This window comes from Antennarius striatus, chromosome 15, assembly GCF_040054535.1.
Source record: "Antennarius striatus isolate MH-2024 chromosome 15, ASM4005453v1, whole genome shotgun sequence".
In the NCBI taxonomy this organism is placed as follows: domain Eukaryota; kingdom Metazoa; phylum Chordata; class Actinopteri; order Lophiiformes; family Antennariidae; genus Antennarius; species Antennarius striatus.
In genome coordinates this window covers 19,157,565-19,271,121 of record NC_090790.1, presented here as the reverse complement: position 1 = coordinate 19,271,121, position 113,557 = coordinate 19,157,565, and the positions used below count along the sequence as shown (strand labels likewise).

General features: G+C 46.4%; 5 protein-coding genes and 1 long non-coding RNA gene across 11 annotated transcripts; 3 read left to right on the top strand and 3 right to left on the bottom strand.

The window, feature by feature from the left end:
* Positions 1 to 14,723: 14,723 nt before the first annotated feature.
* Positions 14,724 to 51,598, top strand: znf462 (zinc finger protein 462). 5 transcript variants are annotated; one of them, XM_068334317.1, is made up of 14 exons: positions 31,290 to 31,306; positions 31,573 to 31,668; positions 32,541 to 32,800; positions 32,935 to 38,153; positions 38,745 to 38,879; positions 40,732 to 41,135; positions 42,259 to 42,377; positions 44,395 to 44,592; positions 46,696 to 46,954; positions 47,034 to 47,173; positions 47,589 to 47,812; positions 48,210 to 48,534; positions 48,623 to 48,761; positions 49,135 to 51,598. In XM_068334317.1, exons 3-14 carry the CDS (start codon positions 32,581 to 32,583, stop codon positions 49,337 to 49,339), a joined length of 7,587 nt encoding a protein of 2,528 aa, XP_068190418.1. In that variant the 5' UTR covers positions 31,290 to 31,306; positions 31,573 to 31,668; positions 32,541 to 32,580; the 3' UTR covers positions 49,340 to 51,598. The 5 variants fall into 5 exon arrangements, with proteins under 5 accessions (XP_068190415.1, XP_068190420.1, XP_068190416.1 ...); XM_068334314.1 differs by lacking the exons at positions 31,290 to 31,306; positions 31,573 to 31,668 and adding an exon at positions 14,724 to 14,852; XM_068334315.1 differs by lacking the exons at positions 31,290 to 31,306; positions 31,573 to 31,668 and adding an exon at positions 15,643 to 16,140.
* On the bottom strand, positions 27,024 to 30,341 carry LOC137608909 (uncharacterized). The gene is made up of 3 exons (XR_011038250.1): positions 29,796 to 30,341; positions 29,624 to 29,691; positions 27,024 to 27,436 (listed from the first exon to the last, which is right to left on the bottom strand). It is a non-coding gene; the product is annotated as an uncharacterized lncRNA (long non-coding RNA).
* Positions 51,599 to 54,950: 3,352 nt separating the features above from the next.
* Positions 54,951 to 59,668, top strand: rad23b (RAD23 homolog B, nucleotide excision repair protein). Of its 2 annotated transcripts, XM_068334194.1 has the most exons (10): positions 54,951 to 55,151; positions 55,699 to 55,780; positions 57,326 to 57,405; positions 57,502 to 57,713; positions 57,803 to 57,858; positions 58,292 to 58,419; positions 58,513 to 58,639; positions 58,727 to 58,854; positions 58,980 to 59,186; positions 59,305 to 59,668. In XM_068334194.1, the coding sequence occupies exons 1-10, from the start codon at positions 55,086 to 55,088 to the stop codon at positions 59,416 to 59,418; spliced, it is 1,200 nt and encodes a 399-aa protein (XP_068190295.1). In that variant the 5' UTR covers positions 54,951 to 55,085; the 3' UTR covers positions 59,419 to 59,668. The 2 variants fall into 2 exon arrangements, with proteins under 2 accessions (XP_068190295.1, XP_068190296.1); XM_068334195.1 differs by lacking the exon at positions 55,699 to 55,780 and having other exon boundaries at positions 55,005 to 55,151.
* An 818-nt stretch (positions 59,669 to 60,486) lies between these two features.
* Positions 60,487 to 63,728, bottom strand: klf4 (Kruppel like factor 4). The gene is made up of 4 exons (XM_068334192.1): positions 63,207 to 63,728; positions 61,978 to 62,872; positions 61,540 to 61,710; positions 60,487 to 61,450 (listed from the first exon to the last, which is right to left on the bottom strand). The coding sequence occupies exons 1-4, from the start codon at positions 63,285 to 63,287 to the stop codon at positions 61,275 to 61,277; spliced, it is 1,323 nt and encodes a 440-aa protein (XP_068190293.1). The 5' UTR covers positions 63,288 to 63,728; the 3' UTR covers positions 60,487 to 61,274.
* Positions 63,729 to 103,210: 39,482 nt separating this feature from the next.
* On the top strand, positions 103,211 to 110,225 carry nop14 (NOP14 nucleolar protein homolog (yeast)). Its single transcript, XM_068335321.1, has 19 exons — positions 103,211 to 103,342; positions 103,462 to 103,644; positions 104,431 to 104,565; positions 104,757 to 104,898; positions 105,063 to 105,214; positions 105,314 to 105,451; positions 105,527 to 105,649; positions 105,736 to 105,867; positions 105,949 to 106,252; positions 106,335 to 106,465; positions 106,546 to 106,631; positions 106,723 to 106,858; positions 106,939 to 107,040; positions 107,145 to 107,298; positions 107,368 to 107,527; positions 108,574 to 108,721; positions 108,800 to 108,918; positions 108,994 to 109,149; positions 109,710 to 110,225. Exons 2-19 carry the CDS (start codon positions 103,462 to 103,464, stop codon positions 109,804 to 109,806), a joined length of 2,598 nt encoding a protein of 865 aa, XP_068191422.1. The 5' UTR covers positions 103,211 to 103,342; the 3' UTR covers positions 109,807 to 110,225.
* Positions 110,226 to 110,542: 317 nt separating this feature from the next.
* LOC137608762 (alpha-synuclein-like) lies at positions 110,543 to 113,282 on the bottom strand. The gene is made up of 6 exons (XM_068335329.1): positions 113,256 to 113,282; positions 112,824 to 112,969; positions 112,694 to 112,723; positions 111,911 to 112,056; positions 111,198 to 111,260; positions 110,543 to 111,078 (listed from the first exon to the last, which is right to left on the bottom strand). The coding sequence occupies exons 2-6, from the start codon at positions 112,942 to 112,944 to the stop codon at positions 111,061 to 111,063; spliced, it is 378 nt and encodes a 125-aa protein (XP_068191430.1). The 5' UTR covers positions 112,945 to 112,969; positions 113,256 to 113,282; the 3' UTR covers positions 110,543 to 111,060.
* Positions 113,283 to 113,557: the final 275 nt, after the last annotated feature.

Genomic DNA, 113,557 nt, shown 5'->3' with positions numbered 1-113,557 from the left:
AGATCCATCAGGCGTCGCCCGCTCTCCTCCTTGCGTATATGCAGACGTGGGGGGAACGGCAGAAGAGCAGAAACGACAGGGAGGAGGACGGGTTCTTGATCACCTGCTTTGTCTGAAGCGAGTCACCTTGCAGATATATGAATAGCAAATGCAGGAAAAGTAATCTGGCGCTGCGTCGCTTCATCCCTCCTTTGCATACCTGCTCCTCCTGCAGGACTCCTGCAGCAGGAGGCACGATTTCTCCACAAGTGCTCTTTTTTTTTTTTTTCTGCCTTCCATCTTCCTTACCCTCCATCCCTCCACCTCACCCGTCCTCCTCCCTCACACATCAGGGTGTATTTCCCCGATGGCAGAATGCATGACAAGGGAGCAGGTGGAGCACAGAGCAAATGACAAATCTCTATCTCCATCCCTCCTTGCATCTCTCTCTCTCTCTCTCTCTCTCTCTCTCTTTTTCTTTCTCATTCTCTCCATTCCATCCATCTGACCAGGCTGAATCCCACCTTCTCCAACAGTGAAGGTCTCACCTGACCCCTTAGGGAGGAAGGAGGTGGATTCACGTCTCCACCCTGACTCTAACTGCCGCTTGAACGATGGAGGACGAGCTGTCGGCAGGGGTTTCTGCCTGGGGAAATGAGATGAGCTTAATATAATACTGTTAGAACGCTTAAATCCACCTTAAATGAACTCTTCTGCCCCAAACCCGGGCGCACATCATGTGTTCCCATCTGGTTCTGCTCAAACGGATCGGATTGTTGACATGTGACGGCGTAAGACGGGCGAGCGTCTCGCATCTGGCCAGGAGCTCTGTCGTTACCACGGCTTCTCCTCTCCTGATGAATCTGCCTCGGCTCCTCGCTGAGGAGCTGGGCTTTATTTAATGGCTTCTTTCAGCCGTGGTTTGCTCAGCGGAAGCCTCTTACAAACCCATTTAAAGAAGGGTCTATGGATTTCATGGCTCCCCTGGCGCTCTCTCCTTCTTTCAATAAGGTGAAGTCAAAGGTTTTATCCATCTATCAATGGGCCGGGGGAACAGTGGATGCAGCAGTTTTTAATCCTGATGCCACAGTCCACTGGATGCTTGGATGTGCCCCCTCCTCCTCCTCCTCCTCTTCTTCTCACCTGCAGACCTGACGCTTCGTCAAAGAAGATGTGTTGTTGCACAGATTGAACATTTTGGACGGGAAGAGAAGGTCCAAAATGAATGAATGCTAACATCATGCTAACATGTTTAGCAGACGTACCATGTTGACAATGTGTGTGTGTTACGTGATTGTTATATATTAATCATTATAATCAATTGGAATCAAAATATAATTAGGATATTGGAATAGGCGACAGAGTCATTTCATTAGAGGACTATTTGTTCCTGCATCTGTGTCCACGTCCGCCTCTGGCTGGAGGTGAGCACCAATCGATGGATGATTCACTTACTTAGACGCAAATAAAATGTGGTCATTTTTTTGCCCTTTGATAAATCAGTGATAAGAAGCATCAACACCTCTCAGAAATAAAAGTATTTTCTATTCTCAGCCTGTGGACGGCCCCACAGGGAGCTGCAGGCCAGTGGTTAATGGCATTATCAGAGGCAATCACTTCATGAGGTCAGACAACCGGGACCGGAAAGATTCACCGCAACGAGGAAGGTTTCCGCCTGAAACACACGGGCTAACACGAGTAGGCACACATGAACACGTGGAGGCACACGCAAACACATGAATACACACGGAAACACATGAGCACACAAAGTTAACAAAATGTAACATGCAAACGTGCAATAATGATCATACATATATATACACAAACACACACACATACATCAAATGTGTGTATATATATATATATATATATATATATATATATATATATATATATATATATATATATATATATATATATATATATATATATATCATGGTGTAGATAGGAAGAGAAATGTAGTAGGAGTTATCTTGAAGGAGGAGTTTGTCAGGAATGTCCTGGAGGTAAAAAGAGTGTCAGATAGAGTGATGAGTCTGAAGATAGAAATAGAAGGTGTGATGTTCAATGTTGTTAGTGGGTATGCTCCACAAGAAGGATGTGAGCCATAGGAGAAGGAGAAATTCTGGTTGGACTTTACCTAGAAGTGAGAGAGTTGTGCACACATGTCCATACATGTTGGTGCAGGAAACAGAGGTGATGAGGAGGTGATGGGCAGGTTTGGTATCCAGGAGAGGAATGCAGAAGGACAGATGGTGGTTGACTTTGCTAAAAGGATGGAAATGGCTGTAGTGAATACTTTCTTCCAGAAGAGGCAGGAACATAGGGTGACCTATAAGAGTAGGAGGTAGGAGCACACAGGTAGATATGTATGTACTCTGTCTTACTGCAGCTAACCTTCATCCCTCTCCAGGTCAAACCTCCACCTCTCACTACAGATCACAATGTCATCTGCAAACATCATAGTCCATGGGGATTCCTGTCTAACCTCGTCTGTCAGCCTGTCCATCACCATAGCGAACAAGAAGGGGCTCAGAGCTGATCCCTGATGCAGTCCCACCCCCACCTTGAACTCCTCTGTCACACCTACAGCACACCTCACCACCGTCCTACAGTCCACATACATGTCCTGCACAGCTTGAACATACTTCTCTGCCACTCCAGACTCCAAATACCACAGTTCCTCTCAGGGCACTGTCAATAGACTTCCATCCCTATCCTTAATCAGTCTAACCTGCTGCACGTCCTTCCCATCTCTGTCTCTCTGTCTTGCCATAAGCTTCTTCTTTGGCCTTTGCTACCTCTACCTTCACCTTACGCTGCATCTCCCTGTACTCCTGTCTACTCTCCTCAGTCCTCTCAGTGTCCCACTTCTTCTTAGCTAACCTCTTTCTCTGTATACACTCCTGTACCTCCTCATTCCACCACCAAGTCTCCTTATCTACTTTCATTCCAGATGACACACCAAGTACTCTCCTACCTGTCTCCCTGATCACATTAGCTGTAGTTGTCCAGTCATCTGGAAGCACCTCCTGACCACCCAGAGCCTGTCTTAACTCCTTCCTAAAAGTCCTGCAACACTTTTCCTTTTTCATCTTCCACCATTTGAAAGATACAAAAAAACCGCACACACACACACACATACACCCACACACACCAAAGGTGGTTGAGAACAACAAGGCTAAGATCCTGTGGGACTTCAGCTTCCAGACCGACAAACAGCTGCTGGCTAACCAAGCGGACATAGTGGTGATGGACAAAGAGCAGAAGAGAGCAGTGGTGATAGATGTGGCAATTCCAGCTGACGCCAACATCGGGAAGAAGAAACATGAAAATATTGAGTATCAAGGGTTGAAAGAACAGCTGGAACAGATGTGGAAGATCAAGGTTAATGTGGTCCCCGTGGTAGGTGGAGCACTTGGGGCAGTGACCCCCAAACTGGAAGAGTGGCTCCAGCAGATTCCTGGAACAACATCTGAAGCCTCAGTCCAGTTCAAGATGCATGGCTTCACTACATCACAAATTTTTAGTCGGTAGTCATGTGGTACTGTACGTGCATGCTATTGGCTGACAGCATCCATGTGTGTGCTACGTTCCGAATGCAGTGAGATTTTTCTGTTTTTCGCGGGTGGTCCTGGAACGCATTAACTGCGAGAAACGAGGGATCACTGCTTATGAGATAAAATATAATTTAAAGACAACACCTGTGAACACAAAACAAAATGCAGGTTTTAAATTGGTTTTTACTATTAAGGTACAAAATATCCCAAATCTACGTGACCCTGTGTGAGACAGTGGTTGCCCCCTGACCCTAACAACAGGTCAGCCCACCCTTAACAGCTGCAAACAAATGTTTGCGATAACTGCCTTCGTCTCGTTCAGCGCTGTGGAGGAATTTTGACCCACTCATGTTTGACCGACATTGGAGGATTTTCGAGCATGAATCTTATTTTGAAGGTCACGCCACAGCATCTTGATAGGATTCAGGTCAGGATAGTCTTCATTGTGGTCAGAGGGGGACTTGCTGGTGTGTTTTCCTGCAGAATCCAAGTTGGTTTGAGCCTGAGGTCATGAACAGATGGCCGACATTCTCCTTCAGGATGTTTTAATACACAACAGAATTCATGGTTCCATTCATCACAGAAAGTCTTCAGGTCCTGAAGCAGCAGAACAGCCCCAGACCATCACACCACTAACATGTTTTATTGTTGGTGTGATTTTACTTGTACTCTCCAGTCGTAACAGGACACACACCTCCCAAAAAGTTCAACGTTTGTCTCATCAGACCTCAGAGTCTTTTCCCAAAAGTCTTGTGGATCTTCAAGATGTTTTCTGGCAAAAAGGAGACGAGCCTTAATGTTCTTCTTGTTTGGCATTTGTTTTTGTCTTGGAACTTGTTCTTCCTCAGTGTCTTTCTGACGGTGGAGTCGTGAACTCTGACCTTAACTGAGGCCAGTGAGGCCTCTAGTGCATTGGATGTTATTGTAGACTCTTTGTTGACCTTTTGGATGAGCCGTCGCTGAACTCTTGAGATAATGTTGGTTGGCCGTTCACTCCTGGGAAGGTTCACCATTGTTCCGTTGCCTTTTGTGGATAATTATTTGTGGATAATAGCTCTGGCAGTGGTTCGCTGGAGACCCAAAGCTTTAAAAATGGCTTTAGAACCTTTTCCTGAATTTCTCTAGATTTGGCTTGATATCTAGCTTTTCAGGATCTTTTGTTCAACTTTACTTTGTCAGGCAGGTTGTATTTAAAAAGTGATCAGGCCTGGGTGTGGCTAATCACACAAGTTTTAATTACTTTTTCACAAATGCAAAAAAATTCAAAAAGTATGTAAAAGTTTTAAAAGTCAAAGATGGGTTTAGCCCATGTTGAGGCTAACACATGACGTGATTTCATTATGGTCTTATTTCTATGATAGGAGACTTGGCAGCTATGACCTCAAAGCTGAAGCTAATAGCATGTAGCCTCTTTGTCTTGCCGCCTGCTATCCCAAACCAAATTTCTAAACACACAAACGTGAAGCACGTCTTTGTTGAAGCGCAACACGCACCATGTGTGCTTCGGTAGCATGTTGTAACGTGGAGAACACAGATTCCTGCAGGGATACATGCAACTACAAGGGCTCTGCCATCCGTCACACTAAAATATTTGTTTGATAGGGAGGTGTAGGCCCTGAAGGTGTTTAATTTTAACTTTAATGGTAGCTAGGAGCTAAAAGGCTGGCATCAGCCATGATTAAATTATAATTTACTGTAAATGCATAACACTGAAAGCTGATTTATTGCTTCCGTTTGACATCTGAACTCGAACCACCAGCAAAACCAGTAGCAGCTGGACCAGCAGGACCAGCAGGACCAGCAGCAGGACAGCCTGCAGGCTAAACAGCCCAACACACACAGACCTCTGGGACATGTTGGATTTAGAACTCACCTGATTTGCATCTTTGAACTGTTGGAAGACAGTTGAACACACAGAAGGAAGTCATGTGATCAAGAAACCCAACACACATGCAAATGTTCCACAAACCAGTCACCAGAACACCTGAGGACGCACCCAAAAGGTTCCAGCGAATGGGATGAATTGGTTGATGATAGGTGAGGTTCTGTCTCTGATTGGATGTCCTCCAACGGCGCCGATCCTCATTTCACATATTTGTTTCTGCTGGGACTCCTGGGAACTTCATGCAGAGCAGGTTCTGGGGAGGTGGTGACCATTAATACCAGCCAACCAGACACGACTGTAACATCCTATTGTGTTAGTGGAACCATTAGTTAAGGTGTGACCTTAACAATTGTTGTTGTCTTAGAGCACATGTGTAAAACGCAAGGCTCGGGGGCCAAATGTGGCCCACCACATCATTTTATGTGGCCCACAAGAGCATAAAAGGACAGTGTCTAAAAATAAATCGGTCAAAAGTGTCCAACTTCTCCCTTGGGCCTTTCCCTTCAAGGGTCATCACAGCGAATCAATTGCCTCCATCTAACCCTGTCTTCTCATCCTCTTCTCTCACACCAACTACCTCCATGTCCTCTTTCACTACATCCATAAACCTCCTCTTTGGTCTTCCTCTAGGCCTCCTGCCTGGCAGTTCAGAACTCAGCATCCTTCTACCAATATATTCACTATCTCTCCTCTGGACATGTCCAAACCATCTCAGTCTGGCCTCTCTGACTTTATCTCCAGAACCTCTAACATGTGCTGTCCCTCTGATGTACTCATTCCTGATCCTATCCATCCTGGTCACTCCCAGAGAGAACCTCAGCATCTTCATCTCTGCTACCTCCAGCTCTGTCTCCTGTCTTTTCCTCAGGGACACTGTCTCTAGACCAAACAACATCGATGGTCTCACCAGTTTTAGCTGAAACTCTTCTATCACACATCATACCTGACACTTTTCTCCACCCGTTCCATCCTGCCTGTACACGCTTCTTCACCTCTTTTCCACACTCTCCATTGTTATGGTGTGCTGCAGGTGTGACAGAGGAGTTCAAGGTGGAGGTGGGACTGCATCAGGGATCAGCTCTGAGCCCCTTCTTGTTGCTATGGTGATGGACAGGCTGACAGACGAGGTTAGACAGGAATCCCCATGGACTATGATGTTTGTAAATGACATTGTGATCTGCAGTGACAGGTGGAGGTTTGTCCTGGAAAGGAGAGGAATGAAGGTTAGCCACAGTAAGACAGAGTACATGTACATCTACCTGTGTGCTCCTACTTCCACCCTTATAGGTCACCCTATGTTCCACTATAGCCGTTTCAATCCTTTGGGCAAAGTCAACCACCATCTGTCCTCATCACCTCTGTTTCCTGCACCAACATGTCCATTGAAGTCTGCACCAATGACAACTCTCTCACTTCTAGGTATGTTCTGCATAACTTCATCAAAGTCCAACCAGAATTTCTCCTTCTCCTCCAGCTCACATCCTACCTGTGGAGCACACCCATCACACCTTTGATTACGAGCAAACGTGTTTTTTTTCTGTGCAACTGTAATATTTTTAACTTGAATAATATATTTCAGAGTTATTTAACATGAATGAGTAGTTACATTTGTTTAACATTACATTGAGTTACATTTATAAGTTACATCTGGCCATTACGCTGATGTTGCCCTCGGTGAAAATGAGTTTCACATCCCTTTCTTAGAGTTGGAGTATCTGGACCCCCCCCCCCACCAACCGGATGAACCTCTAAACGGGGTCCAGCTGATCAGATCCATCCTCTGGGGATCAGGCGTGAGATTCCGTCCATCTGTTGGCGGACACCGTCAATCCAGAGAAAGCCGATCCGTGTTTTTATTTCACGTGTATGTTACATGTTTAGGCTTGTCTGGGTTTTATGGGCGTGACATGCGTGACATATCCAGAAACTGATATACTTAAGATCCCTGTTTTTCGGCCAACGGTGATCCCTTATTAAGTCATCCAGGAAGTAATTTGCCACCCTCTAAATCCACGCCCACCCCCTCCCACGGCTCAGACCCTCTGAATCCCTGACGACTGGTCTGTTTTTAGACGAGCTGGACGGACGCCTAGCGTGGGTGAGCGGGGGAGGCCTGACCAGTGGGGATGTCCTGGTGCAGTCTGTCCTCTGCTGCTCGCCGGCCATCCCATAGTAATCAGATTTGCTGCAGCAACCATATGTCCAAGCAGCATGATAAACCCCGCCTGCTACCTGGCAGCGCTGTCAGCGCAGTGTGTGTGCGTCTGCACGGGTTTGTGTGTTCCGTACGTCATTCCTCCAGACCAGGCTTTGGCACACTGTGGCCCAGGGGCCACGTGCGGCCCGTTTGGCTTTGAAATCCGGCCCACCAAAATTTTTTAAACGATAGAATAAATTTGAAGAAATAAATGTAGCTGCAAAATAATTTTTGCAATAATTTAAAAAAAAATAATTTTTACTTAGCTGTCCCGCCCACCGTTTACAACTCTGAATTGCCCACCAGTCAAAACGTTTGCCCACCCCTGCTCCAGAAACTTGTAGAGATTTAATATAAGTTGTTCTCGTCTGAGAGATGAAGCTTAAATGACTGGAAGGTGGAAGGATTTTTAAAAAAACGCAACGCATCGAAAACGATTCGCGTCCTACACAACATCGTTTTCAAAAAGATCTCCGTCCACACGTAAACGCATCAGTGCGTTTTCGAAGACGGCTATAAGCATGCCAAACCATGTGGTGGCAGTGTTGAGTCAAATTTTATCCAATAGGAATCCTCCGTATTTTGTCGTCACAACACACGGGCCCATAAAAATGACGTTGCGGATACGCCGTCAATACGACAACGCAGACCCAACGTTTTTTTAAAAATCCACCTCGGCCAGCGTTTTCGATAACTAGCGTTTTTGTTCCGGATATCTGTGTTGTCGTGTGGATGGAAGGCGTAAACGCAACACAAAAGTTGCGTTTTTAAAAAATCCGTCATTGTGTGGACGGGGCCTGAGTTTCATTTGTTATCTGAAGCGTCACACAAAGTAGGAATCTCACAATCCATAATTCATCAGCAGACCTTCAGCAGAGACGACACCGAGCCTTCAGACGTGATTAACTGCATCTGTACTTTAATCCCCTTTGTGTGTCTGCTCTCAATCAGGAACAAACGTTGGTGTTTGATTTGTGGAGGAGGCTTTTGGGATCGTGCAGGAACGTCGCTGACGGGATAGTTTACCTGGAAACAGCGTAGGTGTTGTTGTCATCAACTGGAAGCCTCTCAGTGGCTGATGGGTAATGGTCTCCAGGTAATACACACCTGAGGTTCAACGTGGCGTCTAGACAGGATGTCGTTACAATTTCTTTATATCGCTCAGATCTGTGAGGATTTTTGGAACATTTTCTTCTGTAGGATGCGATTTGTTTGGGGGGGATAGGGGGATCATCCCCCCTCTGGTTTTTACATCTGTACCTCTGCTGAATGAATTTTCTCCTGGGGGGTGTAGAGGCTAAGTCTAGCTTTAGTCCACTGAAGTGTTCCACCACACTGACCTGAAGACACGCTGATGATAGAACAACATTGGTTCCTACATCATTTAGTTCCTACAGGAGGACAACATTGGTTCCTACATCATTTAGTTCCTACAGGAGGACAACATTGGTTCCTACATCATTTAGTTCCTACAGGAGGACAACATTGGTTCCTACATCATTTAGTTCCTACAGGAGGACAACATTGGTTCCTACATCATTTAGTTCCTACAGGAGGACAACATTGGTTCCTACATCATTTAGTTCCTACAGGAGGACAACATTGGTTCCTACATCATTTAGTTCCTACAGGAGGACAACATTGGTTCCTACATCATTTAGTTCCTACAGGAGGACAACATTGGTTCCTCCATCATTTAGTTCCTACAGGAGGACAACGTTGGTTCCTACATCATTTAGTTCCTACTGGAGGACAACATTGGTTCCTACATCATTTAGTTCCTACTGGAGGACAACGTTGGTTCCTACATCATTTAGTTCCTACTGGAGGACAACGTTGGTTCCTACATCATTTAGTTCCTACTGGAGGACAACATTGGTTCCTACATCATTTAGTTCCTACAGGAGGACAACATTGGTTCCTACATCATTTAGTTCCTACTGGAGGACAACATTGGTTCCTACATCATTTAGTTCCTACAGGAGGACAACATTGGTTCCTACATCATTTAGTTCCTACAGGAGGACAACATTGGTTCCTACATCATTTAGTTCCTACAGGAGGACAACATCGGTTCCTACATCATTTAGTTCCTACAGGAGGACAACATTGGTTCCTACATCATTTAGTTCCTACAGGAGGACAACATTGGTTCCTACATCATTTAGTTCCTACAGGAGGACAACATTGGTTCCTACATCATTTAGTTCCTACTGGAGGACAACATTGGTTCCTACAATCATTTAGTTCCTACAGGAGGACAACATTGGTTCCTACATCATTTAGTTCCTACAGGAGGACAACATTGGTTCCTACATCATTTAGTTCCTACAGGAGGACAACATTGGTTCCTACATCATTTAGTTCCTACAGGAGGACAACATTGGTTCCTACATCATTTAGTTCCTACAGGAGGACAACATTGGTTCCTACATCATTTAGTTCCTACAGGAGGACAACATTGGTTCCTACATCATTTAGTTCCTACAGGAGGACAACATCGGTTCCTACATCATTTAGTTCCTACAGGAGGACAACATTGGTTCCTACATCATTTAGTTCCTACAGGAGGACAACATTGGTTCCTACATCATTTAGTTCCTACTGGAGGACAACATTGGTTCCTACATCATTTAGTTCCTACAGGAGGACAACATTGGTTCCTACATCATTTAGTTCCTACAGGAGGACAACATTGGTTCCTACATCATTTAGTTCCTACTGGAGGACAACATTGGTTCCTACATCATTTAGTTCCTACAGGAGGACAACATTGGTTCCTACATCATTTAGTTCCTACAGGAGGACAACATTGGTTCCTACATCATTTAGTTCCTACTGGAGGACAACATTGGTTCCTACAATCATTTAGTTCCTACAGGAGGACAACATTGGTTCCTACATCATTTAGTTCCTACAGGAGGACAACATTGGTTCCTACATCATTTAGTTCCTACAGGAGGACAACATTGGTTCCTACATCATTTAGTTCCTACAGGAGGACAACATTGGTTCCTACATCATTTAGTTCCTACAGGAGGACAACATTGGTTCCTACATCATTTAGTTCCTACAGGAGGACAACATTGGTTCCTACATCATTTAGTTCCTACAGGAGGACAACATCGGTTCCTACATCATTTAGTTCCTACAGGAGGACAACATCGGTTCCTACATCATTTAGTTCCTACAGGAGGACAACATTGGTTCCTACATCATTTAGTTCCTACAGGAGGACAACATTGGTTCCTACATCATTTAGTTCCTACAGGAGGACAACATTGGTTCCTACATCATTTAGTTCCTACTGGAGGACAACATTGGTTCCTACAATCATTTAGTTCCTACAGGAGGACAACATTGGTTCCTACATCATTTAGTTCCTACAGGAGGACAACATTGGTTCCTACATCATTTAGTTCCTACAGGAGGACAACATTGGTTCCTACATCATTTAGTTCCTACAGGAGGACAACATTGGTTCCTACATCATTTAGTTCCTACAGGAGGACAACATTGGTTCCTACATCATTTAGTTCCTACAGGAGGACAACATTGGTTCCTACATCATTTAGTTCCTACAGGAGGACAACATTGGTTCCTACATCATTTAGTTCCTACTGGAGGACAACATTGGTTCCTACATCATTTAGTTCCTACAGGAGGACAACATTGGTTCCTACATCATTTAGTTCCTACAGGAGGACAACATTGGTTCCTACATCATTTAGTTCCTACAGGAGGACAACATTGGTTCCTACATCATTTAGTTCCTACAGGAGGACAACATTGGTTCCTACATCATTTAGTTCCTACTGGAGGACAACATTGGTTCCTACATCATTTAGTTCCTACAGGAGGACAACATTGGTTCCTACATCATTTAGTTCCTACAGGAGGACAACATTGGTTCCTACATCATTTAGTTCCTACTGGAGGACAACATTGGTTCCTACATCATTTAGTTCCTACAGGAGGACAACATTGGTTCCTACATCATTTAGTTCCTACAGGAGGACAACATTGGTTCCTACATCATTTAGTTCCTACAGGAGGACAACATTGGTTCCTACATCATTTAGTTCCTACAGGAGGACAACATTGGTTCCTACATCATTTAGTTCCTACAGGAGGACAACATCGGTTCCTACATCATTTAGTTCCTACAGGAGGACAACATCGGTTCCTACATCATTTAGTTCCTACAGGAGGACAACATCGGTTCCTACATCATTTAGTTCCTACAGGAGGACAACATCGGTTCCTACATCATTTAGTTCCTACAGGAGGACAACATTGGTTCCTACATCATTTAGTTCCTACTGGAGGACAACATTGGTTCCTACAATCATTTAGTTCCTACAGGAGGACAACATTGGTTCCTACATCATTTAGTTCCTACAGGAGGACAACATTGGTTCCTACATCATTTAGTTCCTACAGGAGGACAACATTGGTTCCTACATCATTTAGTTCCTACAGGAGGACAACATTGGTTCCTACATCATTTAGTTCCTACAGGAGGACAACATTGGTTCCTACATCATTTAGTTCCTACAGGAGGACAACATTGGTTCCTACATCATTTAGTTCCTACAGGAGGACAACATTGGTTCCTACATCATTTAGTTCCTACTGGAGGACAACATTGGTTCCTACATCATTTAGTTCCTACAGGAGGACAACATTGGTTCCTACATCATTTAGTTCCTACAGGAGGACAACATTGGTTCCTACATCATTTAGTTCCTACAGGAGGACAACATTGGTTCCTACATCATTTAGTTCCTACAGGAGGACAACATTGGTTCCTACATCATTTAGTTCCTACTGGAGGACAACATTGGTTCCTACATCATTTAGTTCCTACAGGAGGACAACATTGGTTCCTACATCATTTAGTTCCTACAGGAGGACAACATTGGTTCCTACATCATTTAGTTCCTACTGGAGGACAACATTGGTTCCTACATCATTTAGTTCCTACAGGAGGACAACATTGGTTCCTACATCATTTAGTTCCTACAGGACGACGAACCCGTCAATAATGAATAAATGTGAACTAACAGCAGGTGGTGACAGTTACCTGACAGGTAGTCCATCGTCTACATTGCTGCTCTAACTTTAACCTGAATTGTCTTCAGTCTCCATGTTGGTGAACGTCTCCATGAACAGAAATGCATTGTGGGTCTGTTTCCTGCTCAGAAGTTCACAGAGATGTGGAGAAGAGAAGGAGGAAACGCAGCAGATGGTGCGAACAGGAAAGACCAAAAGACCACAGGAAGTCTGACATCAGAGATCTACTGAGTCATGCTAACATGATACGTGAAATGTGAACCTATGGGGCGTTAATGCTGTGTTTTACAGACCGTTAGCATTAGGCTAAAGCCTCTTGCTATGTTGGTGTGGTCGGCCCTTATCAGTAGTCCTGAAGCCTAATTATAATCCACATCGTGGACGATGAAGATCTTCTACTCCCTAATGTGTTGTATAAGTTCTGTTGTGGGCGTTCAGGCGCGTGAAAGGGTTAAACCCGAGGCGGGGTCACATGGGTCCATGAGGGTAAAGGTTGGGTTCATTAGGTCATCAGATCGAAAAGGTTCTAATGAAGGAGGACGGCTTCAGAACAGAACAAATACTCACGGTTGCAAAACTGAATTAAAAAACAAAGTTTACACGACAAAAACTAAACAGACAAAACCAGAGGACAGAAAACAACAACGATGCTAAAAAGGTAATCACAGCTATTTTATATATATGAACAATGACAATTTAAGTGATCCTTGATATATAAATTATACATATATATATGTGTGTGTATATATATATATATATATATATACACACATACACACACAGTATTTAATACATGTGTGGGTGTTTATATATAGTGTATATACATACTATGTATATAAATTGCATATTGCATATATATTACATATAATTCTGTGTATACACTGTATACAAACTGCTTATAGATGTAAATACGTATACAATTGGCTGTGTGTGTGTGTGTGTGTGTTAAATGACCTGAAGGTCAATCAATGAGTCAACACTAGAAACACAAACCACACAAAGGTCAAAGGATGAGCCGCTTCAGTTTCCTCCAATCAGGACAGAGGATCATGTCATCAATCAAACGTTCAATTAGTCATGTGAATAAAGAAATATGGAACTCTATTTCCTGTCTGATGACATAATTCATGTTTGATGCGTGACTTATGTCTATTAATTAGTAGGTAAATCCTATTCCACCACTGATTGATTGATTGATCCTCAGTTGTTTACTTTGATTTTTTATAAATGCTCAATTAAACTGAAGCGAACTTGAATGAACATCTAAAATTAAACATGTTAATAACTAATTCTACACGACTAAATGACCACACCTGGGAGGAACTCCCTCCGACCAGCTTTTATTGATGATATCTGACATCAGCGATCAATAATCAATGAACCTGCTCTCACAGCTGACATCACGCCCACACACACCCATCTGAGCAGGACCCCACACCTTTTGTCTTGGGCTCCCTCTTTGTTATGTTGAAGAAGCAGCATCATGTAACAGTAACACAACACACACACACACAACTAACACACAACATCTACAACACTTTAATTTTATTAGAGTACACCTTAAATTATTGGATCTATCTATCTATCTATCTATCTATCTATCTATCTATCTATCTATCTATCTATCTATCTATCTATCTATCTATCTATCTATCTATCTATTCATTCTATATCTCCATCCATCCATCCATCCATCCATCCATCCTGAACCACCATCTAAGTGAACTGCGGATAACCCCGTGACGTGGCGGCCGGTATGGAGCCTATGTCGCCGGTAAACCGCGCCGCCCCGCCGGTGGTGGTGGTGGTGGTGGTGTGAACCGGTGGAGGAGGCTCTGCGATCGGATGAAGGATGAGCTTCTCAGTCGTTGTCCATCCTGCTGATGCTCCCTCGTCTCGTGGTAAACTCTTGCGCACCCTCTGGTGCTTGCTCCAATCCCAAACTTCTTTGTGTAGCCCGCTCCGCAGATTGTCTTCCTTGTCTGTGTGGTTGCTCATTATTCAGAGACAGACGGATCTCAGGTCATCTGCAGCTGCAGCAAAGGAGAAGCAGGAAAGATGGCGATCATCCATTAGACCGACTGGGCGCACGCATGAGATATACGAGGACAACTTTGGGGGAGAATCGCTCGAGGAGAGAAGATCGGAAAAAGCCGTGAGTTTTATATTCGCCTTCTATTTCCAGTTTCGCCAACGATTCGTGGATTGGTTCTTTCCCCCCCCCCCAAGGTTCTGCGAGAACGTCGGTGTGGAAGATCATGGGATTTAACATGGAGAGCGCCTCGTGAATGACCTGGAAAGAGCTGACCTCTCCTCTGCGTCTGTGCGCACCCGTCCGGCTCCAACCCGCTTTATTTGGGGTTATAATGACAGATTCGGTTCGGGTGGGTTCTCCGATTTGGTCCCAAACGCAGCTGAAAGTCAAGTGGGTCTTCTCTAGTCCCCCCCCCCCTCCACCACCACCTCACCACCCCCCCAGTCAAAACCCGATCCGCTCCAGCCCCGTCGGCTTCCTTCGCTATGTCGCCTGTCGGTTTGTTGTTAAAGTGACACAAGGAAATGGCGCGTTTGTTGCCCGGTTCCCGGTTCGGTTCGGCGGCACCGGGTGTGTTTACACGTCAGGAGGAATTACCGCCCCCCCCCACCACCCCCACACTTCAACCACCACCACCACCACCCCTCCACACCTCCACCCACCCCGGTTCGGCGTCCCCAGTCGCCGACCGACCGCGCGTGGTGTTGCGCGTCAGCTTCATGGAGAAGCCATTGCGCGGATCGTCTCCTCTCCCCCAGCAGCCTCCATTAGCGACACACAGGAGCTGGCACAGCGCGCACACACACATGCACACATGCACGCGCACACACACACATACACACACACATACACACACACACCAGAGGAGCTCGTCCGGTCCGACTCGGTAGAGGACCCATATCTGGTGCCGATTCGCGTCGGTTCTCCACCGGGTTGGAGGTGGACAGAGTGGTGTGTGTGTGTGTGTGTGTGTGTGTGTGTGTGCGTGTGTGCGTGTGCATGTGTGTGTGTGTAGAGTTGATCGTTTTATTTTTTAATGTTTGTCTTCTTTAGTGCTTTTTTTTTTTTTTTTAAACTGTAATGTCACCTTTCGGACGCCGCGTGTGCGTTCCGGGTCTGAACCGGGTCTGAACCGGGTCTGAACCGGGTCTGAACCCGCCCGCCGCACCGGCGCGGCTCCACCGTAAAATGGAGGAAAGCAGATCAGTCTCCAAGGAGAGCTGTGGAGTCAGTCAGTCAGGATCCCCACCAGAACAAAGGTTGTGTTCAAGAAATAAACGGTCACCAGCACCTCCTCCTCCTCCTCCTTCTCCTCCTCCTTCTCCTTCTCCTGGCTCTGCTGGTTTTTCTGCCTTTTCAGCTGGAACTTTGTTCTTCTAGAGGAAGCAGGAGAAGTCTGCAAAGTCAGGTTAGATCCGCTCAGAGGAGCTTTCAAGGTTATGTTGTGTGATTCTGCTCCATGAACCTGCTGCACCGTCTGGCCTGGAGCCCCCCGGCTGCCTGTTTGTTTGTTTGTTTGTTTGTTTGTTTGTTTGCTTAGATTTCATTTACAGATGAAACTTTTGGACAATGTTTTGATGATTGAAGGAAATGAATGAAAGAAACCAAATTATTCTATCTATCTATCTATCTATCTATCTATCTATCTATCTATCTATCTATCTATCTATCTATCTATCTATCTATCTATCTATCTATCTATATTTTATCTTCACACTTGTTAGACTGTAAAGGTCTAGACATTGTTCTAGATCTTCTGGATACTGTTTAAGATCTTCTAGATATTGTTTTAGATGTTCTGGATATTGTTGGTGTTTGTGTGTTGGGTTGTGTTGGAGTCTAGATGTTCTGGGTATTGTTATAGATATTGTTTTAGACGTCCTAGATATTGTTCTAGATGTTTTAGATATTCTAGATATTTTTCAAGATGTTCTGTATATTGTTCTCTAGGTTCTGGGTGTTGTTCTAGATGTTCTTGATATTGTTGATGTTATGTTGGAGTCTACGTGTTCTGGATATTGTTATATTGTTCTAGATGTTCTGGATATTGTTATATTGTTCTAGATGTTCTGGATATTGTTTGTGTGTCAGAGGTGTGTGCTGAGTTGTGTTGGAGTCTAGATGTTTTAGATATTGTTATATAATGTTTTAGATGTTATAGATATTGTTATAGATACTGTTATAGATGATCTGGATATTGTTGTGTGCGTGTTGGGTTGTGCTGTCTAGATGTTCTGGATATTGTTGTAGATGTTTTAGGTATTGTTCTAGATCAGCTGTCCCCAAACCTTTTTTGCACCACAGGTCGGTTTCATCTAAGACAATATTTTCGCGGACCGGCATTCATTTGCTCGATAATCGTTAATGACACCAGGTCGGCGTCACCACAGTGGTTTCATGTCAAATGCAGACATCTACATTTATTGTAGAACAAAAATCCTTTCTAGTAGGAAATGTTTAAAATAAAAAACTCCATTCAGGTGACTCCTCTGATGAGTTCTATTTTCAAATACAGACACTTACAATCAGTGCATTCACCATAGGACAACTACTGATTATTTCTTTATTAAAGGGTGAACAAGTCAATCAACTAACAATAACAATGAAAATTAGTGTTCATTCACAAGTTCACGGCAAATGTCCTTAGCGGCGGGTAGCATCAATTCTTCACCAACAGTAAAAGGTTTCCTCGCCTTGGCGATACGATTAGCCGCTAAGTCGGACTCAGTGCTCACATGTGTTGATGTGGTGGCCGTCAAGTGTTCTGCCCTTCATGTTCACGTTCATTTCTTTCAAAAACGTCAAAGCGTTGTCTTTTAATGCTTTGGAGCTTTAGTCTCCAGGTGCTGAAGCAGCTTTGAAGGCTTCATTGGCTCATTTGTTAGCTTGTAGCCACATATTACACAGTGTGGGCTCAGCCCAGGAGATTCACCTGTCGAGGTAAACCTGTACTGTAAGTAGGACTCCTCACGTTGTCTTTTAAATGCAGGTTTTGTGTTCTTAGAAGTCTTACGCTCTTCTGTCACCTCATTGGGCCTTTTCCCCTTTTCCAAAGAATCTTACTCGTTGTTCTAGATGAACTGGATATTGCTCTAGATGTTTCTCTAGAAGTTGTACATATTGTGCTACATATTGTTCTAGATGTTCTAGATATGGTTCTAGATGTTGTCTGGATAATGTTCTAGATGTTCTGGTTGTTTTCAGTGTGCAGTTGTCAGAGGTGTGTGTTGGGTTGTGTTGGAGTCTAGATGTTTTAGTGTTCTAGATATTGTTCTAAATGTCTTGGATATTGTTCTAGATGTTCTGGATAATGTTCTTGGTGTTGTCAGTGTGCGTGTGTCAGATGTGTGTGTTGGGTTGTGTGGGAGTCTAGATGTTTTAGTTATTGTTCTAGATGTTCTGGATTACTTTCTAGATGTTCTATATATTGCTCTAGATGTCCTGGATGACTTTCTAGATGTTCTGGATGTTCTAAATGTTGTGGTTGTTCTAGATTTTCTGGAAGTTGTCGCTGTGCGTGCGTCAGAGGCGTGTGTTGGGTTGAGTTGGAGTCTAGATGTTGTAGTTATCTTTCTAGATATTGTTCTAGATGCTCTGGATAGTATTTGAGACGTTTTTCTAGAAGTTCTGGATATTGTGCTAAATATTGTTGTAAATGTCTTAGATATTGTTGTAGGTGTTCTGGATGTTGTTCTAGATGTTCTAGATATTGTTCTAGATGTTCTGGATGTTGTCGGTGTGTGTGTGTGTGTGTGTGTCAGAGGTGTGTGCTGGGTTGTGTTGCTGCTCCGTTGAACAGCCTGAGTTCACTTTTCACACATTTCATGCTAAATCTGTCTGTTGACTAGCCTGTCAGGGGAGTGAGGGAGGGGCGTGTGTGTCTGTGTGTATCCGTGTGTGTGTGTGTGTGTGTGTGTGTGTGTGTATCCGTGTGTGTGTGTGTGTGTGTGTGTGTGTGTGTGTGTGTGTGTGCGCGCTACACTCTGCAGCTCCCCTGCCCACTGTGTGAAATCTTGCTGACAGGGAGACTGAGCTTGACACTCGGTGCTGCGACACCGGCGCTGAGGAGAGCATCAAAATGGTGGCGAAGCTCCTTCTGGCTCGGCCAGCAGGTTCTGAGGGAGGCGTCTGATTGGCCGGCAGGATTCTGCTGCGGTGGACACGTGTGACTCGCGAGTCCAGAGGTTTAACCGCACTGGAGGTGTCCGATTGGTTAGTGTTTGCCTTGCTGTGCTCTTCTAGTTCCTGTTGGAGCGTTCAGAACAGGAAGTGTTCTGCGCCGCTCGGCCGTCCATGGAGAAGGTCGTGTGTTCTGTGCTGAGGTTCTGACCGCCGTGACGTCATGAGGTCACGGGGGTCAGGGCCATTTGCTTCTGCTGTGGTGCAGATGGCATTTCCTGTTGTTTGTGTTGAAATGAAGCCAGACCTGAGCGTGTGGGTGGAGCCTAGGCGGAGGCAGGGCCTTGGGGGCGGTACCAGGTACCGGATCCAGTTTGGTTCAGACAGGTGAACCTGAACCGGTTCTGTTTGAACCCACGCCGTCGTCCCTGACAACGGCAGGCCTGAGCGGATCAGCTGTGTTTTCGTTTGGTCGGTCGTCATGGTGACGGAGGAAAACGCTACGCCGCGTCATTTGGGTGATGTCATGATCAACAACATAAAAAAAAAAAGAAACGCGGCGGGATTAAACTTTGTTTCACTTTTCCCATGATCCTCTAGTGTTATCCCCACTTCCTGTATGTGTTGTTAACACATTATTGATAACCCCGTATTCACACAGCGATATTGATTAAGCAGATTTATCGGAGCATCTTATGTCTAGAATATGCAGGTATATAACGAGAATTTTATTTTCGTCTCATCTGGAGTTACGGAGATGAACCTTCATCTTCGTCTTCATCAGACCGGTAACATGAACCGACACACCGCGGTGCGTTTAGGTGTCAGATCAGGTTTAAGGAGAGGATTAAACTACAGAGATGTTTGTATGGTGCAATATGTGTGTGTGTGTGTGTGCGTGCGTGCATGCGTCTCTCACACACACACACACACACACACACACGTGTTCATTCACTAGTTCACGTCGGGTGATGCACTCCTCCCTTCTCTACCTGGGGCAGTGAAGGAGACGCACAAAAGCAAATTGAAATGCTCCAGTGAGTGCTTTCTGGATGAGGCCCATCTCATGAGACCCCACCCCCCATCTACCCCGCCCCCCAACCCCCCACCCTCGGTTTCACACATGCAGACCCCCAGACCCGCCAACCAGCTCTCATGTTACGTCTCTGTGAACACATCTCAACGCGGGGTGGGCTTGTCCTTGAACGCACCGCGGGAGCAGCTCCGGTGGAGGTGCCGTTCCAGTTCGTGTTGTCAGTTACCACACCACATAGCTGCAGAACTGGTTCCACCCCCCCTCCACCCCCCAACCCTTTGCTTTCAATCCAAACATGACCCCCCCTCCCCACCCTACCACCACCACCCGGCAACCAGGAGAAGCTTTCAGCTCGGTGTTGCTGGAATCGTGTGTTTGACCGAGTTTGTTTTATGCAGAATGAAGATCAGACAGTGTTAGTTGATCCATGTGGGTCAAAAATGTCGGTACAGCCCATTAGTGGGGGGTAACGGGTCACTTAAAGATGGGGGGGGGGTAGAAAAGAGATAGATCAGGGGTGCCAAACTCATTTTCACCGAGGGCCACATCAGCATAACGGCTGTCCTCAAAGGGTCAGATGTAACTAATAAATTTAAGTAAATGTAACTCAATGTAATGTAACTAAATGTAACTACTCCTTAATGTTAAGTAACTCTGAATTTATTACTTATTTAAGTTACAAACATTACAGTTACACAGAAAGAATGTGTTTGTTTTTTAAATTTTGATTTTTTATTTTTTTTTATATACTGATTCTGATCCGCGCAGGGAAATTAGTGGAAAACCAGAAATTAGTTTCTCTGTTCAGAAATAAAACCGTTTAATTTGTCAGGTTATTAAACCCACAGAACTCCATCAATCAAGGATCAAACTGTCAATGAATAAAGAAAAATAACATCAGACACAAGTTAGGACATTAAAATGGGATGAATTACTGCATTGTGGGAAATGTAGTTTTAGTCTAAGCACACTTTTGACCTATTTATTTTTAGACCATCTGACCTTTTATGCTCTCGCGGGCCACATAAAATGATGTTGAGGGCCACATTTGGCCCCGGGGCCTTGAGTTTGACACATGTGAGATGGATGGACATTTAGGTGATTCATGCCTCCTTTAATGAGACTCCGTGTTCCGGCCTTGAGCTGCTTGTGGCGAGAGAAAAAAAATTCTTCGGAGACGCCCGTTCCATAGGCGGCGTGGTGCCGCCGGACAAGGCCCGCATTGAGCAGGAACAGGAGTGGGCTTGTGGAGGAGATCCACACCGGCTCGGCCTCCGGAGCAACGGAGCCGTCCGACGTCGATGAAATATTTAAGAGGCGAGCCTGGAAAGGAGTTAATATTGATGGCTCTCTCATCTTTCCGTCTCAAACTTGTTGCCTCGGGAGGTTCTTCAGGGCGAACCCGGAGAGGAACCTCACCTCCAGCCCCCTATCCCCTAAAAAAATCCCCTAAAAAAAACCCCCTCTTTCCTGAAGCGATCCAGAGTCTTTAGCGTCTCTCCCGGGTTGCTGAGTCGTCTTCTGGTCACTCACATATTCCGTAACCTCACCCCGCTCTCTGTAACCGTAGTAACTGCCGTGTCAGGCGAACCAGGAAGTCAGCATTGCAGTGTTTTCTGGCAGATGTCCACCAGAGCACCACTTACTGAGAATCCCTTCGGTTGCATCTGGGGCTCCTCTCGTCATGTGTTTTGTTTTGTTTTTTTGTTCTTTTATGGCGACTTGGAAACGGATACCGCTGAAGGCGTTTCAGGAGATGAAAAGGAAAACACTCAGAATGGAGTGAAGGTTGGAGACGAGATGAGAAAGGGGTCTGATCACGTGACCAGGAAGTGAGACCAAACGCTTAGAACTGGGCACCTTGAGAGGAGGATTTACCCCGCGACAGGAAGTGGCTTCCTCCGAGAGATGGACGTGGAATGTAAGGTTTCCTGGATTGATTGTCTTTGTTGGGGGGGGGGGGAAACCATACAAAAAAAATGCTTCCTGGTTCCTCTCCAGGATCTGTTTGGAACCCGGTTCCTTGAACCTGGCCCGGGGACACGTGTTTGAAGCGTGTTTGCTCTGTTGCTGCAGCGTCGATGGAGCTCTTTCTGGGAATTTGTCTCTTGTGGAACTGGAGGGAGGAACCCTCTTGAGAAAACCAAATATATCTACCTATTCCTTCATCGTATAATCACGCCTGAGGCCATTCATTGAAATATGCACTTAATCTTTCTTTTTTTTGATAAAATATTTAATCCTGTTGCAGAAGCCTGCTTTTAGTTTTATCTCTTATTATTTCCATTCTAGAGAAATAAATATTTTAGATCTCAGGAACTCTTGAAGAGGTTTAGAAGTTCTCCAGTAGAAGCTCCACGTTCCTCACGTTCCTTTTGTGTCAGCTGACCCCGCTGACCCCCTATGGGTCAAACGTTGACCCCTCCCTCCCCTCCCTGAGGTGACCGCGCTGAGGCGGCTTCAGACAGAGGCGTGTGATTGGTGGACGGACGTCCTCTGTGATATGAAGCGTTGTTAGAGGTCAGGCTGGTGGGGATGTCAGGTAACCAATCAGCTGTCAGACATGCCGACGGCGGCGGTGGCGGCGGCGCCTGACCTTGTTGGATAGAAGACGCTCACGTACAACAGGAAACCAACTTCTTCCTGGGATTAGAGCAGCATGGCAACTGGTTGCCGTGTCGATGGGAACCCCTTCATCCCTTCACCCTCCTCCTTTTGATAGGAAGATGATCAGTTGGTTCCTACAGATTATTTGGATCATAATAGCTCATTATTGAGTAAATTATAGGGAAAGTAAAATTGAGGATGAAGATTAGGATTAGGATTAGGATGAAGACCTCAATAAAATGGTGGAAATTTGCAAAAATGCCAGTAGTGAAATTCTCAAGCTGAGCAGAAAATGTTTTTCTTTTGCCATTCCTTTACCCACAATGCATTTGGATCGCTTGGTTCTGCGGCAGTGAGGAGGTTCTTTAGATGTGACCCCCGGTGAAGGTCGGGCAGCAGACGGATCCGCAGAGCAGGCTGAATGAACTGCAGCTCTTCAGCGCCGGGTTGAGGCATTATGGGATGTCTGACGCCTGTCAGAAATGTTTGATGGATTTCGTTTATCTCTGAAATTTAGATTTATCTGATCTAAATCCAGATTGAGCCAGACCAGAAGGCCCAGATCCAGTTCTCCATCTGAGATGGACGGTTCTGTAAAGAGGAAGCTCTGTTGGAAAAATGAGCAGGAGGCCAACAGCAGGCTAAAAATACCAGAGCTGAAGGCTACGCTAGTTTGGCTAACGCCATTCAGAAAGTAGAACCAGTGACTGATGAGACGGAAACAGAAAGTTTTCTGCTTCATTAATACATTAGAATAAAAGGTTATGGGATAAGAAGACAGAAATACATAACAATAATAAATAATTACATTTATATGTTAATATTTGTAATACATAATATATATAATTATAATAATTATTAATAGTATAAAATCGTTTATATAAATAATATATATATATACTGTATATATGTTTTATTGACTGATGAGACGGAAACAAAGTTTTCTGCTTCATTAATACATTAGAATAAAATGTTATGGGATAAGAAGACATAAATATTAATATATTAATGTAATAATATATAATTATTATTTGTAATATAAAATATATAATGATATGTATAATTATAATTATTAATTGTATATTATATATAATCGTTAACACATAATATATATATATAGTAGATATATATTAACAACTACAGTATATAACATGTTATATAGTTGTTAATATATAATATATTGTATAGATTATATAAGCGGGCTGAATGGTCACTTACAGAGCAACAGGTTGCTAGCGTTAGCATTGTAAGCTACTGGTCTGACGTTCACTTTTTGTACTTCCTGTTGTGTATTTAGCTTGTATTGTGTCTTTAGCTTGTTGCTATGTTTTGGACAAAGTTGTGGCTCAAGATGAAGGAACTCTGGATATATTTATAGTTTTGGTGAAGTGCTGTTTGCTGGCTAAAGGTTGACCTACTTTCTGCTTCCTAGAACAGATTTGCTGCCAGATTAACATCAGTGTCATCACATCAGAATCTACGGGATGAGAACGATCAGAGTTGATCAATGAGAATTTCATCCAGACGGTTGATGAATGTGATGACAAAGCGTTCATTATGGATTCCTCACTTCTCCCCCTCTGAAGACACCGGCCCATCGATCGGCCAGGTGGGATCGATGTCTCATCTCTGCGTATTCAGACTACCTGAAATGAGCAGCGGCGTCTGATCGGATCATTTCAGGAATGTCTGCTGAGGTGTTGAAGCGGTCGGGTGGATTCTCATCACCAGAGAGGAGCAGATATGCTCACCAGGACGAATGTAGCATCGCGAGATAGGAGTTATTGGAGATACGAGCTACGTGTTGGCGGATGGATACAACATCAGTGAGACCGGAACTCGTTCTCGTTGGTGGAGTAAAGACGTAGCTCGTGTGTTTTTGTGATTTTTGCTTTTCTTTTTATCCGTTATCATTGTTTACGTAACTTGTGTATAATTAATTATGCACAGATAGTCTGCATGTCTATTGGTTGATAAAAATATGTTGGTTTTTTTGAGGCTGGAACGGATTAAATTGATTTTTGTTAATTGAAATTAATTAATCATTTTGATTAATGAATTAATTAAATGAGTGGGTATAATTCAGGGTATAATCTCTAAATTCTACCCACTCATTAACGACTCCTGATGTTGCGCCACGGTGTGGAATGTGATCCAAATGAATGGAATGTGATTGAAAATCCAGATTGAGGAGATTAGAACACACACTGGGGGGGTTGTGAGTGTGTGTGTAGAGGGGTGGCAGAGGGGCGGGGCTACTGAGATTAAGGCGCTTCAGATTCATTCATGTTTCTGCGGTTGGAGGTTACATCCTGACTAAAAATAGATCCGCCTTGGCGTAAAATGATATTTTTGTTGACCGTCTGATGATGACGTCCAGGTGATGAAGGTTTTCAAAACCCAGGGTGGTGTCACTTCTCTGAAGCGAGCAATGCTATCACGTTAGCGTTCTGCTACGTCATCCGCGCTGTGATATAACTATTGACGTTGGAGGTGTGGAGGTATTTGTGCTCCCAACACTTCCTGGTATTTCTTTACTCTTCATCGTCGGCGCTCCTCTTCATGCTTCACGCCTTTTTGTTTACTGTAAGCAGCGGTGTCCTCTTCTGGCAGCCCGTCCCAACAGTTTAGGACACTAGGGGTCTCAGAACAGAATGAAACGGAGCTGATTGTTTTGGGGTGAAAAGTGTTAAATGACGACCAACACCCAGACACCAGACACCTGTGTGGAACTTCCTCCTGAGGTCGCCAATCAGACGCCAGAATCACACGCCAGATATGTGGTAGAGATTATCAAACTATGGAGGTCAGTCAGGTCGGACCAGGTTTTCTGTTTTGACGGATAACGTCTGACTGAATCGAGTCATCTTAACTCCTTCACTGGTTAGACAGATTAATTGACAGGAAGTATGCTGCGAATGGCGAGGGTTGGGATTGGAATGGCCTCGGCCCGTGGGGACGTCCCCAACCACTGCCGGCTGTTGTTCTTCTGGAGGTAAAGCATGCTCAGCTAACAGAACGTTGGCGTGTTGAACATGTGGTTGCATGTTAGCTGACAGTCCTGTCTGTCCAGATATCAGCGAGTCGACTTTTAACGGCAGTGACGTCAACGAAATCGTTGAACGGCGTGCTCGGTTGAACAAAGTCGTGTAAAGTACAGGGGTGTCGGTGTACAGGTAAACTTCTTTGTTGATGACACTTTGGTTTACAAAATAAATGCACGAAAAAATGAAAATCAAATCTTCATCCATTTTACGTCTGTCTCCCACAAATACAACTTCACCATTAAAAACACATAATATCATGTTACTGTACAATAAATCAGAATAAAAACATATAATATCATATTATTAGTCCGTAGCAACCCCTGTGACCCAAAATGAGGAAAAAGCAGCTGAAGACGAGACGAAGACGTTTTTTCTGTAATATATTAAAAAAATTTATTTAATTGTTTGTAAGTTTAACATACGCCCGCCTCATGTCCATATGTTCGGTTGGGAGAGTCTCTAGCAACCCCCGTGACCCAAGTAAGCAAAAAAGCAGCAAGGAAAATGAATGAATGAATGAAAATAGATTGGTATGAACTAAATATTATTGAAAATACATTTATAGATAAAGTTCAGGACAGAACTGGTTATCTACATTTTGGTCTGGAGATGAGTTTATTCAACTTACATCGTTTTTCAACTTACATCTTCGTTAGGACGACCGCATGAAGCTGAGATGTTGGTGTGTTCACGTGACGTCACATGACCTCTACGGTCACGCGGTTTTAGCTTGTTAGCTGCTAAATGCTTGTATGTGTGATGACATGCTGAAGCTATAATCTGTAAAACAGCTTCAAATTATTATTTTTAATTTAATTTAAATTTTTTTAATATACTGATTATAATTAGTAATTACAACGGCAGGCTTTCAGTCAGTAAACGCTGTAAAAACCCACTGACCCTGAACTACTCACAGCATCAAGGCAGACCATTAGCGACCAGATGGCTAACATGCTAACAACATGTTGCTGGATGGCAACCGGTACAGTGAGTGTGTAACCAAAGAGTGACAAAGTCAGGAAATTGACTTAGCAACGGTTACCGAGGATGAATTATTCAGCGTTTGCTAATATTATCTAATGGCACCATGACTTATTGATCAGGACTGATCACTTGATCAGCCCCCATCTTAGGATTTTGGATTAACCGACGACTATTTAACTATGACAGGAAGTTAATGTTTGGTTTCAGATGGGGGGGGGGGCTCACCTCAGGCTCCTGGAAGTCATAACATTTTAATTTGATGGAACAAATGAAGATGAAATCCATATTTATTCCAATAAATTCAATCAGACGGTGATTTTTATGCTCGTCTGATGTTAGAACTCTTTTATTTACAACCTTGTGAGAAAACTGATCGTTTGTTTGTGTTGGATAAACAACGTAAGAGTGAGTGGATGTTTCCCAGAGATGTGAGAGCAGTGACTCAGATACCAACACACACACACACACACACACACACACACACACACATACACACACACAGAAGGAGTTTGATGTAGATCTGTTGGAGCGGGTCTGAATGATCAGGTCCTGGTGGTCCAGGTTCCACGTCACGGATGATTCTGATTGGTCCAGGTTTTTGTGAATGCAATTAAGTTTAAAACTGATCACCGATCTGATAATCAATAATGATTTGAGGACAGCTGTTGGGTTCTGTCCTCAGGCAGTAACTTTTATTTATTTTTTATTTAGTCATCTCCCTCTCCTCCTGGGAGGAGCTTAGACTCAGGCTGGTCATGTGACCAAGCCCGCGGCGATGCGGTCCTGCTGCTGCAGGAGGAGAGCTGCATCCGATCAGACGTGTCCAACCTTCCACCTCTTCGCTCTCTTTTTTAATAACTTTGGTGGAACTAAAAGTCTATTGATTTTCTTCTGATGTTGTCATCTCCTTTCTGAAAAAAAAAAAGAAAGAAATCAATGAGTGTGTTACCTGCTGTTCCCGCCGCTGCACACCCTCCCCTCAGAAACCATGCTGTCATTCCCAATCAATGCGTCATTAATTATTGAGGGTATGTGTAGTGACAAGATGCTCATCCACAACTAAAGTAGTTCCGCAACTAAAGACGAGAAGTTCCATCTTAATTCGCTAAATTATTAAAAAATTATTTAAAAAATTATATTGAAAAATATCAACCAATAGACACGCAGACTTTACCTGTGTATAATTAATTATAGTAGTTATGTAAACAATATAAAGAATGAAAAGAAACGCAAAAGTCAGGAGAACACACGAGCTACGTCTTTACTCCACCAACGAGAACGAGATCCGGTCTCACTGATGTCGTATCCATCCGCCAACACGTGGTAAAGAATGAGATGCGGTCTCACTGATGTCGTATCCATCCACCAACTTGTGGTAAAGAACGAGATGCGGTCTCACTGATGTTGTATCCATCCGCCAACACGTGGTAAAGAATGAGATCCGGTCTCACTGATGTTGTATCCATCCGCCAACACGCAGTAAAGAATGAGATCCGGTCTCACTGATGTTGTATCCATCCGCCAACACGCGGTAAAGAACGAGATCCGGTGTCACTGATGTTGTATCCACCCACCAACACGCGGTAAAGAACGAGATGCAGCCACGCTGATGTATCCATCCGTCAACACGTGGTAAAGAACGAGATGCGGTCTCAGCTCGTTTCTGGAGGTTCTCCTGTGATGGTAAACCCGCTCTGACCAGCGGTTGAGGACTATCTGTGTGTGATCTGCTTAATGCTGATTGGACAGCCCTCTCAGCGCGAGCAGCTGCTGTGAGGACGGGGGGAGGGTGTGGCGCTGGAACGCTCGGCGAAGCCGCGCAACCGGTTGGTGATTAACAAACATCAGTAGACTTTGGAATCCGGAGGTCATCTGAGGCCTTTGTCCTCTGCTGCTTGCCGCTGAAGGTCTTCCAGGTGGTTCTGTCGTGGCCCCCTCCCCCATTAAGTCCCCCAGCCTCCCCCCCCAGCTCCTGTCTGCTCTGAGCTGATCTGTGCTTGTCTACATCTGGCAGATAGATTTCTGTCAGCAGCTCCGGTGTCGCCGCCGCCCGGCTTTGAGGACCATCGGATCTTTGGTTCCATGTTGGGAAGCTGGCGGAACACCTAAAGCGCCGAGTCGGCTCCTAAAATGGCCGCCCTCAGAGGAGGATCTGTACTCGAGCCCCCCGGCTGACAGGATGAAAGCGGCGACACGATCTCTCCATTAAGATTGGCGCGGCAAAGGGGGCTCGACGCCAACGCCACTGCCAAGTCCCCGCCAGATGGCGGTTGTGTCCGAGGCTTTTTTTTTTTCCTCCTGATATCCGTGTCAGGGATCCCGGCACCGGGATGGCGCTCCGGCTGGGAGAGAACCTGTCGACACCCTCCCCACCCCCCCACAACCCCCCACACCCAAGGCGAGGGCGTAACCCGACCCTGAACAATGGATCCCTTTGGTTGCTCAGGGACATCCTGGCAGCTGAGCCTGATCACATGGAGATCCGACAGCCCATTGGCCCGTGTGTAGAGAAGGGGCGTGGCTCCCAACTGTCTGATCCAACAGCTCATTGGTTGTGTGTGTGGAAAAGAGGCGTGTCTCTGGAAGCGTCTCAGTTTTGAGGCGACTGGACTGGATAGTAAACGCCAAAGCTGCTGCTGCTGGGCTACTTCCTGTTTCCTGTTTGACTTCTTTAACCCTCTGGAGCTGAGGGGCGTGGCCTATCGAAGTGTGTCTTAAGTTTCTTCTTCTGTGGTGTAAACATGTGACACACACTGACGAAGGAGCCGCCGCCGTGAGAAGCTAAACGTTCAATGCGATGATGTCAAAACCCCACTTCCTGTCAACACCACAACAACAAACGACGTCAGCCAATCAGATTGAGTTGATACTGCAGAGGATTAAAGCTCCACAGCGCCAACTTGTGCCCCGACGGGCAAACTGCAACTGCTTGTTTCCAAAAACATTCTGTTTTTTAAAGATTCAAAATAGAAACTTTATTGATTTCCGTAAAAAAAACAATGAATCAATGAGCAACAGGACGCTGAGTAAATAATGCTAGCTCGTCGCTAATGGTCACCTAAAGCTGTCTAACTGGACATTCAGTTACTGACACACACCTTTGGTCACTTCCTGTTTTTCATCCAATCAAAGACTGGGCCTCTTGATCCGACTTGAGGGGTGGAGCCTGATTGGACACACCCAGTGGGGGGTAGAGGAAATAAAACCATTTTTTTGTTAATTTTTACACACTTTTCAAAGACAAACAGGAAATGATTTGCGCAGTCCGACCTTCTGATGTTAGAGGAGATGATCCTCAGATGAACTTTCACCTCAAAACTCCACCAGTCAAACATTTTTTGTGACTTTAACAACACAAAAGCTGGATTGTGATTGAGGATTAGAGGATGTCCTTCAGTCCTTCAAGCTAGTTTCTGTTGGTCTTCAACAGGAACTGGGACGTTAGTCATCAGACATTCAGCGTTTTACGGTCAGACAGTCATGTGACAACCTCCTCTGCTGCGCCCATCGCTGATGACTGTTTGTCTGAGGCGCCTGATGAAAGGACGCTTGTGGTGGAATCTGAATGCTGCTTGTTTACCCAGAGCGCCCTGCGCCAGCAAGCAGGAGCTGCTCCACAGAACCGGTTTCTGTGCTCAGTGGTGTGACCAGAAACCCGGCTTCTGCCGTTCACGTGGGTGGAACTCTGACAAGAACCCAAACGTGTCTGCAGAACATGAAGGAACTTCCCTCCACACAGATGGGGATGGTTCTTCATCAGCAGGACGGATCTTCCTGTTGTCCCACCGGAGGTTCAGGATGGATTTGAGGCGTTGATCTGGCCTCCAAAGTCCAGGAACCTCCATCCAGCGGAATGTCTGTGGGATGTGGTGGACAAACTAGTCCGGTCTACGGAAGCCCCGCCCCAGAACGTAGTGTGTGTGTGTGTGTGTGTGTGTGTTAATAAACTACTCTTGAGAATATTCCATGAGGAGCTCTGATTAGATGACGATGGTTATTAACGCATGTTTTATGCTGAAGTTTGCAGCCATTGATGAAACGTCGTCTGGCGTCGCAACATGAATGTGAAGCTAACTGTTAGCGATGGGATACAATAGAACCTACGGTAGAACCTGGAGATACGAGTTTAACCCGTTCCGTGACTGAACTCTTAAACAACATTTAACCATTTAAAATCACTAAAATCAGTTTAATCCGTTCCAGCCTTGTAAAAAAGCCCTAAACCTACTAAATTATGAAACTAGAACCAATGCAGTCAGAGACTGCAACATCCTGCGACACCCCTGAACTCAAAAGTTTACCCTACCTACTACTACCTACTATCATTGATCAAAGCACTAGCTTTGATCTATGGCCTTATTCACACTGGCCCTCTCCCTCGTCTTTCTATCTTATCTGGTTCCTGAGTGTACAAAAGTTGAAATTTGACCTTGACCTAGTTTTCTCTAAGTCAAGGTCATCATTTAATTTCCATCCCCTTTGCTGCCCGAGTGATGTGCTTTTTGTTTCATCTTTCTATCTGCGACGATTGCGAAGATTTTTAGCGGACCGACGGATGGACGGATGAACGCATGGACGAACACTGACAATCACAATACGTCACCGCCTTGAAGCGGGGCGTAAAAAAATCGGTGTATAATTAATTATATATAAGTTATCTAAACAATGATAAAATGTGAAAAGAAACGCAAAAGTCAGGAGAACACACGAGCTACGTCTTTACTCCACCAACGAGAACGAGATCCGGTCTCACTGATGTTGTATCCATCCGCCAACACGTGGTAAAGAACGATGATGAAATCCTTGTAATTTGGATGTTTCGTTATGCAAATTCAAATGACACTTGTGTTGTTTTATAATCACAAAGTTATGTTGTGTTTAAATTAAGGTAAAATACGTACGAATATATTTTAATTTTAAAAATAAAAGTAGTGTGGTTGTTGTATGTGGATACCTCTTGTCCCTTTTGAACAAATGAAACTGATGTGTGTGTGTCCGTGTGTGTGTTTCTGCTTTCATATGCATGGTTTCATATTGAAAACGGAAGCTCATTCAGAAGCGTCTCAACTCAGATGTCATCAGACTGTCTCAGCTGCTTTCTGTGGACGCAGATTGTTCCTAAATCACACATTTCGATGCTCCGGTGAGACAAAGTGTGTGTTTGTGCCTGAATTTCAGCAGTTTAGGTTTCTAGAGAGAGAGAGAGAGAGCTGGAGAAGTCAATGAAGTAAAGATGATTGATCATTTATTACTGCAGAAGATTTGTGATCAGAGAATATCTGCCCAGAGCAGTGGCCAGATAAACCCCCGCCAGAGAGTCCAGAGACTGATGTGGCGACGGCGGCTGATGACTTGGCTTAGAGCGCAGCATAGGAGAGGAATAGTTCCTTCGTCCTTCAGACTCAGGGTTGTGCTGATGTTTGGTTTCAGGTGATTGCACCATGTGGTGAAAGTCAGTCAGTATTCTGTCCTCGTCTGTAAAAATAGTTCTAATAAAAACCAGAATAACGTCATAACGTCTATTTCTCCAACTACACCTTTATTCCCATGTACCTGGGAGTCAATAATTACACGTTTTACTGATTGGGTTCCAAAGAAACTATAAAATTAGAGTGATTGGGTTTCTTTTCCAAAAACAGGAGCGTTCGCAGGACCGACCGACGTCGGCGTAAGATTAATTCTGCTCTTTCAGAGATTTCTGAAAGCTCGACTATTAAATAGTTTTTTTAAAAATATGTGCTGGATGAACAAAGGTGTCTTTATTTGTGGATTTATTTTTAGAAAATGCTTTTTTGCACCGAGAAAGATCATTTTAATGGTTTTGGTTTGTTGGTATTGTAGAGATATATTTAATAGTGATGACCCATAATAGATAGAAATAAACACACAGCGTGTTGTGTCCTGATCTATTTTATTCCAGCTACATTCATCTGGAAAAATGAAAAATATTTCCCTGTGATTCTGTGTTCTTTGGAAAGTTTGAACATTCCTCACCGTCGCTCTCCCTCTTTGCAGGTTTCCCTGATTTTCCAGGGAGTTCTTCCTCTGTCCAGTGATGGAGGTATTGCAGTGTGATGGCTGTGACTTCCGCGCTGAGTCATATGACGACTTGAAGACCCACATCCAGGAAGTACACACGGTTTTCCTGCAGCCTGCAGATGCAGATGATTCCGAGTCTCTGAAATACGAGGAGGAAGATGAGGAGGAGGGCGAAGAATATGAGGATAAAGACAACAAGGACGATAACAATTACACGCCTCCTAAAGCTGAAATGAGTATGTCGACCGTATTGATTCAAATTATTGAGGATTAGAAGGCGCAATTTCATTGTTGACGGCATAAAAATGTGTCGAGCTGTCGCTAATTTCCCTGAAACCGATTCTAACAGCAAACATCTCTTCTTTTTTAGGCCCCAATTTCACAGACAAATCCAACCGAGCACCGCAAAAGCTGACAACCGAAACCCATCTGCAGTTTTATCAGTGCAAGTTCTGCGTCCGTTATTTCAGGTCGAAATCATTCTTGAGAAACCACACCAAAAAAGTGCACAGCGCTGCAGAGGAGGACTCGGACTCGAGCGTCTCGTCGCAGACGGCGAAGCAGCCCAGCTACACCGTTATCATGCACAACGACCATTCAAAAGTGTACTGCTGTCAGTTTTGCACATACAAGTCTCCGCGGAAAGCCAGGATAATTAAACACCAACTCATGTACCATAATAAAGTTTCCGCAGAGAGCACCGGAGATCCTTCCGCCGAGACCGGAGAGGAGTCCGACTCAGCCGGTGGACACGTGAAGGGAACGTTCGCCTGCGAATGGTGCGACTATCAGACCGACCGCAAGGACAGCTGGACTAATCACGTGGTCAAAGAACACAGCGATAAGGTCAAAATAGTTTCCTGCGCTGCGGAGCTGGAGGAGGAGGCGAGTGCGAGCTCAACCAAAGCAGATTCTCCTCCAACCCCCGGGAGCCCGGCCAGATTGAAGGCGAGTCTTGCTGGGAAGGAAGACTCGGGAGGGCCACCAGCTGAACCAACAATGGACAAGCCCGTCCAGGAGGCGTCCACCTTCCACCGTGCTCAGATCGCCGCGGCCACGCCCAACAGCACCGGTTCCTCCATTCTGTCCAAGAGGTTTGCGTCATCTAGTGTTTCCAAAGGTGTTCCGGAAAAGGAGGCCGACTTGCTGAACCAGGAGGACTCCAGGAGCAGCTTAGAGGACGATGATGATGATGATGAGGAGGATCTGGGCGACATCGACGATCCCAGCTACACCGGGACGCTGTCCGCAGACGCAAAGCAGCTTTTAACAGACGATGATAATAAATTACTGGAGACGAAAGGAATACCGTTCAGGAAGTTCATGAACCGCTTCCAGTGCCCCTTCTGCTCCTTCCTCACCATACACAGGAGGAGCATCTCCCGCCACATCGAGAACATTCACCTCTCCGGGAAAACCACAGTGTACAAATGTGACGAATGCCCATTTATTTGCACCAGCCCTCTTAAGCTAGGCACGCACAAACAGAGCCACAACTCCTCAGACGTAGACACCATGGACCTCACCAGTGACAGCCCCGATCGTCAGAACGACGGCGCCGCAGAGCCGGTTAACGGAGGGAACGTAAGCTCCAAAGTGAACGGGAAAAAGGTAACCAGCACATCGAACGACCAGCAGAACCCCCATCGCTGCACACTTTGCAGCTTCTCCACCACCACACTGAAAGGTCTGAGGGTGCACCAGCAGCATAAGCATTCCTACTGTGATGACCTTGATCCTACTGTCTTTGAAAGCCAACTGACTGACCATCAAGACGCTGAAGTGGACACTTCTCCAGTCTTTCTAAAGAAAACCCAGACCTCTATTTTAGGACTCGCCAACAAGAAACCCTTAGTAACTGGGAAAAGAGCGAGAAAGTCCATCAACGACTTACCTTTGGATCTGTCCTCCGTTAAGAAGAGAACTAGAATTGATGAAATTGCCAGTAACCTTCAGAGTAAGATAAGCCAAAGCCAACAGGACATGATCATCAACCTGGATGACATCGATGATGAAGACGTGGGTGAGAATCACAGCGCTGATAACGAGTATAGCAATCACGGGAGTAAAAATCTGGTCTTCACTTACAACACGCAACAGCTGGACGAAAGGGAATCGCTGATTTCTCACGAGGGAGGCAGGATAGGAAAGAGAAAAAGCAACCCCAAGTCCAAACCGAAAAACATTCCGATATCCTTGACGCTCTCAGACGACAGTGAAAACATCTCCGGCGACCATGGCGACGGTACGATCCAAGAGAACGCCGATTACTCAGAGGAACAGGGAACGACACGCTTTTACTGTAAACACTGTGATTACCACAACAAGTCAGCTCGTAGCGTTAGCACCCATTACCAGAGGATGCACCCCTACATCAAGTTCAGCTTTAAGTACATCCTGGACCCTGAGGATCAGAGCGCAGTCTTCCGCTGCTTGGAGTGCTACATCGAATACACTAACTACGACGATCTCCATCAACACTACATGGATCACCACCCCGAAGCAAGCAACGTGCTCAACTTCAACCAGCCCAACTTAGTATACATGTGCCGCTTTTGTTCGTACACCAGCCCCAACGTTCGGAGCCTGATGCCTCATTACCAAAGAATGCACCCTACAGTGAAGATCAACAATGCGATGATCTTCTCCAGCTATGTGGTGGAGCAGTCGCACAAGACAGGCGAATCACAAACCTTGAGGGAAATCTTGAACTCTGGTCCCAAGAATTTTAACTCGGCGTCGCCCAGCCCCAGGGCCTCCTCTAGCCCGGTGCTGAAAACTGGCTCCAAGACCTCCGAAACCGGTGCTGAGGCAGAGCCTCTGAAGGAATCTATGGGTGGTAACGTGGTCGTCTATGACTGCGACATGTGTTCGTTTGCTAGCCCCAACATGCACTCTGTTTTGGTCCACTACCAGAAGAAACACCCAGAGCAAAAGGCTTCTTACTTCCGTATACAGAAAAACATGAAGGTGATCTCTGTGGATCAGTCAGGCGCCAACTCGTCATATAGTCTCAGCTTGGCCACGCCCCCAAAACAACCAGGCGCCAGTCTCTATGGATCAGATGAAGAAATGTACTACTGTAAGCACTGCGTCTACAGCAACAGATCTGTCGTTGGCGTGTTGGTCCACTACCAAAAGAGACACCCGGAAGTAAAAGTGACGGCAAAATATATCAAGCACGGTGCCCCCACCCCTGGTTTGATGAAATTAATGGATGAATTACAAATTACGACTCCCAAACAGTTTTCCAAGCAGTTTCAAAACAATGGTCACGATGGTTCTCACAACTCCAACTCTAAAACAGGAAGTGGTGACAAAGGTGAGGACGAGTTGTTCTTTTGTCAGCACTGTGATTATGGCAACCGCACTGTTAAAGGAGTGCTGATTCACTACCAGAAGAAGCACAGGGAAACCAAGGCCAACGCCGACCTTGTCCGACGCCACACTGCGGTGGTCCGGAGTCAACGTGAGCGTGCCCAGATGGTCCAGTTGAGTGGGGTGTCTTCGGCCGTGATCCCAGCACCTGCAGACCACGAAAACACAACTTCATTGCGTTCCCTGAAGTGCAGACACTGCTCCTACACCTCCCCTTATGTCTACGCCCTCAAGAAGCATCTGAAGAAAGAGCACCCCACCGTCAAAGCCACGGCCATGACTATTTTACATTGGGCTTACCAAGATGGCATTCTGGAGGCAGGCTACCACTGCGAGTGGTGCATCTACTTCCATGCTGAACCCCAAGGCCTGCTGCTCCACTACCAAAGACGCCATCCTGAGCACAACGTTGATTATACATACATGGCCAGCAAACTATGGGCTGGTCCAGAAACCACCCAGCAAGGGGCTATCTTGGAAACGAAACATTACAAATGCAGAGACTGTGCCTTTGAGGCTTGTACGATATGGGAAATCACAAGTCACTACCAGGCAGTCCACCCATGGGCCATTAAAGAGGATGAATCTGTGCTTTTAGACATCATCAATGGAAATGGCTCAGCTGGAAAGATTCACCAACACGTTGCCAAAGATCATACATCTTTCAGTTGCCCGTCTGTTGAAGATGATGGAGTACTAGCCATTGCGACCCCACTTAAAGAAAGCAATCCCCATCCTCCCCTCCCACGTCTTTCCCTCTCTAACAATACCTACCAGTGTACTGTATGTCTGTCGGAGTACAACAGTCTCCATGGCCTCCTCACCCACTACGGAAAGAAGCACCCAGGAATGAAAGTAAAAGCTGCAGATTTTGCCCAGGAGGCAGACATCAACCCCAGTTCCGTTTATAAATGCCGTCACTGTCCATACGTCAATTCACGAATTCACGGCGTCCTCACTCACTATCAGAAACGACACCCGTCAGTGAAAGTCACCGCGGAAGATTTCGCGGATGATATCGAGCAAATCCACGACTTAAATGAAGGAGATGACAAGTGCAAAACTCAAAGGCAGGGCTACGGTGCGTACCGGTGCAAAATGTGTCCTTACACTCACGGGACGCTGGAGAAACTCCGAATTCATTATGAGAAGTGTCACAATCAGTCAGCCTGGGATATGTTCACTCCCTCCCTGTCTAATGTAGTTCTCAGTAAAGAAGCAGAGCCGGTGGCTGAGTGCAGTGCTAGTAATATATCAAGCACACCAAAAGTTCAGGAGGTCGGTGAGTTGGACCTTGCCCTCTCCCAGTTACCCATCAATAAGACTAGCAAGCACGCTATATTCAAGTGTCAACTCTGCAAGTACTTCTGCTCGACCAGGAAAGGCATTGCTCGCCACTATCGCATCAAGCACAACAACGTCCGCGCTCAGCCGGAAGGGAAAAATAATGTCTTCAAATGTGCTCTGTGTTCCTACACGAACCCTATACGTAAAGGCCTGGCAGCACACTACCAGAAACGCCATGATATCGATGCCTACTACACCCATTGTTTGGCCGCTTCCAAGACTATGACGGAAAAACCCAACAAAGTGATGGCACCTCCGCCATTCAAAGGGGACAATCCAGAAATGAGTGAAGACTTGCGTTTGGCCGTAGAGAGACGAAGGTGTTCTCTTTGTGCCTTCCAGGCTTTCAGCAGGAAGAGTATCGTCTCGCACTACATCAAGCGCCATCCCGGTGTCTTCCCCAAAAAGCAGCATGCTAGCAAACTGGGTCGTTACTTTACCGTAATCTATGCCAAAGAACCCGAGAAAGTTGATGACGGTGCAATCTCAGAGGAAGACAAGGAAGTGCTTGAGGTCCCGCTTAAAACGGAGGAGGACCAAGAGGTGGATTGGCTGCCGTTCAAATGTCTAAAATGCTTCAGGTTGTCCTTCAGCACAGGCGAGCTCCTCTCTATGCACTACAATGACCACCACGGGTACGACTTGAAGAGGGACTTTGTGGTATCGCCCAGCCCTGGAGATGAAGACTCTGAAATGTACCAGTGTTCTCACTGTGAGTTCAAGTTCTTGGATCTCCCGGTTTTGGCCAAACATCTACTGAACCACAGCGAGGAGTTTCAGAAGAGAGCCACGAGGCAGGAGAGGAGGAGGCAGCTCCTTAGCAAACAGAGGACCTCCGAACCACTGGAGACCAAACCTGGGAAGGTGAGCACTGAATTCCACACAGATTCTGATTGCCAGAGAAATTATTAAACTGGAATAATTGAATGTTCCCCTAATTTCATGCCCTGGGTGTTGCATAAATCCTGAAATTCAGAGGCTCCCGTTGATTTTTAAAAGGAGAAACTGAAAGGGTCGTAATAGACCTCTGAGAGTGTTGCTAATTAATTTAACACAATTTATAAATCCACAATCAGCACAGTTGTACCCAAAGTAGTCCATTCTACCTCAAAGAACTAAAGAGATGATTGTGTTCAGATTGCCCATTCACTGTCATCAGAGTAGATTAAACTGCATGATAATGATGTGTGATAATTGCTTTCATAATGGTTTATTAAAAGTACCATCCATCTCATTTGATGAGACTATTTCTGACTTCACAGAAAAGATAAAAATTAAAACTGATATAATAATCTTTTCTGTGGATTCACCAGCTGGCTCAGAAAAATTAATAGGAATAAGGGGGATCCGGTAAAAGTCACTGTTGTCGTCCTATGATTGTAAAACTGTTTTCCTTACAAATATTAGTCAGATAACGACTAAATCAGGATCTCGTCTTTACTTCCTTGTCAACAGGAGAGTCCTGCCAATAAAACTCCCATTGGATTCAGGTGTAAGTTCTGCATCGAGGTACACCCCACCCTCCGGGCTATCTGCAACCACCTGAGGAAGCACGTCCAGTACGGCGAAGCCAAAGAGGGCCACGTGAAGGTAAACAGAGTTGGTCTTAATAAAAAGTTCATTTTTAGGCCAGGTTATATATTTCATTCCCGTTCCATACAAATTAGGCTGCATCTAGCATCTGTTAGCTCCGGTTTGTCGAAGCGATTCCTTCTACATGAAGCTAATCGAGTTAGCTTCATATTTAGTGTTTATGATGAGCCTTATAATGGTACGTTAGCATTCACTGAGGCGGTCGTGGAGAGGAAGAGGTCCAAGGATCTTTGCTCCTAAAACGGAGACTGGGCTCCTCCAGTCGTTCTGAGATGAGAGGTTTTCGGATGATGCAGTTTTTACTTTGGCAGTAGAGATGGACAGCGATAGAGGAAAAGCCTGTTAGGCGGAGCAGCTGATGGCTGTTGTCTCACGAGGCTTAGGGCTAGCTGGAAGCGTCCGTAGTCTGCAGCTGCCTTCCTCACGTGACTCGCTTCGTGACTGGTCAGCCAGCAGAGGGTCTCGATGTGACCGGGTCACATTGTCGTGCATGTGCGATGCTTTGTCATGGTTCTGTGAATCAGGATTTGAAAAGAAAAGGCACCACAATCAGATCATCCTGAGACATTTCAATCATTGACTGGTATCATAGCAGCGAGACAAATAAAGGATGGTCCCGCCAGGGATCCAGCATGGCCTGTGTGCTGAAAATGCAAAATCAGGCGATGGTTCTGAGGTCAGGTATTGGTTTCGGCTGCCATAGTCCTCAACATTTTTGTGCAAACTGAGCTTTTAGAACCCAACTTCCATCAAGAACCAGTAGAAGGATGGACCGAGGGAGAATCTCTAGGTTGTGGATGAATGCCACAATAAGGGCACGACATCTCGACCAGAGGGAGTTTACTTTACAGATGGTAAACGGTGAAAGGTAGCATTAGTTTTTATATCAGGAACAGTTTTCTTTTCCAGAACTGAAATTGGTTTCGAGCCGTTTGATGAAGAACGAGCTGACGGTGCAATCAGGACAAGACTGGATGTGAGGTTGGGTGTGTGGACGCCACATCTTATTTATGGCTGCATGAAGTGCAGGGTCAGGTCCTTCCACAGAGAGAATGAGCTTCCTCCAGGCGATAAAGAAAAGTCATGGTGATTGTCTATGTCCTGGTGATGAGTGGAGGATCCAGCCTGCAGTTGCAGGAAGAAGGAATACATGGAAGTCTTGTTATGCAGCTGGTTTGCGTTATTATTTTTCTGATGTGTTGTTGCCTGACTGATTTTGCCATTTTAGTAACAGGTCCAGTTATAAATAACAAATGTACTAAAATGAGCCATCAGAAAATGTTCCATATAGACTTGTCCATAGGTGTGAGTGGTTGTTTGTCTTTTGTGTGGTTCAACGATGCGCTGGCAAGTTGTCTGGAACGTTTTCCCCCTACTTCCTGCCCGTAAGTCCGCTAGGGTAGGCTCCAGCAACCCCCATGATCCACGAAAGCAGAAGAAATGGATCGGAAAATGAATGTATTTATAATTATGTTATGAATCTGTCAAAAGAACTTTAGAATATTTGTTTTTATCCTTGGAGTGTACAGATTTGTGGAGTCAAGGTCAGATTTTCATGTCAGATATCTCAGGTAATTTCAGGTAAGAGATGTCCTTTTCTAATTCCATTTGAGCATCATTTTATTTAACTAGTAGAAAAGGGGCTAAATGAAAGAAAAGCCGGTGATGATGATGAGAGACAGCAGATAGCGTAGCGTGTGACTACCAGGCTCCAAGTCAGTCTTCATGGATAGCTGTTTGGGTGATGTGAAGTCGGTTGAGTGTCGACCTTCTGACATGTTTTGCCTGTAATCTTTGCGTCCTGTTGGACAAACCGGAGGGACTGAACCGTCTCTCCTCTGGTCCACAGCAGGAGGTCATGGAGGTCCCCCTGATGCTGCCTCCAGAGACTCTAACCAACGGCAACCTGGAGGGGGATGAAGCAGCTGAAGAAGACGACTTCGACAGCCCGCCGATGGGTCACGCCTCCACGGCTTTGGACGACGTTGCCGGGGAGACGCTGATTCCAGAAATGGATGCAGCCAAAGAAAGGGCAGCGGCCCTCTTGACGGCGGTGAGAGCCGCGGTGTCGGAGGACCAGCTGAAGCAGCGGCTGGCGGCGGGGGGTCACCGGTGTGGCCAATGCGACCGAGTCTTCATGTCCATGCAGGGGCTGAGGTCCCACGAGAGGAGCCACTCGGCCATGGCTCTGTTCAGCCGGGAGGACAAGTACAGCTGCCAGTACTGCCAGTTCATCTCCCCCTTCAGACACAAGTGAGTTCAAGGGTGCAGGAGAAGCCAGTCCTGGGTGATGTGGTGCACCTGGGGGGTGGGGGTGTCAGATATATGCATTTAATTTGAAACAGCTTTCGTCACAAGTCCTTTGTGTGCATTTGCAGTAACCTAGTGTATACATATGGACGGGTTAGCCGTTAGCGTGTGTGAAGTAAACTTAAATCCAGTGTGAAACCAGATTCTCCACTGTTTGCTAAGACAAACTTATGAACATAAAAGTTATATTTAAAGATGAATTACTGTGTAAATATCATTTTCTAAGAGCCAATGAGTTCATTATGTGATACAGCAGCGCAGCCACAACATACAGTTGCATACATGTAGCTACACATAGCAGATGTAGCTCTATGTTTTCACATGTCTCTACAGGTAGCTTTATCTACTACCTGTAGCGACATGTAGCTTTTGCCTGCCTCCTTAAGCTACATTTGCTACTATGTGTAGCGACATGTAGCAGATAAAGATACATGTAGCTACACATAGCAGACATAAAGCATGTAGCATGTAAGCAACATGTAGCTTTATCTGCTACGTGTAGCTTCACCTCAGCAGCCTTTCAACTGCTGATCTTCACACTGATGGACGTTAAAGTGGTTTTAGTCCTCACCAAGATTTCCCGTCTCCTCTGAGAGTTAGAAAAATATTACAGCAAGACAGGAAGTGATTTGTTCGTCCATCGGGGAGAGAGAGAGAGTCCTCTCCTCTCCTCCCTGAGCTCCCAGGTGTAATCCCTCTGCTCTGACCCAGAAACACGCCATTCCCATCCCACCGAGGAGGCTGGCGTTAACACAGCCACCGTCCCCACGGGCACGCACACACTCCGTCCCAGCAGAGGATTGTGGGTAGATGAGTTCACCCCACGGCTCCTGTGTTGTTTAGTCACTGGGAACGTGTGCCTGTTGTTTGCGAGGTAAACAGAATGGAGAGTGCTTTAGATGCTGCTGGAAAAAAATCCACCCCCACCCCCCCCCACTGCTGACACAGTCAAAGTGGAGCTGTAGAGGAGCCCCCTCCACCCCCCATGTATCTGCCAGTGTTGTGTCCTCATTCCATCCATCTCCTCTGTTGTCTGACGCTGGTTCTCCTGGTTCTTCTGTGACAGTCTGGACCGACACGTGCAGTCGCACCACGGACACCACAAACCCTTCAGGTGTAAACTCTGTCCCTTCAAGTCCGCCTACGTCAGCCGCCTGAAGAGCCACGTGCACAAAGCACACACAGGTAACACACACACACAGGTAACACACAGCTAACACACACAGGTAACACACACAGAGGTAACACACACAGGTAACACACACACACAGGTAACACACAGCTAACACACACAGGTAACACACACAGAGGTAACACACACAGCTAACACACACACACAGGTAACACAAACAGGTAACACACACACAGCTAACACACACACACAGCTAACACACACACAGGTAACACAAACAGGTAACACACACACAGCTAACACACACACACAGCTAACACACACACAGGTAACACACACACAGGTAGCACACACAGGTAACACACACACAGGTAACACACAGCTAACACACACAGGTAACACACACAGAGGTAACACACACAGGTAACACACACACAGGTAACACACAGCTAACACACACAGGTAACACACACAGAGGTAACACACACAGCTAACACACACACACAGGTAACACAAACAGGTAACACACACACAGCTAACACACACACACAGCTAACACACACACAGGTAACACAAACAGGTAACACACACACAGCTAACACACACACACAGCTAACACACACACAGGTAACACACACACAGCTAACACACACACACACAGCTAACACACACACAGGTAACACACACAGGTAACACACACACAGCTAACACACACACACACAGCTAACACACACACACAGCTAACACACACAGGTAACACACACATACACACGTAACACACACAGGTAAAACACACAGCTAACACACGCAGGTAACACACACAGGTAACACACACAGGTAACACACACAGGTAACACACACACAGGTAACACACACACAGGTAACACACACACAGGTAACACACACAGGTAACACACACAGCTAACACACACAGGTAACACACACACAGGTAACACACACAGCTAACACACACAGGTAACACACACAGGTAACACACACAGGTAACACACACAGGTAGCTCACACAGGTTACACACACAGGTAACACACACAGGTAGCACACACAGGTAACACACACAGGTAACACACACAGGTAACACACACAGGTAACACACACAGGTAGCTCACACAGGTTACACACACAGGTAACACACACAGGTAACACACACACAGGTAGCACACACAGGTAACACACACAGGTAACACACACAGGTAGCTCACACAGGTTACACACACAGGTAACACACACAGGTAACACACACACAGGTAGCACACACAGGTTACACACACAGGTAACACACACAGGTAACACACACACAGGTAGCACACACAGGTTACACACACAGGTAACACACACAGGTAACACACACACAGGTAGCACACACAGGTAACACACACACAGGTAGCACACACAGGTTACACACACAGGTAGCACACACAGGTAACACACACACAGGTAGCACACAAAGGTAACACACACACAGGTAGCACACACAGGTTACACACACAGGTAACACACACACAGGTTACACACACAGGTTACACACACAGGTAGCACACACAGGTAACACACACAGATAACACACACAGGTAACACACACAGGTAACACACACAGGTTACACACACAGGTAACACACACAGGTAACACACACACAAAAGTGTCTTTTATTGACTTAGATCACGGATTGCTGTTTTAAAACCCCTCCTCGTTCTTCAGACGCCGCTCTGCTTTAGAACAGGCAGAACTCTCCCACCAGACCCGGCTCGAGGCAGCAGACAGTTAGAACTGGTTTACAGTTTCACACTCATTCCAGAACAAATACACCCCCCACCCCCCACACCACCCGCCTATTTAATATGAAAAATGCTAAATCAGTCTTGGAAGCTGTCATCGCCTCAGAGGAAGTTCTTGTTTACGTGGACGACCTGGAGATGTTTGCTCCGTAACTTCAACAAACGTTACCGTTAAACGTCTTTTACTTGAAGTATTCCGGGGGGGAGGGCTCCTGACTTCCTGGGTCTCATCAGATGTTTTTTCTCCCCCCCACCCCACCCCCCCCACCCCTGCAGGTGAGCAGAACACCTATAAGTGCTTGTGGTGCTCCTTCTCCTCCATGACCATCAGCCAGCTGAAGGAGCACTCCCTCAGAGACCACGGTGAAGTCCTGACCCTCCCCAAACTCCGGGCCGCCACCCAGGCCGCTCACGCCGCCCTGAGGCCCTCCCGGACCGCCAGCAGCATCGGACACACCCCCTCGGCCCCGGATGGTAACTATAGCGTTGCATTAATAGATGTGAGATCACATGACCGACTCAGATCCAATCAGAGCAGAACCCTTTAGAGAGAAGAGGCCTCGTGCCTGGAGACAATATTATCGTTTAAAATCATCATCGTATTAGCAGCTAAAGAATTTACATATGTGTATATGTGGACTGAATGTATATAAAATATATATAAAAATGTAAATGTAAAACTAAAATAATTTTTTCAAATATTTTTTGTTGATTTCTCATTTAATAAAATAGTTTGACACATAAAATATAACTAAATATAAATAAGTAAAATTTGGATTTTTACACAGTCGAGTTTAAAAACACCAAAGCGAAGCGGAACCAACAAAAAATATTAACTAATAAATCAATAAATTTAACTGAACATTTCCATTTGATCACCTGTAACCTGCAGACATGCTCTAGATCAGGGGTGTCGAACTTATTTTACCCCGAGGGCCGCATGAGCATAACGGCTGTCCTCAAAGAGCCAGATGTAACTAATAAATGTAACTAAATGTAACTCAATGTGATGTAACATAAATGTAACTACTCCTTAATGTAACTAATAAATGTAACTAAATGTAACTCAATGTGAAGTAACATAAATGTAACTAATCCTTAATGTTAAATAAGGGACATTGACATAAGTAACATAAGTAACAATTCCATCAATCAAGGATCAAACTATCAATCAATGAAGAAAATTAACATCAAACACAAGTTAGGACGTTACCTTTGTTCAAAAAGTGTAGTCAGAGTTAAAATGGCTTTAAGTACTGCATTGTGGGAAATGTAGTTTTTTTTAGTTAAAATACACTTATTTTATTTTTAGACACTCTGACCTTTAATGCTCTCACGGGCCATGTAGCATGATGTGGGGGGCCACATTTGGCCCCCGGGCCTTGAGTGAATGAAGAGACCTGAGTGGGTCCATCATGAAGTCCTACATGTTCTGAGAGGTCGGAGGGAGGATCAGCTGACGGGATGCTGGAGATGTTTCAGCGTGAGGTGGAACCGGTGGAGCTGGTGTGGCTGTTAGAGCTGGTGGGGTTAGTGGGGCTGGTGGGGCTGGTGGGGCTGGTGGGGCTGGTGGGCTGTGGAATCTCCCCTGGAGCAGACACAGGGCAACATTCCTGAGCTCCACCGTCCAGCAGCTGTGCTTCGCTGAGACAAGAGAAGCATTGAGGAGCAGTGGAGCTGAAGGTCTCCTGTGGAAACAGGAGGCCTCAGCCATCTGAACGTCGGCGGAGCGTCTGCTCAGTGGTCGGGGGGGGTCGTTTCATGATGATCTGTGTTTCAGTCGCACCTGCTGAAACATCAGAAGCTGAGAGAGCTCCAATCACACGCTTCCATTTTTAGTTTGCTGGAGTCATCCACGGCGATCATGTGATGCGTGAAGCAAACACATTTGATCTGGGGGGGGTTCTTCTTCCTCCAGGATCTGAAGCTGAAGTTTTCCTCCATGTTTTATCAAACTGGTGCTGAATAAGAGGTTTTTACTGGGTTAAATATTCCACTGGTGTCACTGGGATTTATTTATTGATGATTTTGGAAGCTCAAAGTAGGACGAGAAGATGAGCTTCACACTGATATGATAGACTCCTGAGGGGGGAGAGGGGGCGATGACAGATGCAGTTGGACTGCTGGATGTGGGGGTGGAGAGGAAGAGTCTCCTGCAGAGCCAATGAGACGCTGAGAAAAGAAATCTGTTTTATTTAAGGTGTTGAAGAGACGCAGATGTAGAAATGTGAAGGAAGAACGGCATCTAAAATAAAAGAAAGAGTTCAGTAAAACTTCAAGATACAAGTTGAATCCGTTCCTTCCTTGAAAAAAACCCCCCAAACCCCCTAAATTATTAATAAAAAACTTTTTTATCAGAAAATAGACACGCAGACTTTACCTGTGTGTAATTAATTATATATAAGTTATGTAAACGATGATAAAAAATGAAAAGAAACGCAAAAGTCAGGAGACCACACCAGCTACGTCTTTACTCCACCAACGAGAACGAGATACGGTCTCACTGATGTTGTATCCATCCGCCAACACGTGGTAAAGAACGAGATGCGGTCTCACTGATGTCGTATCCATCCTCAGACCCTTCCTACCTGGAACCGCCGGATGTGCGTCAGCAGCTGAGTCACTACCAGCTGGCCTCCCGCTGCCAGCTGTCTTCCGAGCCGTCGCCCGGCGGCTCGCTGGCGGCGGCTGACGTCCGGCCGGACGCCCTCCTCACCTGTGAGTTCTGCGAGTTCAGCTCCGGATACATGCAGAGTCTTCGGCGGCACTACAGGGACCGCCACGGCGGCAAGAAGCTCTTCAAGTGCAAAGAATGCTCCTTCTTCACCTGCTACAAGTAAGCAGCGTCAGATGCTAAGTCACCTAGCGTAACGAACGCCGTACAGATTACTGACGCAGTTCCTTCCCTGCCTCAGGAACAACTTCACGCTGCACGTGGAAGCGGGCCACAACAACAGCGCCCCCGACGACCTCCCCAAAGACCTGCGCTGCCCCCTCTGCCTCTACCACACCAAACACAAGAGCAACATGATCGACCACATTGTCCTGCACAGAGGTACGCGCCACGCAGGAAGTACAGCATTTAACGCACTATGAGACGCACCTTAAAGCCAACCTGTTGAATGCACTGAGCCGGTAGGAGGTATTACGTCATAACTTGTGAAATAAATGAGGCCTGATGTGCAAATTGGTAAGAATTAGAGGCTCTAGTTTGCAGATTTTGTCGCGTTCTGGCGAGTTGTTCTGCCCCCGTTAGGTCCCCAAAGAATCCAAAGGATGAGGGGGTAACAAATTTAAAAAAAGTGTGATACAGAGATAAAAGAGAGGCAAACAAATGCAGGCTATGATTGAGATTAACGGTTTATTTAAACCTTAACGGATGTTAATTTTCCACCGAGGGAATACAAAAAATAAACGAGGCAAACGAGGCGTCTTGATCCACGTCCCTTCATCTTCTTCCTCCCCCCCAGAGGAGCGCGTGGGTCCGCTGGAGGTCAGCCGCTCCAAACTGTCGCGCCACCTTCAGGGTCTGGTGTTCCGATGCCATAAATGCACCTTCACCTGCTCCAGCGACCAGAACCTGCAGCTGCACCTGCAGAAGCACGCCGAGATCAAGCCCTACCAGTGCCAGCTCTGTTACTACGACAGCAGCCGGCGCCGCCAGCTGGAGCAGCACCTCCGCCTGGAGCACAAGGTCAGTGGGACGAGAAGTACGACTCGTATCTCGGGTTTTTGCTCGTCTGTGGAACCGAAGTATGGACGGACCAACGACTCGTATCTCAACTTGTATGTCGAGATTCTACTGTAAAAAAATTTTCTCTTGAAACAGTGAATTCTTTACAAAAAAAAAGATCCCAGAATTCATATTCCCAACAATAACATTCAACTTTATTTTGCTAGGACAGAGTATTATTCTAGTTCTTGGCTAACCTTCAGAGAATAGTTGTAATTGCTTGAATAAATAAACGATGAAGACAAAACATTTACAACATTTATGTTTCATTTCTCATAGAAAAGATAAGACCTCCATATAAACCAGGAATCCTCTTCATCAATAGTCAAATCGATTAACTCCTGGTGTTTCTGATCAGGTGATCCGTAACTTTGAGCTGATGGGCCGGGTCAACCTGGACCAGCTGGAGTTGATGCAGGAGCAGCAGAGCAGCGGCGACGAGGAGGAAGAGGAAGGAGAAATGATGGAGATGGTCGCCGGTCGCAACGTAGCAGCAGCGGACGAGGAGGAAGACGAGGAGGACGAGGAAGAAGAAGGAGGATTGGAAATGATGGAGAACATGGAGCAGGGACAAGCGGAGATGGACGATGATGCGATGGAGCCCAACTTCAAAGAGGAAGAGGAGGACGAGGAAGATGAGGAGGAAGCCAAGGAGCTGGATGAAGAGAGGCCCGCCCTACAAGGTGAGCAGAAGATGACGGTTTTACACAGGATGTTCATTTCAAACACATCTGTTTGTGACATGCTGATCATCTGAACTCTATTTCCCAGGGGTCCTTGCTTCTCCCACCAGCAGCAACCACAGCAGCTCTGAGGCCGGCGGAGCAGAGAAGCGTCTCCCCTGCGAGTTCTGTGGCCGCTGCTTTACCAACAGCCTGGATTGGGAGCGGCACGTCCTGCGTCACGGCATGTGCGTGTTTGATCCGTGTTCCCGTGTTGTACACGGATTGCTCTTTACGTGTTTGTCCGGTTTTTGTGCAAACAGGAAGTAGCTTTAGATTAAAAAAAACCAGGAAGCTAAACCAGGAGGTTCACCTGTAGGCAGGAAACACCTGGCAAGCTGAGGGAGTGGTCTAACGGGCAACACAGGAAGTGCTCGGGTGGAGGTAGGGCTAGCGGGCGGGGCTGGGGCTGAAAAGAGGCGGAGCAGACAGGATCTGATGTCATCACACATGGGTTGAGTCACAATATGACCTTACGTAGCAGCTAGCCATTAGCATGTTAGCATTAGGAGTGTAATCATGCTCCCATATTAAAAGCGCAACTTCTGTTTTTGTCGCCAGGTCGCTCAATAACAGTCAGGCCGACGCCGGCGCCGCTTCGGCGCTCGACGCCTCGGCTTCCTCTTCCTCTTCCTCCGTCCTGGTGGACGCGGGACTGGACTCGTCCGGCAGCAGAAAGGACGAATCCGACATATCGCCGACGGGTCAAGACCAGGACGCGGACATGGAATCGCTGGACGCCATAAAGGATCAAGAGCTCGCTTGAAGTGGGCGTGGCCTCCGGGTAGTGAACTGGAACCTGACTGGATAGGAAAAGGATTGATTGATCAAGTGACTTCTTCTGAGTTGCTGCATTACTAGTTTTAGCTGTTACGTGTTTAAGTATTAGGTTGTGCTGCATTAAACGGCTGAGCTCTCTGAGTGGGCGGTCCCCCCACGACAGACCTTTAATATATTGGTAACCAATAGTGAACAGAATTCTTTTATTGATGACATTCTGGTCAAAATCTGCAGTCAAAAATCCCACCGAGATAAAAACGGGAAGATATTTACAAAGAAAGTCCAAAAAAACGATGAGATCAATTTTAAATTTAGTATTTTATCCACTGTCAGTCCCCGCCCACACTGTCAGTCCCCGCCCACCTGAAACAGGGTTTACCTAGAAGGACGGCGGCGTCCCGTTCCTGGAACTTTTTCCCCCGAGAAAAGAGTCGCACCTTATCCGTTTTAGTGAAATCACAACTTCCCTAGCATTTGTAGCAAATTGCTATATTTTAGCTCCTTTAATATTATACTGCGTATAAGCCTTCAGCCGGTGGCGCCCTTTGCTTTGTGACTGTACTGTTTTATTGTCCGGTAATTTCACTGATGTGATGGAATCATAGGAAAAAAAAAAGAAAGAAAAGAAACGGGATTAGTTCACACCTTCCCCTCCCCCGTAGTGTGACGGGTGTGTCAAAGTCCTCACGTGATCACGCCGTCCGTCCATAGAGACTCCAGTCGACCCGACACAGTTTAAATATCTAGATTTATAGCCGCTGGAAGTGTGTGTTGAAGTTTTTCTGAAGATGCTCCCCCATCCCCATCGACCCCCCCCACCCCCACACCCCCATCCTGTGCTTTTAAGATTCCTGTTATTGTTGACGCTGACAAAAGGAAGAGATTGTATTTGTTGGACGTTGCTGCTTGAATGCCCTAAAGCCTTATAAGAGAATAAAATAGCAATTAAGTCAAATTTAAGTAAAAAAAATTCCAATATGGAGTCAAATGGCTGATATCTATAACGCGACGTGAGCCGTCGTCGTGTTCTTGGTACCAAATCATCTCCCAGCATGCCGTGCTGCTGCTGCGATCGTCTCTCCGAGCCTCGAACCACCCGTAGAAAGGGAAGCTGTGGGTTTGGACCCCAGAAGTCTGGGACTAGAGTTCTAAAGTTTAACCCAGGTTGAACTACAAGTTTGCAGCCATGTATAGAAAACAAAGCTACTTGTTAAGTGTTTAAACTGTGGTGTTCAGAAAGGATACTTTAACCGTTTTTTTTTTCCTTTAGATGTTCTTATTTAAAAAAAAAAAAAAGAAGAAAAAAGATGATAGCTAACATAAGGGGGCGCTCTTTCAGCCACCCCCCACCCCTCGATCCCAAACTTTAATACACTGTCGTACAATGTCTGGTTGCAGTGAAAAAAAAAACTTTTTTTATACTGGAATGGGAAGAAGATAGGAAGACGGTGTGGTTGTAGAATAATTCTAACACAAGCGATGCAGTTCTCTACTAATTAAGCCAGTGCTTTTATTTTGAAGGAGAAAGACATGGCAAAAAAGTAAGAGACAGGAAAAGAATCTTCCTCTAAAGCGGGGGGGCGTTTACCAAAATGGGATTGGCCTGTTTCCCAGTCACACTAGAAAATGCCTCTGAGATCTTCCTGGTGTCCGATCATGACGTATCTCCTGACCGTCTGGTCATCGTCTACCCTTCAGTAGGTAGGAATGTAGCAGACCCCCTTCAGTCCGTCATACCCGGGTACGACCTGTTTGAGTCTTGAGTTCCAAGCCCCTCAACCAGCTGTTGGCTGTTTGAGATTAGAGCAGTTCTTGTTCAAATAAGCTAAAGGCGGCTCGTTGCAGAGCTCGACGCCCAGCAGATCCAGAAGATCGTAGAGACGACGCCGTCGACCCCAAAGCCGTTTGTTGGTCTGTGATCATTTTAATGACTATGAATCCCTCACTGTGTGCAGTACCAGACGGAAGCGACCCCTGTTTGGCCAGAGTTCCACCCCTGCTGACGACACACTGGATCATTGTACATACGTTCAGTTGGTTTTGCGACCTTCAGACTGTTGTCTCCTAGTTTGAATCTCTCCTTCTTGCCTTTTCTCCCCCATATAAACCTGATTACCTGATGGTGGGTTGTGATGTTGCCTAGAATGATTGTTTACAATTTTATTCCATTTATCTCTGGATATTCTGTAAATATTGTAATTCATTGTCTTTTTTTAACTTGATAATAAAGTTATCAGATAACAGACGATGTCTTCCTGTCCTTTGTGGTCAGTCTCTTGCTGGTTCCTCACCTTCTAAAATCACATTCATCACGCATGATGTCACTTCATTAAATCCCCCCCGGCCCTTGTAAAGAAGTCATTTCTGCAGATCAGCACAGATACACAACTATCAATAATAACTATTGAACAGCAACCTGAAGGTGAGTCAAAGTCAAAGTGTTGCTGGAGAAGGAGTCGATCAAATGATGCAAAACTCATCAGAGGAGACGTAATGAGATGTTCCTGGTTTGACTGTCCTCACCACTGTCTCTAATCCTCACCACTGTCTCTAATCCTCACCACTGTCTCTAATCCTCACCACTGTCTCTAATCCTCACCACTGTCTCTAATCCTCACCACTGTCTCTAATCCTCACCATTGTCTCTAGTCCTCACCATTGTCTCTAGTCCTCACCACTGTCTCCTAATCCTCACCACTGTCTCTAGTCCTCACCTCTGTCTGTAATCCTCATCACTGTTTCTAATCCTCACTGCTGTCTCTAATCCGTCCATCATGACTCTTCCCTGCTGTCTCTAATCCTCACCATTGTCTCTAATCCTCACCATTGTCTCTAATCCTCACCATTGTCTCTAGTCCTCACCATTGTCTCTAATCCTCACCATTGTCTCTAATCCTCACCATTGTCTCTAGTCCTCACCATTGTCTCTAATCCTCACCACTGTCTCTAATCCTCACCGCTGTCTCTAATCCATCCATCATGAAGGTCTTCACCACTGTCTCTAGTCCTCACCACTGTCTCTAGTCCTCACCACTGTCTCTAATCCTCACCACTGTCCCTAATCCTCACCACGGTCTCTAATCCTCACCACTGTCTCTAATCCTCACCACTGTCTCTAATCCTCACCACTGTCTCTAATCCTCACCACTGTCCCTAATCCTCACCACTGTCTCTAGTCCTCACCACTGTCTCTAATCCTCACCATTGTCTCTAATCCTCACCACTGTCTCTAATCCTCACCATTGTCTCTAATCCTCACCACTGTCCCTAATCCTCACCACTGTCTCTAATCCTCACCACGGTCTCTAATCCGTCCATCATGGCCGTTCTCGTTATTTAACCCTGCGTTGCTTGACGGTCCTTCAGTCCTCTGGTTCGGACTGATGTGTCTCCAATACTGGTTTCATTGACATGAAGTTCACCACAGACATTCAGGGTCCCCAGAGGATGAATCCTAACGACTGACGTTCTTTTACTTCTAGAACATCTCCACTGTCAGTGGATGAACTAAAACAAACATTTCCTACTTGGTTTATGATGGAAACTAAGGGGACATTTTGACCAACAACGACTTTCCTCAACATCAGGACTATTTCCAACATGACGGTAATGTTGGACCAATTGTCCAACATGGAGACAATTTTCAGATTATTTTTGAGGTGAAAACTTGGACAAATATAATTATTCCCCTTTAACTTTAATGATGTATTGTGTTATCCATTCGAGGTTTTGTGCAACTTGTTTCCCCTTTCAGAGACATCGGATTTCCTTTGTAACGTGTCCACAGAGACCTTGAAGCAACCAATAATAGTCCCGCCAGCTTGTCCACAGGAAATAGCTCGGGGCTGAGAAGGCATCTCAGCGGCCTTTGCTCGTCCACCCTTCTGCTGCTCTCTCTCTCCAGCCTGCTCCACACCCTGCAACAGCTCAGCTGACCAAAACCACAAACCCTGCAAATGTCAGTCCTGAGTGTGTGTGTGTGTGTGTGTGTGTGTGTGACTCTGCAATGGACGGCCGCTGAAATGCTGCAGCTCTTGAACAATGACGACCACAAGACATTGAGATCATCGGATTGGAGTTCACCCTGTCTGAGAAACGGCATGTGGAAACTTATCTCCCTCAATTCCAGACGTGTCCGGAGCGTCTCCTCTCCAGCCTATTTTAAAACGGCCGAATCTTTATTTCACACGTCTAACATCATCTCCTTAAAATATCTCCAAGTCACCAAGGATCAGGATGTAATCTCCGTGGCCCTACCACTTCAGAGGAGGGTGGTGGGGGGCCCAACGGCAGACTGACGACCCCTGGAGACCGGAGCAGGAGCCACATCAACCGTCTGGAGGGTTTATAGGAGGACAGGGCTGCTGCTGAGTGGAGCGACATAAGGAATGCTTGATGAGAGCGAGGTCGGGCCAAGGCAAGCGAGGGCACTGCTCCTGTCATAATAAGAGATGGAGAGAAGACTGAGTGGAAAGAGAGAGAAGAAAGGATGGAAGAAGACTGAGTGGTAGAAGGACGGAGGAGGGGAGAAGCAGATAAAACAACCTCATTCAGGTCTTTCTGGAAATAGAATGCGAGTGATAACAGGATGGGTGAGCTGGGATGGGAGCAATGCAACATTCGGCCTCAGTGTATTATCTCCACCTTTCAATGTCAGAGCTGGGCAACATGAGAAGGAATGAGATAAAAGAGATAAACGGCGATAAGCCTTGGAATACTGAAGTGGGGGGGGGGGTAAACATTTCTCCACGCCTGCAGGGCTAAGAACCTGTTGAAACTTCAGCTCAACTCCAAAAGGTCTCTTCTCCAACAGTCAGATTCTTTCACCACGAAAACACCAACTGGCATCTGAACAGATATTCCAGGAGAGTCAGTGTTTCCTGTTGTGCTGGTGGAGTTTGTTCCTAAACTGAACAACCCGTTGTGATTCCTGATGCCTATCTGTGACAAAAGGGTTCTTGCAGATTTCCCCACAGGTTGTTGGGCATGGGCTTCGCATGACAGGGGGTGAGAAAGGTAAATAAATTATGGATGCTTCACTCCAACACTCTCTTCTTCTATCTTTGTTATTTGTCCAGTAGATTAAGCATAACTGGCACAAACAAATAAACAAACAATATTGTGCAATATTGCGGGGGGAAAAAAATCCGTTAATCTAAATCCACTCCAAAAAGTGGAGTCGACTGGTTTCTGCATAGCGGCCTGTTGGAACTTGAATATGAGACAACTAAAAATCGGACGACTAAATCGATTGGTTAAAAGATGGAATAAAAACACGGATGCTGATTTAATTAATAAAAATGTTCTGCATCGTTGATTATTCGTTAAAGCTGCAACCAGCACGACAAAAAGCTGAAATTTGGTCATTTCCGTGTTAATATTAGACGTCCCTCGAATCGCCACCAGGGGCGCTTCTAAATGAATACTTGGTGTGCCTTAATCGGCCACCAGGGGCGCTGCTGCGCGGATATGTGACATCCCAGGGTCACCACTAGAGGCGCTGTTGCATGAATACCTAACATGTCTCGACCCGCCACTGGGGGCGCTGCTCTCATCGATACCGGACCCCCCACCACCAGGGGGCGCTGCTGCACGAATACAGCCAACAGAAGAAGAAAAGCGAAACGCCATGGCGGCTGACAGTTTGTAATGAGCCAGCAAATTCATCGAGGATACTTTGAAGTTGGACCTGCAACGACTGAACAGGAAGAGGGGGCGAAGAGCTTGGCAAAATGCAGATAACTTTAAAAACCCTGCAGCAGCAGACGTTCAAAATCGAAATCGACGAAGAAGAGACGGTGAGAGTTGAAACATGTCTGGCAGGAAGGAGTGGGAGTGGGTAGCGGCTATATACTGGAGCGGCTCGTTGCGCTAGCTTAACGTCTGCAGCTAAACCAGCTAAAAGATCGGACCGTGTAAATATTAAAAACGTGTTTTAGATGGAGAAGCTAACGGTTAATAATGTATTTTGAATATTTCAACCGCGACGTGAGAAAAATCAGAAAGCGCGAATACTTTTAGTGCCGGTATTTAGACGGAGCCCGTCTTTCACTTTTGAGTAGTCCGCGTTTAGCTAGCGCTAAAGGAGTCTGTTTATTTCTTACCTAATTAAATTAAACACACACCATAAAAAGAAACATTTAACGGTAAAAGCTTAGACTTTAGGTAATAAACTTCTTTATTCTGTGAGCGTGGGATTCATTCATGCCTTCTGCGACAGTGCTTTGATGAAGCTAACTGTTAGCTTTGTTTTTACTCTCTTCCGTAATGGCTGACGTCACAAGTATTATATCTCAACACAAGAATAAAAGAAAGGTAAACCCCCCAACACATCTTTTCCTACAGGTGAAAACATTAAAAGAGAGGATCGAAGAGGAGAAAGGAAAGGACAATTTCTCGGTTTCTTTCCAGAAATTGATATATGCTGGTACGTGACAGCATGTTTTCTATCCTTCTGTCCTCCCATTGATGAGTCTGCCTTCCTTCCCTCCTTCCTCCCCTTTTGCAGTCATCTTCTGCATTGCGTGGATTTTCCCCAGTTGAGCAGTGTTTTACTGCAGATTGCCTCCCAACACAAGGAAATGCATGCAGATGGTTTCGCTGGATGTTGTTGTTCATGTTGTGTTCAGGAAGGCGCTTGGCAGGCTGCTCCAGTCGGAAAGCTGAAACCCCCTTCTTGTCAGGCGTTGGCAGGCAGAACCAGGGTCGCTGTCTTCACAGATGCTTGGCAAGACGGGACGGGTTTAAAACGATCCATGCAGCAGTGGAGACGACCTGCTGCCTTCAAACCCGTTTCTGTTCCATGTCCAATTCAGTCTAACACCGAAAAAAGGCCGAATAGATGGCTCAGAATTAGTTTGTCCACTTTCTTGGTGACGTCTGTGACAGAATTACATTTTCATCTGTTGTAGGGTTTATTTTCTGAATGAATGGTGATCGTGATGATTTGTTGCCGTCCTGAAGTTTGGTTGTTTCTTGATCCCTTGTTATGAAGTTCTGAAGGAGCTTTTTTTTTTTTTTAATGTTCTTTCATCGAGAAAAGTTGGAACAAAGATGGAAAGTAAAAGCTCTTAGAGATGTTAATCGTGAGAGATAGACTCACCCCCCAGGGCTGGAAGCTGCTGGTGCATACAATCGTTTATAACCCCAAAATAAATAAAAAAGAAACATTACATTAATCATTAAATAAAGAATGATTTAATGTTAGAAATCCTCTAATGAATCTAATTTTCAAGCTGCTGTCTTCTGTCAGATAATTATTGTGCTCTAAAATATCAGGTGACTTTTATTCTGAAGGGAAGAGTTTGGGTAAACAGGATATTGCATCAGTCATGCGACCTCCGGTGAACTTTATGGCTGAATAAGAAGTAGCTCGTTTCATCTCATCGGTCGGATGACACGCGTTTGATGCTGCGACCAATAGAAGGCCAGGAAAATGTTATTTCATGAAAAATAAATTTGATATTTAAAAGTATGATTAAAAAAGACAAACAGTGAAAAAACAAAAAAGCAGCTGATTTAGATTCATTTGAAATCAGGCGATGCCGCTGCAGGAGGGTGACAGAAGTAATAGACTTGAAAATTACATCTTTAAATGTTTATTACTGTTCGTTTAGTTAGTCAAAGACGACACACACGTTCGAATATGACTTTTTAAAGTACAGATGGAGAAATGAAGACAAATCACCACAAAGTGAACACATTAGAAATGACTGCGGTCACTTCCTGCCGCTGCTCATCGATAAATCGTGTTGTTGGTCCGTCTGTGTTCGTACGCTGCTGCGTAGGTTCACCTCTGTCCCCTGTTATCAGAAGGGTATGTTAGCAGGAGCAGGTGTTTATCTCCTAGACGACCCCCCACCCCCACCCCACCCCAACTCCCACCCCCTCCACCAGAACATCAGATGCAGCCGTTGTTGTCGGCGTCGTGCAGGTCTAGCTGTCGTAAACAACGTTCTTCTGCTTCTTCCAGGTAAAATCCTCAACGATGACACGGCCCTCAAAGAATACCAAATCAATGAGAAGAACTTTGTGGTCGTCATGGCAACAAAGGTTTGGAAAATACCTCCAGCTTTATGAAATTGGAGGTTTTGTTGTTGGTGTTTTTGTCACACATCACACCCAACTCTGTTTTCTTTCCTGTCTCAGCCTAAAGCCGCCCCACAGCCTGCACCGGCACCCCCGGCCCCCAGCGCCGCTCCCCCTGCCACACCGCTAGCAGCAGCACCCCCCGTCACACGTCCCGCCTCGTCGTCCGGCTCTGAAAACTCCACAGAGCCCGCCCCCTCAGTGGACAAACCAGAGGAGAGACAGGAGGTGGCCGCCGCTGGAGGTCCCACCCCTGACCCCGCCCCCGACAGGTAGGGACGGATCCGTGTTTTCGTGTGGCGCTTTGACACGTTATGCGGCGGCCATGCCTCACCTGTTGTCTCACCCCCCCTTCTCGCAGACGGACTGAGGTCTCCACCAACACCAACCTGATCGACGAGGCCGTCTCAGCTCTGGGTAACGCCCCCTGCTGTTCGTCTTTCACCTTAACCTGCACGAAAATACAGACCGAGTGAATCGTATGGATCCGCTGTGGTTCTTGGGAATATTAATACCCGATTGGCTCAGAGCGCCGCGTTAACGATCGATCAGATTTTTAATCTTTTAATCACGTGTAGCCGTTGGTGTGAATTCAGTGTTTATGGGACAGAATTGTCTTTGTCGTCGCAGAATCTTTTGAAAGCAGAAACTTTATTACAAACTCAAAGTCCAGATATAAAAAACAAGACATTAGATAAAATACAAAGAAACTGATGATTAATATTCACTATAAAACATAGTCAAATACAAACACATGTACATCACACCCATTAATACCTTTTAAATAAAACAATGGAGAATGTGGCCCACGACACTCAAACCAGTACTGACGACCTCCCGCCTCCGTCAGTCACAGGCCCGTCGTACGACGCCATGGTGAACGAGATGATGCTCATGGGCTACGAGAGGGAGCAGGTGGTGTCCGCCCTGAGGGCGAGCTTCAACAACCCGGACAGAGCCGTGGAGTACCTGCTGATGGTGAGTCTGATGCCGTCTGGGTGATCGCCGTGCTCGAAACGTCACACAAGTTGAGCCGTGTCGTCTTCATTATTATTATTATTCCCCCCACAGGGCATCCCGGACAGAGGCGTGGCTGGATCGGATGCGGCGCCGCCGCCTCCGGCGAGCGTCGCTCCTGCTCCACCAGCAGGCGGCGTTAGCGTCCCTGCTAACACCGGTTCTTCAGGCACTGGTGGTGGTAAGCGACCCGAACCGTCCTGCAGCCTCTTCAGTTGTTTTTTCTCTTTCGTTTTCCTTCACGGACCTCTCTGATTGGCTCTTTCAGTTAACCCCTTGAGCTTCCTGGCCAATCAGCCCCAGTTCCAGGTGATGCAGCAGCTGATCCGGCAGAACGCTGCCCTGCTTCCCGCCCTGCTGCAGGAGATCGGCCGGGAGAACCCGGAGCTGCTGCAGGTGAAGCCCTTCAGGAACCACACCCATTTTAAACTGAAGGGGGCGGAGCTTAAGACAACCTTTAGGAAACAATTTAAAATGTCGGGGATTATTATTTTTTGATCTGCGTGTTTGTTTTACTGCAGGAGATTAGCAACAACCAACAGCAGTTCATCCAGATGCTGAATGAACCAATCCCAGAGGCTGTGCCCATAGGCGGAGGAGGAGGAGGAGGAGGTGGTGGTGGGGGAGGGGCAGGAGGAGGAGGAGGCGGAGTCAGAGGGATGGCAGGTAACACACCTGCCGAGAGTTTCATCCAGATCACGCCACAGGAGAAAGAAGCGATCGAGAGGGTGAGGAGGAGCGACACTAACCTTCATCTTGATCTTCACCATCATCACACTGAACAAATTCTGCTCGACTTTTCAGTGTCGCTGGTCTAATTCCAAACTCTTGTTGATCTCCTTGCAGCTAAAGGCCTTAGGATTCCCGGAGGGGCTTGTTATACAAGCGTACTTCGCTTGCGAGAAGAACGAGAACTTGGCCGCGAACTTCCTTTTACAGCAGAACTTTGACGACGATTAAAAAAGAATCCTCCTTCATTTTGACTTTTTTTCTTATTTTCTCCCTCCGTGTTTTGATTGTTAATAATGAATATATGTGTAAAACAAGCCTTTTACAATTCCAATAAAACACTATTTAATAATCCCAAATTCACTTTTCTTAATAACACTGGATCATCAACAACAGGTGTACAATGACAGGTTGTTCTTTTTTTGTTTTTGATCGGATTGGAATGGAGGAAAAATTAAAGTTCAATAACGTTGCATCAGAACTGACGTGTGTGCTGCTGTTTTTTTTTTTAACGCCGTCGGGGTAATGGTGTTTTTTGGCGTGCGGAACTCTGAACACATCCTTAACGCCAGGAAACGTTAACGTGTTAACCATTTACATACGTATAGAAAACAGGAATCGGAGTAGAAAGAAAAGGAGGAATCAAGTCTGAGGTGGGGCGGGTGTGTGCTGTGACTCGCCTGTAGGGGGCGGTGTAATCCACAACATGGTCTTCAGAGCACCAGCCTCCCTTTACCTGAGTCAAGCTACACCTGAGCCCAACAGAACCAGTTAGTGTTGATTCAGGTTCTGATACTGAAGTGTTTCCTCTTTAACCAGCTGAGTTAAAAATGTTTAACACCAGCTGGACTCCTGTAGGTTTGTGTTGATTTAAAAAAAAGTTGTAGTTATTTAAAAATGAACCCTGGGAAACATGTTCACATTGAAAAGACGTAATGATTTAAAATCCTTAACCTGTTTGCGACTGCAGGACGTCACCTCTGGTTCTTCTCAGTCAGTGTTCAGTTACTTGGTGCAAACGCCATCGGACAATTCATAATCAGAAGAGCTGGACTCTTATCTTCCTGTTTCATCATCGACAGCTTTATTCGGCTCAGAATGGCCGTTAGGATTGGTGTCAGCCTGGAATTGTCCTCGCCATTCTTCCCCGGTGACAGGTGGAAAGAGAACCCCGCGGAAACGGGTCATTGTAGGAGCGTCTTTTTTAAAGAAAAGCCCTTTAAACTGCTGGCCTGCAGCCATTCCATGTCTGGAGCCGCGCTTGTGTTAGATTTCAAGAGAAGGATCGCGACGGCCGACTTATTTCAAATACATTTTTATTATAATGCGAAATACAAAACAATAGCAAAGCTTTTTTTTTTTTATTCACAAATTTACAAAATTCAAGATTATATTACATATTTTTTTGGCTATAAACAAAAAAAAAAATCTTTGTTCAGAGTTCACTCATTCATTACAAAAATATGAATGTCTCGTATAAATTATTGCACTTTGCAGCTGCAGTGCACTGAAGATTGCCATCACCGGTTGTCAGTGAAGAGGTTCACCTGATTTTTCATGAGATTGTGGAAGAGATGTTTCTAGGAAACACACCTTATGGCACTTTTTTCATGGTTTCACCCATTTCTAGACTTCCCTTAATCTTTGGTACCTATTCAGAGTCACTGAGCACCTTTCTGTATAACTTAATGTACCTGAAATTAATGGAATGGCAGGAGAAATGTATAAATATAGTTGTATTTGTGGCTACAGTATTTGGACAGTGTTTCGTTGGCCTGCTGGTAGAAGGTTCTGGAGATGTTTTGTCTGCTGCTCCCTGACAAACAAGAAAAAATAGTTCCAGTTAAAAGCTGATGGCACCTGGTCCTCCCAAGTTTTGTCGGTTAAATAAGACAAATTCCAGTTTGGTCCCTTTTTTGTAAAAAAAGTTTACAACCCAGTCTTTAAAAAAAGTCTTGTCGCTTCGCCTGTGGAACGGAGTCGCGTTCTTGCTGCCGTGAACGTCACAGCTTGTCTCGAAGGCAAAAAAAAAAAAGGTTGCTAGTTTGTTTCTCCATTCCGTTGCCCTCCCCCTCCCCCCAGGTGCCTCATAAATGTCTCTTCATATGTAGGGCGAGGTGGTCCGACCTGGAGAACGCCCGATCGCATTTCTGACACTGGAACGGCCGGTGGCCCGTGTGTTTCCTGTAGTGGCGCGTGAGTTCGTCCGAACGCGCGAACTTCCAACCGCAGCCCTCCCAGTCGCAGTGGTAGGGCTTCTCCCCTTTAATGGAAACAACAGGGTTAGTTCCCACCTTCCTGCCCCCACCCCCCACCCCCATGTCCGGTCCTAGCTAGTCCATGGCTACTTACCTGTGTGCGTGCGGTGATGCGCCTTCAGGTGCGAGCTCTTGGTGTAGGTTTTCCCACAGCCAACGTAGTCGCACGTGTGCGTCGCCACCCTCTTCCTCGGCCAGGAGCGCCGGCCGCGCTTGGGCTTGGGTTCCTCGGGTAGACAGTCCCCGCCAGAGATCATGAGGGGCTCTGTGGGGGTCAAAAGGTCACAACGGGTCACACCTTTTTTTTACCTCGTCGAGTCTTGAAAAAGTTTATCAAAAATGCGAAAAACCTATTCTTTGGTAAAGATTTAGCGTAAAAACAGTTTTAAATCTCAATTTATTTGCGCTGATGGTTGTTGGTTCCAATCCCTTTTACTCAAACTTGATTTATTTGAACATTATTTTTCTTTTGCGGTTTTCATTTGCGTGTTTTAAAGGAAGCTTAGACACACAAACACTTCTGCCCACCCACCTTGGTACTGCAGGGAGGACGTCTGGGGGTAGGAGGCGTACCCCTGTGGGGAGCTGTGGTGGTACCCCTGTGGGGGTGGAGGAGGAGGTAGCGCCATCTGAGTGTGGGGGTGCCCCAGGACCCCGGGGTGGTCCCGTCCCAGAGGGTGATCTGGGGAGAGGGAGGACGAAGACGATAACCGGCCGCCGGCCACGGCTCGCCCTCCACCGGGGAAGCCGTGCGGCTCCAGGTGGCCGGGGCACTGCTGGTGGCCCCCCCGGCCCCGAGAGTTTACCCCAGCCAGCTGAAGGTCTAGGGGCTGCGAGACGGGGCAGTTACTGGGGTTCTCCTGCTTTATCCTGTGACACGTAAAGGACGGTGAGACGCGGGAAGGAGCGGGCTCGGACGCAGCATTAACACAGGCCTTGCTTACGCTCACGCCTGGGGGGTACTCCCCCATGTCCATTGTTGTCTTGACCACAAACTTGCCGTGGAGGCTGGTGGGATGGAGGTACGCCGGGTCCAACTCGGGCCTCATGAGCTCGGCCACAAAGCCGCCCGAGGGCGAGACGTCGCTTATGTCTGGGATAGTATAGAGCAGCTCGCCGGCGTTGCCCTGAGGGGAGGGGAGGGGGTAGGATGAGGTGAAAGAACCCGGGGAGGGCGACAGGGTCTGGGCCGAGCTGCACGCCATGGCCGTAGCGGCGGCGTCCGCCTCCTGTTGCTGTTGATGCTGCTGTTGCTGCTGCAGCAGCGAGTTGGACAGGATGAAGTCGTAGTCCAGGTCCAGGTCGGGTTCCGGGTGCTTTTTGGACATGATGGGGGGGCTGGGGGGGCCGGCGGCGGTGGGGTCCGAGCAGATGGCTTCGCTTGGCACGCCGGGTCTCTTAAGAAGGGACAGCTCGTCCTTCCATCTCTAGAAGAAGAGGGGAGGAAGGAAAGTCAGACATGTTAGTGAGGCAAGAAAATAAAAATACACACACACACACACACACACACACACACACACACACACACACACACACACACACACACACACACACACACACACACACACATCTCCAACAGCAGCAGAAACGCAACTGGAGTCACCCTCCGTGTGTTCGAGGCTACACGCCGGTGAAACAGGAGCAGCCGCCCCGGCCAGAGGCGCACCGGATAACGCGGTCGTTACCCCGGTGTGGGGTGGTGGTGGTGGTGGTGGTGGGGGGGTCGCTTCAACATGGTGAAGAAAGGAGTCCAATACTCACTAGATTGACGGGTTTGCTCTTCACTGTGGGGCCGCTGGCGAACGTGGAGATGGATGGAAGGAGCGTTCCACCTAAAGCCATCTCCTCGTCATTTGGAGGCTGCCTGGAATAAAGAGAAAATCCCAAATCCTCGAGGAGGGAGGAATGGCAAGGAGGGAGGGTGGGGGTGGTTCCTGGAACAGCCGGTCCGTTAAGGTCCAGGTGGATCAGCAGAACTTTCTGGGTCCGCACCTCATCGGTGGGAATCCGTGCGCGGAGCCGCTTCTTGCACGCAGCCGCTCCGGGTTTGGAGCCGAGCGATACCACCCCTACCCCGGGTTTAAAGTTCGAGCTCCTCCCGGTTCATCTTCCGGTAATCCCGGGCGACGAGCCGCCGGTGACCGGGCGGGACGATCCGACGCTTGGGTTGTTGTTGTTGTTGTTTTTTGTTGTTGTTTTTTTTTTTTTTGCGGTTCGAAGCGGGACGACGACGCGCGGGGAATCCCTCGCGCCTCGTTGACGTGCGGGCTGGACTGAGGGAAGCGCGTGAGAGGTATCCTTAAATCACTGGGGCAGGACACGCCCACGTTGCCCCTGGCAACAAGCGCTGAAAACAGCGCGAGGCGAGCAGCACGAGTTTTGTTTGTGTTCATAGCAACCAGTGGAGGCTCTCCCCTTCCACCCGCGACCCGTGGACGAATGGGAGCAGCGCGCGTGGCCGTGGAAGAGGAGGAGGAGGGGTCACCTGCAGGTAGGGGGGGGGGTCTCACCTGGCTAACTCCGTTAGCTTCGTTAGCTTCATCGGCTCCATTAGCTGCAGGTGTGGCTGTGAAGGTGTTAGCTGGTGTGTGTGGAGACGACGAGTACCGAGGATATCAATAAAAATAACTTTATTTATATCGACGTGACGAACAAATTAACAAGTTTGTTCGATTCAGAGACTAAAACCCTCGTCAGACAAAGTACAACAGTAAAATGTGGGGCAGGTAGGACAGTAAAGAGAGGGATGATAACAGAAGAAGGGCAATAAACCCGTGACAGCCTGCAGGACTTTAAACTTCTACAGTGTGACGTCATAATCACCCCCCCCCCCAACACACACACACACACAGACACCAAGACGCAACAATCCCCTTTAAATCAATCAATCATTCAAACTGTGTGATTCTTCTCACGGGTTGTGCAAAGCATTGTGGGTAAATGTCATTACAGGCCTTTCCAGACTAGAATGAATACGAACTATAATCACATCTTGTTTCAAAGCGGCAATGTCTCGTGATGTCAGTGTTCGTGTGTCCGACGGTCCACCAAATATCTTCACCACCGTTGCAGATAGAAAGATGAAACAAAAAGCACGTTACTACGGCAACAAAGGGGGTGGAAATGAGATAATGACCTTGACCTCGAGAAAAGTAGGTCATGGTCAAATTTAAACTTTTGTACACTCAGGAACCGGATAAGATAGAAAGACGAGGGAGAGGGCCAGTGTGAGTAAGACCATAGATCAAAGCTTTGATCAATGACAGTAGGTCAGAGCACTAGCTTTGATCTTTGACTTTTGCAAGTAGGTCAGGGTAAAATTTTGAATTCAGGGGTGTCGCAGGATGTTGCAGCCTCTGACTGCCCTGGTTCTAGTTATCTTATTGTTGACTTACCTAGTCGGACGGCGGCGCTTTTATTCTGAAATTCCACGTGTTTGTAAACATCCAACACAATCAACCCGTCTTTATTCATAAGTACAGGTCCAGAAGTGAACCGTGTGTGTGTGTGTGTGTGTGTGTGTGTGTGTTCCGAACCCAGAACCCGTGTTCGGACACAATGAGCGGATTGACTCAGGAGCTCAGGAGAGCAAACACTGGGCTGGCAGGTGATCCTGCTGCATCAGGATCTCGTCCGTTGGGCATGTCAACAAACACGCCGCCCGCTCCAACAGGACACAGGCGCTGTCGGCGCGCCGGTGTCTTCGCTCATTTGCATGAACGCACGGCGCTTTGGGTTGGCAAACAAAAAAAAAAAAAGACTGATGGGTGAAAACGAGCCTGAGAACTCTGTCAATAGAGTTCGCATCCTGTTGGGCGACCTATGATTTATTGTTTGATGTTGTAACAGTGGGACGTTTGTTCCGCTCTTGTTTGTCTTGTCCTCGACTTACATCTCCAACGTTTTTGACTCTTTTTTTTTTTGCGACGAATCCGATTGGCTCTGAAGCTCGCGGACGTCCGATCGTCTCCGGCCTCCGGGTGATTCTTGTAATTGAAAATAACTTTCATTCTTTGGAAACACCAAGTCATCTCTTTCTTGCCCGGTCATGAACACTTCCTGTTTGTTAGTTTGTTTGTTTGTTTGTTTGTTTGTTTGTTTGTTTTGTCGATTCTGACGTCGTTTACAATCGATCCGATCTTAACTAAAAATCGCCCGGCGGATTCAGGAGTCCGCCGGCATTCTCTGCCCCGCCCGATGGGTAAAGGGGTCGCCAAGGTAACATGGTAAGACAGGAAGTGACGCCGTCTCAGGAAGCACTTCTGGTTTTACTTTTATGACAATATTTACTTTCTTTTTCCCTTTTCTTTACTTTTCCTCTCTGGGTGGCGGCCGGGGAAACGTGGGGACGGTCATGGTCCGGGTTTGTTTGGACGGACCCCACCAGGCCAGAACGGCCCAGACCCCCCCACCACCATGAGTTTTCCTCACGTCTTGTAATTTAGCATCGGGCCCCTCACAAGGGGTAGGAAAATGTGGTGTAGGTGGTGAGGGTTAGTGAGAAGCGAAATGGGACTTGAAGAGGAAGGGGGGGGGGGGGCGTCGGCGAGGAAGATCCTGGGAGGAAGAGCGAGCTCCTGTCGGGCGGCAGGCTGTCCAGCCTCTGCCTGCCCTGGGATTCCTCCACAGCCTTAAATATGGCAGTTATTTTTAACCAATGACGTAACAGCGCCCGGCGCCGGCCCCCTTCTCTTACAAGATTTCCTTTCTGGCAGGAGGGGGGGAAGTGGAGGGGAGCCACACTTCCTGGTCACATGACGCGGCTCTGGCGGCCAAATACGTGACGGACAAGAGAGGGGGGAACAAGGGAGGGGAGAGGAGCTCGGATGTTTAACCCCCTCAGCGTCAGGGGTGGTGGGTTTTGGAGATGCAGTGTGGGTACGGCGTTCAGACGAGGGGGCGGGGCTTTGTGATGTCACAACCAGGATTAGAAGCCTCTTAAAAAGAACCCGGGCCGCCAGAGCCGGGGAAAATGTGTTTCTGTGTTGGTCCGACATGGGAGAATCAGGGACTTCCCATGAGCTCACCTTGTTGACACACAGAACTTGGACTGGTTCTCGTCTCGGAGCGCCGGGGCCTCACGAGCGGCGGAACGAGTACCAGCCTCTTCGCCGGACGGCGAACGCCAAAGCGCCGCCAGCGGCTTAACCAACCACAGGGGACGCATGTCGAATAATGGAGGAGCACGCAGAACGTGTCAGCCCCGATTTACGTTAAACGCGCAGAAAAAAACAGCTGCATGCTGGTCCAGAATGCTTATATTATGGGATGTCGGAGAGCAAATATGTTTAAGAAGCGCTGCAGCGACGCCAGCAAGAAGAAGAATGATAGATTCTTCTTCTTCTTTGGGCGTGTCCTCCTTCTCCGTGTCAGTCTATCTTCTTCATCCCCCTCTCTGGAACCAGCTACCCTCACCTCTTCCTCGCTACATCCATCCACCTTCTCTTTGGTCTTCTCCTCTTCCTCTTTCCTGGTAGCTCCATCCTCACCGTCTCTCCTCTGGACGGGTCCAAACCATCAGAGTCAGCTCTCCCTATAACTTTGTCTCCAGAACATCTCACCTTGGCTGTTCCTCTGAGGAACTCATGTCTGATCCAACCTGGTCCCTCCTAGAGAACTTCAACACCTCCATTTCCTCCACCTCCAGCTCCACTTCCTGTCTTCTTTTCACCACCACTGTCTCTAATCCATCCATCATGGCTGTCCTCACCACTCTCTTATAGGAAGAATTATGTGTGTTTTATTGATAGACATATCTCCAATCAGGAGACTGATGTCCTGGTGTCCACCTACCTGTCCAAGGTGCGTTCAGGCGCCGCGGGAACGTCTCTTTTAACGCAACGCCTTCGGTCATAAAAGCATAAAAGCCGTCCGTAAAACACGACCCTGACTTTACAATGTTAGAGCCGTCGCTATGGAAACAAAGTGAGTGAAAACTTTTTATTCCCCCGTATCCCTCCCCCCCCCTCCTTGAGGCCTACGCTGACTGTAATCACGGCGCGGATTCAGAGCGCCGCTGCCTTTTTACGCCGATGACGTCTCTTTGTGTTCGTGGAACTTTAGATGTGAGGTAATCCGGATCCAGACGGGGAATGAGTGTTGGGAGTGAAGTCCTACCCACGTGATTCGACTACAGGTTGAAGCTAACGAGCTATTAGCGCTCACGTCGTCTGCTGATCATCTCCAGACCAACTGTGCAGATAAAGTGTTAGGAGGTAAAAACGCTCGGGGTAATTACTGTCAGACTTCCAAACCCTCGGCGTTCCCGGGAAGGTGTGTGTGCTATCGTGTTCTCCCAGCGGGAGCCGTTGGGAGTGTGTGACCTTTTTTCTGCGGATTTTCTTGCGTCCCATCTGGATGCCTGTGCAGCAAATCCAGAAACGCAACAACCCCCGAACATCGGCGAGGTCTTGCAGGACGTCCCGACAAGGTGGGAAGAGTCCGAGCTGCGAAGGACGGGAATAAATCCAACAAAATAAGAGAGAGAAATATAAAATGTCACCACTGTTTCTCCAAAACCTCCCTCCCTCCAGTATGGAATTTAATATTCAGGCATAAATCTGAGAGCTAGAGGGCAAAATGTTGGACCGGAGGAGGAATGTTGTGGAAAAACGTGGAAAATCGTTGTCAGGAGACGGATTTAAAGCGCAAACTGTACGTTTGGTGTTCCTTCCTGTCGATTTTTGCCGTAGAAAGCGACTAACGAGCCCAGCATCCCGATCAAAACTTCATCAAACTGAGAAAATCGTGTCGGAGTTCTGGAAGAGCGACGCTTGACAGGCCCAATTTAAGTGACGGCTTCTCCGCTCTGACGTTTTATTGACATCATGCTGCGTCTAATTGAGGAGCCGGGTTTCAGTAACTGGAACCAGATGGGCCACCAGCTCATGAACTAACAACCCCCACCACCACCACCACCGCCACCCCCACCCCTCCCTCACCGGCTCGCTCTGTTACACTCTGAGCTATTTGGCTCAATGAAATACTTCACTCTGACATGAGGCGTCGTAAAACCGACCCATTTGGTCAAATTTATAATTTATGACGGTTATAAGAACACGGTTCTGTGTCGTTCATCAGAGTCAGAACCGGGTTCTTTAGAAACATGCTTATTTTAATGCATAGCACGCACACACACACACACACACACACGCTGGCTGCTCATTAGACACATGGATCTAATGGTTCTGAATGAAGCCCCCATAAATCACAGCTTCACGCGTTTCAAAAAGAAAACGGGAAATTTGCCACATCAGCAGAAACGCTCTTCTTCTGTGGTATTCCTGAATCGACATCAGAGGCTTCCCGATCGCGTCCTGATCAATGATGGCGCCTTAATGGATGTTGGTGACATTTACTTCCACCACTTCTGCGTTGGTGCTTTCCTGACTGTGTGTTTTTCCATTGATGCCACCAACATACCCCCCCCCACACACACACACACACATTGCCCCCGCACACTCGTGTGTGACTCAGAGCGGTCGACTTCCTGTCGGTGTGACCTCGCTGCCCCGTCGCGTTTGGCCTTGGTTGATGATGGCGTGAGAGCGGACGCGTTCCGCCGCCGCCGCCGTTTGCACCGGGGGAAAATGTGATGCAGCGGGATGACAACATCGCCTGGAAAACCAGCAAACACCTACACAACCATATGCACACACACACACACACACACACACCTGAACTCTGAGGGAAAAATGTGATGTGTTGAGGCCTCGGCTGTGGCGGCGGCGGCGGCGGCGGCGGCGCTGCGTTTGCACACAGCGAGACGACATCCCGGTGCGGTTTGAGAAGAATAAAGAGATCCTTGTTTGCGTTTCCTCCTTCAGGACGGATGAAGTTCTGTCTGCAAACAGGAGAACGATCCGCCGTGTGTTTAGCTTAGCTTTAGCGATACGTTGACGCTACATTCAGGCTAACGGCGTGCAGGAATCATGTGCTGCAGATATGCTAGCGTCTTAGCACGCGTTCACCTCAGTTGATCTGAATGACTACGGGGTTTGATGGGTATTTGGTCAATTAAATTAAAATTTGATCCGGCGATGACGCGTCCTGCTAGCCTGCACGTTAAACGTGAAAACCCCCCCAAAACAACCAAAAACACAACGGTTTGCGTTTAAACAAAAGCCTCAGGTTGAGCAAACACCGGCCGGTTCTGGAACGGCTGATTGGCTTTGAACGCCTCTCCAGATCGAGACATGGGGGATCGGTCTGACCCCCTCTAACCCCCACGTCTCGCGCCTCATTGAGTTGTGATATTACAAGAACAACAGGAGGCCCCCCCGGCTTTAATAAATCACATTTACACGCCGGTGTAAAATCCACAGTTGGTTTTGTTACGGGAGGCGGATTCTCTCTCTCTCTCCTCGTCTTCATCGACGCGTTACTCCTGCGTTCCAGAACAAAGAATCCCGATTGTGTAACTGTCTGTCAAACCAGTTTTTCTCTTCTACGTTAATAGCTCCACCGAGGGAGGGGTCTCCTCCTCCTCCCTCGGTGACTCATGCTGATCGTGTGCGTAAGCAGACCTGAGAAGAGTGTTCCATTACTCCCGACGTTGTTATTATCTTCATCTTCATCATCACTGTTGTTGTTGTCGTTGCTTTCTGATGTAAAAATCAAGCACGCTTTGAACCGTTTCAGAGCGTTGGTTTCAATCTGGGGGGGCAGAAGAAGGAAGTGGGGGTGGGGGAGTGTGCATAAAGACATGAAATGCGTGAAAAAAAAAAAAAGAGCAGGTGGGTTGGAGACGGGGCGCCGTGGACGTGGAGGGGGTTTCCGAGCGTCTCTACAGTATTATGTCACTCTGACGGCCCCATTAAACCATAATGAGGGTGTTAGCGAAATTATAACCGCCACTCTGCCAGCGACGGCGTTACACTTGGCTTCTGAACGGGTCCGGACTCCAGCCGGGTCCCTACTGGCTCCGCGACTCCAACGGGCCCGGACATGTGCCGAAGCCAAGTGGTTTTTAAATATTTTTATTTTTATTTATTTATTTTTTCTCAATTTAAATTTTTTTTAATAAAAAGTAAAAAAAATACTTTTTTTGAATTTAAAAATAAATAAGTAATTAATAAAAAAATTTTAAATTTTTTTCTTAAAAGCACTTAAAAAAAAAGTGGGTTTATTTATTTTAAAAAAAAAGGTAAATGAAAAAAACCAAACAAAACTTAGCTTTGGCACGGGTTCCGGACCTGTCGGATTCCGGGACCGGGGACACGGGAGCCGGCCGGGACCCGGGGTCACGATGCCTCGTGAGAGCGGAGCCGGGGCGCCAGGCCAACGAGTAAATATTCACTGGAGGATCATGTGCGTGCTGATCTGGTGGACACACCCTCTGCCCACAGATAGGAGCCTTTTATCTTAAAGTGTACACACACACACACACACACACACACACACACACACACACACACACACACACACACACACTGGCTCAGTGGGAAACAGAATAACGCTGAGCAGGCATGTGGAAAATATCCACACATGATGATGTAGAGCGACGCTGTTCCCGTCTTGAAGCCGTCCTGCAGTCGTTTCCTGAGGAGACTCGTACTGCGTGTGATAAACAACGGACGCTCTTCGTCCTCCTCTTCAGTAATTTTAGTTGCATCTTTTCCCTTTTTTTTTCTGAGGTGCTTTATTTTGAAGGCGGCTGTAAAACATCTCCCTTGTAGCGGTGGAACGTGGAGCGAGTCCCGTCCCGCCTCGATGTTAAACGTTACCTCGATGATTTCTCTCCATAATGCCGTTCATTCAGCAGCTTTTCTTCAGCCAAAAAAACGCAGAGAGAACAGTTTTTTTTTTGTCGTTGTCGGGAGCGACTTGATGCTTATCGCCATCTTGGTGCGCCGCTCGGTCTCCGGCCCCGAGTCGGGACCTGAAAGCAGACCATAGAAACACCTGACCAGGTCTCAATGAGACCTTTTGTGACCCCTCCCCCCTTCCTTGTTTAAAAAAAGCACCAACTGTGTTCAGAGCTAAGGTCCATTTCACAAATACACACCCGCATCTAATTGCCGGTGGCTAATTAGCTAGCACGGCGTTACGGTAGGGGCGGCGCGGCGGTTGAAAACATCTGAATTCAGCGATGCCTCCGCCGATAAGCACAAAGACATTTTTATGTTGTCCAATCCGAAACAGGACGACTGCAGGAAGGTCCAGTTCACAGGGTTCTGGAAGATCCAGACACATCAGCACCATGGATGTCCTCAAAGGGCCAGATGTAATTAATATATGTAACTAGGTGTAACTCAATGTAATGCAAAAATAAATGTAAATACTCTGCATTTATTACTTATTCTAGTTCCAAACATTACAGTTAAACAGAAAAACATGTTTTTTTGTTTCTCTGTTCTAACATAAATCCTGACAAATCCATAAATTTGTCAGCTTGTTAAACCCACAGAACTCCATCAATCAAGGATCAAACTATCAATCAATAAAGAATAATAACATCAGACACAAGTTAGGACGTTAACTTTGTTCACAACGTTTTTGTCAAAATTGAAAATGGCCTAAAGTTCTGCATTGTGGGAAATGTAGTTATAATCAAAGCACACTCTGACCTTTTATGCTCTTGCAGGCCACATAAAATGATGTGGTGGGCCACATTTGGCCCTCGGGCCTTGAGTTTCACGCGTTTTAGATGAACGCTCATATTTGTTTGACAAAGTTTTTTATGCTGGATGCCCTTCTTGCTGCAACCCTCCGTGCTTGGGACCGGCCTACACTTCCGTAAATCAACTTTATGAAATCAGATGTTAATATTCATTTTCTTGTTGTTGTTGCTATGACATCATCAGAGGGTCACTTCCTGTAGGCAGGAACACGACTTCATCCCAGTCAGCGTGCAAAATGTCGGTCACAGGATGATGACCTCACAGCCTCGCACCTTCAACCTGGAGTTACACAACCGCGTCGGCCGGGAGGAGGAAGCGCTGAGGGGACGGGTCAGGGCTCCGATCTGATTTCACAGGAAGGAAAGGAGAAGGGAGGGGAGCGTCGGATAAGAGCGCTGAGGTTGCTTTATTTCATCCTTTGGTGCTGCCCCCCCCCTTTTTACGGGGGCCCGGTTTCAGATAAGTAGAGTCAAGACAAACCAAACGGCTGATTTCAGATTCTCCTGGTGACATTTTAACACCTTTAGCACCTCCTGCTGTGAATTCGAACTCCTCGGACACGTCGGAGCTTCTCCACCCACCACCGGTGAACTCTGAGTCGTTGCTTTCTGATGGGGGGGGGGGGGGGGGCGCCACAGTCTGGCTCTAAAAAAAAAACTATTACTACAACAGGAAGCTGCTGTCAGCTGGAGGGATACGCCCAGGAATGGCCCCAACCATGATGAAGGAATGTCCACACCCATGTGCCTGCCTGTGCACACAAATCAAACACCAGCACGTTCACACGATGTGCTTCTTGTCTGCTTTCACCCGACAATGCCAACAAAGACGCCTCGAACCACGTCCACGCATTGTCTCCTGTCCCCGCCTCCATTCATCTAGCATGACAGGACATAAAAAAAGACGTCCCTCCACCCAAAAGGAGGCCCGATGCCAGGGTTCTGACATACAGCTGGCAGAAGGAGGTGAAACCACGCCCTGCCGGCCAGGACCAGACCTGACTACCTGTCTGCTTTGCTCACTTAGCATCAGTCATCCCATCTTCTGCAGGCCTGTGTGGGAATGTTGCAACCTAGCTTAGCTTAGCATGAAGACAGAAAAATGTGACGGTGACTCATCGAGTCGTTCACCTCCTGGGGAGGTTAAGTCAAAAGTAAAATTAGGCGTTTGTCGCAGAAATCCATCAGCGATTCGTGATTATCAGAATGTCTTGCCCTGGTGGTGGTGGTGGTGGTGGTGGCTGATGCCCCTGCTGAGGCGTATGATGCGATAAAACTGCAGAATCTGCACAAACACAGTTGCGTTGTTTTTCTTCCTTGTCCGTCCATAACAGAATCAACCCTGTTCTTTGTTTCACACGTTTCAAATGCTAAATAAGCTAATAAGCGCTAATTTAAATATTAAATACGACAACTAATAATAAATAAATCAACGACAACTACGTGAGGTGCATGTTACATGTGATGTAAGCATTTTTAAGTTTTCTTGTGTCTGATCCGGAATGCCGAAGCGGCGCCAACGCCATCGGATCCAAACTGGCCGCTACATCAGTAGCTTTGTGTCGGACATCGGTTTCTGTCACGCAGAAGCGTGTAGCAATGAATTCATGTCGTCTTCAGTCGCTCTCCTCCAGCGGGACGCGCAAACATGTTACATATGTGCCTCCCATCGGCCAAAGCTAGCTTATAAAACTAAATTACATTCTATAAACTAACCTCCTGGGTTTGTGGGTCCGTACTTCAAGTTGCGTCATCGCAGCAAATCAAACGCTGAGTTATGTAACGGCAGTCGTTTTAGTTCGAGCTGCGCAGCTGTTGGATTAAGAGTCACGTCTTTATCTCTATAACACCCAGCAGATGGACGGCCTCTCCTGTAGAGCAGATTCGCCACAACTATTACTGTTGTTGTTGTTATTTATAATACAGTAGAACCTCAAGACACCAGCCTTGCTTTAGGACACCACCAAGTGTTGGTGGATGGATACATCAGCTGAGATCGTATCTCGTTCTTTACCGCGCGTTGGGCGTATGGATACATCAGCTGAGATCGTGTCTCGTTCTTTACCGCGTGTTGGGCGGATGGATAAAACAGCCGAGACCGTATCTCGTTCTTTACTGCATGTTGGCGGATGGATACAACATCAGTGAGACCGGATCTCGTTCTCGTTGGTGGAGTAAAGACGTAGCTCGTGTGTTCACGTGACTTTTGCGGGGGTTTTTTTAAATCATTTTTTATCATTGTTTACGTAACTCATATATAATTAATTATACACAGGTAAATATATTGGTTTTTCATAATTTAGTGGGTTTGGAGCTTTTTTACAAGACTAGAATGGATTGAACTGATTTTAGTTATTTCGACTTTCGAGCATCTCAAGGTTCTACTTTATTAAATTAATGTCTCCACAACAGTGCAAAAAAAAAATCCATTATAAAGAACCACAGAGAAAAATAAAGTTACAGTAAGATAATAAAGTTCTAACGCTGATTCAACCGAAATTATCCCTTGAGGGGAACTACCAGCCCTTCCTCCTCCTCCTCCTCCAGCTCCATCCAAGTCTATCTGGTTCTGCCTTTGGAACGGACCCAGGTTCTCACACAAGCCTTTCAGAGCGTTGGTACTTACAATAACAGCGTGTTGTCATGCCAGCGCATTAAATGTCTCTTTATGGAACTTCTTCCAAAAGAGACTAGATGCTTGGCGTTCCTCATTCTGACTGACAGCGGTTCCAACAATCAAGAGTGTTCTCGCCGTTTTACCGCCTCTTTCTCGTAAAATTAAGACGACATTATCGTAAAAATTGTAACTGTTTTCTCAATTCAGACTCGATTCTCAGTATTTCGCATGATTATTTCTAGTCCTCTTTGCGACCCTAACCCTGGACTTCGATCATCAGTGTTCTACTTTTCCACACGTTGTGCAGGGTGGTGCGCATGTGGGGCGTTCAGGGACACAGGTAGAGCTGCAGTCTTACATCCCACACCCGAATACCTGTGCCACTCATTCTCAGACTGGCCTACTTTCACAATCGTGACTCATCGCGTACCCGCAGCCTGATAAAGACTCTTTGTGTTGGCGTTTATTTTGAGGACACAACTTGGTCTAACTGGTTGTCTACTGTTTCTATTCCCCACTCCAGCGTTACATGTTTAACCCGGTGTCTTACAACATATAAGTATGCCTGTTGTCATCGCGCCACAGTCTAAACACTCTGCTGATACCATCTTATTGCTTGTGGACTGCGTGGGAGGTTTGTGATGCAATTTACTGACGCAAAGACAACAATCAAAGTCCACAAAGTGACACAGAAGCTGCAAGGAAAACCCCAGAGAGTCTAGATCAGTCAACCTGCTGCGTTCGTGTTCTCCAGAGGTTGAACCCAGTTGATGTTTGTTCCCTCTGATGCCACCATGAGGTCGACTCGTGAGGAAATATTTCCAAACGATCCACAAGTTAACTTAAATTAACTCGTCTCCTGACTAAACTGTAGATAACTATTCCCAGTTCTGTACAGAAAGCTGCTTCTTCCTCATTGTGGGTCACGGGGGTTGCTACGGGCTAATAATACGATATTATATGTTTTATTCTGATTAATTCTACAGTAACATATTATGTGCTTTTAACGGTTTAATAGTGATTTTATCATTACAGTATTTGTGTTAGACAAACTTTATTTTTATTATTTTTGAAAACTGATGTATTATCGAGAACCACGTAACTCCAAATGACGTGAGCCGAGGTTTATCTGTCTCATTGTCGTAATAGTCGGTTACAAAAGGAGCACATGTTAGCATCAGCGATGTGAGCAGATTAGCATGCTAATGCTAACCTGTAGCTCAAAGCTCCATCCTCCCCCCTTCGTGCAGCAGAATCCATTCAATCCTCTGACTGCAGAGAACCACAGAGGACTTCACACACTTTTACCCTGCCCTGCACATAACCACAACCACACACACACACACACACACACACACACACACACACACACACACACACACACACACACACACACACACACACACACACACAAACGTTTTCAGCTGCCTGTCCAATCACCACACCCGTCTGCATGACATCAGTCTGTGATGTCATCATGGGACCAATACTGGCATGCTGTCCATCGCAACTTCATCATCAGCATCATCATCCCTTTGGCAGTGGCAGGCGAGCTTTGGATGGGAGGCAGCTGGATTGTAATAATTCCTTCACCCTTTGCACGTGTGCGTGTGTGTGTGTGTGTGTGTGTGTGTGTGTGTGTGTCCTCTAATTCAAACGATCTGAGCGTGACAGAGTTGGACATTCTTGAGCTACTTCGTCCTGTTTATAAAATGCTCTCCGGGCAGATTTGTGTCGTGTTTGTCCAAATTTCAACAGAGATAATAAAACTACATGGACGACATGTTGGGGAGGAAGAGGAGGGAGGAATGTGAGGCAGAGGAGAGCCAGCGATCAGCTCAGCTACACAGGGAGGGAAGCAACAGGCGGAGAACACCGTACTGAAAGGATGGGATGGGATGGGATGGGATGGGAGGTGCAGAAGGGTGCGGCGTGTCACTAAAAGAGCAGGAAAAGTGGTGTAAAAATGATGACACTTATTAAAATTGGATTAGAGAAGAAGGTTTTGAGAGGAAATGTGAAATAAAATGTGAAACTGAAAGGAAGGAAACGAGACGCGAGTGTCATCTGGGCATCTTTTTCCTGCTTCAGAACGTTTAGATGAGTTCATCTTCTGGGAGGGACGACACCCACTGATAGTTTTACTGTCAACTAGAAGAACAGCGTGTGCTGCCTCGCCATCAAACCGCCCCGCTGCCCCGTCAGGGGGTGTAGATGGGGTGGAGGGGGTAGTGTTTGACAGTTTGTGTTTATTTGTTAGTGATTGATAGTTTTGTGTTTATTTGTGTTTGATAGTTTCGTGTTTGTTAGTTTTTGCTTATTTGTCGGTTTGTTTGTTTGTTTGTTTGTTTGTTTGTCTGACTCTTTGCTGGGGCTCCTTACAAACCCAGGGTGTCCCTGTCGGGTGTGCCGGTCCATCCGGGTCTTCCTGAACGATCCACGTCGGTGCAGAGGCGCCACTCTGTTGCTTTTCTCCATGTTTTGCTCTGGGCGCTCTGGAATCTTAATGAGCGCCGCTGGTCCTCCGGGTCGCAGCGTTCCTCCGCTAATGAGCGCTGCTGGTTCAAATCATGGACCCGTTTCTGTCGTTTGGTGAACAGAACCTGAAAAACAGCATTCAGGCATTCGCCGGGTATTCCACAGCTGGACTCAGTCACACTAATGAGCTGGCACCAATCAGAGGAGCCCGATCCAAAACTAGCTCGGTGACAGCTTAGCTAAGTCTGTTGTTCTAATTTATGTCAGAGAAACCTCCAACAGGAACCGCAACCGGACTGGACCCCATGAAAACCACCAAGACCCGGAGCCCATCCCAGGACGGACGGATGCACCTCCAGCTTCATCTCCATCGGGCCTCGCTGCGTCAGCGAACGTCTCTTTCACCATCTCCCTCTGCTAATGCTGCTAACGCTAACGCTGCCATTCTGCCAAGATTGCCTCCAGATGTTGTCACGTTATAGTTCGCATTCCAGAACCAAATGGATTCCGGCAGGCCGTCTCCGGCCCGCTTCCACCTTAAAGCGCGCGACGTGAAGACGTTCCCTTGTGCAGCCGAACACGCTCGAAAACCTCCAGCAGAAGTATGCAAAAAAAACCCCGATTTCAAGTATGAGTTGGACATGAAATCATCAGTGATGAATGTTTCGCATTAGGGTTATAAAGTGGACTGGAAGAATCCACGCTGGATCAATAGTGGAAGGCAGCCGGCCAAACCATGTCATTAACTCCGAGCCACATTCTGATCGCCGACGGTTTCTAGCCGAGTGTTTATCAAAACAAGACTTCCAGCTCTGCACAAGTGGTTCCACAGAGCTGCGCAGTGACGTATTAGAGCTCACACATTACCGGCTGGATGTACGCATGCAGGGCTCTGAGCTCATGTCATGTACGCCAGCCGGGGGGTTCTGTCCCAAAGAATTGCAGCCGGTCCTGCAACGGCTCAGCAGCTCTGACATAACTGTGGAAAGTTTCTGCTTGAAAGCTGCAGAATCGGTCTTTTGGGGGTGGGGGCGTGTGGGGGTCTAGCTGGGAGTCATTAAAGTTATCAGCTGTGAACGCCTCATGGATATCTGCTCACTCTAAATACAAGACATGTGTCAGAATGGCCCTCCCATAATTGACCCTTAATCTCATTTGCTAAACACACAGATGTTTGGGGGGTCTGGGGGGGTTTTTTGGGGACGTCAGCCAGACCTGCTTCTCCTGGGGGTGTCATGTTTTCTGGTGTTGTCTCTGGTGGACGTTCGGTTTTCGGTGCATCGTTCTGTTTTTTGGGAGCCTCTGTTTCTGATCGCCTCCCAGAACCCAGAAAAGAACCCACAACCCTCGTTTTAATCTGGGGTGGGGGTGGGTGGGATGGGGTGGGGGTGTAAAACTTTAATGTGAAGCCCTTAAACAACACAGAGAGAATGTTATAGGTGCATCTGGGATTAGTAAAGAAAACATAAATACGCCAAAAGGTTGATGGTGCAAATGTGAAAACGAATATCAGCGGGACATAATTCAATGAGGAAGACGTCTGAGATTCAATCTGTGCATTCGGAGCGACGGGCCGACAATGACGGAGGCAAGAGTTCATGTTGATACTTATTATTGGCTGATTAAGACGAACGATGACCCTTGACCTCTGCAAAATCTAAACCACGTGTGGCCAAAAGATGACACTAGAGAAACTCTCGTTGGTGTTCATATAGTCTGGTATTTGTGTGAAGGTTGGGTGTCTTTCTGCGATTTTTTTTTTAATGTCTTCGTGTTGCAGACACACACACGGAGAGAGAGAGATCACGAGTCTAAACGGGGTATTATTATAATAAAACTATTAAATAGAGTAAAAGAAGCTGATGGGTAAACACCAAGAGCAGAAAGCTGTCCTTTTCTGTTGTCCCTTTTGCTTAAATGGCACAGACAGTAGAGACACACTTTTGTTTCTGGATCACTTGAGGTGTTAAAAATCTTTTCCTCACGTCTGATAGTTTTTCCCAATTTGTCTGAATTATCTTTTATTGGAAAATAGGAATAATGTTAACCTTTGACCTGTGACATTGGTGAAGCTTTAATGCAAAACTCTGTCATTTCTGTTGGAGAGAAAAGTTTTGTTTGACAAACAGAGGAAAAGGTAAACGGATGTCTTTGCTGAACCAATCCCATCCACCGATTGGGTGGGATGATGATGATGATGATGATGGTGTGACCGCTCCACCACGAGCGAAGGACGGCTGAGTGGAGGTGTCGCGGTCGGGTCGGTGACTTCGGCTCCTTCTTTTCTTCGGCGGGTCAAGTTTCACCATTTAGGAACGTTTGTGATTCCAACTTTAAGCTCCAGATCCGACTTTAGCATCTGTCTTTAAAGCGTAATGTGAAGCAGACCGGTTTACATTCCCGACCGGAGCAGAACACCAGCCGGGATTTTTTTGGGAAGTGGTCCTCACATGATTTACGGTGACAACACGCAATCTGAATTCAAGAGTTATCACTTCGTTCGATCATGTGCGTATCGTTAACGGGGTCAGGCAGAGAACTCTGGAGGGGCAGGTTCTCCGAGTGGAACAAAGACACACGAACAGCAACCCCTAGATCGAAGAGCCATTTGAATATGTTTAAATTAGACAGAATATGTCTTATTTTTGTTATTATTATTTGTGAAAAAAATTTTAAGACTCCTGAAAGTTGTATTTTTTTAAACAGATTACTCGGGCAGCAAAGGGGATAAAAATGAAATGCAAATTTCAACATTTGTACACTCAGAAAACTGAATAGGAGAGAAAGATGAGGGAGAAGGCCAGTGTGAGTAAGACCATAGATCAAAGCTAGTGCTTTGATCAATGCCAGTAGGTCAGAGCACTAGTTTTTGATCTTTGACATATGCAATTAGGTCAGGGTAAAATTTTGAATTCAGGGGTGTCGCAGGACGTTCTTGTCATTATTTGTGGAAAATTTGTTAAGATTCCTGAAACTTGTGATATTTAACGTCCAAACCATCAAACAAACAGAAACGTGTCTTAAAGTTAATTTAGTTTTAATTCAAATTTACGAGCGACTCAGGCTTCCCAGCAGGAAGCCGTAGATATGATCAGCACCTAGCAAAAGCATACCTTCACACGGAACCCAACCGCTAACTACCGGAGTGTGTCACCTGCTTAAATTTTATCCATTGTAAAATTCAACCGTCCTCAAACAGGTAAACAGAAAAAGAAACAAGAGAAACCAGAACAGCACAGCAAATAAACTCCGATGCGTCCCTCAGCTAGCAGGATGCTAACACGTAACACCACTGCAAACAGAAGCAGACAGTAATTTAACTTCTTTATTTATTCTGAAACCAAAGCCGGTGATAGATAGCATGTCCTCCGTGTCCTGGGTCCCATCAGAAGCCCTGATGTCACGACAACACACTCAGTAAACAGCTAAACAACAACATCAGACGGCGTCAGGGTGGAGACACGCCGTTGCTCCTGCATCTTCTCGTAAATTCATGCAGCAAAAAGCCCTCAGAGGTGGAGCCATCGGAGGTTAGCGCTCAGATGCTATCGGCCAGGACCGCTTTAACGGCGCGACGCGCGAACAACCACAGATAAACAGGAATGCATTCACAATGAAGTTGTTATGAGAAGCTGATGACACGTAGCTGCAGCAGTTAGCCGCAGCGGTCGACACGCGGACAGGCTAACAGTGTAATGTCAATAATAGCAGGACATTATGGATTAAAATACTTCAGTCGCCATTACCTCATTACGTTTACGATTGCTGCAGAACGACTTTATAGGGTCCCGATCTTACCTCCAAACTCTCTCCCCAAGAAACGTTGTGATTGCTTTAATGATATAATACGCTAACGACCATCAATTTTAGCCCTCGACACGCGAAGAGCGGTGTTGGCCCGTCAGACCTTCCCCGAGGAATCCCTTTAAACCCAATGTTGATTCAACAAAGATTCATGGTGGCTCTTATAAAACAAGTTGTCCACTGAGATTGTGAAAATTATTTATTGCCTTTCGAGGGGAATGTTCCAGGTTCGTAATAAGTTGCAATCATTTCTTGAACGCCCCTGTTAAAAACAAAGCTAAATGCACTTGTGTGTGCATTCTCGCTCATGCAGGTTGAATAGGAAACCTCTAGGCACCAAATTGAGTCTCATCCTTAAAAATTAAAACTTATTAATGTTCAAAGTAGCAAATATTTGTTCCTTTAATTAAGTCTCCAAGGAGACCACAACCACGAGTCAAGAGAATGTCGAACCATCATCAAATCCCAACTGAAGAAGATTTATTGCGCAAAATCCGTCAGATGATTCCAAAGACCTCATCAAACGCTGAAGTTGCACGACCAATCGCGGAAAGATTCATAATTCCCTGACCGTACGCCACCGCCGCTCCGTCCAAGTGTTGATCCAACTCCCCACAAGCTTTTAAATCAACCTTCCGATCGACTGATCTTAACAAATAGATCAAGTCTCTCCTGCCGACCGAAACGTGGTTTCAATAACGGCCATGTAACGGTCGCCATTCACTGCGTCTGAAATCAGTGCATTCCTGAGGCGGCCAGAGGAGCCACGCCCCCTGCGACATTCACGCAAAAATCTTTTCAGGTTGTTTCTCGCCAAGGTTAAAAAGTCTCAGCAGATAAATATGACTCGCTCTGACCTCAGCCAATCACTGCGGATTCTGTTGTGAGTGAAAACAACTTGACTTGTCACGCGGCCAAAGAAATTTGGCTGCTTTAGTCCAAACATCCTTCAGACGTCCCGAAGAACACAGGACATTAATTAATGATCCTGTCAGGTCCAAACAATGAAACATGTTTCCTGCTGTCCCTTGTACATAAATGGCACAGACAGCAGAGGCACACTTGTTGTTTCTGGATCACTGGAGGTATTAAAATAATATTTTCCTCATTAATGATGTATTATTTCATATTTTACTCACCTGAATGATCCTTTATTTGTAATCCCCACGTAGAATAGAATAGCAGCCCTCTTTCCCTCCATTACTTGACACACTCACCTGTGCCTCAGGTGTAGGTGTACCTGTCTTCTAAAGGTAACCCTCCTCCTCCTCCTGGGTCGATTCAGTCCAGGTTTCCAGGGCTATTGTTGATCTGGTTTTGACCAGCTTGGCCCCTGGAGTTAAAAATTACATTTTCTTGCACTTTCGGGGATCTGATTGCATCACAGCGGCAACAGCTGATGAGGCCGTTGCACCAGGGATGGATGTTTGTTCTCCTGGATCACAGTTGCATCTGCGGTCTGGAACGAAACGTGTAGGTAATGCGATATTTGGAAGATCATTACAAAAGTGCAACACGAGATGTGACATTTAAACTAGAGTAAACTGTCAGCGGGAGGCTAATGTTAGCCGTGGCTAACCCTAACCCTTATGACGACCGTGTGAACCGAGCTAGCGGCGGCCAATCCCTGAGGTTCACGTCTGTGCTTTGGTTCTAAACACAACATGACAGGAACGGAGCTAACAAATGTGAATTTCGGTTGGTTGTTTGAAAAACGAGGCAGGTTTTTATTTCGTCTTCCCTTTCCCTCCACGGCCAGGAGATAAAATCAAACACGAAACTGGTTCTACGGCGGTCGAGCAGGTGATGGGTTCTTCAAATAACACCCCACCACCGCCAACGACCTCACATCACACAGCGGCTCGCGCTTGTATTGCCGTTTCATCACACATTACAGTCAAATATCCAGGATGGAGAGGACGAGGAGTGTTTTCTATCGTTCCCAGAGTCAGTTAAGAATATCAATAACAATTTCATGGCTGGAGTTCCTGCAGTGATACATCCAAGATGTGTTTGCACAGCTTGGCACGAGGACTGGAAACATTGGGAAACACTATCGCTGACTCCAGCTGTCTTATTGACATATTATCTAATTCTATTCTGATGTTTGGTTTATTTATGTGGCTTTGAGGAGGTTACAGTATTGGCTTTATTTAATAATCGCGGATGAATCCGCCCAGCACCTCTGCAAGGCTGCGGCAGGTGTTGAAGGCCAGGACTTCAAAAACTTCTAAACCAAACGATAGCGTCGACGCTCCGTTGTTCACACACCTTATTTCTTATTTCCATTTGTTCTCTAATTAAAAAACACTTTATTTAAACCTCTCTTCTCCTGCCGGCATCCCGTCCTGCAGTCATCCTTCTTTTCCATATGCTCTTAGAATTAAGGTTGGAGGGGAGTCAGCTCCAACCTCCTCCTGGGGGAGCATCTGCTCCTTTCTTTCCTCTCTTTCTCGACGGACTCACAAACAGCTCTGACCTCAGATGGTTGGACATTTGAGCAGCAAACATGATCTAGAATATAAAATATGTGACACAACCGACCGGTGCTGGGATGTGTCCGGACTCTGCTGCAGAGCAACCAGCAGAAAAAAAAATAAAAAATCAAATCCTGTCACATCCACGTGTCGTAATCCGATATGAAAATGGCGTTTCAACACTGGAACTGTCGGATATTGTTTTTATTAACGTTTGGATAAAATAAAATGTCAACATGATGAAGCTCGTGTTGTTTATACGAAGATGATGAAAGATCCGCGCGATGATGGATGAATCACAGCCAGTTAATATTCATGGAGGTGTTTAATGTTAAAACCAATAACCGTCCTTCAGATGGTGCGTTTCAATTATTATATCATTCATAAACCCCGTGTCTAAGCAGAGAACAAAGCTGTAATAAATGCTTACAGCATAAAGGCTGTACCCAAAGGCTCAGATGTAACTAATAAATGTAATTAAATGTAACTCATTTAATTTAAAATAAATGTAACTACTCCTTAATGTTAAATAACTCTGAATTTATTACTTATTTAAGTTACAAACATTACAGTTACACAGAAAAAACATGTTTGCTTGTTTCTGTTTTATAACATAAATCCTTTTAATTTTCTCAGGTTATTAAACCTGCAAAACTCCATCAATCAAGGATCAAACTATCAATCAATAAAGAAAAATAGCATCAAACACAAGTTAGGACATTAACTTTGTTCAAAACATTTTTGTCAAAGTTAAAATGGGCTGAATTACTACATTGTGGAAAATGTAGTTTTTGGTCAAAGCACACTTTTGACCTATTTATTTTTATTTCTGACCTTTTATGCTCTCACGGGCCACATAAAATGATGTGGAGGGCCACATTTGGCCCCCGGGCCTTGAGTTTGACACATGTGCTTTATAAGAGTAATTCAGTCTGTACAGGATTTGGCAGTAATTATAACTTTTCTACTGAGTAAAATTTGAAGCTTTATGTTTAAAATCTGCTTGTAAAAAATGCTGAAACTTCAAATTAGAAGTGACTTTTAGTGGAGTAAATATTTACAGGGAAAATCCAAAAGACGTGCTGGGAAAACAAGGAAACAGCGATCAGCCACAAGAACCTTGAACCATGACTGAACACTTATTTTATGACTTTATATCATTGATTAAATGTTTTTTAAAGTCCTCAGTGGAACCAGAACCAGGTTAATGTGCAGCTGTCCGCTATCACAAGCACACATGAACACACACGCTAAGTAAACAACATGCTAACGCTGCCTTTCAGCGTTATGAGTGTGATTATTTTGGACGCGTTCCCTGCTGTCTGTCCGGTTGCATGCTGGGATACGCTGCGGAGCCGCTGATGGCCAAACGCCGCTGATGTCATAGGGAGATGGTGGAGATAGAAAAGACTCCACGCTCCGCGGCGGTTTAATGATTACTGAGGAGAAGACAGACGACTTACAGGAGCCTTCGTTCTGGTTCCTCCATCGGCGTCCAGGTCCCAGCAGAGAACGTGCAAAGAGGACGGCGTCCAATCAGATGGTAGAGGAGAGGATGATGTCACTGTTTACAAAAATAACAACAACAATAATAATAATAGGAAGAACGGTTTTTAAATTCAGATTTGTGGCTTTATTCTAGGATTTGGCAAAGGAGGCTAAATTAGCTGAGCATAAATGGCGGGATTAAATGGGAAGGCCTAGCCTGCAGTAGCTTCCTGCAGACAGCAGAGAATGTAGTTCTTAAAGAATTCCTGATAACCTAATTTTTTTTTTTTTTTAATTTAAATTTAAATTCTATTTTTATTTGTATTTTGGCGTATTTTAGGCGAAAACAAGATAATAAAGAAAAGCACTAAATGATGGATCGGATACCGCGGCTGCTTGTTTTCCTTCTTTTACCTCTTTATCTGCAGATAATTTTGAATTTGTACGAGCTCCCTGTGTAAGCATGTCTTTAGTGATCATCTCCACGGCGTCCAAAGATCTGTCGACAAACAGCAGAACATCTGAAGCCTCGACATGTCCAAAAGTTACCAAATTACTCAAAAATGCACAAGTCATTTTCCATGAGCCGTTCCAGAACCTGACTGATATAAAACCTCCGAGTAACGCTTTGAAACCACTCATGAACTCCATCATGTGTTCGCTGCCCGTCAGATTCCGAGCAGCTGTTCTGGACTCCGATCCCACTGGACTCAACCTGGACTCAGGTCACATCTGGACTCAGGTCCCACTGGACTGAGGTCCCACCTGGACTCAGGTTCCATTGGACTCAGGTCCCACTGGTATCTAAACCATTATTACATTGTCCTGTTTTTCATGTCGCCCCCAGCGACGGCATCACTTGTCCTTATGATGTGAATGCATTCTGGAACTTCACCCCCACCCGCACCCCCACCCCCACAGGGGGGGGGGTCACCCTCACCTGTCGGACCAGGTATGGGAAGGGAACACACCTGTAACACCGGTCAACCGGGTGTGGCCCTGGCCGTGCTCGTAGACGCGTTTCTTCACACTAGCGCTGCTCGCGTGATGCTATTGCATCACTGCAGAACAGATGTTCGTGACAGTTTGCATCCAAACTCTCTCCCTCTTGTGCTTGCTTCATCCTCCTCCTCCTCGTAAGAGAGTGTATACTTTACCCTCAAATAAACCCTGGCTTTGATGTCAGCGCACCTTCTGGGACATTTACAAGGCTTTCCCATGAGGTTCTCGAACGCGTCCTGATGATGCATTTACTTAAGGAAGTTTAGATGACATGTAAACAGAGCGGAATATCACAGCATCTGGGGTCTCGGTCTGCCATGAATTGGGGGGTTTTGGGGGCGGGGGGGTAAGGATAAGAATAATGACAAAATCATGCTGTTCTCTTGGCAGCAGAGACGGAGGAACCCTTCAGAGGCAATCCAAGGAAACTGACTAAGCAGATTCTCTTTCCTCTCCGGAGCGTCGGCTCGCATCGCCGAGGATCCGCTCCTGCTCTCGCAGATAAAAGACGTGCCTCATTAGTGGCGTGAGCAGCCAGAGACTATCTCTCAGTACAAATGAGCGATCCCGTTTTAAGCCGTGATCCGCGCTAATTACAGGCCAGAGGGGCTCAAGCCAAACTGGCATCAGAAGGAGAAGCTTTTTGCTCCTTCAAAGCCTCCTGAACACACGTGTCCTCCAACCACAAGCTGATCCGTGTCCATCGCCGACACGAAACACGTCTGTCAGACGCCCGCAGCGTCACGCCTTCAGTGCTCCGTCTGTCTGACGGTTGTACTTCAATGCCTCTGGAGGAGATGAAGAATAGTAAATACACAGGGAAACCCTCGGCATACAGGTTTCTACTTCTTCCCCTTCGAGCTGTTTTACAATTTTTGAGACCGCATCTCGTTCTTTACCGCGTATTGGCGGATGGATACAACATCAGTGAGACCGGATCTCGTTCTGGTTGGTGGAGTAAAGACGTAGCTCGTGTGTTCTCCTGACTTTTGCATTTCTTTTCATTCTTTATCATTGTTTACATAACATGTACTGCATAATTAATTACACACAGGTAAAGTCTGCGTGTCTATTGGTTGATAAAAATATGTTGTTTTTTTATCATTTATTTTCGAGTTGGGGGTTGTTGTTTTTTACATGGTTTGAACAGATTAAAATTAATTTAAATGGTTAAATGTTGTTTGACTTACAATCTCAGTCATGGAACGCATTCAACTCATAACTCGAGGTATATATACATATACAGTATATATATATATGGCACTATTCCATCCAACGCTCGTTGGTCTTCACACCACCTCACCTTCACCTCACTCCGTCTCCTCTTCCTCTATGATGTCAGTTCCTATGCAGGTCAAACACACTATAGGAAATCTAAGCTACTGATGGCCTCCTTGGGAAATGTCAGAGCGGGAGCAGAATAGACGCAACCGTTTCTTCCCACACCTGCGTCTTTGTGTCACTTTATCCCGGGACATCCTCTCCAGTCACTCTATCCCGTCCTCCCGGAGCCGGGATCGGATGACCGGCAGGAGCGGTCGTTGGGCGCTTCATGTCACCTCCGATGAAACCAAAGAAGTATTTTTTTTATCATGTGTGATTTAGCATAACTTGGATTTGCTTTTGATAAGGATGTAAAGAAATAAGTTTTTCGACAGCAGGTTGTTTTTTGTTTTTTTTGTTTTTTGCCTTGTTCTCTCTCGGTCGCAGCGAGAACCAGATCGGATATCGGACACCGGGAACAATCTAGGCCTCACGCTAGTCGTCGACGAGGCCCACGGGTCGGGTTACGAGCTTTGTGCGCCTCCCCATTCAGACGCGAGGAAGACAACGGGAGCTGCCGGAGGCCCCGAGGTTAGGATGAAGAGCGTTGAGGCAACTTGCCGTCATTATCAAAACCATTAATTAACCAGGACCTGAATGGTTGACTCAGACATTTTGAAAATCGTTATGTCAACACTGAACAAAGTCCGTTGGCGTTTCTCACGTGATTCCCTGGTGTGGGATATTCCAGTGCTTCCAGTTTCTGCTAGCATGCGCCGAGTGGGAATGGGAGGGGGGGGGGGGTGATCACCTGGGGACGCTTCATCTGGATGATCCACTTTCTCAGGAAGCAAATATACAACTTGTTTAAGGGAACGTCAGCGGGTTGGGATGGGGGTGGGGGTCAAATAAGAGGAGAGACTCCGGGAAGCCAGTAATTAAAGGAGAAGGCTTTTATTTTGTAAGGCTCGGCTTTAAATTATAGTCCAGGGTTAGATAAGGCCGCGGCTCGTAGCGGAAGGAAAAGAGAGAATCCATCCAAAACAGAAAAATGTTTGAAATACTTTTAATTCATAATCAAATTTTTTTAAATCAATTTGATATCCCTAATCAATAAAAAAAGACTCAACCATCACATAACGTCCTCACGCTTACATCACCCCCCCCCCAGTTGAAGGTTTTATTGGTATTAACAGCTGCAGCGCTTCGTAAACCTGGACTGTTTACTGCAGTGGAAAGAAGCTCTCATTAAGTCCGCAGCACAAACTCCGGCCCAGAAACGCTGCGGGCCGAACCAAACCTGGCTCCCGATGAAACCTGGCAGTGAACACACACACACACACACACACACACACACACACACACACACACACACACAGAGCCCCCACCACCCACATTATAGCACCATTTAAGTGTTTGTCAATAAAAACACCAGCAGAAATAAAGACAGCAGCCAGGAAAAAGATGGGAAACAGATTTTATAAAGAATGAATGAAGACGAGGGAGGGGTCCGCTACCTGTTAGCATCGGCAGCTAACAGTGTGTGTGTGTGTGTGTGTGTGTGTGTGTGTGTGTGTGTGTGTGTGTGTGTGTGTGTGTGTGTGTGTGTGTGTGTGTGTGTGTGCAGGTGTTCAGGCGGAACACTGTCTTCGATCGGTGTATCGATAAAGTTTACACGTTTACTTAGAAGTGATCACGTACTGATGAAGATGAAGATCGCTCATACTCCTCTTCGCCCGTTTTGTTTAGCTCTGTGTTTGTTTGTTTGCTTGTTTATTTGTTTGTTTGTTTGCTTGTTTGTTTTAATTGGTTATTTGCTTTTTTGTTTGTTTGCTTGTTCATTTGTTTGCTTGCTTGTTTGCTTGTTTTCTTGTTTGCTTGCATGTTTGTTTGCTTGAAAGAAGACCCCTGGGTTTTGGGTGGTATCAGAATTTGCGATGCTCTGTTGTTCACCTGAGAAGAAGCGTGGCTGCTCATACCTGTGGGCGGGGCTTGTGGGCGGGGCCTGTGACCTGGTGGGGGGGGGGGGGGGTCTGCTTTATCTGTCGTGTCAGCACAATACTGGATGCTACTTTAGCTAATCCCCAGTCAGGGCATCACACCCCCACGTCCCACGTCCTACACCTGTTGTTTACCTGTATTCGAAGGAGCCAATCACGAGGAGGCGTGTGGAAGTGTCTTCAGCTCCACCCCCCACCCCCCTCCCCTAGCCGCTGACAAATGTGGAGCGGAGAGAAAGCGAGCGATGACGTCCTCGGGGGTAATTTGCTCTAAATGTGAGGTTTAAGGGGGTAGAAGAGCTGAAGCAGCCGGGGTAACAGAGTGGGGGGTGGGGGTGGGAGACAAAAGGGGAGGGGGGGTAACCAGAAACCACCTCCGACTTTATAATGAGGAGCAGCAGCCCCACATATGGCCCATATATAGCTCCCGCTTTCCGTTTCAGCCTTTGTGTTTCTGAGACTCGTTTTTCTGCTTCGCTTTCAACCCCCCCAACACCCCCCCACCACACCCATCCGAATATGTATGCAGCCTTATCTATATTCAGGCGTCTGAACTCATGCTGTACATTTGCATACTGCAAATAATGGAATGTGTTTTTCACGCTGAGTCAGCTGACTGTATCTTTTATACTTCAGGAACGCACCAGGAAGGGTTAAATCGATCAGAGGCAGGTCAGTGAACGCATCATCGTCAACCTGCCGTCATTCTCCTCATACTCATCGTCAGTTCAATCCTCGGTGTCCCAGGACTGATCTATAGAATATTAGATTTTTCCGATGAATTTCAGAAATTCTTCTGCAGAAAACCGAGTTCCAACAGAATTCTTGATTTACGGGTCGATCTGGATCCCCAACGGGCTCCAGGTCAGAACCTAATGATGATTTTGTTCTGGATGAGCTTCATCCATCGCCTGTCTGGAGGCACCAAGTCCACCCGCCGCTTCCCAGGCGGTTCCGGAGCGGACTACTTCCTGGATTTGTTCTATTCAGGCCTGACCACATTATATATAGTGTGTACATTTAGTCGGACCTAGCTGTTTGGTTTTGTCCCTTCCTGGCCCCTGTGGCACCAGTTTGTGGCTCCCAAACTCTTCCTGGGATCCCCGATCCCGTCTTTTCCTGGCTTTGATAATAATCATGATAATAAAATAATCTGCTGAAATTACAAGTTTCCCCCCCTCCCTCCTTCCACGCTGCAACGCTCTCTCTCCGTTTGTGACGTCTGGGGAGACGTGCAGACGGTTCCTTGTGGTTCCTCTGGATTGGAGTGGGTGGCTGACTGTCGGGTCGGCTGGCTGCCCCCCCCCCCCCCCCCCCCCAGACGCACGAGGAATGACAAAAACTTAAGCATAAACAAAGGCGCACCAAAAACCCCAATTGACTTGCACAATAAAATCCTAATTAGCTACTGGCGATAATGATAATAAAAATATCGTCTAGACATGTTGTATTGAATAAAAAGAGGGGATTTTTATGAGCGCTTAACGCCGAGTTTTAAAAAGAAAACGTCCACATGGTCGTCTGCGATGCCAGTGACACTTTATATTATCTTGTTTTATGAATAATAAAACGTTTTCTCGCTTGCTGATGTCAGGGGAAAGTATGCTGGCGGTGGTGAGTGAAGTCTGGGTCAGACTAACGCTGGGAACGACTCAGCGGTTCATTAGCATGCTAACATTTCTTTATTGTTATTGACGTGGCTGCTAATGTAAGCTAACTATGATTCAAGTATTTAGCTCGAGGGCCCGCTAGCAGAACGAATCAGATGAGACAATCAAATATTTAGCGGGAGCTAACGGCTAATTAGATTAGCAGAGATTTAGTTTGAATACGTTTACCGGCTAAAGAAAATGCATTCGCAAATTAACTTCATCTCGTTGTGGATTTTTAGAAGGCAGTCACGTGATACCGTACTCGCATTCTATTGGCTGACGGCATCCGGAAGTGCGCTCCGCTCTGTGAAATCGCTTTAAACGATCGAAAAGAGTGTCGGAAAAGGTGATACAGATGGAAGGTGGTTTAATATCAGCGTGGAGAGGGTTCAGAAACGTATAAATTACCGTAAATAATAAGATGAATAGTTTTTTTCGCTATATCGCGGAATTCGTTATTAGCGTGTGGAATATTATCCCCCGCGTCAGCGCTGTTTAGGCATTCATCCGCGCCGGTTTGCGTCCAAATAAACGGCTGCTGCTGTATTTTATTGTGGAGAGACTTTGGCGGCGGTGCTGCTCGTTGCTACAGCTGACACCCACAACACAAGCGGTTGTGTAACCTCTGTTCATTTACAGCGTGTCACAAACGGGGTCCTCCTGCCTCTATCTCTTTCATTACGGCCTGTGGAGGATGCAGGATGGAGCTGCAGCGTCTATTTTTAGCAGCTCTGGTGAGAAGCTCTACTCGTGTCGGCGGCGTGCGGCTTCGCCTCCCCCCCCCACCACCACCACCACCCCCTTTGATCTTTTTCTGGAATCAAATGTACTGATTGTGGCGAACTTTGAAAATCTGAAATAAAAACGTCTCGCTGCAGAGCTCCTCAGCATCAGCACGACGGTTCTGGTGAGACGCTAGCAGACGACCCGGCGTGGTCTCCTCGGGTCGACCTCAGAGGCACCTGCTCTCATCGGCGTTTAAAAGATTTATTCCTCGGATCTTCAAACGTGAGAGTTTCATCATGGAAGCAGAAGCAGAGGTCCGTTTCTTTCTCCATAGACTCCACCTGGTTCTCACAATCACTAGATATAGATTTTGGATTTTCAAATAAAAAAAATCAAATTTGTGTCATTTTCCTCCACTTTACATTTATCCGTCAAAAACACTGGAACCATAAAATCATTAGTAAACGGTTAAAAACACATAATATCATGTTTCTGTACAATAAATCGGACTAAAAACATATAATATCATAGTACATATCATAGTACCCACAATGAGAAAGAAGCAGCTGAAGACAAGACAAGTTTTTTTTTGTACTATATTAATATATTAAAAAAATTTAGTTTGTCAGCGTAAAATAGATTCATATTAACCAAATATTATTAAAATGTATTTATTAATAGAGTTCAGTCCAGAACTGGGAATGTTTAATCTACAGTTTGACCTGGAACAAGTTAACGACAGGTTTACCTGGAATAACATTTGATCAAAAGCCGATTGGACGCGTCCTCATCCATTCTACCTTCATGCTAAGCTAAGCTAAGCTAATCATCGCCCCGCGTTGTTTCTTTATAGTCTATACTGTGTTAAGGTCAGAGGTCGTCGTTCGACAGGAATGTGGACTGAACAGAACCCGATTGATCTGTTGGATCCTAATAACGACTACCTGTGTGTCAGACGCCGATGAGTGGGCGTGGCCTTCAGGGTCGTCGTCCGGCGCGGCGCTGGGCCCTGTTGTGCTGCGTCAGCAGAACCAGAGCGGAGCCTTGATGTGGGCCTGGTGTCTCTGGGTGAGGGGGCCACGCACGGCTTTATGGGACTATATTTCTATTTATAAAAACCGTCTATTCACCACAAAGCACCACGGAGGTTTGGTGTCGTTTCACTGCATGGTGTAATGTGGCGGCTTCCAAACTGAGACCCGGGGTCCCTGAGGTGGGGTGGGGGTTCCAGGAGATTGTTCGATCGTCGATCGTTGTGTCTAAAAAAAAAAAAAAGAAGTTTCTGTTGTTTATGGTTCCAGCTGAACAGGGAGTCCATTCTGGTCGCTGCAGACGCTGACTCCCGGTATTCCTGTTTGTTTAAACTCTTCACTCAGTCGAAACGGCGTTCATTTGGGTTTGTGGGATGTGTGAAGAACAGATGTTCTGCTCCGACCCGCGGCAGACAACACAACTCGCAACTTCCTGTCGTCTGCGAAGCGACGGTAGAACGCAAAAAAGCGAAGAGAGCAGGCAACATTCCCAGCCGGAGCGCCGGGAATCTTTTTCCCACTGGTGTCTTAAAATAGTCAACAAGGGCTTTTCAATTATCCAGGCCACGCTGGAAGAAGGGGCCCAATCATAAAACCAGAGTGTTTACCTCCGCTCTAAATCTTTGATTAAGGGGGCAGGAGGCGGTCGGGGAGCCGGTGGGGGTGGGGGTGGGGGTAGAAGGGGGGCAACAGAGGAAAAACACAATGAGAGCTGCGATTGTCGGCCATGTCGGTACTTCCTGTCGCCCCACAGGAGCGGGTCAGCGAAGAGACAGTCGGGTCGAGGTGTGCGACGTGACGTCATCGCTCAGGAGCGTCTCTGATTGGTTCCCCAGCCTCCAATCCAAACGCAGAAGTTCTTGTTTGTTTTCCTGCTGAATTTGGATGGACTTGAAAGCGTTTGGGTGGAATCACAGAGTGAATCGTAGCAAGTACCTGACGCTTTGACAGGAAAGCTACAAACCGTTTTACGTAACAACATCTGGGGGGGGGGGGGGTGGGGACTCCAACTCCCAAGGTGCATTTATACAAATTTCAGCAGATGGCTGGAAGTCGAAGCTGAGTTACGACCCCGATCCGATTTATTCTGGTTGGTTTTGGAAGAATTCGACGACGAGAGTCGTTAGCAGATCCAACAAAGGATGCTTTGAGTCGGATGTGAGGGGATCTGGTTGGTTGAGACCCCTGGGGCAGTTCTTCCCCCCCCCTCCCAGTTGAAATGTGAAGCGCTTCCTCCTCCACACAGATCGGCCCATGAATTAGAATATTTTTTTAATACTTTATCATTTATATTCATGGGTTTTTTGGGGGTTTTTTTGTGGTTTTTTTTTTTTTTTTTTGCTGAAGACACTTAAATTTAAAGTGGTTCCTGGGATGTTTGAGAGGAAAGGCAGCATTCATATTCATCAGGTAGCGGCTAGCGCTAATGCAAACGCAATCATTTATATTAATGAAGCCTGGAACCGGTCTGGAACCGGTCTGGAACCGGTCTGGAACCGGTCTGGATCCGATGCACGCCTCGGTCTGAGACGTGATTCTGACCCAGCGGGACGTTTTCCTCCTCCATCAGGAATAACAGGGAGATGCAGCTGGAGCGTTCCTCCATGTTCCTCCCCCAGCTCTTTGGTTTCTTTCTTTATTATTCCATGTGGACACGAGCGTCAGTGTAAAAAGGGTTATTTGTGGTTTCGGTCAGGGGGGGTGGGGGGTGGGGGGGGGTTACTCGCTTTTGCTGCTATTTGTGGAAACTCAACTGTTGCCCAAAAAAAAAGAAATTACAAGTTTGGATTCTGGAAAAGAAAGGAGGTAACAGCTACCACTGCTATGCTAATTGTGTCAGGATCACCTTTAACACACACGCACACACACACACACACACACACACACACGCACACACACAACAATTCCCCCCCAAATTTAGTGAAAAGACATGCAACGCTTCTCCATTTGTTGCCCATTTTAAAAATAGATATGAGCCGTTTGCCTGTTTGTTTGTTTTGTAACGTGTGACTGGTGCATAAATGATTGATGCTCATTTAAAGGTAAATTAAAATTTTGTTGATCTTTAATTCAGCAGGTCAACCCCCCCCCCAGCCCCCCAGCCCCCCACCCCCACCCCCCCATCTGATCTTCATCTGCTGGCTGGATGCTCAGGGGATTATGCTTTTTTAACGAGCTTCTCCTCATAGGAGGCAGATCATCCCTGATCAATATTTCAACGCATATATTAACATTATCCAAATTGATTTGCGGTGCCTTTTGCATCCTTAAACGTTTTCTTTTCTTTCTTTTTTTTTTTTAACGTAAGGAAAGGTCACTGGATGTTTTCGGCGGTCCAACAGGGACATCTTCCTGAGGAAAACACGGTGTAATATCGATCAGACGGTTCGGTTTAGCTTCAGATCCTCATCAGCTCATATTAACGTTTGGAAAAACGACAAAAAGACGAACGTCTGTGCAGAAATAAATCTCCACAAACGATTCTATCATCGGGAACGCTGCAGTTATCGCGGATTAAATCAGTAAAAACACTAAATGTAAGTCCAGCTCCAGATGAATCTTTGGCTCCTCTGTTCTGCTGCTTTATGGTTTAGGTAGTGCAGTAAAACTATTTTATTTATAGCGCTTCTTCTCTCTGCTGGCGTCACAAGCAGAAAGACCTCACTTCAGCAGAAACTTCATTTAGCTTCCTTTCATTTCCTTCCAGCCGTCATTGATTTGTGGTGGGGGGGTTTTTGTTTTTTTTTGTGATTTTAAATGAAATCTCGTTTCCGTCTTGACGACTTTGTTGAACGTGAGACCTGAGAGCATCTCCAACAAAACAGGACGTGAAGGAATCTTCCAGCACCTCATGTCTGATTAGAGCTGGAATTGATTTTGGATGCATTGATTGCGCAAATGCGCTCCTTTTTTGATAATAAAACAGCTGTTGGGGGGGGGGGGACTCCTCAGCCTCTTCATTCTGAGAATGCATTGCGGTTAAACTGGAGTCTGATTGAGTCCAGCTGATAAAACATTCGATTCCAGTCGGAGAATAATGCTTTAACATATCAATCCTTGCAGGGATGACGTTTCTGCAATCAATGCATAGCAGGTCTTGATGCCTAGAAGGCTCCATTTTGGCCCAGAAGAAGAGATTTTTATGTTATTTCATAAGCTGGAGACTGACGGGGGATGGGGGGGGTCACTTAAAGCTTATCAGCATCATTCTCCCTCTACGTTGATGATGGTTTCCTGGGTAAGAAGAGAGATAAAGATTTTAATAAAGAACGAGCAGAACATCTCTGGCAGGAATGCAATCATATGTGCAGGAATCAGCAGAGCAGCGCAGCAGCGGATCAGAAAAAGAAAAAAAAAGTGGCCTCGTTGCTCTTTTGTCTAAAAATTTCCATCCTGAAATTCCTCACATGTGGAAGACGAAGCCAAATGAAAAAGATGCATGGTTTTTTTTTTTGGTTTTTTTTTGAGAAACACCAGAAAATGCCTTTCAATGCGAGAAATGAAAACCTTCAGTTTGTGAAGCGAGCCGAGCCGAGCCGAGCGTGGTGGTCACCTCAGGACTCCTGAAAGAAAGGCCCTGTGTGTGTGTGTGTGTGTGTGTGTGTGTGTGTGTGTGTGTGTGTGTGTGTGTGTGTGTGTGTGTGTGTGTGTATGTGTGTGTGTGTGTGTGTGTGTCATCGGAACCCGGTGACAAATCTGTACCATCTGCTGAGGGTGTGTGTGAGTTCATGGCGGCGCATCAAGACGCACCTCACCGGCGTTCAGATGGACACAAATCTTTTATTTTCACAATAAGACCCCAAAAAAACTGACCGCATCAACGGCAATAAATCCCCACTGTCAACATTTTAAATCAATTCTTGAAAGGTTATTGGGAGAAACCCCCGTTTCGGTGTCGTCACCCAAACCTCTCTCCTCCCATCGGCGGGTGAAGATGGGCGTTACGAACGTCTCTACTTCTACGTACGAAATTTTCTACTTACGAAACGCCTCAACAGTTAAATATTGCCTCCAGTTACGAAAGAAATTTCAACTTACGAAAGGTAAAAACACAGTATGGGCTGATACTCGCAGCTCCCACAGGTTCTTGAACGCAACATTCTTATAGCTGCTCTGCCATTGGCTATTACCTAGCATCCTAGCATCCCATTGGCTCAGAGGGACCTCTGTATGTAGCTACATAGGTGTCTATGCAGCGTCCTCGTCATTCGGCCCTCGACCCATGAGGTGTTCTGATAGTTTTACGTAAATATATTAACTTTTAGAGTATTCACTATGGACCCCAAGAAAGTGACGGAGAAAAGAGGAAAAGAAAAGACGAAGAAAAGAGTTTTTTTGTCCGTAGAAACAAAGCAAGAGATCGTAGAAAAGCCTGAAAAAGGGACGCGTTTGGTTGATCTCACCAAAGAATATGGCCGTAATGCATCTACAATCACCACGTTATTAAAACTAAAGGAAGTTTAAGGAGTTTAAGGCGTCGCGTGGGGGGTTGGAGAAGTTCAGAAGGAGGACTGGAATTCACTCTGTTGTTCATGGTGGGGCAAGAGGGCATGAACCAAAGAGGGCAAAAAACAATGAGGACAGCAGTTAAAAGGTAAATGACCGTCATTATTATTCTTTACTCTATTCTTTGTTTTTTACGTTATGCACAACTCTCATTTATCGTGTAATAATCTAATCGTAACATGTATTTGTTACATGTTTTGATGCATTTTTATGCTTTATAAAACATTTATGTCGGAATTTTTGTGGGCTTGGAACGGATTAGGGCATTCGCATGGAAAACACGTCTCGACTTACAAAATTTTCTACTTACGTCCTTTCTTCCAGAACCAATTAATTTCGTAAATAGAGGTACCGCTGTATGTACCGTGGTTACCTGATCTGCGGATTACCGATAAATAAAAGCCCAAACGCGACGTGGAGACGGCGTTCCCGTCCAGAAACAAACCAGCCTCATTCATGAATCCACGGGCCTGCGGGTCTCTCCTCTTCCTCAGCTCCGCAACCATTCATGCCCTGTGGAGCTGGCTCCACCCAAACACTATCGCCATGGCAACACACATACTGGATACAGCCCAACCTTTAAGGTGTGCTCCTGTGTGTCTTTCTCTTTCTCCTCTCTCTCTCCACCTCAGCGGCCTTTGCACCATGACAACGGCAGAACGACGTCAGCAGATAAGGGGTTTTCCTCTCCGTGGCCTCCGGTCGCCCCGGCAACATTCCTGAGTCGACAAACATTGGCCTCGACTTGACTCGGCATACCAGAGGATCTCCCAGGAAGTCCAAAAAGGCTTTCCTGCTTGTTGTTAGTGTTGTTGCTATAGTAATAGCACCCAGCCACGAAGCGTATACGAGTCGACGCAGGTAACACCCCGGGCCGCTTGTTTACCTGCCAACAGGTGAGCCTGTCCATATATGGAAGACAGGAAACAGGAGAGTTCCTACTTCCTGTAATGTAACTGGACAGAAACTAAAACAGATTGTTTCAAAAAAGTCCCCAGTTTTCCTGCGGTCTGCGAACGCTTCCAAACCTTCTGAGAGTTTCCTGACCCGACTTTTTAAAAAGTCATTTCTGCGTGTGTGTGTGTGTGTGTGTGTGTGTGTGTGTGTGTGTGTGTGTGTGTGTGTGTGTGTGTGTGTGTGTGTGTGTGTGTGTGTGTGTGTGTGTGTGTGTGTGTGCACGCACATGATTTGTCATGGACTCTCGGGAGGCAGCCGTTCAGTGCAAACACAAACCAGGGCCATCTGCATGTCTGGACCCGGTCCAACAGCAACACCAGCGCATGCACACAAACACAGCGTCACACACACACATCGTCACACACACACACACACACACACACACACACACACATGATATCATGGGCCGGGTGTCGGCGGGCTGCAGCACCTCATCCCTCCACGTTAATGTACACAGTCTGCAGCGGGGCAGATGTTCCGACTGGAGACGGGTCAGAACCCTGGAGATGTTGGACCCTGATGGTTGGGATCAGGCTCCTGGAGGAGTGTGTGTGGGTTCCAGTTCGGACTTGGGTTCTGGTGAGACAAATGAGAAGTTCTGAACTGGTGGTTGATGCTGGAGATCGGGCCGAAGTGGAAATGCTTCTTTCCGTGCTAGAAATTCGTTTTGCAAACCACAAACTTGCAACGGAGGTCTTCATCCGGTACCGGTCCGATTCTTGTTTCACCCCAAAAAAAAAAATGAAGATGAATCAGGTTTCTGACTGGCATTCAGGGACATTCTGAAGAATCCAAACCGAGAGGAATGAAACCGTTCGACCCAGAAGACATTCAGACTCCGACGGATGGAGGTCAGCAGACGCTATCTGCTCTTCATCGCCTCCTCCTCAAACAGTAACTCCAGCTTGAACCTGATATCTCCTCCTGCCATCATATTTATGTTTCTTCCATCCATACAGGAAATGTTTTAAAGAGGATCCTGGACTAATGAAGCGTTTGAGGTCCCACCAGCTGGACGGGGCGTCCGAGCCGCCCCCCCACCACCACCACCCCCATCCCCAATCCGTCAGCCGTCTGAAGCGACATCTTTGAAGCTCTCGGGGAAGGAAAACATGGGCTGTGTGACAGTCGCAGTGTGTAAATGAGCGATGGTCATGAGTTACGACTGTCTGCTGAGCTCTTATCAGCCACACAGACTCATACATATGGATTATTAGTTGGGGGGCCAGACGGACTGGGGGTGGGGGTGGGGGGTTGTTGCTCCTCAGCTGCACCACAGACACCAACACAACCTCGACAAAGACTCACAACAGACAAGAAGGGCAGCGTTCCGTTCAATCTGAGTCCAGAAACACGTTTCAACAAGAAGACAAACCAAAAAAAAACAAAAGAAAGAAAAAGCAAATAATGATAACATGAAACCGGTCATGAGACTCTGGAAGGGCGGGGCCGGGCCCCGGCACCCAGCCATTCATCCTTGGTGCCGATCCAGACACACAGATGGATCTGGGAATTTTTTCCTCAACATTGTTTTCAGCATTTTTCCCAAATATGCAAAAATCACTGAAACATTTTCCACCACAAATTTGTGGATGGATTTGAAAAGACAGGCTCCGGATCTAGAGGAGGAATTCTTCTTTTTTTTATACTTAGAAGTGGAACTGTTTTTAATCCTTAAAAACATTTGTTTTAAAATGAATCCTTTATAATAAAAGAAAAAAAAACAGTTGAGGCCAAAAACTTTTTTTTAAAACTATCACTTTTTACCTTCAGTCTTTCAGGTGTTAGCCTGTAGCAGCCTGATGCTAAATTTTGACCTCATGGTGGCGCTACAGGAGCAGTTAGCAGCATAGGAACGCTTGGATGTAACCGCTGGTTAATTCAACCTGGACCAGCGTGAAGAACAACAACATTTAATTTGAAACATTAGCATCACAATCCAAGGCGCGTTTCAATTCTGAGAGAGATCAGCAGGTGAGATGAAACCCAGCTGAGAATGAGAGGCGTCGCCTCCATCTCGCTCCAGCCAGCCTGTTTTTCCAGGTGGGAGCTGAGGTGACTCACCTGCAGGTTTGTCTGGTTCCTCTAGTTTTAGTGTTTGGATTCAACAGATGCAGTAAATTGCTACCAGCATCTGTCACGCATAAGAATGATCTGTGGACGGTTTATCAGGATCCACACCAGCAGAGACGTTCTCATGTCGGTGGGCCGCTTTCTGCTGAGCTGCAGGTTTCCGTCACTGCAAGAAAACCACTCTTTAATTATTTTATTTTTAGATGTTGAATACGTTCATTTTTTTTATTTGCCTTTCCGAGAGTTTCAAACATTCATGACAACTTAGCAAATGTAGAGATTTTACAGAGATTTTACAGTCAGAAAACAACCTTGCAGAAATAGTTTTATTTACGCTTACTCCCCACATTTAAGCACAAATGTCTCCACTTTCCATTCATACATTTGAAAAGATTTTATTAGTTATTAATTAATTCATATTATTAGCTTTGCACCATTTAATATAAAGAAGATCAAACCTGTGCAAGAGGCTCAAGAAGGTATTTCAAGATGGATTGAAGTCTTCGTTCAGTACTTTAATGTTGTTTTGATATCCTGTTAACACGTAAGGAGGTTCGGTTTGGTTCAAAAAAGCAGCATGATGTCCTTCAGGTTGTGTGTTTGTGTTTTTTGTAGCAGAACATTTGTTCATCTTTGTGAACAGGTGTGTCCAGACGTCTGCAGACGCTGAACACCAGTTCAGTGTGCTGTGGCGCCCTCCAGTGGCCGCCCGCGTCCAGACAGGCGGGTGGAGCCAACTCCAGGGAAAGTTTAATGCATCATCAAATAAATGTCAGACTTGTGTGTCACAGATTTCACTTAAAACCTAATAAGAAACTGGGTTTAAGCCATAAAACCCAGTCTTGTACCTTCACAGCCAGCCAATCAGAGCAGAGGAGGAAATCCAGGTGGGATAACTGGGGACTTTTCCTGAGAATTTTAACAATAAAACTGGAAGAGCAAAACCATCTGGCTGCGTGAGAGCTCCACTTGTGAAACCAAAATGTCTGAATGCATCAGAGTGTGGGAGGGACTGGAGAAAGTGGCGTCAGGATCTGTGAGGTCACAACCGACTTAGTCACCGAGGTCGCTCCCTAAAAACACAATCATGTGACGGAGGACAGCTTAAGACATCCATTACATCCTTTATGATTCACTGAAGACAACTCATCCAGATGAAAAAGTCATGACTGAATCCAGAAAAGGAACATTCCGTCATGTGGTCACACGCTGTGGATAAATATTCTTGCTTCCAATGCAAAGAAAACATGAAGGAGTCACTTTTAAACATTCCGATTGTCTTCTTGTGTGGTATATAGTGTCAAACATGAAGGTTGTAAATAAACAAGTCAATAAATGTGAAATTGTAATGAGCAGCTGAGCTATTTGTTGTGAAGAACTCTGAGTGTGTGCTGGATGAACTTGTTTGTGACATCTAACTGGGAATTTGTTGTCTTTTCCCCATCTCGTCGTCATGGTTACCCATTATACAATAAAATAGGACTTGAACAATCAGCGTGATCACCTCTTAGGGTCTCTGCATGGGGGGGTGGGGGAGGACATATCACAAACCTGACAGAGTCGTAAATAGTTTGAGTAGAAATATGTCATAAATTAACTACTGTACACTGCAAAACATGTTCTATTTAATAAATTTAAACGTTTTAAAATTAAAAATAAAAAAAAATCTCAAAAGGCTATGTTATGTTTTCCTTTCTTTCCTCTTTCCTCAAATGTTTCTTGAAAAAACTGTTGTGAACGCCAATATTTGAATAATGTATGTATGTCTATGTTTTATGATCATAAGTTATGGGAAAACCATCCAGAAAAACCACTTGTCCCGCTTTTTTATTTTTTTTTAATTAAAAGTTTCTAATTAGAAATCCATCCGTCCATCCATCCATTTTCTTCCGCTTTATCTTTGATCAAAAATAGCCTGACTCTTTAATCAAAACATAATGATGACGTCATTCCAGGAACGAACATTCCCGAGTTTCGCCGAGCCAAGAGGTGACTCGGTGTTCCACCGAGTTTCGCTCGGCTGAAACAAGCCGCGATGACGGTCGTTCCTCTCGCTGACGTCACCGCAAAATTGAGGTTTATGACAGTTACGGAGAAGTTCATGCCTACTTTCATTGCTTATAAGTTCACAGAGATATGGAGAAAAGAAGTAGGAAACGCTGAAAACGTTTAGTTCAAAGCCTTCAACTATTGTAGTAAAACATAGATAAAAAGTTAACTTGTGTCTGCCTGCCTCTGATTGGTTCTTACAGGATGCTTGTAGAATAACTCTGACAATAACTTGCTTGGAAGGTTTTTTTTGCTTAGAAGGTAATAAGGAGGATTAAAGGACTGCATTTTGTATGTTTGTGATGTATTGTTTACTTGACAACACCACTAACCTGGTTACGAAAAGATTTTGGTCGTGTTTCCTCTACCTATGAACCCCATTAATACAAGTTCCAAACCAAATCCCAACAGCAGAAGGTTTAAGCAGAGAGGAGGAACTCAGATCTGAGGTTATGGGTTCAAATCCCACTCTCTACTACTTTTTTTCTCCAGTGTAAATAATAAATATAACATTCAACCAGCCTCACAGGAGCTCCTGAATACCTCAGGAGGATCATCTTGGATCAACAGGTGTTTATCAAAGGAGAAAAGGTCTAAGCGTGAAGGAACCAGCAGCGTGGTGGGTTAGTTCCAACAATCAGCCCAACCCATACTCGCTGCAGGTTCTGAACCAAATCTGAGTCTCACAGTAATGAGACTGGAGGGGGCCGTGTCCCCTTCTGGTTTCTAGGAGATACAGAAAGATGGGGTTATGACGCGTCAAATCAGAAAAAATCTGATATTTTACTGCTATCATAAACGTGAAGTAATGTTTTGCAATTCAGTATTACATGCAGCCTCCATGCACATTTTTATTGGAAATGTAAATACATTAAAAAAAAACAGTATTTAAAAAGCATTAAATGTGCACATTGATGTAGCGCTTGTCATACTCGGTATTGACCGCTAGGGGCGCTGTGGTTCGAGGAGTCTACCCCTGGGAAGACTTCCTGTCCTCTTCCGGGTTGATGAACTTTCACCCCTTGTGTTGTACCGCATGGGGAGGAAAACATTGGAGTAGCGTCCGTTCGGTTCTGCCTTCACGTCCCGTATTTTTACCGCATGGACTTAATTTAATAGAACACAAAGGAAGCTAGAAGGCAAACAATCTACGGTAATATTTGTTTACAAACAGACAGTAATATTCTTATTGTTCGCGCAGACATTGTGAATGCTAACGGTAGTTACTTAGCTCAGAGCTAGCCTCTAGCTAACAGCTATCTGCCTTTCCAGATGGGGAAGCCACCGACGAAGAGGAGCCTCTCTGACAAGGTCCGAAAAACCAAGACCGCTCCCGAGATTAAAAACAACCCGTTTGAGGTGAAGGTCAACCGGAAGAAGTTTGATGTTCTGGGGAGAAAATCCAAGCATGACGTGGGTCTGCCCGGTGTGTCTCGATCCAGAGCCATCAGTAAGGTGAGAGGAGGTTTCCTGTTTGTTTTCCTCAGCATCATTTCCCCACTTTTCTTCATTTTAAGGTGTCATTTAAGGGGGAGAGAATAAAAATTAACTTAGTTCCTGCAGTTTAGGAACATTTAATGAATTTGTAAAAGAAAAAGGTCTAAGCATGTCTTTGTTAAACTGAATGAATGAATGTGACTGGTCACATTTCTTTCAGTGAGGGCAACTGCAAAAATGTTAAGTCTTTAATATCTTAACTGTCCACAAGTTTTCATTTTTAAAGTTCTTTTTTAGTACATTTTGACACAAAATAAAATAAATAGTCCGCACAACCGCAACTGTTCAATTCAAATTCAAAAAACCGCATTAGTCCCCCAGAGGCAATTGAAAGCAAATAAAGCAGGATAGGTGTAAAAGTGCAAACATACAGGGTAAACAAAAACAATAAACATAAATAATAACACATATAAATACAATGTTTATGTAGAATAATAATTTAAAACCTAGTTTTTACAAAAGCTAGTTAGTTTAGAACCAAAATTTTTCAAAACCTAATGGGTTAGACAGCTAGTTCAGAAACCAGTTTGTTGAAAGACCTAGTTAGTTAGTTCAAAACCTAGGTAGTTTAAACCATAATTCAAAACCTGCTGGGTTTTATAACTATTGTGTTGTTTTTTTCATTTCTTAAACTGAGGCTGAAAATTGCCTGTCCCAAACGCAGCTAGTAAGGGGTTAAAGATGAGGGTTTTAGGTGAAGCAGCTCCTGATGCTTCATATTTTATTTATTATTTTCATCTGTAGAGGAAAGAAACCCTCCTGAAGGAATACAAGCAGAAGAACAAGTCCAACAAATTCATCGACAGGAGGTTTGGGGAGTACGACACCAAGATGGCGCCAGAAGACAAAATCCTGCAAAGGTTTGCGATGGAGAGGCAGGTCAGTGATGACTCAGTACGCAGGTACATGTGTGAAGGATTGTGATGTCATCTACACACACATGTGTTGTTGTTCTTGTTGTTGTTGATCTGATTGTCATTCAGGAAACTCTCCTACTTCACTATAAATTAAATACAACCTTCACAAAGAGAGCACGTGTGTTAAAGTGAGCGCTTTGTCTCGTACTGCAGCGCGTCCATCAGAAGAAGGACGTGTACAACCTGAACGAGGAGGAGGAGCTAACGCATTTCGGCCAATCGCTGGCAGAGATGGAGAAATTCAATGATACTGTTCACAGCGATGACGAGTCAGAGGAGAAAGGTCTTCTGTCAGGTCAGAAACGTTGTTATTACTGTGTGTGTGTGTGTGTGTGTGTGTGTGTGTGTGTGTGTGTGTGTGCGTGTGAAGGTTCATTTTTCCCCACGGTTTGATTCGATTTGTGACTTCAGCCATGACAGAACTAGTATTTCACACCAACGCTGCTCTTTGTCTTGCAGCGGAGCTGACCGCCTCCCACTTTGGTGGAGGAGGGGGCCTCCTCAAGAAGAAAACTCCTGGGGAGCAGCAGGAGGAAGATGAGGGGAGCCAGAAGGCCAAATCCAGACAGGAACTGATTGAAGAGCTGATCCACAAGTCCAAGCAGGCGAAGGTGAGCCGGTGCTCAACACAGACTGAAGCTGTTCTGTCGTCCCAGATTTTAGCTTCTTCTTCTCACATTATGAGCTTCACCTTCCCTTTACTGCTCCAGCGGGAGCGTCAGGTGCAGAAGGAGGAGGCGCAGGAGCTGACAGAGAAGCTGGATCAGGACTGGAAGAGCATCCAGGCCCTGATGGTGAAGAAGACCCCCAAAGGCGAACATGACGACAGACCAGAGGAGAAGCCGAAGGTACCGTGACCCATCAATGAGCTCTTGTGAGATATCAGCGATCAGTAGTCTGATGGTTCCCCCCTCTGCCTCCAGCCGGAGGAGTACGACATGATGGTCAGAGAGCTGGGCTTCGAGATGAAGGCTCAGCCCTCGGAGAAGCTCAAAGCCCCGGAGGACCTGGCACGGGAGGAGCAGGAGGAGCTCCGGAAGCTGGAGGTGCGTTTCCAGAAGAGGACATTTCCATCCGGTACCTTTTTAAGAAATGCAGTTCAGACACGTTTTGAAGCTCTGCCTCCTTGCAGGCCGATCGTCTGAGGAGGATGATGGGAGAGGAAGTTGAGGACGGCTCAAAGAGTCAGACACACGTTTCTGCCGACGACCTCAACGACGGCTTCGTCCTGGACAAGGAGGACAGGAAGACCCTGGCCTATCAGGTGGAAGGGGGCGGGGTCGAGGTTTGAGCTTCAGCGTCGATGTGTTCGTTTAATTCACGTGTCTTTTTTTTGAGCGTCCAGGATGGAAAATGGAACATCAGAGAGGAGTCCGAGGAAGAAAAGGATGAAGGAAGTGAAGAGGAAGAAGAAGAAGAAGAGGGGGAGGAGGGAGAAGAAGAAGAGGAGGATGAGAGCGGCAGTGAAGAAGAGGAAGAAGAAGATGAAGATGGTCACTCAGACCTGGAGTCGGAGCAAGAGAGCGATGATGAAGGGAGAAAACAGCAGGATGACGAGTCGAGCGCCAAACCAAAGAAGAGTCTGAGCAAAGAGGAGGTGAAGATCCAGCAGGAGGCAGCCAAAGCAGAGCTGCCGTACACATTTCCAGGTGCCTTCATCATCTTCATCATCATCACCATCAGTAACTCCAGTCCTGCTTTAGATGAACTCATCCTTTCCTCTTCCTGCAGCTCCAGAGAGCTTCACCCAGCTGAGGGACCTGCTCCACGGTCACACCCCCGACAACCAGCGCCTCATCGTGGCGCGGACCCAGAAGAGCAACCACCCCAGCCTGGCCGTCGGCAACAAGCTGAAGCTGCAGGTGCGACGACCGTCTCACGTCAGTGACGCGTTGTTAGCGTCTCCAGAACCTCCTCACGACCCGGTTTTCTCCTCCATCAGAAACTCTTCGGGTTCCTGCTGGAGTACGTCGGGGAGCTCGCCACCAGGAGTCCTCCTGAACTCGCCGCCGTGGATAAACTCGTACCGTGAGTCGACTAGAAAGCACCGCCGCCGCCGCCTCGGGTTTACTTCCTGTTTCGCGTGTCTCATCATCCCTTTGTCTCCCGTGTGCGTCAGCGAGCTGTACGCCCTGTGTCAGACGTTCCCAGACGAGGCCTGCAGAGCCGTGCAGAACGTCCTCCGAGACTCCGCCCACAGCGTGGAAGAGGCGCTGGAGGTCAAAGGGCACGTTGCTTTCCCGACGCTGGACATGGTAGAGATGTTTGGGTTTTTTTTATCGATCAGCTGGTCGTCCCCTCTTCACGAGGTCATGTGACTTCTTTGTGTCTGAAGCTGGTTTACCTGAAGCTGGCGGCGCTGCTGTTCCCCGCCTCCGACTTCAGGCACCCCGTCACCACGCCCGCGCTGCTCTACATCGGCCAGGCCCTCGCCAAGGTGCGCCTCCAGTCCGCTTCCGGATCATCTTCCATCCTCCCCGGATATCGTCAGTCAGCCTGGTGACATCATTTTGTCCTGTCTCTGATTGCTCCGCCCCCTAGTGTCCGGTGAGGACGCTGCAGGACGTGACGGCCGGTTTGGTGCTGTGCTGCCTGGCGGTGGATTACGTCTCTTTGTCCAAGCGCTTCCTGCCTGAGCTCATCAACTTCCTGCTTGGGACGCTGCACCTGGCCGTGCGGGACAAGACCTCTCTGGGTAAGCGCTCGCAATAAGCCCACAAACACATCGGTTGCCGGGGGGAAACTGAGCGGATTTTTTGTTCAGGTTACATCGTAGCGCCGCCCTTCAGGTCACCGGGGAGGTGCAGCGACCTCCTGGTGCTATCAGACGTCCGGTCCCCTAGGAGCTGGACCAAGAGGAGCATCCCGCTGTCGGCGGCGCGACACCTGGACCTGAACGACGAGCTGGACAAAGATCACCACAGGTGAGAGGGCGTGGCCCACCGGAATAGCCTCGAACGCTTCAGGAGGCGTGAGCTGACGCTTGTGCGTCCTGTGATGTCATCACCGTGTGTCCCCTGTGGCGTTAGGAGCGGGTAGCTTAGCATGTTCTGGCTCTGTGAGGTCTCATTAGGCGTAAATGCGAGCTAGCGTTGAGTTAGCGTCGCGAAAGTGTGAAGAATCCTTCACAGATTTCCATTTTCAGTTTGGAGCGAAATAAAACAAAGACTGAAACAGCTGAGAGGATAAAATGTGAGGCTGATCGATGAGATGTGCGTGACTGGTTTCCCTTACCGGCTGCTGAACCCCCTGCCGGGATTGTGCTGACTCGTCCCGTGGCTTCACACGGCAGCTGGTGTGTGGGCTAACCGCTAAACGCTAACAGGCTGTAAGAATAAACATTTGATTTGTGCGCAGATAAAATAAAACGTTTTAGACGAGCCTCAAACGTTCTGTTGGAGAGAATTCATGTATTTATTTACAGTCGTGATCTGTTCTCCAGAACCGGGGGTGTCGGTCCGGTCCAGACCGGTCTGGACCAGCACCTCCGTGGGAATTACTGTCACTGAGGTCCAAATGAAAGCAGGTCTAAAACGGTCCAGGTCACACATTCTGTCACCTCCACGCCATGTGGGGGAGCTTTCGTCGGTCTGGCTGAGGCGTGTGGGGGGGTTCCAGTTCTGTCTGGACCAAACCGGGTCCAACGTGTTCAGAGTATATACTGATCGTCTCCTGGAAAACATCAGTACAGTATTTTCCGCGCTATAAGGCGGAACCTAAAGGCCTTTAATTCTCTCAAAAACCGACAGTGCGCCTTATAGTGCAGAAAATATTGTAGCTCTCTTAAAATTAGCATGTTAGCTTTGTCAATGTAATCCTATTAGCATTTAGCTATTGTAATTCAATACAAACTGTCAGGAGAATCAGTAATGATCCCACAACATGAACATGCTAGCCGCATGGCACATTAGCGCGATCATGATGAAGTGTGTGTGTGTGTGTGTGCGCGTGTGTGTGTGTGTGTGTGTAGGCTGACGTGTGTGTCCACGTGTCTGGACCTGGTCAGGCGCTGCTGCTTCCTCTACAGCGACCTCCCGTCCTTCACAAGCGTCTTCCAGCCAATCAGCAGCCTGCTTTCCCATCACCTGTCGGCCCAGATGCTACCAGATCTCCTACAGGTTGGTGTGCTGGATGCGTTTCCGCGGCGACCTCCTCTGTGCTTCGTTTTGATCTCCTCCTCTGTCGTCTCCTCGCAGGAGGTCCGCGGCGAGATCCTGGACGCCGTCGGCGGCGCCGCTCGGACCCACAACCGGCTGGTTCTGGACAGGAAGAAGCCCATCCCCCTGAAGCTGCTCACGCCCAAGATCGTAGAAGTGTGAGTAGACGTCCGCTCCCGACAGCGTTAGCCACGCCCACCGCCACTTTAACCCCTCCTCTTCCTCTTCCTCAGGCTGGACTACGGGAAGAAGCGCGGCTGCACCAAGGAGGAGCGGGAGAAGGAGCGTCTGAAGCACAAGTACAAGAAGGAGTTCAAGGGAGCGCTGAGGGAGATCAGGAAGGACTCCCGCTTCCTGGCCAGGGAGAAGCTGGACGAGGTGCTGAGGAGGTGAGGAGACGACAACAACAACAACAACAACTACAACCAACGCAGTCACAGACTGCAACATCCCGCAACACCCCTGAATTCAAAAGTTTATGCTGACCTACTTACATAGGTCAAAGATCAAAGCTAGTGCTTTGATCTACTGTCATTGATGAAAGCAGTAGCTTTGATCAATGACAGTAGATCATTGCTTTGATCAATGACCTACTCAAAGTAACAGAATGTTAAGACTTACCAAGAGAAGAAGCCTCCATCTCGTCAATGATCAGCTGATCTATTTTTATTATTTTGATTTTCATTATTATACGTTATAATAAATGTTAATATATGGTTTATTATTTTAGTTTTGGTACTCTTATTTAGATTTTTTTTATTTTATGCAGTTGAATTCTTTTACAACTGTGAAGGGACACCTCATATTCTTTCGACTAAATACTATTTTAAATTAACACTAAATAATAAATACTTTTTTATTTCTTAGTTTAGAATTTTTTGTAATATTATTTAGAATTTTTATTTTATTGTGTGGGGCGGCTGTGGGTGACTCTCGGCTCTGTTTGCAGGGATGTGGAGAGGAAGAGGAAGGTGAAGGAACTCTTCGGCAGTCTGGCCACTCAGGAAGGGGAGTGGAAGGCCCTGAAGAGGAGGAAGAGGAAGTAGAGGTCTTCATCTTCATCATTTTGGACTCAGGAACCATCTGCAGGTTCTGGAGCAGAACCAGAACACGTCTTTAAACATCTAGAACTCATCCCGTGTTTTCCTGTTGTTTCCTGTCGCTTCAGGTGTGTTTACACGTGTAAACACAAACAGTAAACAAAAGACAGACATGTTGTTACACGTACACAACCGTTTGGTTATCTGGAATAAAGTCAGGTTATTTTCAGGGGACAGACCAGGACCAGCAGGTGTTGCTATGACGACGGATGCTGCTGCAGCCAATGAGCTTCTGCTCAGCAGTAAAGCCTTTATGATTTAGAGCCAACAACCCTCTGACACCAATGAGATGTGAACTAAATGTTGTTGGACTGGAAGGTTCTGAGCCGTCTGTCTTTCTCTCTTTACTCTCTCACTCTTTTTCTCTTTATACCATTAAATGTTTTGAATCTAGAGATGCTTTAAACTTCCATTACTAAATCTTGGAACCCATTTCCTGCTTAGACTCCTCCTCCTCCCTTCAGGGACTCATCCGTTTCTTCCTGGTTGTTCAGGCTTGGGGTGTCATGTGACCTGGTGGAGCAGCATTCCTCTGCTGGTCTTCCTGTTAGCATTCTAACGCCGCTGCTTAGCTAACGTCCTTCACGTGAAACTACACCCCCATCGGGGTCACCGGCGTGACCGTATGGGGTCACCAGTACGACTGTTGTATAACCTGTAAGCAGAAGGCCATCAGAGGGAAGCTCCTCTTCCTCGTCTTTGTCATGCGGGTCACAGTAAACACCACTGACACAATAACCGTCAGAACAAACGGATGTTTTGCATATTTTATTCATGCTCGTAGTTTTCAAGTCAGTTCGATATGAGAGAAATCCGGAACAGCCGACGGCGTAACGAACGAAGAAGTCGCAGAAACGCCTCAGCGTTTGATCGTCCAGAAACAATGCAGACAAAAATAGATCCTATATTAATCATTAGACACACACACACACAGATAAACACACACATAGTGACCAGGTGTGGTTATCAGTAGAGGGTAACCACTGTTGCAACAGCTGATCACAGACGACACACACCTGAGGCCTTATTCAAGGCTAACACACACATATACATAACACAGCAACACACACACACACACACAGGCTGTGCACAGACTCCGTTAAAGGACCAGAGATGAGGCACAACGGACTTGGCAGAGCGACAGCTAATGTGTTGTTTGTCTTTTGATTGTGAGTCTCTTCATCGCTGAGTCTTCATCGTTTAGTTCTCCTCCTTCACCTGAAAGCAGAAGAACGAAGGTCGGATCAGCCGTTAGAAATGTGGAGCGGATCAGGATGAAAAGGCTTCTTCAGCTGTTCAAGGATTTCCATGAATACGTTCCGTCGTGACGGACTGACCTCAGCAGCTTCAGCATCAACAGGAGATTCGTCGGCGTTCTGGACGGCTGAAGCATCGTCACCCTGAAAGAACAACAGTCAGGCTTTGCCTTGAAGTTGATGATTATTAACAGGATGGTTAGTTTGTTCCTTTAAGACTTTACAAGTGAGAAAAGAAGTCTCCATTTGGTCACTGATTGGTTAAACCATCAGCTGATCAGTGACCACAGGACTCACGGGGGGTTCTGGGAAACAACAGGCTGCTCTGAAAACACCTGGAGTCAGTCAAGTATGATCAGGCATTTAATTTTATTTCCATCATCTATTTTTATATTTAAAAATATATAATTATAACTTATGTTTTACTATTTTAATTTTGGCACTGTTATTTAGATTTTTTTATTTTAATGGAGTTGAATTCTTTCTCATTTGTAGAGCGACACCTATTACTGTTTCGACTACATGCTATTTTATATCAACGCTAAATAAATATTTTTTTATTCATATTATTTAGAATTATATTTTTATCTCACTTTTAAAATATTTATTTTTATTCATTTAAAATTCTTTCACAAATGTGAAGTTTTCTTATAATTTTCACTAATATTTTGAAATCGATAACAATTAATTAGTGTCGATTACCTGTTAACTCGTTGACCAAACTCATTTACTTCCTGCCACTCAAATTTGCACCAATCAGATTACCAGTCAGTTAATCCGACCCCGCCCCTTACCTGTTTGGACGGATCCTTTTTGACCAATCCGGTGGCGGCGGCAGCAATCGTCCCCGCCCCTTCCACAGTTTTCTGAGCCATGTTTGTGACGCCAGTCACCACGGCCCCGCCCACCTGGGACACGCCGGTGGCGGTCATCCCCGCAACTAGGAAGGAAAGGAGAAATATTACTCTGATTGGACGGGGCAGGTCATGTGAGCCATGACGTCAGCCTCTGTGAGTTCCACCTGTTTCCATGGTTCATGTGTGGGTTTTTGTGTGTCGCTGCTGTTCTGCTGTGATTAAAGTGATGATGATGATGATGATGATGATGATGATGATGATTTTTTATTACAGGGATTCTAACAGAATAAATTGATGCTAAAATATCATTAAAGATAAAATAGCAACAATAAATGCGCTCAAACCGGTTACCATTGACAACCAGCAGGTCCCAGGGTGTGGTGGGGGTGGGGGGGGGGGCTCTGGTTGTTATGTGTGAGAGCAGCCTGGTCCCGTGGGGGGGGACACACACGAGGAAACACGACACTCATTTAGCAGGGAGGAAACAACCATATAATAAAAGAATAAAAGATCCAGGAGCCGAACCGAATCCGGGTGTTCCTGGGGTGGTGGTGGGGCAGGGGGGGGGGTCCGGGCTGAGTCCGATCATGACCTACTGCAAACATCTAAAAACCTACTGACTGGACCTGGGGGGCTCCACCCTGATCACGAATCAGAGCCTGGGGGGGGGGGTGTTTCGGGTGTTTCGGGTGTAGAACCCCATCATCCGTCGGGTCTCACCTGTCGTCACCCCATCTTTAGTTTTGGAGCCTGAAAAATTCCAAAGCAGCAGAAACAACACATGAAATCAATACAACCATCAAAAACAACTGCGGTTTTATGACGTCACGCGTGGGTCCACGTCACGCACCGACGAACAGAACCCCGTCTTTCGTCATCTCGGCCCCTGCGGACACCCCCTGCTTGGTTTTCTCCGCCGCCGCCACGACCCCATCCTTGGCTTTGTTGATCCCCTTCATGAAAGTGTTCATGGCTCCCGGTTTGACACGCAAGCACCTGAGGGGGGGGTGTGGGGTGTGGGGGGTGGGGGGGGGACAGGCGCAATGAGACGGACTGAAGACGCGTGACGAGACGCGCAAATCCCCGCGTCCCCACCGGCAGGAGTTCCAGCCTAGAAAATCACGTCCACGCGTTCATCTCAGAGAAAAAGGTGAGAGGCTGAAAACACCAAAAATACCACCTGTGGGAATCGGTTTGAGTCCAGCCGATACCGGAAATCAATAATCAATACTTTCACTTAAAGAGAGCCCCGCAGATAAGACAGGAGAAGAGAGTCACGCACCTGTTCGCTCCAACTTCCACGAGAAATGTGAGGAATCGGAGGGAGGGAGGAGAGATCCTCTGGGTGTGTGTGTGTGTGTGTGTGTGTGTGTGTGCGTGCGTGCGTGCGTGTGTGTGTGTGTGTGTGTGTGTGCGTGTGTGTGTGTGTGTGTGTCGGTGGGTGGGGGTGTTAAACCAGTTTATTGTTTCCAAACTGGAAACTGAACTGGAGTCGGGGGTGGACCCCTCCCACGCCTGCGTGATGAGGATGATGATGATGATGAAGAAGGGCGCCCCCCCCCCCATGATGGTGATCATGCGCAC

Bases quoted from the DNA above. Each gene is read 5' to 3' on its own strand.
- rad23b (XM_068334194.1), top strand. From the start codon at position 55,086: ATGCAGATAACTTTAAAAACCCTGCAGCAGCAGACGTTCAAAATCGAA. The intron at 58,420-58,512 runs GTGAGTCTGATG...TTCCCCCCACAG, and splicing joins CCGTGGAGTACCTGCTGATG to GGCATCCCGGACAGAGGCGT. The intron at 58,855-58,979 runs GTGAAGCCCTTC...GTTTTACTGCAG, and splicing joins AGAACCCGGAGCTGCTGCAG to GAGATTAGCAACAACCAACA.
- LOC137608762 (XM_068335329.1), bottom strand. From the start codon at position 112,944: ATGAACACTTTCATGAAGGGGATCAACAAAGCCAAGGATGGGGTCGTG. The intron at 112,057-112,693 runs GTGAGACCCGAC...TTTCCTTCCTAG, and splicing joins TAAAGATGGGGTGACGACAG to TTGCGGGGATGACCGCCACC. The intron at 111,261-111,910 runs GTAAGGGGCGGG...TTGTTCTTTCAG, and splicing joins AAAAGGATCCGTCCAAACAG to GGTGACGATGCTTCAGCCGT.
- znf462 (XM_068334314.1), top strand. From the start codon at position 32,581: ATGGAGGTATTGCAGTGTGATGGCTGTGACTTCCGCGCTGAGTCATAT. The intron at 44,593-46,695 runs GTAACTATAGCG...ATCCATCCTCAG, and splicing joins CACCCCCTCGGCCCCGGATG to ACCCTTCCTACCTGGAACCG. The intron at 48,535-48,622 runs GTGAGCAGAAGA...TCTATTTCCCAG, and splicing joins AGAGAGGCCCGCCCTACAAG to GGGTCCTTGCTTCTCCCACC.
- klf4 (XM_068334192.1), bottom strand. From the start codon at position 63,287: ATGGCTTTAGGTGGAACGCTCCTTCCATCCATCTCCACGTTCGCCAGC. The intron at 62,873-63,206 runs GTGAGTATTGGA...CTCTTCTTCTAG, and splicing joins AGAGCAAACCCGTCAATCTA to AGATGGAAGGACGAGCTGTC. The intron at 61,711-61,977 runs GTGGGTGGGCAG...TGACCCCCACAG, and splicing joins GTCCTCCCTGCAGTACCAAG to AGCCCCTCATGATCTCTGGC.
- nop14 (XM_068335321.1), top strand. From the start codon at position 103,462: ATGGGGAAGCCACCGACGAAGAGGAGCCTCTCTGACAAGGTCCGAAAA. The intron at 105,650-105,735 runs GTGCGTTTCCAG...GCCTCCTTGCAG, and splicing joins AGGAGCTCCGGAAGCTGGAG to GCCGATCGTCTGAGGAGGAT. The intron at 108,722-108,799 runs GTTGGTGTGCTG...GTCTCCTCGCAG, and splicing joins TGCTACCAGATCTCCTACAG to GAGGTCCGCGGCGAGATCCT.